The sequence below is a fragment of the Acipenser ruthenus genome, chromosome 20 (assembly GCF_902713425.1).
Source record: "Acipenser ruthenus chromosome 20, fAciRut3.2 maternal haplotype, whole genome shotgun sequence".
NCBI lineage: Eukaryota > Metazoa > Chordata > Actinopteri > Acipenseriformes > Acipenseridae > Acipenser > Acipenser ruthenus.
Genome location: NC_081208.1, coordinates 26,138,717 through 26,282,895, shown reverse-complemented (window position 1 = coordinate 26,282,895; position 144,179 = coordinate 26,138,717). Strand labels below are relative to the sequence as shown.

At 36.5% G+C, this 144,179-nt stretch overlaps 1 protein-coding gene and 1 long non-coding RNA gene across 2 annotated transcripts; one reads left to right on the top strand and one right to left on the bottom strand.

Annotated features, from left to right (window-relative positions):
* Window positions 1–45,718: 45,718 nt before the first annotated feature.
* LOC117425684 (cadherin-11-like) lies at window positions 45,719–92,171 on the bottom strand. The gene is given in 14 exon segments (XM_034042840.3): window positions 45,719–47,296; window positions 47,299–47,338; window positions 47,340–47,461; window positions 48,542–48,796; window positions 51,607–51,724; window positions 51,996–52,123; window positions 52,922–53,058; window positions 53,170–53,423; window positions 55,604–55,791; window positions 57,101–57,268; window positions 59,585–59,704; window positions 62,506–62,800; window positions 63,772–64,263; window positions 91,731–92,171. Coding segments are annotated over 13 exon segments (2,391 nt in total). The 5' UTR covers window positions 64,003–64,263; window positions 91,731–92,171; the 3' UTR covers window positions 45,719–46,961.
* A 106-nt stretch (window positions 92,172–92,277) lies between these two features.
* Window positions 92,278–104,560, top strand: LOC131698795 (uncharacterized). Its single transcript, XR_009307820.1, has 3 exons — window positions 92,278–92,337; window positions 103,304–103,429; window positions 104,340–104,560. It is a non-coding gene; the product is annotated as an uncharacterized LOC131698795 (long non-coding RNA).
* The last annotated feature ends 39,619 nt before the right edge of the window (window positions 104,561–144,179 follow it).

The window sequence follows — 144,179 nt, the reverse complement described above, 5'->3', positions numbered from 1 at the left end:
ATGAATTAACCAATGGCTTGTGGCCACATTGTCACAATCACATATTGTGTTACTAAACCTTTTTTAAAAGAGCAATGATGTTGAAATGCCTGCACCTTTGACAACCCCCCCAAATAAAAGTACAAAGGAGAACTTTAATCATTACTAATAACCATTTTATTAATAGTACTGACACCCATTATTTCTGCTGTAAAGTAGTGCTACATGTTTACATGCAAAATGAACTACAATTGATACATAAATCATTCAAGCCTTGGCTTTAGAATGTATTAGTAATAGCCTCTACCTATAATTTATAATATGATAGCAATATTTATATTTTTTGCATAAACATTTGCTGACATGTGAAGTTAAACATGTATTAATGTGAAGACGTTAACGTTGTATTTGCTACATCGATATTCTATGCAAACAAGGTCATTGTTGCCAGAATTATATAACATATATATAACATTATATAACATAGTTAGCACTCTTATGGTATAATATGACTTGATGGATTCAAGATTTTCAAGATGAAAATTAATGTGGCATGTCACATGGGCAACCAAGGATACAAGGAAATGAGACCAGCATATTAACAAGATGGAACATTACTGAAAAGGATGAAGTAGGGCGAAATTGCAGCTTAATGTATCTGAATAAAAACAGCGTATCTATCCTATGTTATACAGTTTCAAAAATAAGCTAGGAGATAGAGAAACAAGCAGATTTGTAATGAATTATTGATGTAAAAGTAACGTTTTGCTGTAGAGTTTAACCCAGAGGTGAAACAAGAACAGTAAATTGGTGCTAAAAATATCACAGTGTTAGGAGTTCAAACAATCTTCCGTAATAATATTAAAAGGTCTAGTTGGTACACTGACCTGCATGACGGCTTGGTTGGAATCCAGTCCTTAACAGTTTTAAAATGTTTGTCCATGCTGTTTTAGCTACGTCCCTGATGTGCATGAGTACACATTACAGAATTTGCCCTTTCTAATTTAAAGAGCAGCACCAGGACTGAATTACTTGTGTAGCGGCTTAAGTCCTCCATTGCTGTCCTATGGCTTGTTGACAGAGTTACGTTGGGAGTGCTGGCCTAGTGCCTCCTGTAACATTGTTTATTCAAGAGCTACAGCTTTGCCAGTCAGTTAGTATACAGTACTGCATTCTGAGTTCCTTGACAATGGTATTATTATTGAATGGTATCTCAATAAGTTCCTGGTTCAGATGAAGTTGAATGGCATTCCATGGGGGCATATTTCAGTTCAAAGAATAGCAGATTGTTTCTCCCAAGTGTGTCCCACAAATGTTTGATTGGGGATCGGGGGAGAGATGCTGATGTAGTTTAGCTATAAGAAGTTGTGTGTGTGTGTGTGTGTGTGTGTGTGTGTGTCGGGTAGTGTGAGACCTTGCTTAAGGTCTATATGACATAAATAAAGAAGGTAGTGCACCAGTTAAAGCACGTTATTGTGGCATGACTAGTCCATTAAACCAAGACATTTTCATCTGTCCCAACTACACGGTCGGTACTTTTGCTCAGGTCCTAAAGAGTATTGTAAAATCCAAATCGGATCACAAATGTATCTGTCACACTTGACTAAATGTTAGCTGTCACATCTAGCTATGATTAGCCATTCCATACCAAATAAAAAAATCTGTCCACTGAAATGAAAAAGGTGATATATTTATTATGATAGAGCCGTCATTATTATTATAAGTACTGAAATCAAACTAATGTGTTCCCTACATGAAAGTAGGTTTAACTTGAAATGAGTCAAGGTTGTCTGTCCTTAACTGTATATACTGTTAGGGCCAAACATCCAAGTGCACTAGCTTGCAGCTTCTGACAGATTCTAGCATTAGGAGCATAGAGAATTGCAATGCCTTCTCTTTCAAGTACAGGAATGTCAAGGGGCTAGCTTTGACATCTATCAACAATGCACAATAAGAAAACAACCTCACAGTGTCACTGCTGACCTTGAATGAGCAGTGTCTGGACTTGGGGGAAATTAAAACAATTCTTCAGAGCACAGCTTAATGATGACAACTTGCACATTGAAAAATCAACACACACTGCACTGTATGTTTTGCATCCAAGTAAGTTAGACAGCCTGTGTTAAAGTAACATTTAGACAATGTGTCACCAGCTTAACACTGACCTGGTATGCATTTTATTTTTTCTCTTTTTGGTTAAGCAGGAAATCAGGAAAAACATTCACCTTGATATTATGAAGGAAAAAAAGCCCTGGACCTCAATTCCCTTATTATAATAAATCAATTTCAAGCTTATTTGTCTCACATCTCCATTGGAAATTTACATTATCCAATCAGAGCTGAACAACTCCCTGAGGGGAGATCAAGTGCCACATAAAAATTCAATGGGAAATTCATGTAATAAATCAGGGAAACTAGGACTGTACACATCCAGATTTTAAATCAATCTACATTCTATTAAAAAACTCTAAATCCTGTTTTAGACATAAAAAAGGGAGCAACTGGGGACTTATAATTTCCCCAGAAACCAGCACGGCTCACATACTAATTTTTCACCATGGAAAATCATTGCACTTTAATTTATGGTCTTTGTATAGAATAAAGTTTTACCTTGGAACGGAATAGGTTACCTCAGCTTGGAAATTCATTCTATAAACTGTTCAGAAGATGAAGAGGTGGCATCGACGTTTAACCTCATAAACACTAAACCATTATTACATTTTTACATACTGCTATAGTAAAAGCTCCTGCTTTGAATAAAACTGCTGTCAGGGTTTTAAAAACATATTTTTAAAGCAACAAAACGTTTACCTTTACACTGTGTTGTGTACATAACAATGTTTCACAAGGGTTACATTATGAAGAAGAGGTTTTCATAAAACAAGAAACTAACGAAGCTCAATGCACCTATTGAGTCAACCAATACCTATATTCATATTCCAAACCAGCTAAACAGACTCTACATATAGTAAATGTGCATTCTGGTTTGCAAACTTTCCTTTTTTTTTTTGTTTATAAAGGAAACAGTAGTAACTTGGTAATAATCTATGTTAACTGGTCATTAGTTACCAGTAATTACAATTTTTATAACATATTATACATATTTTTTCTATTATTTTCTTTTATTACCCTTACTCTTGCCTCAGTCTTAACTTTAACTTCCCTTATGGAACAAACAGATATTTTTAAACCTTGTACTTTTCATATATAGAAATTGGCCCCTTTTTATATATTTAAAATATATGGGATATATTTAAAATATATTTTAGTCTGTAATCCATATATTTATTTTATATGGATTACAGACTAATGAAAATATATGGTGCACCATATATTTTCAAATATCAAATAAATATTTTATATGTTTTAAATGTATGTGTGCCATGCGTTACCATTGCTAGAAGTGTCACGTGAGCTGTTCAGTGTGTTGACTTGATATGTAAATAAATCCTGTTCGCCTGCGGGGCGTATTAACTTCAACCTCTGTCTCGATCTCCTGCCTGTCACTCAGCAGCGAATGCACGCACCCACATGGCAGATGGCTACTCTGTCACAAGCATTAATACCCTGTATCTTTCTAAACAAGGGATTTAGGGGAGCTCCCTAATAAATGCGGAATCTCAAAACAATATTGTGTGAATATAATAATTGCTACAGCTGTGTATAATGGTTTTTATCCAACTTTTTACATATACAATTGGATACGTGATGGATTACTATATATATTATATATATATATATATATATATATATATATATATATATATATATATATATATATATATATTGTGACAGACAAGTAAGTGGGGGAGACCCAAAAACCGGAGATCCAGACAGGAGGTTCTCAAATTGTGGACCAGGTAAGTTTATTATTTACACAAAAATAAACAAACAAACAAAAAATAATATGCCTAGCCCTGTTCGGGCCTAACTGACTTTCTTCTTTGTCCCTCACTACACAGTGAAATCAACAAACACCGCTCCACAAGGTCCAACACTTCCTGCGTTGCCGAGTTATCCGTTCCAGACCTCCCAGATGTGAAGGCGGCGGGCTTTCTGGTTTCCCCACCAGAAATAGTGTTCAACAACATAAAGTTTCTTTTTTTTTTAAAGTCTCTCACGTGTCCGTGTGGTTATTTTTATATTCAATCACAAAGTTACATGCCTTCGGGTTTACCTCTCACTCCCAAGATCCCTATTTGGCTGAACTTTCCCACACTGTAGCAAATTAACATTGGCGATTTCATTCACCCGCCAATTTAACTAAATGAAAAGAAAAACACATTGCATAAACTGCAGCAGTCCTGAATCACATACCCCTTTCAAGCTTGCAACAGGCTGTGGTATTCCAGTTTTATTCCAAGCAAACTGGAGTCTGGAGTCTGTTCCCTGCGGCAACCTCCCACGAACTGCCCAGACTCCCTCAGCTTGCCTCCTTATATACCCAGGAGTCCCCGCCCATCCTGTCTCTGCCACGGAGGCTCCTGGGACATGTAGTGTTTTTTTTTTTTTTTTTTTTTTTTTACTCTCGGACAGCCATTTTAAAAAGCGACAAAGTCTAGCTTCATCACATATCCTTCCCCCCAGCTTCATGCCATCGGCTTGGAGCGGCCAACTCACAACCCGCATGTACCCTTGACAGGCCGTCTGCGTTTGCGTTTTTAGCTCCGCTTCTGTGTTTTATGGTAAACCTGTATTGTTGTAAGGTCAGGAACCATCTTGTAACCCGTGCATTTGTCTCCTTGTTATCTTTCATCCACCTCAAGGGTGAATGGTCCGTAACCAGGACAAATTCTCTCCCTAACAGGTAGTATTTTAGGGTGTCAATAGCCCACTTTATGGCTAAGCATTCTTTTTCTACTACAGCATAATTTTTTTCTCGAGGCATTAATTTCCGGCTCAAGTACATTATGGGGTGTTCTTCTCCCTCTATTTCCTGAGATAACACTGCACCTATGCCAATTTCTGATGCATCCGTTTGCAGGACAAATGGCCTAGAGAAGTCGGGAACCCTTAGGACAGGATCATTACAAAGAAGGTTCTTTATGCCTTGGAAAGCTAGTTCAGACTCTGCGGTCCATTTTATTTTGTTCGGTCCAGACTTTTTTAACAGGTCTGTAAGCGGGGCCGCAACGCTTGAGAACTCGGGAACAAATCTCCTATAGTATCCCGCCAACCCCAAGAAAGCTCGTACCTGTTTTTTTTCCTTTGGGGTTGGCCAATTGGTAATGGCCTCTACTTTGCCTATCTGTGGTTTTACTTTCCCCCCCCCCACTATAAACCCTAAATATTTAGCCTCTTTTAGGCCTACAAAACATTTATCAGGGTTTGCTGTGAGGGACGCCTGTCTCAACGCTTGTACCACCGCCTCAACTTTTTGTAAATGGTTCTCCCACCCTTGCGTAAAAATCACTATGTCGTCGATATAGGCGGCGGCGTATGCTTCATGTGGCTTCAACACCCGGTCCATCAGACGTTGGAAAGTCGCCGGGGCACCATGCAACCCGAACGGCATGACCTTATATTGAAATAAGCCCCGTGGGGTGGAGAACGCAGTTTTTTCTTTAGCCTCTTTGGTCAAAGGGATTTGCCAGTATCCCTTTGTGAGGTCAAGTGTCGTGATGTAATTGGCCTGTCCTAACTGCTCAATTAACTCATCTACCCTGGGCATGGGGTAGGCGTCAAACTTGGATATATTATTGAGTTGTCGGAAGTCATTACAAAACCTCCACGTGCCGTCCGGTTTTGTAACCATAACAATGGGGCTACTCCAAGGACTATTAGACTCTTCTATTACTCCTAATTTTAACATTTTATTTAGTTCCTTGTGAACATCTGCTTTTTTTGCTTCTGGTATCCTATATGGTCGTACTCTAACGCGTTCCCCTGGGGCCGTTATTATGTCGTGACAAATAACCGATGTCCTCCCCGGCACATCGGAAAAAACGTCTTGGTTGGAACGGACCAAATCACAGACTTCCTGAACTTGACGTTCATTTAGTTCAGGTCCTATATTTACCATATGTTCCTCAATCCCTATTTCTGCTAGAGCATTTTCAGCCTCCCGATCCACCCACGGTTTTAATAAATTAATATGGTAAAGTTGCTCGGGCTTTCTCCGATTGGGCTGATGTACTTTATAATTAACCTCCCCAACCTGTTCTAATATCTCATACGGCCCCTGCCAATGGGCAAACAGCTTACTTTCCGGGGTAGGGACCAAGACCATCACGCGATCCCCTGGGCTGAAGGTTCTAACCCTGGCGGTTTTGTTATATTGGTAGGCCTGGTTCTCTTGTGCACGTTCGAGATGCTCACGGACTATCGGTGTGACGGAATCGATTCGGTCCTGTAACTGGAGTATATGCTCGCCCACATTACGGCCCCTAAGTCCCTGGTCTTCCCACGTTTCTTTCGTGAGGTCCAAAATGCCTCGGGGGTGGCGCCCGTATAATAATTCGAACGGGGAGAACCCCGTAGACGATTGTGGGACCTCACGAATGGCGAACATGAGAAAGGGCAGCAGCAGGTCCCAGTCCCTGCCTTCCTTGTCAGCTACCTTCCTTAACATGGACTTTAAGGTTTTGTTGAATCTCTCAACTAGTCCATCGGTCTGAGGGTGATAAATGGAGGTGCGTAATGCAGCGATGCGTAGAGTTTTACATAAGTCTTTCATGAGTTTGCTTACGAACGGGGTCCCTTGATCTGTTAAGACCTCTTTTGGGATACCCACTCGGGATATTACCTGAATTAGTTCTTTTATTATGGTTTTGGAGGCCATATTACGTAAGGGAATGGCTTCCGGGTACCTAGTTGCGTAGTCCATAATTACGAGTATATACTCATGACCCCGCGCGGACTTAGTGAGTGGCCCCACTATATCCATGGCGATACGTTCAAATGGAATATCTATAATAGGTAGGGGCATTAAGGGCGCTCTTAAGGAGGGCCTTGGGCTAGCAAGCTGGCACTCAGGACAAGACCTGCAATACCGCTCTACAGCCTTTCGAATGCCTACCCAATAAAACCGTCTTAATATTCTCTGTAAGGTTTTCTCTACCCCTAGGTGAGCTCCGAACAGATGGGTGTGTGCCAGTCGCAATACTGTATTTTGATATACTTTGGGTACTAAAAGTTGTTCAACTGGGGTTCCCTCTAGCGGTGCACATCGGTATAGCAAATCATTTTTTATTATAAAATGTTCAAGGGGGTTTATTACTACATTTTCTACCGCTACCCCATTCACCTCGGTCACTCGGGTTTTGATATTAGCTAAGGTGGGGTCGTTAGCCTGTTCAGTGGCAAATCGGGTCCCCTCTGGACTAAATGATGTGGCCCAATCCTCCGATCTATCTACAGGATCAGTGGAGGTGGGGGTGTCATCAGTTTCCCCCCAGATTTCTGCTTCCGAGCACTGAGTGGCAACCCCTTTTCTTTGTCGTTTATCCGATCCCCCTATTAATGCTATCTGGATGGGAGCCCCTCGCTGTTTGTCTACCCTCTTTTGTTTCCTTGACTTCCGTATTTTCTCAGACGGTGTTTCACAGACCTCTAAATGAGTAAATGGGAAACCTTCGGTTGGGCTCTCTGTGGGCTCCATATTCGCCCTTAATTTTGTTGCGAGGGTTTTCAACTCCCTTTTGTTTTGTACCAGGGTTTTAAACCCTGGGAAGTCTCTACCCAGGATTACCTCATGGGGTAGTTTAGGTACCACCCCGACTCGGAGGGTAATAGACTGAGCATCAAGGGTAAATTTAACCCTCGCTGTGGGGTAATATTTATTATCCCCATGGATACAGGTAATCCCGGTCTTGAGACTATAGTTCAATTGGTTGGGCCGCACAAAGTTGGGTGTCACCAGTGTTAATGCGCTACCTGAATCCATAAGGGCCTCAGCATTTTTCCCATTTACCCTAACCTGCATCAAGTATGGGTATTTATTCTCCCCCAACCGTTTAACAATAATGCTGCCAACAAATGTTTCACTCAGGCTACAGTCCATGTCCTCGGGCTGTTTACAATACTTGGCTATATGGCCTATTTTGTTACATTTATAACACCTAAAGCCTATTGGTTCCCCAATCCCAGGACTAGGTACAAATTCTTTATACTGTCCCTTCACGGTCGGAGACCGCTCTTCACCCCCTCCCGGCATCGCCGGTTTCTTACCCACCCGTTGCGCCGGTCGTGGTCTCCATGTATTCTGGGGGGGGCTCCGGGATGCTGTTGTGGTGGGAGTGGGACGAGCTAGTTCCTCCGCGGCCAGCTGTCGTTCCACGAGGTCTATGAAGTCATTAACTGTGGTGGGGTTTCCTTGCCCCACCCACTTACGCAGGGGTGCTGGTAGGGCCCGAAGATACCGGTCCATAACCAACAGCTCCACTACTTTCTCTGCAGGGTTCACATCGGGCCGCAACCACCTGGTTGCCAGATGAATTAAGTCAAACATTTGGGAGCGAGGTGGAGTTCCAGCCTTGTACTCCCAAGCGTGGTACTTTTGTGCCCGGACGGCTGCTGTTACCCCAGCTCTGGCCAGAATTTCCGCTTTCAAGTGGGTATAGTCGTCTGCCACGTCAGCAGCCAGGTCGTGATACGCCTTCTGTGCTTCACCTAGAAGGAAAGGCGCCAAAATTCCTGCCCACTTCTCTGCGGGCCAGCCCTCCCGGGTGGCGGTTCGCTCAAAGGCCAGGAGAAAGGCTTCCACGTCGTCCTCCTTTGTCATTTTTTGGAGAACATGTGTGGACCTGATTGCGTAGGTGGGAGTCGGGGTGGTGGCCATCTTCTCTAGACGCTGAAAGATGGCGGTCCGCTCTTCTCTTGCGGCCTCAAATTGCTGTGCCTGTAGTCGGTTGGTCTCCCGCTGTTCAGTGGTGGCGGTTACCAGAGCCATCAAGAGTTCACTAAGGTCTGCCATGTTGTTGTTGTTTTTGTTTTAAGTGGGTGGGTTGAGTTTCCTGATCAATCCCAGTATCCCACTTCTGACACCATATGTGACAGACAAGTAAGTGGGGGAGACCCAAAAACCGGAGATCCAGACAGGAGGTTCTCAAATTGTGGACCAGGTAAGTTTATTATTTACACAAAAATAAACAAACAAACAAAAAATAATATGCCTAGCCCTGTTCGGGCCTAACTGACTTTCTTCTTTGTCCCTCACTACACAGTGAAATCAACAAACACCGCTCCACAAGGTCCAACACTTCCTGCGTTGCCGAGTTATCCGTTCCAGACCTCCCAGATGTGAAGGCGGCGGGCTTTCTGGTTTCCCCACCAGAAATAGTGTTCAACAACATAAAGTTTCTTTTTTTTTTAAAGTCTCTCACGTGTCCGTGTGGTTATTTTTATATTCAATCACAAAGTTACATGCCTTCGGGTTTACCTCTCACTCCCAAGATCCCTATTTGGCTGAACTTTCCCACACTGTAGCAAATTAACATTGGCGATTTCATTCACCCGCCAATTTAACTAAATGAAAAGAAAAACACATTGCATAAACTGCAGCAGTCCTGAATCACATACCCCTTTCAAGCTTGCAACAGGCTGTGGTATTCCAGTTTTATTCCAAGCAAACTGGAGTCTGGAGTCTGTTCCCTGCGGCAACCTCCCACGAACTGCCCAGACTCCCTCAGCTTGCCTCCTTATATACCCAGGAGTCCCCGCCCATCCTGTCTCTGCCACGGAGGCTCCTGGGACATGTAGTGTTTTTTTTTTTTTTTTTTTTTTTTACTCTCGGACAGCCATTTTAAAAAGCGACAAAGTCTAGCTTCATCACATATCCTTCCCCCCAGCTTCATGCCATCGGCTTGGAGCGGCCAACTCACAACCCGCATGTACCCTTGACAGGCCGTCTGCGTTTGCGTTTTTAGCTCCGCTTCTGTGTTTTATGGTAAACCTGTATTGTTGTAAGGTCAGGAACCATCTTGTAACCCGTGCATTTGTCTCCTTGTTATCTTTCATCCACCTCAAGGGTGTTTTTTTTTTGTTTTTTTTTACTCTCGGACAGCCATTTTAAAAAGCGACAAAGTCTAGCTTCATCACAATATATATATACAGGTAGTGGACAAAAAAATGGAAACACCAATGTAAAGTCACTTAATAGGGTGTTGGGCCACTATGGTATCCCGCTCTGTGGAGTTCTCGGTGGACCGTTTTTGATAAAACTGCCTGCTCACGCCCCAGGTTGAAATTGCAATTTTTTCTTAATTTCTTTTCTCTGCCAAAAAAGTCACTATTACTTGAACCTGACAAGTATGCGATTGTGATGTGCATGCCAGGGTCCAAATTAATTTTGAATACTATTAACCTTGCTTTATTACTGTTATTTATCACAGTAAATGCAGTGCTCTTCTTGTTTTGGAAACAGATACACTGGGTTTGAAATACTCGTTTTCACTGTCAGCACATTCTGCAAATAGAGAATGAAAAAATGCGATCTCATATCTAATACAGCAGAGATGATTGCAGGACACATTTGCTAAGCTTCTAATGTTCTAAGGTCATGTAGTGTTCTGAAACATGAAAATGAATGTTGTGTCAGAAAAGCAATCAGAAGTCAAGGAAATTCTCTCTCTCTCTCTCTCTCTCTCTCTCTCTCTCTCTCTCTCTCTCTCAATTAAATAATTTCAGTACACAGATGTAGGCACTATCCAAACCTTTTTCTGCTTGACTTAGTTTCCTCTACGTTTACCTTGTATTCCATAACTGGTATTTTCATATGTGAATCTAGCTACTGTAGTTGGCAACATCTTAGTTACATAATCACTAAATAGTTTTAATTTGGATACATTGTTGTAGGTAGGTGATTGTAGCTGCTTGCAAAAGTGCAAAACATGTGATCAGAAACTAAAAGGTTGATTCAATTAGCCTTTACCCCACCAGGATACTGTAAACCACAACAGGTTTTTATTTAGACCATTTTACAGTAACAGTGAATCAATCAATCAAAAAAAAATAAAAAAATTCTTGACAAATGGTCAAGTATTTTCTTCTTCTTCTTCTTCTCCTTCTTCTACTTCTTCTTCTTCTTCTTCTTCTTCTTCTTCTTCTTCTTCTTCTTCTTTATTTGGCAGACACAGGATTTAAATACAGAAACATCAACTTGTCACTATACTATGAACTAAAATGTGTACACTGAGAGGATTTCTAGATTTACTTTTGAGACTAATTTCCATTTTAAATATGTGAACTTAACACTACTTGCCAAATGAAGATATGGATGTTTTATATTGTCATCACACAATTGAGTTGTTATGTAAAGGGCTGTTTGGTTATCGATGCTTTTCTCCTGCATCTCAGCCTGGAAGAGAAATGAAGATCCCTTTCTGTTTGTGAGCTGTCATCATTTCCTTTGTTCCATCCAGGGGCCAGCATTTCCCAGTATATTTCAGCAGCCTGAATATAATTATACTGCATTCTGTTCTCCCAGTAATTCAAGGATCGTGGAAATGTGTTTCTCGCCATTGACTGCCACAAATGGTGATGAATGTCGAAAATGGACCACTATTACACGTGGATGTAACAGTCTGTTATTACACAAATGATCCCAGTTCTGTTTCTTTTTAACAGCATTTTAATTCTGAAAGGGGAAACAAATTCTAAAACTTGAGCATGCGTTTCATAGTATTTGAATTAATATTATGATTGTTTTTTTCTATCATATGAACATTGCAGTAACCCTATACAGTACATATCGCAAAGCCAGACTTTCACTTACTGTATCATAATAGTCAATGTGAGTGTATTATATAAGATTACCTGGCTCTAGGGGGTTTGTTTACTAATTGTCCAGATCAAACTTGGGCTTAGATTTTATTTTAAGGGTAAAATAAAGAAATCAATATTTAGTCAAATTGTTTGAGCTAAAAAACATATATATATATATATATATATATATATATATATATATATATATATATATATATATATAAATATACTGACTGTTAAACATAGATATTGTTGGTCTACTAGGTTTACTCAGAAAGTCCATACATGCAACAGCTTTGTTTAATTCATTAGCACATCAGTCAGGCAGGGTACTCCTGAATCATTCATTCTCTGCTTTAATTCTGCATATGTTATCAATGATGGATAATCTTTGTCTTCCTAATAGTTATAAATGTATCACAGCCCTTAATCACTAAGAAGCGCGAGCAGTAGCAGCAGTCGCTCTCAGTAGAGGGTCATTTATGGGTTGTACTGCCTTTATGTAATTGAGAAAAAAAATAAAAATAATTCATAATGCCTGCCAAAACTCTCTCAAGTTATAAAAAATTTACACGCCATAATCATTATGGACAAGCTGGGAAATTACTCCTAGCTAAATAGCACTTCAATACAAGTTTACTTTGAGTTTAAAGGCATTCAAATTAAACCAGACCCTCAAATATAAGGCATTGGTTCTTTGACAGCAAACACATTATTTTATTTTCATAAGAAAGTATACTGTATATATCTGCTTTTTTGTACCCCCCTTTTGTCAGGACATTAACCATTCCAAAGCATATGTTATTGAGACACAAAACTTGCGAGCAAATAGAAGTGATTAATATTATGTCAAGGCTGTCCTATTCAAAACTGCTGGGGAAATTATATATATATATATATATATATATATATATATATATATAGCAATTAAAGTAATTTCCCAGAGATCGTAAATGATTAATGTACAGTATGTGTTAAATATTACATCTGAAACAACCAGGATTTTAATCTGTGGTCTTATTTCTTGCACTGGTAATATATACCTGTATTATTGATGGAACGGTACATAATGTATTACATATTGATGATCTCAAGCACATCGTCCCAAAAATATGCATAGTTGTACTGCAGCAGGCTCTGCTACAAACTTAACCCCTGTGGCAATACTGGCACTTTCATTTTTCTGTATACTTTACAATATTACATACAGTGCAGTGGCCTCTGCCTTAATCACACCATTGGGGTACAAAAGTGTCCTTAAAAAATTAACACTCTTTAAACAATACTTACAGCTTAGTGAACTTAGCCTGTAACATTGAAATGTACTTTCTACCACTGCTGTGAGCATGTTTTTTTTATTGTGATAGCATTTTCAGATTAATGAAAGTCTTCCTGATGTACTTTTCTTGCTTGCAATGTGGTCTAATGGTTAAAGCAAAGAAAATAAAATAGAGATGTGGATCAAATCTGTGGGTACTTTACATTACCTGCGACAATCCACTGGTAGTGCATTCTTCATTATGGTGGCCATGCATGCATTAAATACAGCTCACGTTGCTCCTCACCTCAGTTGTAATATTGGGGATGACACAAGAAAGTATATCAATGCTGGTACCAGCTATATTCAAGTATGTTATTTCTCATATCTCATATTTGTTGTTCTACAATGTAATTCAAACTAAACCTGTTGTAACGGCTACTATTTAATTTCCATGGTTGTATAAGACAGAATAACAATGAACTCACTGAGCTTATAAAGGTAAACTGATAAATCATTCTGATTTTAAAACCTGCAGATTAACCTGAAGGCTAAACTATTCTATTGCACAGCAGACCAATTCGACTATTTCAAAATCAGTTATGTGTTATTAGAAAAAGCCAGTCTGCTCTGCTGTAATCGTTTCATCTTCAACAAGGACAGATTTTCTTTCCTTTAACAAGGGATTCAAATGAAACCATACCATGCTGTGATTCAAACTGATTTTTTTTTATATATAATAAAAAAGAACCTACTGTAACTGATATTCACATGGCATTATTCTGTAATTCCCCTGCTCATACATTTACATTATAGTGAAGAACATACTCTGCTGACACCTGTATTGGGACATGTACCTGTGCCACCGTCTGCCCTAATCACATGGCATACACTTCACAAGGTGCTGGAAGTTGTTTTGAGGCATGTTAATCCATTCAGTCATATTTTGTGATGACTAATGCATTGTTCAAGTTCATCCCAAACATGCTCAATTGGATTGAGATTCAGGCACTGTGGTGACCAATGTAAGATGCCTTAAGTCTTTGTCATGCTCCTCAAACCATTTTGGACAATTTCTTGTCGGTGGAAGTAGCCATCTCCATCAAGGTACCTGATTGGGTGAACTTGACCACAAAGATGCTAACGTAAACTGCATTTTTCTGCATTTCTGATCAATCGAGGGACCCAGGGTATACCATGCCAGGTCCAACCGGGTAGACGTCCTAATAAAGTCATCAAGCAGTGAATATATTATTAGGTCCAAAGCAGCAGTGTGGAGTAGTGGTTAGGGCTCTGGACTCTTGACTGGAGGGTTGTGGGTTCAATCCCTGGTGGGGGGGACACTGCTGCTGTACCCTTGAGCAAGGTACTTTACCTAGATTGCTCCAGTAAAAAAAAAAAAAAAACTTTATAAATGGGTAATTGTATGTAACAATAATGTGTAAAAAAATAATGTAATTGTATGTAAAAATAATGTGATATCTTGTAACACTTGTAAGTCGCCCTGGATAAGGGTGTCTGCCAAGAAATAAATAATAATAATAATTAAGTGTGCTGTTAGTTCTTTCTGTCTTCTCTCAGAGGTTACTGTGAAAATTACATATAATGTAAGACGCAAACAAGGTAACCATAGCAGGGAAGTTCTTGCCATGCAATGCCACATCCCTATTAACCTTTAGAGAGGTAGGTAACTTTAATTTCTTCGAGGATGTGATGTTTAAATGCAATAAATATAAAAAGGTGCCTAAACAGAAGCTATGTGTATGTTCAGCAACCTAAATGAATCTGGTTATGAGCAGTTTGCTATTCATGATTTATAAGGGTATTTATAGCTACTGTATATAGCTCAGAGTAGGTATTTTTGTATACATCTTGTAGCATGTACACTATCATGCAAAGTAAGTCATTATTTTAATATCAAATTCCAGACCGTTTCTCCAGCAGCAGCCAATTTGATATATAATTTCCATTATAAAAATATTTGCAGAAGGGCATACAGATGGGTTCTGTGGTCACAGTGTTTATGTAAAAGCATCCTGGCAGCCTGAAAATCAACAGATCATGCATTTCATGTATCTGATAATTAGAAAGATGTTTAGTGCATGAAACAGGAAATTTCAGTCCTTCAACCCTTTATTAAATCCATGATGCAGCTGTGATATGATGTGCAAACTCATAATTTTCTGTCAAACCTGATCAGCTTCAAAACCTAATCAAACAGATTCATAGTGGATGGAGCAGGTTCCTGTGGGAGCTAGAGAAAAGCTGCTCTCATTAAAGAGGCAGTGTGCTGTTTCGGAAGACTGATTGGGTTTTTGTATCAAAAGTTGCTAAAATAATTAAGGGGAAACACCAAACTGGGCCACTGCTCACAATTTTTCACAACCTGGCACATGACTAAAACAATATAGAAAAGGGTTAGTGTTGTGATATCATCACAGAGCAACGATTAGAACTTGACTGTGCTATATTCACATGTATTCGGTAGCTGGAAGGAAAAAGGGACCGACACGCTATTGGCATACCTTTGCAATGCGATAACATTTTAGATTTACCTGCATTTTTAGGAGGCTTTTCAACCCTCTTGGATGTGGCCTCAGTTAGGGCTATGCTAAAATGAGTATAGTAAAATAAATCTTAGCCATAGATAGTTTGTTTACAAAAAAAACACACACACACACACACACACACACATAGGTAGCTTATTATAAATAGTATACAGTACGCATTTAAATATTCAAAATAAATGTGTATGCATATTGATACAACCCCATACATAAGAACATAAGAACATAAGAAAGTTTACAAACGAGAGGAGGCCATTCAGCCCATCTTGCTCGTTTGGTTGTTAGTAGCTTATTGATCCCAGAATCTCATCAAGCAACTTCTTGAAGGATCCCAGGGTGTCAGCTTCAACAACATTACTGGGGAGTTGGTTCCAGACCCTCACAATTCTCTGTGTAAAAAAGTGCCTCCTATTTTCTGTGCTGAATGCCCCTTTATCTAATCTCCATTTGTGACCCCTGGTCCTTGTTTCTTTTTTCAGGTCAAAGTAGTCCCCTGGGTTGACATTGTCTGTACCTTTTAGGATTTTGAATGTTTGAATCAGATCGCCGCGTAGTCTTCTTTGTTCAAGACTGAATAGATTAAATTCTTTTAGCCTGTCTGCATACGACATGCCTTTTAAACCTAGGATAATTCTGGTTGCTCTTCTTTGCACTCTTTCTACAGCAGCAATATCCTTTTTGTAACGAGGTGACCAGAACTGACACAATATTCTAGGTGAAGTCTTACTAATGAATTGTAGAGTTTTAACATTACTTCCCTTGATTTAAATTCAACACTTCTCACAATATATCCGAGCATCATGTTAGCCTTTTTTATAGCTTCCCCACATTGTCTAGATGAAGACATTTCTGAGTCAACATAAACTCCTAGGTCTTTTTCATAGTTCCCTTCTTCAATTTCACTATCTCCCATATGATATTTATAATGCACATTTTTATTGCCCGCATGCAATACTTTAAACTTTTCTCTATTAAATTTCATTTGCCATGTGTCTGCCCAATTCTGAATGCTGTCTAGATCATTTTGAATGACCTTTGCTGCCACTCACACTGTTGCCTCACAAATTAAAATTGTACATATGTTATAGATATGTGTCTGCATTTAACTGCATATAAGTGAAGTACAGGGGTTTAAATATCTTTATTTTGTATTATTACTTAAAAATGTAAGCCATAGCCCAGGGAAAAATCAAGTTGAAAACATAATTTCTCACATGTACAGTTTTCTGGAGCTGAGCTACAATTGCTAACAATATATCCTTGTACCAGGCTGCAATTTACTAAGTATACTGTAATCCCTTATATAATTACATGGTACTTACATTGTAATTACAAAAGCAATACAAAAGCTATTACAAAACATGTCCCTCATTAAACATGAGGTGCATTGTAAATACATGCAAATCTGTGTAATTGTTGCATTATTGCAGTGTAATTAATAGACATGTCATGTAAATAACCAATATCAAGGCTATTTTCATACAGCATACTGTATAGTCAATGAATAATGTGCAAACTTGTTTTTGTATCTAAAAATGTATACAGTATTACTGGCATTGCTGCTGTTTTTAGTTTTCCCAAAAACTGATTTGGTAGTTTATTAATGTATACATCATTTTGTAATATATGTGAAAAATCCAGCAGTTTATCTTTGATTGCATAGGCAAATTGATCAAATTACATACAGATTTAGTGCTTACTTTACAGCAAATTATATACTGAGGCATTTTCACAAGCCATCAACAACTGTGCTATGTTCACACCAGTTTGTTTTTTTCTTAAAAGAAAATCAAATATTAATTCAAATATTAAAGTATTAAATGTACATTCTTCATTATTACTTACTTCAAGTTCATTATTATATCAAATATGCACATAGCTGGTGCTTAATTCGATACTCCATTGAAACGAAATGCATTACTGGCTGAATGTGATTATTGTTGCATACTTACAGACTGTATACACATGGATCGGTTATGTGATTGGATATGTATTTAATATTTAGATATTGTTGAAAAAAAATCTATATTTGTAAAAAAAAAAATGGTGTTCCTTAGGTGGAGAGAATAAGGTTAGTTCTGGTTCAAAGTGATAAAGAAACAACATGTGTGATTAGAGAAGCTCTGATATATCATCTTACTCCCACTAGGGCAATTGCTAAACAGGACTACTGTAAACCACACAGATGCCCTGCTGTACTATCTTGCATTTTTGTTTGACCTCATTCAACTATGTGCTACAATTAAATGTTACCTGTTAAAAAAAAAAAAAAAAAAAAAAAAACAATGAAAGAATCGCACTACATCAGGCCATTAATTAAAAGCCATACTTCATTCGGTCATTTCTGTGTGTATAATAAGAAATAATGTTGTCCTTAAACAGTATCTAAATTCATACATACCAGCAATGGTGGCTACCTGCTGGAAATCGACTGTGGGGATGACCAAACAAGTCTAACCTATATACTGAGCCTATATGATGGTCTTTTCAGACCCTGTTTTTGCTCCCATACTCATCGCTGTCCAAAAACACTAAAATAAACTTAATTCATTTGATGGCAAGACATTGAGATGCCATTTAATTTATTACGTTTCTTTTAGTATTTCTAAATTGAGGGTTTAATATATGTGGGTAAGGATATTATTATCATTTATTTCTTAGCAGACGCCCTTAACCAGGGCGACTTATAATTGTTAGTAAAGTACCTTGCTCAAGGGTACAGCAGCAATGTCCCCCACCTGGGATTGAACCCACAACCCTCCGGTCAAGAGTCCAGAGCCCTAACCACTACATACACAGGCAGGATCATTCAGTGCATAAAGTTTATAATCTTATTTGTCATGCGCTAATACTCAACTTCGGTACGTCTGGCATTAATTGATAACCAAGCAACCAGCAACAGCCAGGAATGTACCAAGTTCTCAGGAACTGTATGTTATCATTATCACTTTAAATTTCCGGCATGAGTCACATACTCACATTCCAAAAATTAAATGGTTTATCAAGAACATCTGGTTCAGCTAAAGGACAGTCAGCTGCTTTGGTTATTGATGTATATGCTCTAGTTCTAAAGTAATGATTTCCTGTAACATAACTAAAGATTAAAGCCCAGTACACACTGCCCAATGCGATCAATTGCGACACGATTTTTCATTCGCATCTGGCAGTATTATGCTTTGAGATGTGATTTTACAGGATCGGACGATCGATTTTCACAAAGTTTAAACATGTCTGATATTCTGCGATGCAAATCCCTCACATCGGCTAGTGTGTTAATGCGTCAGTGACATTGTTCAATGTCTACCGGGTTTAACACTGACAAGTTCAAGTACTGACATTACAAGGTTAAGAAAACAGAGACAACTAAAGGCATTTCTTGAAAGAGAAAATAATAATCAAAATCTGAATGCCTTGCATTGCTTATAATAATCCCATCAGATAAGGGCAGAGGAGATTGTACATTTCTAATTAAAGCCTGTGGAGCATGACTGCCGACTGCATCAAAGTAATCCTCCATGATTGGATTAGTGTCTTAAAGAGTAAAATGACAGAATTAAAATTAAGACAGAACCTGAACTGTAAGGTCCTGTACTGTCTCAAAGTGGAACAAGAGTGTGTGCTCAACTGAGATGACGACAGATGTAAGGATTAATTGGCACTGTCCATTGTCTAACTCTTGTGGAGTTGTATGCAGTTGGAGGTTTCAAATGATGGGCAACAAGATTAAAAAGTTATTATGTTTTGCTGCATAAATATTTATACAAATCAAGAAAAAAAAACATTTAAAATACAGTTATACCTCATTTCCATGGACAGCCAACTCGAGTAGACTCAAGTGCACCTAAATTGGTCTGAATGATGGACAACTCGAGTTGGTGAAAAAGGAGGTGTTTCCATGGTTTTCAGAGTTACTCAAGTTATCACGTGAGTTGGGCAGGAAGTACTTGCGAGTTAAGGGGCAAGACTTCCATTTGCTGCAGACAGTATTGCAGTAAAATTGTCAATGATTTAAAAGATAAATCCATCTAGATATTATTTTGCATTTGTTTCATGCAGTACATATACCTCTGGCAGACTGGTATGCAGAACAGGGAAAGAAGCTGTAAATTGTAGCATTGTGTAGCATTCAATTGAAAGCTGTAAATTGTAGCATTGTAAACATGTGGAATTAGTAGGACTGATGTAGGCTCCAACCTTCCAACTTTGACATACTGAAGGATGAAACCTATCTTGTCAGTCCTCTTTCTGGTCAAATACTCTGATAATATTTTGTCTGAATGCCATATACAGAAATGCCAAGGGTTGACTATCCCAAAGAGTTAGATTTCCAGGCCAAAGAGTGAGACATTCCAACTGGTGTGCTATGTCATTGCTTAAGGCAGGGCCTCTCATCTCTGGTTCTTGGGGACACCCAACAGTTCAGGTTTTCAATCCAACCAGCACTAGTTTATTTTAAAATCTACACTGCTTAATATTGCATATGAAACAATTAAATGTAATAATATATTCACATGCATGTTATTAATATGATACAAATAATAACTACGATTACTACACATAATAATAATAATAATAATAATAATAATAATAATAATAATAATAATAATAATAATAATAATAATAATAATTTTTAAACATACTTTATCAGTGAGGTAATTGAAACTGGTACAAAAAGAATTAGTTGCTGAGACGACTCTGCTCTGCTATTTGCTCAGTGTGTTTCACTTTCCAGATGAAAAGTCTTTTTCCCCTTGAGGGCCACAGCAGCTCTCTGCAACACAGGGTACATTTAAAGAAATATCTGCTACTGGGACAATGATGGGCCACGTATTTGTCCAGCGCGCTTTAAGTTCGGAGATGTACTTCGTAGAACCTACAAGCTTTCAATCAACTTGTTGTTTTTTGGGAGAAATCATGTTTTTTTCAATGAAGCTATTTACAAAAAAAAGCCTGAATGGCATCCTCTCATTTATAATCTTTCTTAAACCTTTCTTATAATCAAACATTTTGATTATACATCTGTGGCATCATTGGAAGGATCATGCATGGGGCTTTCCAAGCTTGTACACTGTATATGTGGTAACCATGGAGACTACAGGCCCGCTTCAACTTTACAGCAGGCCTGTGGTTTCCTTGGTTAGCACACTACACAGCTTGGAAAGCCGCAAAGGCCCCTTTCAGATATTATGCATGCATCACATTCCATTCCCCAAAACGAGGCTAGGAGGGATAAAAAATACAGTAAGATGACGTGCCCTTATGAAGAATTGCCGAAAAGCAAAAGAATATGTCTTGACTACACTGTTCGTGCTGCATGTTTAGTGCCAGGCTGCATCAACAGTAGTTACAAAAATCCTGAGCTACATTTCCATACTTTTCCTGCTGACAAGACTGGGAGATTACAGTGGATTGCAGCCATTAAGAGGGGACCAATTATGGGAATGAGAACCGATTAATTATGCATTGCTTGTCATCCCTAAAATATTCTTCTCAAGTGCGTGTCACTTTCTCTGCTGTTTTTTTTTTTTTTTTAATGCCATTAGTATTTTATTAATTAAAATGTGGTTCCGGCGCTTTTGTCTCGTTCCGGTTTTTACTCCATCCCGACATTAACTCCTTCCACTATTGATATACATACCTATGTTAAATAGGGAATGGAATAGATTTAATGACAGCTGATTACTGCTTTAAAAACATTAAATCTTTAAAAGATACACAGACAAAGATTACAAACAAACAAAAAAAAAACAGTGTAGGCCAATCCATCCCAGTACGATCACTGTGCTTATAAAAAAAAATGGCACATTACATCTTTTCACCGGCTGTATTGCTGTCTCTTGCAGCGCCTGAGTAAAAAGATTTAAAATCATATATATGTGTGTGTGTGTGTGTGTGTGTGTGTGTGTGTGTGTGTGTGTGTGTGTTTACTTATAATGCATGAGATAAGCTTAGGAATGAGTTAGCCTCTCACACTTAATAAATGAAACTTGACATGTCTGCATATACAGTATACTGTATTAGAAGCGTTGACGGTTAGCACAGGGTTCTACTGAAAATACATTCATTTACCTTAATTCAAGGGCAGTTGTTCCAAGCCTTCAGATGTTTTAAAAATGTGGCAAAAGAAGAATGAATAGCTGTTTAGGCTTCAGTAATAGTAAGAGCTATCACTCAGCCACCATTTTTGTAGGTTTATTTTTAAAACGTCAAAAGTAATAGTTGCGGATTTCATTTATAGGTGGTCTGTAAAATCAATATGTGTGGTTACCTGGCAACAATAAAAGCAAATTGATAAAGGACTGGATAAGGATTCCTTTGGTATGCTGTTTTGTATGGTACAGTTAATTTTATAATACAATATTATAATACAATATGTGTCTTAAAGGAAAATTGAAGTATATTAAGTGACACATTAGAGCAAGATATGTATACATAAAAAACAAAAGAAAAAGTATGCCTTGCTTGACATTGCATAAGCAAATTTAATTAATATGCATTGTTTACCATAAATATCAGGTTGCCCTGCAAGTCTTCTATATTATACACCCTGACGAGCCCGATTAATTATGATAAATATGGATTGTCACACCTGTTTCAGCAGTAATTTGATAAGATTAAAGTAAATGCGTGGAAACACATTTCTATTTACTTGTCGGATTTAAACAGTCAGCAGTTTAATGAATTGACTGAGCAGGACCCAAGAGGCCATTTTACATAATTTTGCAAAGTAGATTGATTACAGCAGAAGGTGCCAATATATATGAGAGCTACGTTGTGTTTTCTGTGGTTTAATACACTTCTGATTAAAATGTTCCTTTGTGTTCCCTTCCACCCCCATGCACAAAATCAATGACCAGTCTTTAGTTTAAATAACGGTATGCCGCAATATTTCCATTTCAGAACAGCTGCTTTGTCAAACTACTATGGGAAAAATCAAGGCATTACAGTAACACCAGATCTGCATATTGTACTGAGGTCAGATAAAAAGCAAGTGTTCCAGTATAACAATGATACTGTACAATGCAGCACTGTTTCTCAATATGTGAGGCAGGGATTATTCTGAATGGACCTGGATTAAAACCAGAAGGACTGTAGAGAAAGATGCTTTTATCATGCTGTTCCACATTTCAACTCTGTTCCTAAAAGAAAAGAAAAGAAAAAAAACTCCAGCTGGATCTCTGATGTGTTCTGATCAGCTTAGAAATCAATATTTCCTTTTCACCCCAAAAGAAACTCAGAAAACACCCACCAACTGAAGATATACAGCTCATCTATGAGCATAATTACAAGCGCACATGGTTTTCCCAAATTGAACAGTTAGACAATGGCTTGGTTTACATACACGTGAAAATCTACTCTACAGTCATGACTATGTGATGTTGTCACACGAATACACCGTGAAAAAGCAAAAGGACGTCCTTTTGACAGCGCGACTTTAACGGCAGGGTCAAACAATTTCTCACAATAAAAATAGCTGTAAAAAGCCATGTAAACCAGAGCAGGAATCGTGCTTGTGGCTCACGAGGTTTCAGCAGTCAAGATCCTGTTTTTCTGACTTAACCTCATGTAATCTCCAGCAGAAAGACCGTACAAAACACACACACACACACACACACACACACACACACACTTTAACACAAGAACCACTGTGGTTATACTCATACCTACAACCGCCGACGCAGTCATTATCATGGTACATTTTAAACATTATCAATATTAAAATTAGGTCGGCCAGGGAGTCCTCGGCTCATCGCGCACCAGCGACCCCTGTGGTCTGGCCGGGCGCCAGCGGGCTTGCCTGTAAGCTGCCCAGAACTGCGTTGTCCTCCGACGCTGTGGCTGCATGGTGAGCCTGCAGTGTGTAAAGAAGCGGACGGCTAACGGTTCTTGTGTTAAGGAAATTTAACTTTTGGATGTTCTACAAACACACACACACACAAATATAAATTCTAAGTATTAAAACTTGTACTTAGTAGAAATTATATTTTATATAAGTTTGTGTGTGTGTGTATTTGTGTGTTTGTGTGTGTGTGTGTGTGTGTGTGTGTGTGTGTGTGTGTGTGTGTGTGTGTGTGATTGGGGTGAGGCCACTGTCAGTAATGATGTTTAATTTCACTTTCACTTAAACAGATTCCTGGGGGAAATAGTCATAATTAAGGGCAGGCTGAATCCAAAAGCTGTGTATTGATCTAATAGATGGAAGGGACCAAGCTGATAGCTGTAGAGGGTATCTACATAATCGCATGAATGGAAGTGGAAAATCAAGTAATGACTGACAGAGAGAAAGACAGCTGTGATTGAAAGGTTACATTCCAGAACTTCTAATGGCTTAGCACTGTAGCTCATCCATACATATTTGGCTAGCCCAGATGTGACTTCTGCTGGTTTCAATGAGGATATTATCACAGATACTCACAAATACAGAGGAAAACCTCACAAACTAATTTCTCCTTTACTTATCTTATTTACAGATAAAGTTTTACTAACTATCCCTTAATGATTTTGAGTTTTTTGAAAATATAAAATATACAAATTCATAATATAAGTGTGCAGTATGTGTGTATATACATTTTAGTTAGCAATATCCTTTAACTATAACACTATGTAACACAATTTTTGTTCCTGGGTAGTAAGTGTTATTTCCTAATTTCTTATGCCTCAGAAGTATAGAAAATGGCTATTATTCCCCACAAACTTTGCTTTTGTGACCAGGACAGTGATATTTTGAAATTTACCTATTTCCAATGAAAAAACGGGCGAATTTGTTTCTTTTCGTTCACATAAAGTCAGAAAAAAACAACATATGAATCCAAATTAACATGTATTTATACTAAAGTAATACAAAAAATGACTACAAAAGATTTAGAAGTGAGTAGTCTTTTTGGTTGGGGTAGGGGTTTCTCTCCTCAGCTCCACCTCTGAAATTGTCATCTGGATCTACAACGTCTTCCTCGCTCTCTGACTTGCTGCTCTCTTCTAAAGACGGCTGCTCTCTCTCCGGAGGAGTGGGTACGGGGAGCTCATGGCAGTGTGGCAACGGGGCGATGGATGAAGGAAGGTCCGGATACGTGATAGCAGGTGCATTCTTGCCAGTCCGACGTTTGGAAGGGTCCACCATGCAGAAGTAGCAGTTGCTTGAGTGGTCAGTGGGTTCCCGCCAAATTCTTGGGATAGCGAACTTCATGGCTCTCTTTTCCCCTCTGTACCATCCTACAAAAATACATTTATTTCACCCATGACTAATGTGTAAGAGATTCTCGCAACATTTTTCATTTATGATATATTTTTTCAATAACATTGAAAATTGTAAAACATTTTAAAATTAAAAACTTTTACAATTTAAAAAATTTTACAAATTTTATAACATAAAATTCCGAGCAACAATTGTCCATCTTACCTTACAGAGTTTTTTTGCAGTGCTCGCAGGTGAAATGAGGTGCCCAGGGTTTGTCTTGATCCCCGACAGGCATGCCGAAATATGCCTTGTAGGCCTCACACATCTTAGCAGATGCTTCCACTGAGTACTTTTTCGCTCTTGTCTTGTTAAATTGGCCGCAGACATAGCAAAATGGGTCTGCCAGATGCTTGCAGCCTCTTGATGCCATCTCAGAAAAATGCAGATATGTATCCACTTAGGCAGCTGGAACTAAACTGAACTGGTGGGCTTAAGGCCCCTGTATTTATACTACTATTTATATTACTGGAAAGTTCTAGAAAGTTCTAGAAGTTACTCCAAGTTTACTCAGCACTGAATCTATCTGGAATGTTCTGGAAAGTAGGTACATTTCAAAATATCACTGTCCTGGTCACAAAAGCAAAGTTTGTGGGGAATAATAGCCATTTTCTATACTTTTGAGGCATAAGCAATTACAAAATAACACTTACTACCCAGGAACAAAAAAAAAAAAAAAAATTGTTAATCATACATTGTGATATCTGATGCTATAACCTTACACAGACAGCACTGTCTGCACCTGCCTTGTGAGCAGTGGCTGGCATGAATTACATTCCTTTAACTTCCTAGAAAATCAACAGAAAGTTTTTACCTAACTTTGTAACTGCTTATCCATACAGAATCATCCAATATATTCCTATTGTGAAAACATAAAAAAAGGATTAGCCTGGTATTCAGTGACCTTAGTGTTAAAAAAAATAAAAATAAATAATAACATTGAACTAAGGGTGAAGTTCTCTACAATGTCAGTGATTAAAAACCTTCTCTTTTATTAACTTTACTGAAACTTTTCCATGTGTTCCAAAAGTGGCTCCTCTTTTTTGTTTGCTGAGAATAGTCATCATTATCCCTTTCATCTTTCAGCTCTAACATAACAATAATGCAGTTTGCATCTCAGATGATGTGTTTTATTCAAACAGTCCCAGCCCTCAAATTAAATCATAATCCACTTGCAATGTCATTCCTGAACTTCCATAATGAAGTGTGATTTGCAAAGAACAAACAAGACAGTTTTGCATCTTCTCTGGTGGCACAAGTTGCGCATCATGCACAGGCATGGAGAAATACGATCTAATTCTGCTACTAATCCTCAACAAAAAGTGAAATTTCATGGGGATTAGTAAAGGCATGAAATATAAGCACAGGCACGGAAGGAAGAACTCTCTGTTATATCTCAATCTTAAATAAAACAGGATAGTATTATTCCATAACAGTTGGCTTGAATAATAAAGATCAGGCACCTCCTTAGCTCACATAACCACATGCTCCGATAGGCTATAAAAGCAGTTTGGTTAAGTGGTGCTTCTAAAGCTCTTCATTGATTGAATTAATAAATGTGAAGAATAACTGCAAATTTAAAGAAGCATATTTAGGCAAACCTTTATGATTATTTTAAAGTTCAATTTAACTTTCCTTGTGCAGATGAAGGCACAATCAATTGTTGATTTGTAATCTTAAATCTTTGCACAGCTTTTTAGTTATCTGCGAATGCTTTCTCCTCAGAATCTGAGCAACAAGAACAAGAGAAATTAAGATAAAGAACAAGCGACTGCACAAATCTCCAAATCTTAATAATATATTGTTCCTTCTGTTCTTACAGATACACAGATGCTCCCGGTGCTTAGCCACACAACAAAGGGAACTATTGACAAATTATACTCGAGATAAAGGTTATTTCTTATCTATAGGGTTCACTGGGAAGGAATATCTGATTAAATAGAGATTGTTAAGGCTCTTAACCCAACATCTACATCACCACGTTGAAGCAAGCACAAAGAAAATATTCTCTCTTCTCTAACTTAAACTGACACTCACCAAGCTCTGCAATTATTCTACTGTGGATTGGAGAAAAACATAATCTATGTATTTCTTTATTACTTCTATCCCATTTAGTGTCTCTCTCCAGTTCCCCTTTACCTTGCAGGAGGTTTTGTCTTGAAGGCTCTGAGATAGAGACCACTTGGTCAACTTATTTTAGATTCTTTTTGTAAAATCTTTGATTCCTCAAATAATTAGATGAACAATAGATTCGGGAAGAGTGTGAAAATTGTACTATCACAAAAAAACGATATAAATATAAAGGAAGGTCCAGAATCAGGAAAATTAAAGTATATTAAAGAATACAACCTACTAAAATAGCAAATGTTAAAGCTTTTTGTGGATGTATCTGTGAAATCTCAAGATAAACTATTTAAGTGTTACCTTTTGGTCATAGCACTTTATAATTCTTCTGCAAAGTACTAAAGTGAGTGACAAATCATCCATTAATCCTATCACAGTATGCAGCTATGGAAATGTGACATGCTGAGGTATATTAAAACACATGCAGACTCCACACAACTGACGTCTTCAGGACCAATATATTTATACTTAATACAGCAAATTGGAACACTGAAGAGGCATGACTGCCACTGCAGTGAAAGGGTCATTTGTGTCCCAGAAATTACAGTATTTTTTAAATTATTGTGTGTTATACCTTTTGTGATTGTACTATTCAAACATAACAACACTGTTACCAAACCTGCAACATGTTTTAATGTTCAGAGACTGTTTGAAATTTCTTACTGGAGATTTCTGAACTGTAGTCAGTTACATGCCTTTAACAATGCTACTTCCCATAATGGTTCATGTCTAGTATCACTTTTCATTGTTTGTGCTTGGACAGTTAATCCTTTGTGAATCCGCATTAGAATTTGACAAAATTGTTAATGCCAATCTTTGAGTAGCAATTGTGGTAGCATTGCCCCTTTCTACTATTTGTGACAACATAGCCCAATGTCTAACTTGTTTATTCTTAATGTTGTAACTTTACTGGGTATATTTTTGATAGCAGAAAAAAAGATATAGTAATGATATTTTGGAGTAAATAGCTTTGAGAATCTATCAAGTTAACGCAAAGCTAGAAGTCTTTTTTTGGGGGGGGCGGGGGGTATTGTCAGGAAAGGAATCAGTGCCAGCAATTCAATACTATAATGTAGCTCTGACTCTGAGTGACACTGCAGAAATATGTATTTATCCAGAGAAACAGCCATTCACTTGAATGCTGAGGAAACAAAATGGTAGCCAGTGTGTTACAGAAAAGATGAAAGTCAGAAACACAAATGACTGAGGATTGAAAGCTAATTGACAAATTCCACAAACAAACCGAGAGAGGATTTCAAAGAAAGGGACAGGGAAGTGATTGTAATCTTCTTCGCCATTGCTTCATGTCGATGAATCCTTTTTTTTTTGTTTATATTTGCATATATTTGATTAAACTTGTGAATCACAACAAACATTATTTCCTTTGTGATTAGAAACTTACCTTTATGGTAAAAACAGATTATTTCTCCATGAGGAATACATTCAAAAGACAAAGGCTCATTTTGTAATTGATTTCTTTGTGGCTCCTTTCTAAAACAGTCAGAAATATTACATTTACCAGCTTGTACAGTAATACATGGCTCAATAAAAAGGAAACTCGTTTTCTAATGTCTTGGGGACATGGTCTAACTGTAACAAGCAGAAATAAATAAACTATTGAAACAACACAGCCAGCCTAACGTTCTAAAACATGCGTTGACACATTCGAGGAGTAGGCACTGATGAAGTGCATCCAGGATCAAATGACTTGACTGATTAAAACAAACAAAAAAGAAATGTGTATCCTTATTAGTCTTTAGTCTTTACTAGTGCACAACCAGAAGTAAATCCAGGGAACTGTAGGGTTTTAAAATAAATAAAAAAAATCAACCAAAAAAAAAAGAGCAATCATTTAGATATATATATATATATATATATATATATATATATTATTAAAACATTCCTTTTAAAATGTTTAAAGTACAGCATAAACACTTGTTGCAGGCCCCAAACCAAAGACTGTACCCTCCTAGCAAGAGGCTTGTGAGGAATCTGCCACGTGAGATCAATCCTTCATTATTTCTGGGATTTACTGGAGGTTTTTTTTTTTGTTTGTTTTTGGATGACGTCCAACAAACTTTGTTTTAAACAGTTATTAATAATTTAAATTCAAATTGGAAATTATGCTGTTCATAAAAAACGTGGTTAATTTTTCTAATGAGCCCTCCGTTTTGTGTTCCAGTCTATTAATTCAGCTTGATATATACCTCATGCTTGCTGGTTTCAAAATAACAAGAGCACAATAAATATAATACATTCAATTCTTCAGGCAATTCCAATGTAATCCTGCTACAAAGTTTATTTTTAAAAGTTATAAAATAGCTAAATGATTGCCACATATTTGTTAAATCCTCAACTTATGAACGGAGTGATTATGGTAGGAAATATATACAAGGACAAGATTGTGTATAGAACCTGGCAATTCTCCCCCAAGAACCAAGCAGAGGAGCAAAAGGAAGACTATGATTTGATTGGAAATGGGAGTAATTGACCAGGGCTATTTATAGGCCTCTTCACAAGTGTAAACCTAATTGAAATTTAGGAGACAATTAATAGCACTGCAGGAAAGCTGTTGGAATGTTAATGATGAAACATAAAAGGGGCACACAAGCAAATCATGCGTGTAGAGAACAAAAGAGAAAAGTGAAAGAAAAACAATATATTCATTTAAGGGTTACCTTACCACCTTCAAGCCACGTCCTTCAGTAATGCAGCGTTATTATTTCCCAAAACACTCAATCCACCCACTAATGGGCGATGTGAGCGACATGAATATAAAGTTAAGTCTCTTAATGCTTGAATGCATGCAAGGGCTCTTAACATGTAATGCTAATCTAGCAACAGTCTACCAAACAATACAGCTCTACATTGGAATGGCTGTATGTATAAAGTATCAAGCCCCATCCCTCTTAAAGATATATCACATCATATTGAAACAAACAATTATGGAACCTATTGACAAAGGACGGTTTTAAGGAATGTTTTGTTTGGAACTGTTTTTTAAAAAGCAAAGCTTTGTTTAATCCAAAAAAAAAAAGGTTTTTGTTTATTTATTTATTTATTTATTTATTTATTTATTTATTTATTTTCTCTCACAGCAACAACATGTACACGGTTTATTAGGACTCCTATGTTACCACAAATGATAACATTAGAAAAAACAATCACAGACGCACCCCCAACTAAATCATATTTGCCCTTATTCGTTATACACAAGGCTCTTTCAGGGAAAGTTCAGGGAATGACTGCAGAGCTGCAGTTACTGGAGATGTGAGTTTTGTTTTTATATGCTGTTATAACACAGAGATGACATTATTTTGTTGTATTATTATTTTCAGGTTTTTGCTGTCTTATATCCTTTAACTTAGGGATCGTAAAGTATTTGGATTGGAACCATGTCACATGTTTCCTATAAAAAAATATGAAAGGAGAACATGTATTTTTATTTGCCTAATATACAGCACTGTTCTTAGACCTCAACTGTAAATCTTCATGAGGAAAAAGCAAGTGTCACGTTTCTCTTTTTCCTGGCAGGCCTATCGTGATTAAAATGTTCAGAGCAAATCCCATGTCGTTGATATTTTAGTATTCACACTATTACCTAATTAGGCCCTGATTAATTTTACATTGTTTTATCTTTATTACATATTTTAACCTTTTTGTCAGAACTGTATCTAGTGTATAAGTGACATGATTTTTTTTAAACCTCTTCTTTTAGTCATTCTGGTTTATAGATTAGGATATTCTGAATGCAGTGTCAGTATTTTTAATTTGTATGAAAGATAATAGATACAGGCTTTGAAAAACACACACACACACACACACACACATATATATATATATATATATATATATATATATATATATATATATATATATATATATATAATGTCGTTCAGCAAGGTTTTGGGGGAAAAAGGGGGACTGTAAGGAAAGCTAATCTGTACACTTATAAAAGACATTTAGCTGAATAAAATGATGTATATAAGTTATACCAAATTTGTACATCATTTACCTCAATCCATAACTAAAAAGTACATTCTGGAATTAGCTGCCAGAATTTTAATAGTCAATTCTGTAATGCTTAATAATGAGATGCTATTTATAGATAGTTCAGACAGATTCCTGAACATGATCCAAATGGATAAGGTATCTGACTCCACCGATGTCTGAGAGTTCAGTTGCCTTTGTGGTTTATTTATTAGTCATGTTTAAAAAAAAAAAAAAGATTTAGTTATACAATGTTCTCCAATAAAAATAATGTAAATAAAATAAACCATTACAACATGAATCACAGAGTTATATTTCATCTTTAAATTACAAACCCTCAGCTGTCTCATCTTTTCTTAACTTGGTCTTTTGATAAATAACATGCCTTACATTTGAATAGGCATGTTTGGTAAAGTAGTGCTACTGCCAAGGCTGCATTGCCGTGCTCCAAATTAACCCGGGACTGTACCAGGGCCCTGAACATGGCTCCGCAGTCAAAGAGACCTGAGTGTATACAGTAGTTATGGAACTCAGGCTTTTAGTCCAGCCTGTCTTAAATGCAGAACTGCAGTGCAAAATTGCGAATTACTAAACATGAAAACAAATTCAAAGGCTTGTACTAAGTTTGTATCAAAGAAATAGGGCTGAAGTTCCAGTCACAAAACTGTTTATAGCATTGACCCTTTGGCTATTGTCCAAGTTGTAAGAAAAGTTCCTGCGATCAGGGAAAGATTAAACAGGACAATGATTGGTGAAGGAAAGCTTTCACTTCTGTTTTGATCAGCTAATACGTAGATCATCTGGGCAAGCTTAAGCTTAGTTTGTGTTAATACCTTTGCTGACCCAAAGAGCCTCTCATGGCCTTACAACTTAAGAAAGGAGGGCAAAAAAACATGTGATGAACTACATTAACTTTATATGAAATTACAGTAATTCTTTATTTGATTATTGGACAGTGTGTAGCATTTACTGTATAACCACCCGATCTGATTGAGATCAGTCGATTCAATGGGACATTATCTAGCAAAAATCCCATAGGAATGGGCCAATAGGTACCTACTAGCCTCCCAACAGGTATAGTCGGTCCGGATCAAGCGCTTTAATGGACGTCGGGTGTAGTAGCCGCTAGAGGGCGCTAAATAATGAGCCTTGAAATAATAGTAAAAATTACTTTAATAGTAACACAGTTAGGTTTAGGGGTTGAGATTAGGTTTAGGGGTAGAGATTAGGTTAGTTGTAGACATTAGGTTTAGGCGTAGGGGGCCCCTACTGGCCCATTCCTATGGGATGATTTTTGCTTGATAACGTCCCATTCAATCAACTGATCTCAATCAGATCGGCTGGTATAACATCTTCATAAAGGCAGTATAACACTGTTAACTATGTACATAACCCTTCACAAACACTTTTGAAAACATAATATGCACAACTATTCATAAAATGTTTCCAAATGTGCTGTGTCACTACGGTGTAAAGCTACGACATTAAATGTGATTTTCAATAACAATGAACACTTTTACAGTCATATTACTGTAGGAGTGTTAAGGGCTACAAGTCACCTTATGTTGTTTTTGTAACAAATGCTATGACAACGTAGTAGGAATACATTCAATCCTTTTTGACAACTGGACATGGTTTAGATGAATATTTATTACGAAGACACAGCATATCATGCCGGTGAGTGACTGACTGTGACTTTTTTATTCAGAGCTTTAAAAAGGAAAGTCCAAAGCATTTGTCACATAGTAGTGATAACTATGCATCAAGTCTACAGTACTTGGACAAAGCTGTCACCCTCAGTAGTATACAAAAAAAAAAAAAAATCCTGTTAACTTCTTGTATACTAGCCACGTCTTCTAGTAATCACCTAATTGTATTATTATTATTATTATTATAATTATTATTATTATTATCATTATTATTTATTTATTTAATTTTTTTTTTTTTAATAAATTTAGTCATTGCCAATTATTTTTATTATTTTCTCCCCAATTTGGAAATGGCCAATTATTTTTAGGCTCAGCTCACCGCAACCACCCCTGCGCTGACTTGGGAGGGTGAAGACGAACACACGCTGTCCTCCGAAGCGTGTGCCGTCAGCCGACCGCTTTTTTTCACACAGCGGACTCACCATGCAGCCACCCAAGAGCTACAGCGTCGGAGGACAACGCATCTCTTGGGCAGCTTACAGGCAAGCCCGCAGGCGCCCGGTCAGACTACAGGGGTCGCTGGTGCGCGGTGAGCCGAGGACACCCTGGCCGACCTAACCCTCCCTCCCCAGGGTGGCGCGCAGCCAATTGAGCGCCGCCCCCTGGAAGCGCCCGTCCTTGGTCGGCAAAAGAATAGCCTGAACTCGAACTCGCGACGTCCAGACTATAGAGCGCACCCTTCACTCGGAGCGCCTTTACTGGATGCGCCACTCGGGAGCCCACCTAATTGTATTTTTACCCAACTTTTTGGAAATGTCCAATTTGAGTGTTGCTATACAGCTTTTTGGTACTACACTTTAATAACAGTCTGAAAGAAAGAAGAAAAAAAAACGATGTACTTGGAAAATTAAGATGTATCTGATGTTCAGACATGCAATGTGACACCATCTGGTGTGAGCGAAGGAAGCAGAGGCCAGGGATTAATTTTTCCCAGAACATTTTCCTAATAAAAATGTACCACAATGTTCACACAGGGAGACAGGGGGATACGGTATTAGACAAAGAGTGGACCAATGTTAAACAACCTTCTTCAGAATTGTGCTAGTTCTGTAGAGACAGTAGATTACAGAATATTTTACAGATTCAATCTAGGACAAATAGTTTGCCAATGATATCTGTAAACCCATGGTAGATAGCTATGTGGGTATGTCCTGTAGAATTATATTTCCATAACTATACAATCCACTTTTTTATTTTCTATTTTAAACATGATTGCTTTAGTGTATTGCTTACTGTTGGATTACTTTTTAATTATGATGCTCTTAATAACACATAATAACTTTTCTTTGATAAGTGAATATTAGTTTGGGCAATTTTATGAAAATGAGTCAACTTTTCTAGTAATAAACAAGTAGTTGCTTGCTACTATTACACCTCAAAAAAAATCTAAACAGTTTTTTTTTAAGAAGCCAACATTTTTGTTTAATCAAAACAGTCCTTAAATCCTTCTGAAATTATCACATTGTTTTAATACATCTGATGCCCACCCACTAACATCACTCCACGGAGAGGCTTTGATATAAAATGCTCAGTGAATACCTGACCTGTGGCAGGCATGTCCCAAAAGCATTGAAAGCATTCGAATTGAAAGGGAACCCATAATACATTGCTATGTGAGATGAGTTACTAAATGAGATGCTAATTTAAAAAAAAATAACTGGCATGTATTGACAGAAACAAAGTTTTGTAAAAATCGTAAAGGACATTAATATAAGCCTTTAAAAATCAAAGACAAATACAATACACTGGTGGTTAGCAGTTCCTTCCCTCGCCGAGATAGTACAGGACGTTAACCAGCATAAACCACTCAAATTAAAGCTGTGAGTCAGATCCTTAAAACACTACTCCTGCTCCATCAGCATGCAAAGCATTCTCCCTCTTCAACTGAAGTTACGCCTGCTTATTAAAACCTGGAAGGATATATGTTTTAATTAGCATTACCTCTGGTGGATTAGGCCCATGAGACAAATGCATTTAGTAAAATTTAATTAAAGTGACAAAAAATCCTAATTGTTTTCACACCGCAACTCCTTTGTGGGTCTAAAAATAATAATTCTGTTAAACTTGCTGTAACCTTGCATTCTACTTGTCCTACATAAACAACCTTTTAAAGTACATCTGTTACTTCTAGTCGTTTTGCCCTTTGTGTCAATATGATTCTGAGTAGGCTTTGTTGACCAAAGCCAAAACATGAATGCTTCATACCTCAATGGCATTCTCCACGTGTTTTAGTACTCTACCTGGTAATTGTACATTGTTGGTTAAACTAGATGCTGGGAAGCTGCATTTTAAAGGGCAAAAGCAGACAAATACTATACATTTTAGTTCATTGGATTGGAGTAAGACATTGAATTGGAAAGTGTTTTAACAACCATATTGCATACAACGGCATTAGACAAATGCAACAACAGTAAACTAGCCATGTTGTTATTTTGTTTCACCTGCAAACAAGTTGTGATACATTTTATTACAAGGAAAAAGACATTGCCTTGCCATATGAAAAAATAACAACAATGTACTTATGTATTCTCACTGCAGTTGTGTGTTTAAAATTATGTTTGTTACATGTAATATCTGATTAGGATCATTTTCATTGTTACAAAGTATTGTATTTAGGATTCAGAGAAGAGTACCAAACTTCATCTTGATTTGTGCTTCTTGTGAACATAACAACATGACAGATATTAAGGGCCAGAAACTTTCCCTAGCAAATTCATTTCATGCAGTCCACAAGAGGGAGCTAATGAGGCTTGGTGCTGCCATCTAGTGAGAGAAGCTGGAAGTACTTTTGACACCTTTTTGCATAGAATGTAGCGTGTGTATTTATTTTAAAAAAATTACACCTGTATGCCCAACACGTATTAAGGGTTAAATACAAGATTATATGGGTTTGAATGCTGCATGTAGGCATTTGTAATAAGTTTTGTTATTGTTTATAGATTGTTTTATGGTTGTGAAAAAAAACAAAACACCACTAACAAGTCAGTGCATTGACGTCACACTGTGTATACTTAACCCATGAGATGCAGGCCACATTTAGCTGTTCTTTAATGTCTGTAATGACTAATTTTATATCTGAAGCACTACTCTTTTAAAAGTTGTTTTTTTAATTCTTAAACTGCACTTCATTGACATCCCACTTTAAATATGTTTAAGTACTGCAGTTTGCTGTCAGAATATTTTAACATTGCCGCATATCGAGAGCTGTGAAGCGAAGCCTTGAACAATTAGACATACCTACTTTAGCAGACACTCTGAGGAGCCAGTGATAAATGTTTTGAAGGGTTGTTAGTGATTATTGTCTTATTCTTGTCTGTGTTCAATAACTGAATGGCACAGAAAATATAATAATAATAATAATAATAATAATAATAATAATAATAATAATAATAATAATAATAATAATAATATGTTTTTGTAATACGAGGGCTACACCTTTAACCTGAGGAGAGTAGAAATTATTTTTACCACAGTCAGTCCTATTTCTGATTTCAAATGGTATATTTGGTTGGCTGGTTGTTGATTCTGCTAAATGTCCAGGAGTATTGTATTGAAAATATTCTTTTAATCCTCTCACTGAGTAATTTGGCAATCTCAAACTGGGATCTATTTAATTGTTTACCATAAAAAATGAGACTTTCTAACAATGTGTGTGACTCTCTTTAGTGTATTTTTGTATTTAAAAGTTAGGAAGGTGCCAGGCTTGGTCCCTTTTTCTTTAATACTTGAGCAGTAGCGGTATATATATTTGCCTCTGTTTAGAGACCAACTGTATGTAGACCAGTAATTGAGAACATTAACAAAATTATTCTACACAGAAGTGTAACTTATGTATCTATTCTAAGATATTCTTGTACCCTTTTTCATTTAAAAAAAAGTGGTGTATGCATTTGCATAGAAACATACAGAGAATAATTTATTATGCTTTCCATGGAATTAAAAAAAAAATGCATTTCATAAAACAATACGACTGAGGTTGGTGACATCAGAGCAGAAACAGGAACTGAAAACACACAGCCATTAATTAAATCACCCATTCTAAAATAAAGAAACAACACATTTAAACAGCAGGGCTTCACTCTGCCACCTTTTATATGTGCAGGGCTTTTCTACCACCCTGCTACAGCGAGTTTACTGTATATTATATTTATGTCAATCCATATGTTGAACTGCAGTCTGAAGAAGAACAAGTAGAAGCTCTCATCTATAGCTTCTCAACTAATCTGTCAAGTAAATTGCTTCAATGTTGTGGCTAAATTTCGAAATCAGATGCAGTCATGCTAAAGGCACTTCAGCCAAGACTGCCTTCAAGCTCAGATATTGAATCATTCACTTTAAATAGATGATACGAGTCTTAGAAATATCCTTCAACTCCATATTGTGAATATAATACATTTCACCAATGTATGTGTTAGATTTTGATCGATTGAAAAAAAATAAGTCTGCAGACATCAGTTATTCTTTCTTTCCACTCAATATTGTTACTATGCTACACTATGCTGCAGCATAGTTTACCAAACTTCACCATGCTTAAATAAACAATACAAGATATGTTCAAGAGATTTTGTAAGGGAAGTGCAGACACTTTCATCATCAAAGTCGGTATACTTTACCTTGACCCTCCGAGTTAATGCGACAGAATAATTTCCGTAGGTCATTAATTCAGAGGTCTATTTTGTTCTACCAAGTGTGGCAAGTTATTAACAGTTTTAAGCTGCTGACAATAGTTCAGTAAGGGCTTTCTGACAAACAGATGGATTAACTCCTGTTCACCAGAGATGAGGGGCAGAGATACAGGACTGATTCAATGTGTATCATGATGTGAGTTATGAAGGTTTGTTTTAGGCAGTTCATTAATTACACGGTTAGCTCATTTTATTTTTGTTAGTGCAAGTTCAGTTCTTGAAGAGAAAGGCTTAAGGCCTGGTAAGAGTTTAATATACAAATGAGTTCAAAAGAAAATCATTAGCAATTTGATTCAAAAGACTTGAAACATTTGTCTAAATTGCTACAGCGTTTCCCATTATACAACTATACTATATATTTACATTCTGTTTAAAATGATTGCTTAATTTTGCTTGGTTGAATTATGTTGTTTAGGTAATATACATTACCACACAACATAATTTAGATATTCATATTTATATGTAAGCATTATAAGCCAGACTCTTGTGACACTAATACAGCTTCCTTGGCTGTAGCTAATGAGTTTGTTTAATATGACAGTATATGAAATGTAAATAAGGATGGTTAATTATAATAGAATTATGCTGCCACAGTGTATATGGGGTGTGAAATCCATCTTTCAAATTATCAGACTTGACAAGGGTTCCTTCATTAAATCAACACAGCAGAGATAAATTGCTGTAGCAATAGCATAATTTGGATGTAATCTATATATTTTCACACTAAATAATGCGTGCATGTAACATGATTTTGATGTGTGTAGTTTGTTCATTATTAAGGTGGTGTCTTTAGTGTAAAATGCCATAAAGTAAGAATAATAAAAATGGTCTTGAATTCATATTCATTTTTAGTTCTTGTTGACTTTGATGAGTTGTTAAATATTCTTTTAATAAATTATCAGGTAATATGTTATTAAGATAGTTCTTAACAATTAATAAAGCATGACCATATCGTTTTAGAAGTTGGAAATGCGTTATAGCCAAAATTAATAATAAAATGATGGTAGCACTTTAGATTACATTGCATACATAACCATGTAATAATACTGTAATAACTGGGTAAATACCAATGTCTCCTGCTCTTACATGGTAATGGCAGATGGGATAAGTAAGCATGAAGTTACACTGAAATATTACATGGTGTACTGTGATGTCACCATGACATGACGGAAGATAAGATAATGTGGATCACAAAGACATGTTGCATGTAATAACACAGCAGTAACCATGCAAGGGCAGGAACCTTTGCTAATAACCCAGTTATTACTTACATATAGAGCATGGAGGATTAGTAAGCACAATGTGCCAAAATATAAAACCTCATTCTTCTGAATACTTGTGCTGTGTCTTCACTGTGCACAGAAACACATTTTCCAAGGCAGTAATTCTATTTGTGAAACTTCTGTACTGGTGCGTCACAAAATCTACAATGTGATGTCTAATTGGAGAGATATATGCACAGGGTTGGATTAATGCATAGGCAATCTAGGCAGCAGCCTAGGGCCTGAAGTAAAAAAAAAAAAAAAAACATTTTTTTTTTTTTTAAGATAGGGAATTAATTGTACGCAAAGTACAAGAATGTCACTCCCTAAACATTCCAACCAAGGCAGCATATCTCACTTGTATTCACACAAAATCAAACTGGCTGACCCAGAACTTACTCTCGCTCACTTACGAGCAGCGACACAAGTACATTCCAGGTCAGTCAGTTGGATTTTGCTTGAATACAGCAAACCATGTCTCTTTCGGGGGCAGCAAAGCATAAACACAAAAAAATGGAAGAAGAAGAATGCAAGCAGCTAAGGTGGGCATTATAAAGATTTTTACAAATCCGAAATTCAACACTAACCCTGGAGAACAAGCATGTTCTTTTTGGAGCATGTCAAAAACCACCTCTGATCAAGTGTTAAAATGATGTCAGTAAAAAAATACAGTGTCAGTAAAAAAAAAGGGGGGGGCCACTGTAAATCTCTATGTCAGTAAAAACAAAATTACAAGGTTGGCAACCCTGATTTGACTACATGACAATGTACAGGTATGTTTGTTTAATACAGATTTGTGTGGAACATATGGGACCTAGTACACTTAGTGGACAAAAGTTTGAGCACCCTCCTATACAGAAGTATCATGTTTTTTTTAATTTGGATAACAATCAACATATGGTGTTCTTGTCCATAGTCAAACTGTTTTATTTTTGTTCAGTAAATCGGGAAAGGTGATTATCAAGCTCCGCTATGGGATTTGAAGTAGGCTTCAGGTTTTTCCGAATTTATTTAGAAATGTATTTAGCATACCGCCTTCAATTAAACTGTTTCTGTCAGATTTGGTCAGTCATTCAGTTCAGAGCAGTGTGTGAAACTTTCATCATCATTAACACACTAGAATTCAGTACAGTTGACAGTTTGCACAATAACTTAAAAACGAAAAGCACACCTGTTGCAAGAACTGTATGCTTGTCTAGGGTGTATGCTTGTCTAGCCCTGTGGTGGGTTAATCTAGTCCTGTATACCCATTGTTTCTCACGTGCGTCTACCAAAATACATTAAACCACACACATTTGTATTCAGTCAAACAGACCACATTAAAACAGTTTCATACAGTTTTAATTATCATTACACTAACTTTCCGATATGTTGTTACCGCAGACAAGCTGCTGAATTGGATGGTTCTAGTTTTTTTTAAATATAAACAAGCCGTTTGTATGCTCAAACAGTGATTTAAATACCATGAGGGTTGTTGAGTTATTTTGCTGGAATAGGGCATCAAGTCCAATGTACATAACCATTTTTTTGAACATACTATGAAAATCATACTTTTATATTTGTCATGAGTCTTTGATCCCTGAGGTAAGGAGTGGAATTATACTGCAAGTCCAAGCTTAACACCTGCTTTCTTTCAAATGTATTATATTAGAATTCAGAACATGAAAAAAAGAAAACATGATATCAGTATTGCATTTTAGTGTCAAGCCTGTTTAAGTTTTTATTGTTGTTTTATTACAGTCGTCATTTTGACTTACTTTTACTCTTGAAAGTTACCATGTTTACCGCAGCTCAGGGTTGTGTTAGCATTTGCATACTAATAATTAGTTTCAATTAAGAGTATCCTTGTCTAATGTCTGACTTTCAGCAGGAAGACTAGAAATGAAAGCATGGTTAATAATTGTGACACCGACTGAAAAGGTAAAATTGCTGGAAACAGCTTGACTGGATTTATTGCTTGTTGTGGGTTGTGAAGAGTTCTTTATTTAATCATTTGAATCTGTTTTCCAAGAGGGTCTTGAAAGCAAATTCATTATTATCTTTCATCCATGGTTCTATCTTTTATTCATGGTTTTCCTGGTATTACCTCTTAAAAATAAGTGCAATCCATGGTGACTCATTGTTATAGTAAAATGCTCTAAAATCTAGCTATGGCTTATCCCTCCTTGGTAGCAGTTGACCAGATCCCCTCCAAGTCATACAAGTTTTTGTTTTGACTTGATCCAAGAATGAAGGCTTCTTCTACATATAGGAGCCAGAAAGCATAGCATGAAAAGCCACTTCTGCCATTTTAGTTCTGATGTGGAGATGATCACCCAAGCCCATTTCCAAATCTCTGCTCAGACCTTCAAATGAAAGATGCAAACTCACTGCATTTTAAGGAAGATTCTTATTACAGTGGCTAGCACAGAATGTTATATTATTATTATTATTATATTATTATTATTATTTATTTCTTAGCAGACACCCTTATCCAGGGCGACTTACAATTGTTACAAGATATCACATTATTTTTACATGCAATTACCCATTTATACAGTTGGGTTTTTTTACTGGAGCAATCTAGGTAAAGTACCTTGCTCAAGGGTACAGCAGCAGAGTCCCCCCACAAGGGATTGAACCCACGACCCTGGGTCAAGAGTCCGGAGCCCTAACCACTACTCCACACTGCTGCCATGAAGATGTCAATGGCATCTTCATGGATTGTGTATTATTTATTTATTTTGTATGAATAAAACTACAGTTTGAAATTAATCAAACGGTTGTAGATGGTTGTTGGCTCCCTTAACAAAACACAGCAGCATTTTTTATCTAATGTATTAACTATAAATTCTACTGTGAAACTACGGTCATCATCTTTGGAATTATAACTCATCATGCCTCCAGTCTCTGCTTATGCCTGTGTGGTGGAGGTAGAATCTGGATTAATTTGTCAACAGGATCCTTTGCCATTAATGATGCTCCCATGGTCTGTGCTTCAGGGTCCACAGCAAATGTCTTGCTCTTTAAGGATTTGTCAACATGTAACCTGAAGGGCCACGTTTTTTTTTTTCTTCTGGTATTCACATTGGTACATTTTATCTATTTGTATGTGTGTGTGTATCTACTGCTTAAATATATGTTAATATAGATGGTATTTCAGCCTTTAATGTTTTCAAGCTTTAACATAAATGTTTTGGTATGACAATCTTGTAATTTTGCTTTGGTCTTGCAACTGTTCAAATGACAAAAAGTTCAGATATAATTAGGGCTTATGTTTTTTAGTAATTTCATTTTTAGGTGCTTATTTTTAGCTATTTTTATGTAATTTTTTTTTTTTTTTCAGGGCTTTTTCTTTTTATATACTGTATGAAATGATTGTTTTCGGTTACTTTCCAAAATGCTTGGCCGTTTTTTTCTGTCACAATATGTATAGTAACTTGACAGTACTTAACTTGTACCTTTTTTCCTTTGCTGTCTTCCACAACAAAATCCGTATGGACACGGCACATTCTTCTGGGGTTTTTGTGTGTCTAGGCATTTTTTACATTTCGCCACAATTTGCACTTTTGTTTTATCTAACTGTAATATAGCTTGAAATCCTGCAAACAAGCCTTCTAATTGTAATCTCATTTTAAATCTTGCAAGCGGAGTCTTCAATAGAAATGTAGGAATTTGCTGCCACTCAGTAGTTGGGGCGGGTTTAAAGTATTTAGAACGAACCAATGATAAATACAAGTCAGAAAGGAGGGACACTATCCAACTGCACTGGAAAAGGTCGTTTGGGAATGGGAAAGGGGTGAAGTCAGCGTGAACTGAGTAACCATTTACAGTGTTTTTCCTGCGTTTTTCCTGTGTTTGTTGGATATACACCAATTTCATTTTTTTGTATTGCAGGTGTTTTATAATTTTTTATTGGTTAAAAATGAAAATCGGAAACCCTATATATAATACCCATAGTGTTTTTAAAGCTGTCAGAAATGTGATTAATTCAGTAAGTTGGCAGACTACCTGCTGGGCATGTTGGTGCCATAAGGATCAAATTAAAAGTAAATGGACCTTGCTGATTGAATGTGCCTTTGTCCCCCGGTTAGGGTTATTTAAAGTTCAGGATTATTTGGGAATATAAAAGCAATTAGAAATACCCAGTTATAAAACAGTGCTTAACAGGACCCATTCATGGCTTGATCACATTTCGTGTCGCCGTCATGTTCGTATTGCCTAATTTACAGGCCTAATCTCCAGCCAGCGAATGGTGAGATGGGAAGATAAATATTGACTTAATCCAGTAATTTTAGAGGCATGCAAATGGACAGCTGAGGAAAAGGGATGCAAGAACACACTGTGAGCCCTTATTTATGTCTCTCATAACAACAAAACTAGAAGGGATACAAAAATGGAATTCCTGACTGCAACATGAATCCAGTGAGGTCAAAAAGAGGACTGCAAAAAAAGAAGCAAAATAAAAGTAAGGGTGAGGTTTTTCCTATTTTTGCATCTACAAACCTTGGCCTTGATATGGCTTACATCACAAGTTACTTTGGCACTCAATGGAAAGTACTGTTATCCACTTCCCAAAACACAAACAAACCTCTCAACTAGGCTCAATTGCCACCTCTTGAGCTGCTATCTCTGTTTGGTGGATGAATACAATGCACTATACGCAAAAAAAAAAAAACAGGGAAAAAAACCTTGTAAAGTATTTCTGCAATCTAACCTTCTCCAGCACGCTCCAGGTTCAATGGAAGCCCCACAGTTAATGTCTGAAGCCCTGGTGTCAGAAATGGCCCATTGATTAATGGTTCCTGGGGACGATTCTGACACTTTTTATGGATCAGGGAGATAAGAGCCAGCCAGAGTCTGACGGAGTGCATCGTTTCTTAGCAGAAAGAAAGGCAAAGGTCAGAAGCACTGTGGAAATCCAGGGAGAAACATTAGATTGTGAGTATCCTCAAGGGCAGGATAATAGTCTGTGCGGTGCTGCTAATAGAGTGAAAGATCAGTTAGTAGTGCTCAGGCAAACAAGTGGGGATACAAGAGACCTCAGATGGTGGGAGTAGAGATTTGTGTTGGGGGATTGCAAGCAAAACCAGCTGCACTTCTGTATGATACAAATAAAGAAAATCCAGTGGGGCAGTGTCCTGCTGGCCAGATAAACATACAGGCAGGTTTGTACAGTATATTAACTTCAGTGACACACATATTTGAAACATTACCCCTATTTTTCCTTTTTCTTTTCCAACTGTATTTTCAATCCTTTGCAATGGTTTTACAGACCCTGTTCAGCAGTAATCTTCAGAAACATAATGTAAAGTAGTCCAAGATTAGTGTTGGTTAGGGTCTGTAAAACCATACAACATGTCAGTTTTTATGACAATTTACTCTGTGGTTGATTTTTTTTTTTTTTTTTTCAAATCCGCTAGTTGTTGAAATTGGTACTGATAACAGTCAACTGCCATGAGATAGCTGGCAACTGAAAGAGTCAGAAGGTTGATCATTCAGGTGTTTTTCAGGGAAGGAAATCATCTGGATCAGGAGAGTGCAATGCCTGACAACTGAATGTTAGTGCAACCAACATCTTCATTTGCTGATCAGGACAGATTCCGTGCTCTACAAGTTGTGTTTGATCAATGAATTACAGGTTTGCAGAACAGAAGCATTTGACATTGCTTCTCTCTACAAAAACATGGGCCCAAGATAGGCACTTAGTTCAAAATAAATACATTTTTTATTATATTACCCTGCAGAAATAAGTTCTGACGGCTTTGCAATGTAGTCATCACGGGAGTGGTGTCTTTCTTTCCACCAGTCATTTCCGGGGGCCACAGGTTTAAAGCTAGTTGCGTCAGGTACATTGTATTTCCCCCTGTTGCTTTGTAAAGTGCATGTCGACCTTTAGCTAGAAAGACCATCCCTAGAGAGGTAATAAGTCCCATTTGAAATGTATTTTCCCAGGTGACAGACTGATAAGTTAATAACGATGTGAAATGCTTCTGTGAAATGCACTTGTATTCCCCCCAGTTCAAGATGACTTTTTACCAAACTAAAGAAAAAAAGGAGATATAGAGGACATGTCATGAAAAACCATGACATACGGTATTTCAGTCATGGTCAGATGTGATAACAAGCAAGCCCTTGGGCGAATTTGTTATCCTTCCGCCGTTGAACGACCATGACAGAAACAATGTAAGTCATGTTTTTTTTTTTTATTATTTCTTAACATATCTTGTTTGTACCACAAACGCTTACATTGATAAGAACATACTATATACACTGCTGTGCAAAAGTCTTAGACATGTTGCATCTTTCTGCTACTGATAAGATTACAGGCTTACTAGTCATTAAATAATAAATACATTTCAAATGAATACATCGATTACTTTATCTAGTTATGTATCCTGGTTTTTCATGACATGCTGTACTTGTATCTTGTTTAGGCCTTAAGTGTTTACATTTTCTACAAATTAGACATCAGTACAAAAACTCATTTGAAGGTACTGTATGGTAATCTATTACTTTTTTCAAAGCAATAGTACAATGGATGCTGTATGGAGCTTGTCTCTTCAGACAGGTGGGCTGGGTGTAGAGAAGTGCATTCCTCATACCTAGTGTTTATTAAATGTCTCTATTCAAATATCCTCATGTATGTAAAAACTGAGATCAAAGCTTACTTCCATCTTAAAAAAATTATTTTAGTTTTGTCAACAGTGTTGATTTGAAGCGATGCGTAGTATGTCACAATGAAAAAAACAAAACTAGATCCAGTTACTAACTTTTCATGAGATAATACAGATATAACTCATGGAAATTTGGCCACTTGAGTGGTATACAAAGTCATAGCCACGGAAGAAATAACGTTGTAAATGATGTAGATTGTTTATTGATTTTTTACATTTTTTTATTGAGCTTGAGCCTTTTGAACAGTATCAGCATTTAAAAATAAGTAACTTAAATATGATTTATATGGTATTTCCCCTAATACCCAGCGGTTATTACGGGAAACATGCGCTCATTAACCCCAGCAACAAAGTGCGACTGAAAGAAATTGCAGCCGTAATGTTATACATGTTGTTAAAGTTATGAAAGCTGTTACTATTTTAAATAAAACATAAAATGTAAATCACTTTCTGTCTAATAACTCACTGACATAGACTGTAGAGTAAGCCCCCGACAACAAGCAATACAGAACTTTATTATATTAGATTATAAAAAATGCTGCATGGGCTAGTGTGTGATAAATGAGAATTTAATGCATATTGATATCTAGAATGGTACTGCTTTGTAACAGTTTGTACACATTTCCTTAACAAAATAAATTCAAGAAAATAATTTAAAAAAAAAACTTTATTTTATAAAAAGGGCATTTATTTCAAAGTTTTCGCTTCTTAGACTGAAGCACATAATAAAGCAACAATACAATGTTCATAAAATATAAGTGTGATGTCGTAACATTTTCTTACATGTTGAAATACTGATATCTCTATGTATACTAAAATAAGAACTTTTAAAATTGTACAAATAGGTACCATAAAATTGACTTAAACATTAGGGGTCTTTCACTGCGACAGGACATATTTGTTTTCCCTCTTTGGCCCATATTCCTTAAAAATGATAATATCAGCCAAGAAAAAAAGAAAAGAAACCCACAATAATAATAATATAATAATAATAATAATAATAATAATAATAATAATAATAATAATAATAATAATAATAAAAAGATTTACAAGAATCAACAGGCGCAAGTTTTTTTCCTCAGGAGAGATACTGCACATTGTTCTGTACATACGTTAGATGGATTTTAGCTTGCTTTATGATTTTTTTCTTTTCAAGTTAAAAAATGCACTATGCTGCAGGAGTGTTCGTTATTTAAGGCGATATTTGAGCTCACAGCTTTCTCTTCATGATTAATTATTCATTTGCCAGGAAGGAAAGGGACTTTGTCTTCTGAAGTTTAAAAACAGAGTATAATGCATGTTTCTTTATTGTCCTTCTTCAGATTAACAAAGAGTGTTTATAAACAGGGTGATAGGAGTACTGCAGTCATCAAAACTCTTCATTTTTTCATGTAAGGCAACCATTGTTCCTTTGTGAGCTCCTTCACAGTATAAAACATTTATTTTTACCTGTGGTCTTATTCCTGGCCTCACCGACCCCTTAATTAATAATCACCATCATAATTATAATTAAAAAAAGGAAAATACAGAGCTATTCATTTGATACAATGTTTTTGTGTGAGTGTCTGTGTGTGTATCGATACATCCTACTGAGGGTTTTTTTATTTTATTTTGGCTTCTTCTCAGAATTGGAGTCTCTTCAAGGTCGGACCCCTTATTAGAATGCAGTACACTACAAGTATACTTAAGTCAAAAAGTATACTATAAATATATCAGCGGTATACTGGTAGTATACTTATAGTACATAATATACTACATTATCTTAAGGGGTGCAGACAAAAAGAACGTTCCAGCCGTTAAGAGTCATCGTTATCGGCCGTGTCTTTGGAGCCATACAGATCCGCCAGCTTCTTAAAACGAGGACCCCAGCTCTGGAGGTAGTCGTAGTCCAGGTCGGAGTCTGTGGTGGCCGATTCTAGAGAGCTGAGTGAGCCAGCAATGGAGCCGCGGCCCTCGTAACCGTAGATCTGGATAGAATCGTACGGGGGTGCTGTGGGGTCGTAGTCCGCTTCAGAGATGCGGGTCTTGATGAAGTCGTCCACAACAACGCTGTTTGGCGCAGGCCGAAGGCCAGGTCGGGCTGGGTACTGCTGCTCGGGCTTGATGTCTTTGCGTGGAAGGAAACCGTTGGCACATCAGGGTTCTGCAGAGTGGCAATGTCGAAGGCCTCTGTGGTCCTCTTCTCCACCGCCTTCATCATCATAGGTAATAATGTTCTCCCGCACGTCTTCCTCCTCAAACACAATAAGCGGCTCTTTCTTTTGCCGCCGCAGTGCCACGAACAACACAACAATCACTGAGGGGACACAGAGAGGGAAAGGGGGCGATAGAAACTTTCATGAGTAAAACACGTACATTTCTAAACAGGAAAGAAACTGAAATACTGGAAAAACAACTGATAACTATTTGGACTGATACCAAGTCGGAGTCCAGATTTATATAAAGAATTTTATAAGGCACTGTATACTGTATATTTATTTAAACAAATAAATGTAACTATGTAACTACAGGTGTATTTCCATTACATTGGATTGTGAATGGTTTCAGAAATGCATTTCACAAAATTGTTCTTAATGTAACACTGACATCATCCTTCAAGGATGAAACTGCATTGATGGAAACATTGAATGCTGTTCAAACTGGTGGGTTTTGAAGTGTCACTTCACTAACATGCAATAGGAGGTCCGCTTTCTGTACCTCACCACATGCATTTAAGGATTATTTTCATCTTAACCTTAATATGTGAAAAGCCATTATAATTATGTATTTAACCATTTAAATGGAGAGCAGATGACAAATGAAGTAGATAACACTATTGTGTAATTTGTATGCATTTAAAAACTGCAAAATGCTGCCAACTGTTTATTCTCCCCTAGTGTGGAATGTCAGTAAAAGTAAGACAGATTGCATTTATCTGTTTCTACTTTTGTTATGTGGATCTTGCAAAGCCAAATGCTTCCATGTCATCCGGAACTTTTTCAACATTGCAGACCTGTACACAGGTCTAGGAAAGATAACTCCACTCAAAGCACTCATGGTAACAACACTTTAAGGGCTGTTTGAAGAACCATTCTTTGAATAATGAAAAAGTTTGCAGTTCATGAAACCCCCGTTTGAACTGTTTTAGAAAAGGTTTATTAGGTTATTCTAATTTTTAAAAGTACTGTTTAGCTGAAAAGAATGTTTATTAACATACTGTTTATCTGTTTCTTCTCCTGTTTAGTGGATCACACCATGTCATCAATTCTAATGTAAGACTAAAAGAAACTATGTGAAGTGGAATAAAGTTTTGTATTCATCAGAGAAATTAGCATAAACATGTGTCTACTTGATTTACTTTCTCAAGACAGTAAGAAAGGCAGAATGTGACTCTCACAAAGTAGGATGACGATGCAGGCGAGAATGGCGATAAGGGCCCCAGTGCTAAGTCCCGCAGGCAGGATGTAGGGCTCCACGTTGCAGGATTGCAGAGTGCCTTCACTGTCACAGCCACACACACGGATAGTGAGGGTGTTGGTACTGCTCAGTGGGGGGCTGCCATTGTCATTAATCTCGATGGGCAGGAGATACAGGTCCTGTTTCTGTCGACTGAACCCTCCTTCACGGCGCACATAGATCCCTGCTGTACTGTCTGAGGAGATAGGATAGTCATGATAGCAGCATGTTCGCAAGGAATTCTTCAACTAACAACTGACCTGCACAAGCATGTATGTCGACTATTCAAGATGTTAACGTCAAAACAACAAAAGGAGATATTCTAAAAAGTGTGTTACTCTGAATTTAAGACTGCATGCAATGCCCAAAGTATAGTTATTGTACAGATATTTATTTTAGAACGTGATCAGAAAAAGAAAAAAAAAACTCTGAGGATCTGTCAGATGTTCAATATTTTTGACTTCCTGAAAACCAATAAGGCATGCAGGGCAGTCAGATGAATATGAGATTGTGGAAAGGTAATGTGATTAGAGATCCCCAAAAGATAAAATTATGGTTTAATATAATGTACATGCACAGCATAAGCAAAGACTCTGTTGCAGAGGATGACTGCCTATATTGGTTTTATTTCAAACCCAGAGATTCATAAGATAAGCGCAGCGCAATGCAGTCACCAAGCCTGTTTTACATTTGTACACAGGTCAACTTGTACCCTTTGAAGCACTTGTACTTTATTGTTTCATAAAATAAAATTAAGTGTACTTGTTTTTATTTTGCTTTTTTTTCAAAATTATTTTTTTATGTATAGAAGGGACTTAAAATGAATGCCTATTGTTTCCCCTGGAAGGTACTTCATCCTGGCAGCTAAGAAGGTCATGTATTAGTGTGTGTCATCACTGTGGGGTGTTTACAGAAGGTGCCATCAAGGCCCAAATTAGCACTCACAGGATGAGCCTAAACAATTATTTGAGCGTAATTATTTGAGCATAATTCTTTTACAAGGCTTTACAAGTTGTGAATAGTACAGTATGAATTATGCACATCATTTGATTTTGTTTTCCATTACACAGTGTTAAATAAACAAATTAAGAATACATTTAGGCATTGCTTAAATTAATATATGGCCATTTAGTGGTCATAAAGGGTTAGCCTGTTGAAATGAGAAAACAGGAGTACATGATCGGATTTCGTCCATAGCCGCCTATTTAACGTCAGTTTCTATTTATATAAGAGATAATTCCGATGCCTTGTTAAGCCCCAGCGAGTGTCGTCTCTGAAGGCGTGTTTTTAACAAATTGAGAGAAAGGTTAACGATTACCTCATTAGCATAAAGTTTTCATCTGTCCTTTTCTTTTTATTTTATTTTACCTATGTTCACAATAAACAGTTTGGATGAATACTGCCTGTGTGAACCTGTTTATTTTCATGGAGCATTACAATATACTGCATACCAGTTCTGCTGATGCAGCTTGGTATTGCAAAAAACACTGATCGAGCCGCAGTAGGAGGATTCTATTTATTTAAAAAATACCTTTTTTTTAAAAATTATGACATGTCATGAATATTTGGCAGACGTGATAGAGGCATCGGAATCAGGTTTTGCAAACTGCCCGTGACTGGCAGCTGCAGACTCGGGTTTCGGTAGTACTGTTGGTGGATTCAGTTTTTCTTTTTGCAACAGCTACCGACACCACCCAGGGAACATTAAAAATGCTGATGATGTCATCAAAAAGAGGTGGATTTTCGTTCTTGTATACCCATTCGTAAGGTGCTTTGCAACAGTTGCCTGTATTCTCAGATCATTTTATGAATAGCAATATGGCCGACTTTTGTTAGTTTTAAACTAAATTCGTTTTATGACGGCAGTCGGCAAGTACTTTTATGAATAGGGCCCTTAGTGTTTAATTTAACGCAAAGTGTAAAACTACAGTAACATGGGAATATACAAGAAGGGCATCTTGGCTAACAACAGATACATTTTTGAGCTATATATATATATACTGTATATTATTCTGTATATTATATAACATAATACAACATACACTGGTGCTTCAAGTTTTTCTTGAGCTCAAGTTTAAAGTATTAGCTCTTCAGAAATGCAATAAGCGTTTCATGCCTCCCTGAGTTGCTCTTAGCCTTGTACTGTATTACGCTGTAATTTTATTCCAATCTAATTGTATTAAATATTTAGAAGGAATGAAAAGTGCACAGTTTCTGCACAGCAGGCTCAAACGTATTATCTCTCTGTTTCTAAGCTGAAGATGGCTTCATTTGAGAAACTTTTTTTTTATAGAGATGGGCTATTAAGAGACTGGGTATAATTACTAACCCAGCTACTACTGTAATTACTGCTACCAGTTATTTGAATTGCAAATGAGCGGAAGCTCTTTTTCCGCAGTGACTTGCAATAATAAACGTATTAGTGATGAACTGAAATAAAAAGGGGCTACATGAAAAGGTATATATATATATATATATATATATATATATATATATATATATATATATATATATATGCATATTAGAATGATCCAGTGATAGCAGTGTATTTTAGTATTTAGTATTAACCCAGTTTTGCCTTCATTTTCTGTGCTTTACCGTTTATCGCAGTTTGCACTTGAATTTAAATTTACATCTCTAACTAGAGGCTTCTACGAACACCAATATCTTGGGTGTTTATATGAGGTGCTTTGGACACTGGGCAATGAGGAGGATGATTCAGTAATTGTGCGCCTCCCCCTGGAGCTCCTGTCCTCATTCGGCAAAAGAATAGCCTGGACTCGAACCAGCGATGTCCAGACTATAGGGCGCATCCTGCTCTCCACGCGAGTGCTTTTACTGGATGCGCCACTCGGCAGCCCAATAACTTTTTTTTTTTTTTTCAGAAAAAGGTAGATGTAAAAATATGTGAAATATGAGTTTACAGCATTACAGGATGTTCAAGATAAGCGAAAGAAAATATATGGTTACAGGGTATGGCATCATATTCTGTAGGCGAGTACTGACCTCTGTTATCCCGGACAGTGAAGTTTGGGTTGTTTGCAACCTCCTGAGCTAACTCAAAAAGAAAGCGGGGTCCGTTGGCTGTCTCGTCCTTATCCATTGCACTGATGGTATGAATCAGCTTTAGAGAAATACACCAAATGCAATGTGAATGAGCAATCATCATCTGTTTGAAGCCCTAATGTTCTTAACATTTTAAATTTGACAGATTGATAAAGCTTTCTTTAAAAAAAAGTACTTAGTAATACAACTTTCTTACTTTAAACCCCTTAAATCGGCTGTTTATTTTTGTTTGGTGTTTTGTATATCCGTATTTAAGCCAAAAACAAGTATATTCTTTAGAACAAGAAAATGTACAAGTACATCAATATACATCATTTCTGAAGGATTACCTTGCCATACTTGGCATTTTCACATACAAATGCTTCATACTGGGCAGCAAATTCAGGGGGGTTGTCATTGATGTCTAGGACTTTGATGGCAACGTGAACTTTGGCCTCTTGACGAGGGTCCACTGCACCTAGATATAAAGAGAGCAAAATTTAATTCATTGGTGAAGGCTGTATAAATGAACTTATTAAAGTGTTACTGAACAGGCTGTAGGGTTTAAAATACAATGCATTTCTTTCCAAGCTTTCTGTTCCCATCCCTTTGAACCTCTGCGGCAGCGAGCAGGTAGGACAGATAAACCAATCAAAATGCTTAACTTTAGGAGAAAAGTCGAGAACTAATTAAATGTTTCTGATTGAACAGGTTGTACTCAAGCTGCCGATGTTGTGAATTCAGAAGACATTTTTACAAGAAGACCTGATGCATAACTGTTGTGAAATGGTCAAAACTGATTTATTAGCAGGGACATGTTATTAAAAGTATCAAAAAAAAAAATCACAATTATGTTTTAACACTTTCATACCTAATAAGGACTAAATTAAACAAAACAAAGAAGGCATCATGGTTAATCATTAGTATTAATCATCAGCATTAGATTAGTTTAATGCTAAGTAATATGTATACCAGTACTTTAGTTACCCTTTCAACTTGGCTTTTTTTGTCTGTTTGTTTTTTGAACAATTAAGACCAACAAATGAGTCAAATAAAAACAGAAGGGGGATTGCAACACAGAATGAAAGCCTGTTTCTGGCATGAAATACAATAAACATGTCTTTAAAATGCATCTTAGCTCAGATCATATTGCAATACGGCAGCCTTACTCAAAGGACTTCCAGATAACACTGCCTTTATAAGCATTCTTGGCAATGAAAGAAAATATTAATGAAAATAAATATTCATAAAAAATAGAATAAACTGGAAGACATACGGGCTTCAGAAGCGATGATGGAGATGTTATGCCAGGCCATGGCCTCCCGGTCCAGTGGTTTGGTGGTCTGGATGATACCCTCGTTCAGGTTAATCTTAAACAAGCGGTCCAGATTGGTGTGCTGGTCAATGGTGTACCTGAGAGGGAGGAGGAGAAATCAAACCCTTCGGATATAGCCACCACAGAAAAATGCTGTTAAATGATGCAAAACAAGAAAAATAAGGTGACATATGTTTTTCACCTCCTACCTAATGGGGCTGTTGGCAGCATCTGTGTCTTTGGCATGAACCCGACCCACCACAGTGTTGGCAGGCGAGTTCTCCTGCACCTCAAAGATGTAGCCGAGCGAGGTAAAAAGAGGGGGCTCGTCTGCATCTTCTACCGTGATTTTCACCATTGCCGTGTCCTTGAACGGCCCCCAGCTGAGAAACCGTGGGTCTAGAATCAGGTTTGATGCCTCCACCTTTAGGCTATACGCCCTTTTGGTCTCAAAGTCCACGTGCTACAATGAAAAGAAGGAAAGAAAGAGAGAAGTGAGGAGTGATAAAAGAGACAAATAAATGGCTTAATGCACTGGACTTTCACATTTTGGTGGTCTTAGCTTTGCCCTCAGTGTACAGGAGTTCAATTGGCATAGGTCTCTTTTTCAGGCAGTCTCAAAGATGGTCGCCTCCATTAACTACTAGCAGGGCAGGCTTGAGGCATGCTCACATGGCTGTGTGGATGAGCTCATATAGTCAATACTTGTGCTGTTCCTGCTCTGTGTATACATAGGGTTTCAGTCACTGAAATAAATTATATATGGCATGCTAAGAGAGAGGCGGAAGTGAAAGCTGATGAATTGATGTGTGGGGTGACTTCTTGATGGATGATAATGGAGGTACTTATACATTGATTGGACGCGGAAAGGGATGAGGAATTGCATTCTCTGCCAAAGAAAGAATAGATACACTTTAGAAGTGTATTGGTTTGGAACAATTAAATGAGTTTAGAGAATAGTGTGTCTAAAATAAAAAGTAAGGCTATTTGTCTTGAAGAGGTCAGATTTGTGTTTGTATTAAGGATTGTAAACTAACCTACACTAATATCTGTTGTTAGAGAAAAGAGGTATCCACCAACCAGCAGGATCCATAATTGATTTCAAGATATGAATACAAATTGTGAACAAAGAATAAATTATGGTGCTGTATTAGACTCCCAACTACATTAGATACTAGCTTTACAATGCAAAAAAGTGATCACTGAATCCAGTCTACCATATTTAGTTAATTGCTAAATATGCATATGAGATGTAGAAAACTATGACTAAAGTATTGCCTCATTTTTTAATACTGTAGAAGTGCATGTGAGATGACACGCATTACTGACTGCCTACCCATTTACACAACTAACATATAAACAGACCTATCATTACATCAACTTTACATCCAGTTCATACCTCACAGGACTTGAATATACATTAGTTAAAATAATTAAACTAGAGAATTGTATACATATGGGAATTTGGTCAAACATGATCTTAGTGGAGCTGCTTAACTTAACTTTAAATCAAAGCTTTGTTATCAGTCTAAATAGTGTGGTGTTCATGACACTGGGAAAATGTCACTATTTTCTGACAACCTGTACTTTACCATTGAACCCTTTCTTATAAATGTACAGAGTTGGTTCCCAACTCTAAGAATGCCCTTATCATGAGCACCTAAGCCTGTTTATATTGAGACAGTGACCCCTTCATTTGTACTGATGACCCCTCAGTGTTTACCAATTTAAAAGTCTGCAGCTTGCTGCTTTCAAATTTCAAATTGAAAAGTGAGAATTAAGGTTTAAGGGGGGCACGCTAAAACATGCATGTCCTGGTTTGTGATGACTTGTTGAAACTTTTTATTTGATTTTAATCTTACTTATAAAGCTACAAGATTGAAAACAAATGTGACCCAATTCTTTTATCCAGCAGGCTGAAGGCAGTTCTTGACAAAGCAGGTTCCCTTCAATCCTTTATTTTGGCATCTAATAAGTTGGTGGCTGAAACTAATCAGCACCAGATAATATCCACAATAATGGAAGGCCGCCTCTTAATATTCACACTGCAGTGCCTGTCTCGACTTGAAACTGAATACTTGATTAAAACGCCGGCAGTTCTGTCAGTAATTTCAACTTTAATTTTCAACATGCTTTGAAGAGCAAAAGGTGATGATTTCCCAAGAGGTATAACAGAGAGGCATTATGTTACTGAGTGTAACAGCTTAGCATCAAAGTGATTGTTGCAGGCATTCTGTATTGTCTGTGTCGTTGTCACACTCGGCTATCGTAACTTGTCCCAGGACAGACTGTAGCCCCTCTGTCATCATGCAAGGTCTCCTATGCCAGTCAGTCACCATTCATATGATGTATTATTGCTGGTGATTTCTCTCTCCCTATTCTCTGCATAGCATTGCAGGTGATGAACTCATCAAATGGAGACTCACTCCATTTTGTCCACCTGTCCATCAGTCTCTGTAAATCAACTACTGTATGCATCACAGATTTATTCATCCACCCACAAATACATGCACTCATACATGCATGCACACTTACATTCACACACGCATACTTACATACATACTTATGATTGTACATACATATTTATTACAAATAAATAGATTTACAAATAGTAAACAGTATTCACAGGTGACGGCTGCTTACTTTCTTGAGCTTGAGTACTCCCTCCTGAGTCAGTGAGTCAGTGGTGACCTCAAAAACTTCTGCACCATCCCCTTCCAGCACACGATATGAGATCAGGCCATTCTCACCCATATCGGGGTCTTTCGCCTTGATTCGACCCACCTCCTCGCCAGGGACTGAGGCTTCTGAGACAGACATAGCATAGACGCCTGGGGAGAGAAGACCAGCATTAAAACTGGTTTAGACGACAGCAATCTACAACTTTTAGGAAATGTTCTTATTGTCCAGCTAGTTATCGTCACCTATATTTACCTATCTTCAATATATAATGAGCACAAGTTGTTTTTGCAGTTGTTTTGAACTGCCTATAATATTGTCTTTATAGACAGTTATAGCAACCCTTAATTAAACACTAAATATATTACCTTTTTAACTAGAGTCTCAAAGTACCTATTGAGGGTGCTACAGCAGTAAAGCTCCCCAACTCCTGTCTAACCAAGAGCCCCTGTTAAAGTCTATTAGAGCTGTTGTCTAGCCTATGACTGAAATTGATTTGCAACAGAGATGCAGCTCTTATATATTACAGAATTCAATTTTCAGAGATGACAGTCTTTTTTTGGCCTGGATTTCTTTCATCATTGTAGGAAATTATTTACTGCCATGAGATTTTCATACGAGTTTGCTGTCTGAACCCCCCCTATTTCTAACACATTCTCAGACTCGGGGGATGTCACAGGTGGCCAGCAATCATTTCATTTAAACCGATGACCCTGGATTACACTGACATAAGGCACATGCTGAGATAACAGACTTTAGATCACATGGCAATACACAAGACACGGATATGTATTAAGAATGTTTAAAAGCCTTTTAAGTTATCTTGTGGGCCAGGCTATAGTAAGGTATTCAAATGATTTGATAATGCCTGCAAACAGGCACTGAGATGGCTCACAGAATATTCAGATAAGTTACACTTCCATCACAGATACAGATAGATAGACTGGTTAAATGTTCTGAACACGCCACTACAACAGTATAAGGCAGGAAGTTTTCCTAGAATGCAGTGAGAGGACACATGTTCACACATCAGGATGTACAATATCAACAAGGGAAATTCTGCACTCAAAGCTAATTCCCCATCAGCAATACAAATCACAAGAAGCAGGCTACTGGTCAAAACATTAAGCTCTACCTCTGCCTGCAGCATGAGTATTACAGAGGGTGCACTTCCTTGAGGGACATCACATGCAGTGCCTGTTTCTGCTGAAATTGCGGAAAACATACACTTTTGGGAGCTTTGCTACTGTTCCCTATCTGATTACAAAAAAAAAGAGGACATGAAAAACTGATCATAAAGGCTTACCAAATTGAGAATGTGATTTACTAGATATATAGTTTAAACAGCAAGCATGGATCTGCAGAAAATGTCTGTTTTATATGAGGCTATCCTTGACCCTGGTCTGTATACAGTATCATTGCTTAATGCTGGATAACTGTAACCTCCCCAGCTGCACTTACTCTGTGGAAACTTTGGTGGGTTGTCATTGACGTCTGTCAGTGTGATTGTCACTTTGGTGGTCCCTGACAAGCCCCCCATGTGTCCCCCCATGTCCTTGGCTTGAATGACAACATTGTATTCCTCCTTGGCCTCTCTGTCCATGTTGGGTAAGGCTGTCCTGATAATCCCTAGGAGACAGATAGACATTATTAAAGAGTCCACAGCTGCAACACGTTTTATTCAATGGTGTGTTTATATTTGCAGTTAGAAGCCTCTATTATCATCCTTTGTTTTACAGTGTGCTAGTATGTAAGACATTCCCAACATAATACACTTTTACATAATTATAATATAGCAACCACATTTTAACAAGTACAGTAAGTTAAATAATGTGCATATCTCTCACCAAGGATACACATCAGACATTGTGTGTGTCAATACTGTTAAAAAGTAGGTCACTGTGACCTATATTCTCAATGTAGAAAAGCGCCTAGTAACAAATGGTACATTTTGGTGATTCAGGACCCAGAACTGTTGCCCTCAAGAATGTAATGTAAGAAATATCCATACCATTTCAATATGGTATGAGTAAGAGCTAAACATGGCGCCTAAGGATGACATACAGCGCAGGTACCTCCAATGTTGCCAGGGTAAAATAAACAGAACCAAGGTGCCTACATTTAGTGTACTCTTTTTTAGATTTGAAAGGCCCTAAGTAAGTAACATGATTTGTTTTTATAAGTGTTACTGTTGCTTTAAGCTGCAGTTGTTTTTCATACGATTGACTTGGCACTATTTGAAACCCAGTCACAGATTATGTGGATGGTGTTCTATGCTACCTTAATGACTCCCTTATCCAAGCTTTCTACTTGAAATTCAGATAATCTCAATTCATGTCAGAAATGTGAACCTTGGATGAACTCCAATTAAATATACAGCTTTATTTTATTAACAGGATTCTGGCAACAGACACCTTAGCAAGAAGAATGTTATGTAACTGGTGTAATAATTGTGAATGAAAAAAAAAAATGAGTGTGCTGTGTCTGTTAGCTTCTTATTTGCTGGAACCACATGCTCAACCCTTGTGAATATGCCAAGGAAATGTGTTTTAATGTTTTAACCTGTATCAAAGTTCTTTCTTCTTTATAATATAACATAATACAATATAATATTACAGGGGTGGCCAAACCTCCTGACCGCATACCAACATTTCCATATGGTCGAGAGCCGCAAGACACGTACTGTTTGCAAGCAAGACATTTTAAATACTAGCATTGTTGTGCAGTACAGTAGTTGTTAGGCTATCTCTTGATGGCAGCAAAATACACAAGAACAAGGGATAGAGCATTCCCTACACAGTTTGTGTTATTTGTATTGTACTGTAGATCTCCATTAAACTTTAAATGTAACTATGGTGTTTTTCCATTATTTCTGTTTATACAGTATGTATTACGCACTTTAAATAAAATATATTCTGTTATTATGAAGCAAAATACAATTACAACTGACCTGATTTAACCAAAAACACTGCATAAAAACACACATTTTTGTAAGGATTTTTTTTTTGACAAGCTCTTCCCTTGAAGATCGGAATGCTGCCTTAAGTCTGATCCAGGAGGATATTAATATGAAAATGTGTTGTGATTTGTTTCATAATGATGTTTGAGGTTGCTCACCTTGTAATACAGGCTACAGTGTGTATGATTTGTTGCAGATGAGACACAGGTTTACCACTGTTTTCAGTGAAAGCAAACTCTTCCTCCCAGTCTGGTTTAAAGCCTCATACTTTTGTTTATTACTCGTGGAGGGTTTGCTCAATGCCATTGTCCATGAAACGAACGAGCACTTAATTCAAAATTATGAAATTTACTTTCAACTGCACATCCGGCTTCAAAATACGCATGCACCAGCGAGTGGTGTCAAAAGTCAACAAGTGACGAATCCTTGCAGTGAACATGCAGACTCAAAGAAACAGGAGAGAGAGAGCATGAGAGAGAAGAAAGAATAATTAACACAAATGAGTATAGAGAGCACAAATAATAAACTTGTTGTGTTTATTTTTACTTTCTCTCTTTTCGTTTTTGTTTATTATTCTTTCTTCAGTTCATTCGAGCTGCAAAGCGTGCGTCACCCAGCATTTCACCGGGAGCTGCACTTGAACTGCAAAAGAGCCATGGTTTGGCCACCTCTGTAATATTATATAAAACGGTTGATTGTCAAAGAGGCTGGATAGGAAAATCAAAATATATCTAATTCTCAACAAAAACAATCAATGCATTTTTCTACAATGGTCAGAGATAATCGAAAGGTTCACTAAGTTGATTATCTTAAACACTCTGAGATTCCATGTTATTGACTTTAATCTGGATAAATACATACAAATAACTTAACAATCACTAGTTACTAATCAAAAAATATTGTAATGCTATTTGCCCTTTTTTGATTACATCACCAGTTCTTTCTGTGTAGTGTAATTGGAGGCCAAAGATGAACTCCTTATTTACCTGTATGTGGCTCCACTGAGAAGTAAGGTTGACCCTCCAATATACTGTACACAAGTCTCGCACTGTTTCCATACGTGGGGTCGTCAGCGTCGGACGCTGTCACCTGCATGACTGAGGTACCTGCAGCAAAAAATATACCCTAATCAACAGAGAACTGTGTGGACTTCTGAAGTCACACAAAACAGCAGAACAGATGATTTTGTCTGACAGGCAAAATGAAATAGTTCCAGTTATGTATAAACCGGACATATTCTGGAATGTTGTATACATGTTATACAGCTCAGGTTAATCCTGGCCTGCACACCCCATTCCTTTCAGTCCAGGGCCTCTTAAGAATACACTGATTGACTGATTCACTGAATTGCCTACTAAAATTGCTATCAGAATCATTTCATTTCTGACATCTGAAAAGTAAGGGACAGTGGTGCCTTAGCCTGTTGTTCTACCTAGCCCCCTATGATATATTTATTTTGGACTCTGGAATAGCTAATGTCCCAATACACACCTAGTATGGCACCGTATTTTAATTGTAGGGAATGGAGGTTCTGTAATGCCAGTCTTTAGCCACAGAATATAATACATCACATGAAACCGTAGGGTATTGAAGCCACCTTGCAAATACAATATGCTACAGGGGTGACAAAGTACAGTGTGGTGCACTGGTGCATTGGTCAGCATTACTGGGATATAAGAAATGGGCATGCTCTGAAAAATGTATTAAATGTATACTCTAATTCCACAGGCTTAGATAAATAAATCCCTTTTCTAAGCTACTTTCTTTAATACCAATGCAGTATATATGTATATATATATATATATATATATATATATATATATATATATATATATATATATATATATATATACTGTATACATATATAACTCAAATATATTTTATAACATATCAGATATAGTTCAAATAAACAGTTACTCAACATCTTCATGTTTTTTTTTTATTTTCACATTGCACAAAAACTGCACTTTCCACTTGTGTGCTTTAATGCCACATTTTACTGTGATACAATACTGTATACGAGGACTTACTTAATGTTAAGATGTACCAGGTTTGATTGAGACAATTGGTATATGTACAAACAGCAGCATGAGGCAATGTTATCGGCTGCAATCAATTCTGTGTCACCAGACTCATTACTGTGGCCAGATTACTTCTTCTTCTTGTCTATATTATTCAGGAACACTCAAGGGACTACAATGAATAGTTAGTGATTTACAGTTATAAGGATGTGTTTTTGATCATGATAGATTACTCCAATCCAAAAGTGTTAATTCTTTAGTCAAATGAGACGACAGGCAGCATTGACTGTTGATGGGGTGTATGAAACATGCAAGACTGAAGTCCACAAAACTGCATTTCCAACTGTGTGTAAGTATTCTAAGCAATCCTCTAATGGAAGTTACTGTAAATGATATCGTTTTTACAGGTATATCAACTTGATATAAATGTCCAATATATTGAATTTGAAAAGAGTAAGCCTATGTTATTTCATTTGAATGTCAGACAGATATTAACACTATAGTGCTGCAAAGCCTCATTTATTGAGTGCCATTACTAACTTCCAGATTTCCATTTAACCTATAGCTTAACCAGTTGCTAATAGTGCACTGTACTACATAATATGTTGCTCTTTTTTTTTATCTTAGCTAAAAGTTATGGTTTCTGTAAAAGGTTTGCATTTTTTAATATACTGGGCTGTTTCCATGTGTTTTACTTTTAAACCCAGATTCAGTGTTTAACACATTGATTTTACACAGACTTCAGTTAACATGGTGTGCTTTTTATTTCATGTATTGTTAAAATAAATAGTATAACATAAAATGGCCACTGTACCAAAGGTTTAATAAACAGTAGTCATGTGCTTAGAATTGTTCTGAGTCCAAATATTTTTGGAGCTGGATAGTGTTAACAAATTCAGTATTTATAATGGTGCAGATTTAAGTGAAGCACTTTTTGTAGGAGGATTGCACTTTATGAATTGACTGTATTGTTTAATTTCGATAGCCAGTGTATTTATATAGCAATAAAAGAGTGAGAAAAACAAATCAACACAAAAATAAAGTGATAAAAAGTGATTCATTTTCCACCCTTATCAACTAAACCCTTCAGTGCATGACATTGCTGATATTGGTTGTCTATCAATTGGAAGCTAAATAAATATAAAAAGCAAAACTATCTCCACAGTCCTGATCACTTCAAATCAATTTGCTTGCAATGTTTACAGCAACTAGAACAATTGTAATACATTGAAATTGCCCTGATGGGGAATTCTATCCTGAACCCTCACAAGCATTATTTATGTTGTCAGCAGGCAGAATCACGCTGTAACAGATCGTTACTCTGTGACAGGGCTGTATTAAATATGATATATGATCATGATTTCTGCATGCTGACTGAACCGGGCACTCAGTAAGAGTGGACAGGATCTAGGGGTACCAGATTAACCTTAAAAAACTTGTGTTGACTGGTGATGATAAAACCTGGTGAATATATATATATATATATATATATAGTGTTAAAAACAAACAGACACAACACCAAAAAAAAAAAATGCATTTAAAGATTAATAGCTTCATGAAAAAAAATGACTAAATTGGTTAATACATCATTGTTATGAGCCCCATCAAGCTGTAACTCACATCCTGTTTAAAGGACATAATTTAATCTTGTTTGCATGTTTTGGAGTCAGAATAAACTCTTAAACACTGGGAAGATTGTTGTGTCATCGTTAGTATTTCTGACATTCCACTCCTATATTTTCTTTATAAAAGCATAAGTTAAAATATAAAATGTCACGAAATGGGCCTACAGTTATAGAGAAATGAATGCTTGCAGGGCCCATTTTGTTAAGTGACTCGTATCTTCAGGTGTGTTCCCATGCTTTGTCATACTGGTTAGTACGTACCCACGTTGGACATCTCAGACACCATGGCATGGTAGGGGCCATGCAGGAACTCAGGCGGGTTATCGTTGATGTCCTGCACCTTTACGATGAACTCCGATGGTGGCTCCAGCGGCTTGTTAGTATCGCGGGCCACGGCCTGGGCCGTCAGCGTGTACTGAGCACGCTCCTCGCGGTCCAGCGTCTTTGTGGCATGAATATTCCCTGTCTTGTCGTCAATAACAAAAATGGTGCCTGCGCCTTCCCCTGAGAGAATGTACTTTATTTTCCCTTCCCCAGAGTCAACATCAGAGTGGAGCTGAGGGAGAAAATAGTCTGTTAATACCGAGAGATGCCATCGGTGTGTTGAGGCTGTATGTATGAAACCCAGATCATTTTTCCCAGATAATTTCAGCCACAATAATATTTCAAGATTTAATACTTTCAGTGAAGTCAAAAACAAAGATGTACCAGAAAGTGCTTATTGTCTAAAAAAAGGGCCTGGTATTTTCTTATTTTGTTAAAATGCTAAAACATTATACAAAGTCTAGCAGACAGGTATTCTCAGGGTATTATATATTATTTGTAAATACACGGTATGTGTGAAGATTAACACTCCTGAGTCTTTAGAAGTATGCAATAATTGTAGGGCCAGAGTGCTGCTCCCAGCAAACTGTTTTCATTATTAAACCATAATTCCCAAGTGTCGTCACTCTGAGGCTGCAATAGTTTTTTAAATGCCACTTAGTATATATTATTGGTATCCCTGACTAAACCTTGATGTTAGGAAGACCACAGGGACATTCACATTTTTTTTAAAAAAGGTATTTAAGCAAGACAAAACCATTGAAATGTCACATCTCATTGACAGGGTTGTCATGCCCCATTTTTCAGGAGATGGGTAAATATTATTATTATTATTTGTTTATTTAGCAGACGCCTTTATCCAAGGCAACTTACAGATACTAGGGTGTGTGAACTATGCATCAGCTGCAGAGTCACTTACAATTACGTCTCACCCGAAAAACGGAGCACAAGGAGGTTAAGTGACTTGCTCAGGGTCACACAATGAGTCAGTGGCTGAGGTGGGATTTGAACCGGGGACCTCCTGGTTACAAGCCCTTTTCTTTAACCACTGGACCACACAGCCTACAACTATCCTTATACCCTACATTCAAAGATGGCATGGGATTGTTTGTCCACAGTGGAGATCTTGGTTCAGAGGCAAGAGGGAAGAGATAACCTTTTGTAGAGATAACCCAATTGTAGAAATATATATGTTTGTCTCACCCTGCCCACTAGCACAGGGTCTGGTCCTGTGTACTCTTCAATGACAAAGAACTGGTTCCACACCCAGCCTCTCTTGGAACGGTGGAGGACCTGCCCCTCCTTGCCCTTCTCACGATGCCTGTGGTGGGAGAGTTGTCGCAGGTGGGTGCGCTCCACGGGCACAGAGGCATGGCTGCAGATGACCACGCTGAGGCACAGAAGAAACACCAGCAGACCCAGCCCTTCCCTCATCGTTCTCGTTTTCCTTGTATGTGTGTCTGTGCGTCTGTGCAAGCTGGCAGTCCCAGCGCTGCTCCAATACTCTTTCTCTCTCTTTCTTTCTCACTTTCCCCGTCACTTGAAAGCCAGGCCTGGACCTCAACCCCGAATCCTGCAGATTGCTCTGTGGCTCATCGCAGCTCTTCTCTCGCTCTCTCTCTCTCTCTCTCTCTCTCTCTCTCTCTCTCTCTCTCTCTCTCTCTCTCTCTCTCTCTCAGCCAAAATATTCAAGTTCTGAAAGGACAAAATAAAGACAACACAATTAGTAGCAATAAAAAAAAACAACTTCTTGTCTAGTTATATATATATATATATGGTACAAATAATTGTCTCTTGACTTACGCCAATAAGTAGGGGATAATCCTTCAAAATTCAATTTCCCATGGCTCAGGATGATCGAGACAGCTAAGGTCGCACACTCCGTAATGTTCCTTAATGATACACACTAACTCAAGTATTAAACATTATTTTCATTGTATTTAGACAAACAGGAGATTTAAAAGTCCACGTCCATGACGCGTTTCAACTCAAACAATGTATTCACCACCTGACGAAGACTTGTTCAAGTCGAAACCTGTCTTGGACTTTTAAATCTCCTGTTTGTCTAAATAAAATGAAAATACTTGAGTTAGTGTGTATCATTAAGGAAGATTACGGAGTGTGCGACCTTAGCTGTCTTGATCATCCTGAGCCATGGGAAACTGAAGTTTGAAGGATTATCCCCTACTTATTGGCGTAAGTCAAGAGACAACTATTTGTACCATAGACTTTTACCTTACTGTGTATATTGAAGCATTGTTGTGCACGAAAGACTACATTTTGACTCTATATATATATATATATATAGAGAGAGAGAGAGAGAGAGAGAGAGAGAGAGAGAGAGAGAGAGAGAGAGAGAGAGAGAGACACAGAGAGAGAGAGAATATGCCATGACCCCACCTGAAAATATTGTGTTGTCAGGTCAGGTTAACGAGTATAAATACATTTGATAGTGTCAGTTGGGCCATGGCATATAATTTACCTTTTAAAGTGATGTCATATGGGCTTTGCTGTTTCCAATCAGTTGTTAAATATGACAATGTGTCAAGCAAGTTATTTTCTCACAAAAAAAATACCGTGACAACTAATCAGTTGGCAGTTTAACTTTTCAACAATATCCACAATACTAAACCCAACAATATGTCTGTAAAACTACCCACTATACACTGTTTCTACTAAATTGATTGTGAAATTGTGAAATTCTGATGTTTGTTTGTTGTTTTATATTGAACATGGTGCCATCTTGTGGCCAGATATTATTATACTTTTAATTTTCACAACTTTATTTCAATATCTGAGACTATGAAATTGCTTGCATGTACGTCTAGTGTTACCTACCTACAGCTTAAACCTCTTCCTAACTAAGACTTAAGTACTACAACAAAAAAAAAACTGCATGATGATTGCATATCTGAGAATGAGCTTTACAGATTCATAGATTTACTTGTAGTAAATGTTCATCAGTGGCTTTATGAAAAATAAGATGATTTTTCTGAAGTAAATCTCTCTGCCTCGTCATCAAACACAGGATAACATGCTGAGAGGAACCTAAAGCCAGATGGTGCTGTGATTGCTTTGTTCATTTTCTACATCCCCCTAGCAATCACTGATCGAACACAAGGATAAAAAGCCTGAAGGGGACTGGCTTGCTCAACGAACTCAACAGTCATGGCCCCCATTCACCTTTGGTCAGCCTGTTCAACAGCAGAAAACGATTCTATACCACCTCGAGTCAAAGAAAGAGAGAACCTGATGAGCAGGTCTGCTACCTCTGGCAAGCCCAAACTTCATTCCCCAGAGCTGTCCACCCAGTTACTTTATTCATCACCAATAAAAACAGGTTTCTATTTCATTTTTTGTAAGCCACTGATGAAATAAATCCGTATTCTGTTGAGTTTGGAGTAGAAAAGGAATACAATGGGAACCTTCCATTACAGGAACCACGTTATCAAGTTAACCGCAGAATGTCCAGAAAGATAATTTATTCCCCTTCCCTGTCTGAATATGAGCATACACAAAGATGTATAGATGCTAGGGACCAATTCACAAAGCATTTTTTAAAGAATGTTCTATGTAGCGCATTTAAACTTCCCACACTGTGACGTATTGTAGTCTGCTTTTCTAACCTTATTGCGCTTGCTGTTTTGTGTTTTCCTCCGCTATTACAGTTGAAAAAAAAAAATAATATGTATTTTGGTGGTCTTTCCCTGCACGGTTAATCATATGATACCTGAAGGGCTGCAATGCCAGATACCACCGAGTTATCCAGGCACTTCTGTCCTTCATTGTGCTTAAACACTTGAGTGGGGCGTGATCGAATGAATGTCCCAGCAGGAAGTATCGTAAAGAGTGAGTATCCCATTTAATGGACAAACACTCCTTTTCGACTACAGAGTAGTTGAGCTCCCGAGGGAGCATCTTTTTACTGAGTTACATGATGGGGTATTCTACTACATCTATTGTTTGGGACAAAACTGCACTGTGTGCAATGAGTGCCATGTGCACCGTGGCACCAAAGTACCAGGGGCTGAGCGTGCACTGAGGTACTGAAGCACCGGGGAGCAGCTAATGCAGAGGTGCCTAACCTGACCGCATGTAGTCACAAACCAGGTCAGCGGACAGCATATACCAGTGGGGACACACAGGCTGAAGCCGCGGTGGGTGACGAAACACAACAGAGAAAAACAACAGGGGAAACTTTTTATTTTTTCATATAAGCCCAACACACCAGGATGGGCGGGCCGAGGTAGCCGGCGAGGTCTACTCAACAGCAGGGCAGGTCAGAAAGCAGCCCTGGTGGAGGAATTACAGGGTTGACTGGCTGTTGTTGTGTTTTTTTTTTTTTGTTTATTATTATTTTATATATACTGCACTACAGCTAATTTTCCCAGCACAACACAGGCAAAGCGGGGTTGTGTGACAGGGTCGACAGACACGCAACAACAACAGTATAATAATTTAATATATATTTCGCCCAACTGCTCGCACAGCAGTCGGCGAATCACTCAACAGCGGGGAAACAGCAGAGCCTGGCCCTGGCGGAGGAACTGTGTTCTCCCCAAGAGTGTAGGCTGAAAAGACACACACACACACACACTTTTAAATAATACTGTACAGGCAGTCGCTCACATACAACAGATGGTAAACAGTAAAGACAGGCAGGCTGTGAAAAAAGGCACAGAAAGCACAAGAAGAGCTAGAATGGAGCCGCTGATTCCAGGAAAGCGGCAAGCCAGCTTTCAGCATGAATGCAGGGGAACTGCAGTCGACTCGGAAAACGCTCTTTCAAAATACACTCAGCTGTAAACACAGATGTCTTACCTTACCATCTTGAGAGGCAAAAAGGGAAGTGGCTTCCAAAATAGTGGCTGACTATTTTGATCCCTCGGTAGGCGGGACCGAGGACGTCACCCCAGGAAGCTCTCATATAAAGAGCTCAGTAAATACCTACCAATAGGCAGGCATATCCCATGAGTATGTTGTTGGTCAATTTCAAATTGAAAGGGAACTAGTTTTTTGTGTTGCATGCCTTATTTCTCAGGCCTTTTCCTGAATTGCCAACTAAACCTCCCAATCTCTCCCTCTTCTATTAGACTTGGTGAGTGCTTCTTTCGTTCTGACAATTATGTGGCACTGAGTATAAGGAATTCTCCCCCCACAAATTTGCAATCCTGCCACATAAAGACATGTTGAGAGGCCCTTTATAAATAGTATCAAGCCAAATCGATCTCCCATTCAGGCTTAACTTAGCCTAGACATAGGAAGAAAATAAGAACAGTGAAAGGAAACAAGACTGATAATTGCTGTGAACTTTGTAGTTAAAAAGACTGCCATTCCTTGTATATGACTTTGAAGCAGATGACAAGCATAATTGCATAATTAACATAAACCTATTGAAAAGTTTAATGTTGCAGTCAGGAGTTTCTTAAGCCTAATAGCCTTGCAGACTAGGTTCTGTGGTGCTTTTTTTTTTTACATATATTTTTTATAATCATTAAATTATATAACTTAAAATAAATGTAGGTGTTTGGGCAATTTTGATTTGTGTTTATTATATGATATTTATTTTTGTAAAGTTGATCAAATGCATTTTTGACTAGTGAACTAGTGAATCACAAATGACATACTTATTTATTTATTAAGTACCATTGATAAGTATATATATATATATATATATATATATATATATATATATATATATATATATATATATTTTTTTTATTTATCTCCAATACCAGTATCAAGGCCAGTTGCCTGAAGCACTGTGCTTACAATGAAATAATCTTAATTTTTTTTTTCATCCAAGTCGGACATGAGAGCGGTTGAAGGAAAACAGAGGCTGGTGAAACGCAGCAATCCAAGAAAGTGAGACAAATAAAATGATCTCTCTGGTTACATACATGAACAGGCTGCCTTTGTGGGGCATGGATAACCTACCACACTCAGTGCAGGGAAAATGGGGGCTCAGTATTTTTGTATAGATCCTTGGAACGTTTAACACACAACAGGGCAATAAGAATATGAGTTACAGACAATACTAATGAGCATACTGTATACAAAGAGGTACCGTTATTTAACAATGGGTGGCATAAAGCCTGGTTTGAATTCAGCCAGAATGAGCTATGGTGATAGCCCAGCAAAAAGGGGGACTCTATCAAAAAATACACTTTATGACCTGTACAATTTCCAACACTTAACTTGTGTAACATGATAAAAGCTCAGAATTAAAACACACATGTTTGAACCCCTCTGGATATTTACAATACATAGCAACATATAGTATACAGGGACAGTATAAGTCAATACAATAACATTGCCTCAGAATTTTACATGGGCAATGTTAAAATACAGTATAAAAGAAACTAGGGATTAACATCATAGTCTGTTTTCATGTATCGAATATGTAAAGTTGGAACTGCAAGGTCTCTGCATACAAGTCAATAAAGAGCATCTCAGCGGTAAGAGTCCAGGGCTGGTGCTCACAGCAGTCCACCCCTGAATCCCCAAACATCTAATTACATGGCGTCTGTGAGTACTCAAAATCATCTGTAGTTCATTAGAAGGCTGATCAAGAATATCTCTTGGTTATGGGGATGCCCCAGTATTAATTATTTAAACAGCTGCAGATGTTAACACCTTGTGGTGAAGTACGGTCGTGAATGCAGCCCAAGGGGAAACAGGATTTCCCAATTCCCAAGCTTTATCAGGGTTAAAGTGCATGTTAGTATGGCCTTGTTGGCACCCAAGGGAAGCAATTTGGTCTTACTGATTTAAACCAGCTTTATTTTCCACACCCACAAAATCATCAGTAGGCAGTCAGACCTCTCAGAACAGCTTTCCACTCTTAAACACTGAGGTACACTTACATTTTACACGGGCTTGGGGGCAAATTCAGAGCAAAATTAAACCGTCAAGCTTTTATACTCACATGCCGCAGCTGCACGGTATTTTGAGCCAACAAAAACAAGGTGTGTCACTAAAATACACCAAGAATATAAATACAAAATTACATGTGTCAGTATCATGAAATATTAGGTCACCATGACCTACATTCAAAATTTGTGTGGCTTGATTAAAATATCCAATTTTTGCAAACATATACAACACTATGGATTGCAAAAAGATGGTACTTATACTATTTAAAAACAGGACATCTATTATTAAAAGCACAGAGCACCAAACAATAACAAATAACGTGCTCACAATTCTTTACATAATTCATTCTTATATATAGGGTCCTGCTATCCCCTAGATGTCGCTGCAGCCATTCCAGTTATAGTAATCGAATTCAAAATTAAGAAATCAACACATTACGCTTTGACTAATTAGAAAAATAAAAGCTAATTATGATGAGTATAAATGGTATTGCAATTTATCTTTGGACCACACTCGAAAGTCAACAATAGACCGACATTTATCATCAGAAAAACACAGAAAACGAAAGGCTGAGATTGACAGCTATGAAACGGCGTCCTCCAGTAAAAAAACGTAAAGGGAACGAAAATTATGAACGCTGATGAGATTCTCGATTTGACAGAGGCATTTGTTTGTGCTAATATTCCCCTGGAAAAAATTAATAATCCCAAACTACATGCATTTCTGAACAAACGTAATAAATGCGGAAGCAATTCCTACAGCAATTCAACTTAGAAGGGAATATCTACCCCAAATTGCCGAGTAGCACAAGATGAAATCTGTACAACTAGTAAAGATGTCTGACAGTGTATCTGTAGTTACTGACGAGTCTACAAATGCAAAAGATCAGATGTTTGAATAACATTCTTTGAGGTTTACTGCCAAATTTGACTTGTAATGCCTACATAATAGCCCTTGCCAGCAATATCTGGGCAAATAATTTGCTGTGTTTTTTTAAATATTTTGTTGACAAATTATGTGTTCCTTCTAGTAAACTGAAACATTAAAATGATCTATTTACACATTCTAAGAAATAATATTGAATAAGACGTATTAGTAATAAAGGGATGGATGACTAAATAAATGTCCGTAGCTGCTGCTGCCGCCTAATCAAAGCGAGCTGAGCCTAAAAATAATTGGACATTCTAAATTGGGAGAAAATAATAAAAATAATTGGCGACGACTAAATTTAAAATGCAAGACAACTTGAGAGTCCAGATGAGAGTTAAACACACCCCTGGCTAATTTAAACCTATTGATTGCATTACATGCCACATTGCCAGGATTTAGGCAGCAAAAAATACATTACAAGAATTTGCTTTTCCAGTCGCTTTAAATGAATTCACTGCGCTCAAAGGAAGGAGCCTGAAACTTAATTGTCATTCAATTACAAAGACTAACCAGTTATAGGTGTTAGGAAGCAAAATAATGAAGTTTGAATTGATGCGCCGCAGACCTGGGGAGCTCATTTGTATTCAAACAGGTAACTGATGCAAGCCGTCACACCGTGAGCCGGATTCATAAATATGCAAATGCTTTGATTGGTGTCTGCAGGGACAGCTACAGGTGATGGCACATTGTTGTTGTTGCTTCGGGTAAAAGACAACAGGCTTACTGCAACTGGAGATCAAACAGATGAAGGCAATTCATTTACCAAGGGAATAACAACACTGACTTACTCTGAGCTAGGTGCAGTGGCACAATGTGTGTCCTGTTAAAATGATGAGTGGAGATCAAGGGTTTCTCTTCTAGAGATCCTTAACATAACTCTTAGAAATACAAAATAAGGAACATGTCCCTTAAGGCATAAAGACCAGGGCTTATTCTTGGTTGAAAGTCTAGTGCACCCCAAATCACTGGGTCAGTCAGCTATATTTGAATTTTAAAAAGCCCAATAAAATGCTCATGTGATCAAAGCAGATTTTTTTTTTTTTTCAAACAAGGTTTGTGGATGTATCAATAATGTATGCCTTTTGCCAGATCTCACGTACTGTACATGTTCCATCCATTTAAAAACCAAGGGCACCAAGGTGCCATGAATGCCCCTGCCTGGCAGAGAAACAACTAAAGACTGTTATGTCCTTGCGGAATAGAATTGACTCTGTCATAACAAGTCAGTGCCACAATGCTGCACTAGGCTACACAGCACCATGCACAAGAGGCAATAGAAACATAAAACATAAATGGATTTCAGACAAGATTAGTATAGATGAGCAGGGTAAAAATTGCCAACACAAGATTATAAAAAACAGAATAATGGAACTTAAATCTTTGGTATAGAATGCTTTGTAAGTGTCTTGGCAGGAAAGACGGGATGTACTTCCAATGTTGTTTGCCACTGTTAGTTATATGTTTCCATCCCAGTATTAAAGGGTACATAAGGACCTTTTTATTTTATTGTGTTACATGTTCCCATGTGTTGCTACAACTGTTTACATAAATTGTATTCCCTGCCTCAAGAAGGCTTCCCATGTACCCGCATGGACCTCTCAGAACTACATTTCCCATCATCTTCCTGCTCACATGTGTAACTGAGATGGATTTACCAGTGAGCAAGAGGATGATGGGAAATGTAGTTGAGAGGTCCATGCAATGTAAAAGTTTAAAAAAAGTGGTCAAAATGTAAAAAGAAAAAAATAAGACACAGCTTAAGTAAACATTTGCAGCAACACATGGGAACATGTAACACAAGAAAATAATGTACCCTTTAAGGTTTACTCAGTGATTGAACTCCTCATGTTCTGTGACAAAAATAGTTTTTGAACACAAAGCTTTAACAAATACCCTTTCCCATCCGAGGATTTTGCCTGTTATTCTATTATGACTTTTATAACATGACGTACAAATATTCTATTCTTTTTTTTGAAGAATGCTAATAGAACTTAACATTAATTGAACTGAAAATTTCAAACAGAATGATGCCTCTCCCAACATTAAACTCATGTGGATATTGTTTTCTTCTGTCAGATGAATGAGATCTGTTTATTTTTCTTAAGAAAAGGAAATGAGTGCATATTGAGACTCCTGCATCTGTCTCTTTTCAAATCTGCAGGCCAAAAATGTTCAATTTCACATCCTTATGAAAACTAAACTTGAGGAGCAGTCCAATTTCCAGACATCCCTGAGGGATGCAAATGACAGGAAGTGGTGGGATCTGGATTTGATTCCTGGGAAAGGAAGAATAAAATGCTTGGAATTCTCCAGTCTGGGGGCAGTAGACAAGGTGCGATAGATTAAAGTGATGTGTGGAGGAAAAAGACTGGAAATGTTTGGAAAACTAAGACTTTTGCTTGGGGAGAGTGGGGGTTAATGAAGAACAGAGCTAAGCAATTTGGGAATACAATGCCGAAAAAGGAGACTTAAATAAACAGAGCCAATGCACTTTTAAAAGTCTTAAAGTGCCAGACTAAACATAGTATAAGATTTCTCCCAGATGAATTTCTCTTCTCCTATTCTGATAAAAGTATTAAAAATATACATTTTCCCACTCAGTTAGGTTTCCTGTAAAGAAATTCCCTTGGTATATGTTGGCAGCTCAGCATGATTAATCGCTACTTTTTTTTCAGGTATAGCCGAGAATCAAAAGCCACATACTAAAAACGTTCCCAAGTTTGCAAAAAGCTAACGGTTTCTACAGGCCTGCCTGTCTCTGGAGTAATTTCCCTTCCTCTGAGTGGTCAATAACAATATGGAATGTATAATGGAGTTTTCTTACAGATGGCTTTGAAGAGCAATGCGCAGATTAGAATCAGAAGTGACAGATGGCACTTAAGGCTGAGATATCTCCGGGAAATGGACAAAGAAGATTGAACACTCACATTGCATCATGCTTGGGTATCTGAAAATAAATTATTGGGGCAAAACCAAAGTAGGGAAGAAATGCCACCTGCACATTTGCGTGTGTATTTTATTGATAGGTTCCAAGAAGACGATAATAGGAATCCCAGAAATAGCTGGAATCACTTAACTGCACCCCATCACTCTGGATGCTCTTACCCATAGATTGGTAGAAGAACCACATATCAATTTCAGCTATCACCTATTACCATTAATTATACATTTTGTATAGATTTCATTTTTTTTTAAACATCTCTGGTGGTTAAAAGCTATAGGTCAATAGTGGTGGTCCAAACTGGAGGAGAGGTTTTATAGTGTTTAGACTTTTCAAATGGTAGACAATGTATTAGAAATGAAAACTTCAGGGGAGGGGAACAATGAAAATAAAAATGCATTGTAATATATCTATTCAAACTAGTGTGAAGCAATAAGTATGCATATACACAGTAGATACATTCAGTGACATGAAGAGGGGCCAATTTTATATAATATAATGTATGGTAAAAATGTAATTTTTGGTAGGAAAGAATGAAATTCAGTATGAATTTATAAAATAAACAACAAATGAGTAACGCACAACCAGACAGAGACAGATAAAGAGAAAGCGTGAAGAATACCTTAAGTTAGTCTGCCTTTCAGCTCACTTGATCCAAATCATGTATGATGATGTTTAAGTGAATCCTTTCTCCTGCAGATAATTTTTCATTAAGTTGACAAGAAGGTCCCCAGTAAGGGCCATCTATATTCACAGTGGGAGGGTGCATATTTAATAATCTACCCTTTTAATTTCAAATACATAGGGTAAAATCATGATTTCATGCACAATGCACAAAACAGACCACAAACGACATTTCTTTTCCCGCCCCCCAGTTTAGCTTGTTAAAGATTCGAACAAGGTTGATACATGGGGGGGGGGGAACAGGGGAGAGCAAGTTAATGCATCATACACTTTAAACTACAAAGAAAGAAAGAAAGAAAGAAAGAAAGAAAGAAAGAAAGAAAGAAAGAAAGAAAGAAAGAAAAATATTTTCACAGGGAAGATCTTAACAGTTCTGGGCCTTGACAAATCAATATTGGCTGGGCAGAGGGATGTCACAAAGCAGTTTTCCCAAAATCATATATATATATATATAGATAGATATATATATATAAAACTAGAGTATTAAACTCCCCATGCCATATATTGCCAGCCTGTCAAAATGCCAACTGCACTGTTTCTTTAGTTACATTTCATCTGGACAATCAAGATTCCAACCCTGAGGAATTTAAAATTGCTCTCTATCCACCACCCTGTTCTGAAGTCACTGTACATTTGATGCAAGTGGTGATTAGGCACCAATTTCTTGTACAGTTTTGCTCGTGGCAACTTCTGCAACATGATGTTTCTGAAACAGAAAAAATCCAAAGTGATAAATGCAGATCAGGGAGACTGGTGGTCTACAGGGTCTCTCAGTCTGTGTGATTCATATTCTGTTAATACATAATGTCTTCTAATTTGGACAGTACTGTGTTGGATTAGAAATGACAAGGCTGTGAGTTTGACAGTCACTAATGTGTATTAATGCAGGGACACCTTCCAGCAAGTACATAGACTGACAGGAGTGACAGTGATCCGAAAGCAGATTAATAACGTGACAAAGAGGACACCCCCAATGTCCTTCTGACCGATGTGTATGTTAAAACTGTTATTATCAACCTTTCCAGTTGGTGTTAAACTTTTGCATCACATTTTTGGGGATTTAGCCATTGTGTGTCTTGGTTCCATATAGATCAGTGTAGAAGATCATTTATCTGCCTATATGTAGACACAGTGTGGAGTAGTGGTTAGGGTTCAGTCCCCAGTGGGGGACACTGCTGCTGTACCTTTGAGTGGGTTCAATCCCCGGTAAAGGACACTGCTGTTGTACCCTTGAGCAAGGTACTTTACCTAGATTGCTCCAGTAAAAAAAAACAACTGTTTAAATGGGTAATTGTATGTAAAAATAATGTGATATCTGAATAATGTATAATGTGATATCTTGTAACAATTGTAAGTCGCCCTGGATAAGGGCGTCTGCTAAGAAATAAATAATAATTTAGGGAATGTGCATAGCTAATAGAGACATTGGTCAGCACTAATCAAAGTTGAAGGCAGGATTTCAAATGCCAAGAAAACACCATAGCTGATATGTCTGAACTTTTTTTGATTTTATATATCAAATTTTTATATTCCTAGATTGCTCCAGTAAAAACCCAACTGTATAAATGGGTAATTGTATGTAAAAAAAAAAAAATGTAATTGTATGTAAAAATAATGTGATATCTTGTAACAATTGTAAGTCGTCCTGGATAAGGGCGTCTGCTAAGAAATAAATAATAATAGTAAAAATAATAAGAATAGACACAAATTGTCAAAAAGGTGCTGTCGGCTTTAAACTGCAAGTTCACAAAACTATTACCTCTGATATAATTATCTGCAGTTGGCTGCACTCATGTGATTCTTCCATGCGATTTACAATTCTAAACGTACCCATCGTTAAGAAGGTAGATGAAATGGGGATGGTTACATTTTGACAATAGAAGATTGTTTCATTGCCTTATAATTATCTTTAAATGAGTTTGAGGTCAGACTCAGGATTATTAATGTTGCTGCCTGCATGCAATTCAGTGCAATTATCTCTAAATCTGCCAGCAAACTCTAACACTCTCATCACTGAGGATTAAGAAATACAATTGTGCTTCCTTTCATATAGTACAGGCTCTTGTCACTGTGATAGGTTGCTTGAAACTATAAAAATCTGTTAACTATTTCTAGGATACTACATTTTACTTTAAGTCTTGCCAAATATCCAAATATTAGTCTGCACATAAGTAAAGTCACTATTTACTATGTTCACATTACATACTGCATAATATGTTATTGTGTATGCAGTAAACATCTAGAGCAGTTTCGTGAATATATAATGCAAGTTTGTGAGTAGGACCCACAATATAAAAAAATCAACAAAGTAACTAACTAGATGTATTTTTTATTGATAAGACGGCAGTATAAGACCACCCAATTACAGTAGACATTTGCTTTCAGTTCATACTGTCACACATTGATACTGATTTTACAACAGGACAATCAATACTAAATTGATTATAAAAAGTCGCTTGAATGAGTCAGAGTTTAGATTAAAAATGGACCCATGAACCTTGCTAAACTCTCACTATCCCGAGAAAAATAATTGAAAAATTATTCAATTTTCCAACCCTACAAAGAAGTGCAGGATACACTTTAAGACTGAGATTGTGTGTCTCACAAAATCTATCTTGTTAAAATATGTTCAGTGTTCAATACACCCCACTTCTTTTGTAGAGCAAGGACTGGCAGTCCTCAATGCCACCCAGCTCCTTCAGAAATCTAATCAGCTGAAAGACAAAGAAATGCGATTTGAGCAAACCTGCTGTATCTGTGCGACAGCTCTGACAAACATCAATCAGCCATCTCATCCATTCTGAGACTGCAGGTTTTGATGCAGGGCTACTCTTTGCTCTCTATTTAATAGATTCATTGAGTTGTTGCTAAGAAGAAATTAGATTATTCTACTATTCTTGACTAGTCTTTTTTTCTTCTTCTTTTTTCTAAAGAACGTTTATCATTTCAGAAGGATGTGGCAGCCTGAAAGGATTGCTTCTTTTTCAATACCTAAGCATCTTTTTGAGCCTCAGAAGAGGTTGCATTCTAAGTAATGAGTTTTTACTTTTCCTTTATTCTCCTTATTGTAGGCATGTTTCACTCAGTTAAATTAGAAATTACCAAACCAAGGTGTGTGAGGGTGTGTGGGTGTATATCTATTTGTAGAAAATTATGTGTGTGAATGAGGGAGGGGGGTTTGGGGGTGATTGTGTAGCAAATAATTCCTAAGGCCCCTTCTTTCCTGACTCCTTTCTCTGATGTATTTATATTATGAACACTTCATTCCACAGGCAATGCTTATGAATAAACTCTTGAATATGTATTTGGTGGATGATGAGTTTCAGTTTCTATTGTCAAGCGCTACTCCCCAGAAAGAGGTCACAGACCTTTAGGCTCTCTGATTCACTCTCCACCCTTTTGGATAAAATCAGTCCACTTTATGTCCTTGACAGCGGTTTATTTTGAAGGAGACACTGTAAGGGCAGTATATCCTGTGGGGGAACAGGTTATCAAGGGTGATATACAAACCACTTCCAACACCTTTGTACTATTTATGCTTTTGTTTCATGCTTTTGGATGCCAGCTTTTCTAATCTTCCACTCTAGCACAAAGTGCATGCTTAAAATCCCACAAAAAAACATTCTGATTGTTTTCAAGGGCTCCTGAGATTTGTGTACAGTATATTAAACAGTATTATTTTCTTTAATGCTCCTATTGGCCTTATACCATTTTGTCTCAATGTGTAAATAAAAGCTGCACCATCTAGAATGTACATATTGAGTTAAGAAGTGTATTACACACTTTAAAAAAAAATAATAAATTAATATCACACAGTTTATGCTACTGTATGCATCTGTGAAAATATGTTGTTTTCCATTGTTAAAGATATCTACTTTTAATGAACTGGATTCTAACTCAATCTACCTCTGTTTAGCTGCTTGAACTTCGCAGTATTCAATTTCTAAAGTCAATATAATGCAGGGACTTCAGCAGTAATTTATTTGCGAAGTATGTTAAGCCCAGGCGGAATTTTTTTAAAGCATAAGAAATCATTAATAAGACCTAAGTCATTTTGTGCAAGATCTCAGTACTTATGTGGGAAATTCATTGAGTTATAACATCTAATAGTTTATGACATGGTGTTGGTAGCTAATTAGTAGCGCATACTTCTCTGTGGTCCAGAACTCAACCAGCAAAGTTGTCGTCATTATTTCTTTATACCATTATACCACAGTAGGAGTACTAATTCCAATACAGTGGATGTGGATGCTACAATTACCATGCCTTGTCTAATTCATTGTAAAGTCTTTAATTAGTACCTGTATAAATAGAATTTTGAAAGGACATTTACACCAGATAAAAAAATGTCAGTGGATCTAACCTGTATCAATATGTTCAAATAAACAATCAATAGTGATTTGTCAGTATATATTTAGAGATACTGAATGGCTTGTGTAAAGGATACTATTGCAAAGAATTAGCCTGCACCTCAGCAGTGAACAGTGCTGGCCATTAATGGACACAATGGTTATAAATCAGATTCTGCTAGAGGACTCTTCATCAACGCAAGCACCTCTAACCCCTATCAGCTTTATCATCTCAGAGAGGAAATGGGATGCTCCCTTCTGCTTGGCTGCACCAGTAATGACTAAATCTGTAATATTAAGCTTTATAAGTATTTCTGCCCGTTTTACCTACAACTCTATCTGAGATGATTAGTTCCAGTGTGCTCGATCCACTGTGAAATGAGATGCTCACTTTCAAACTCAACCCCTCCTGTTCCTAATCTCTCTCCTGCAGGTCTCAAAGCCCCCAATGAATTAGTGTTCAACAGTACAAGTGAATCTATATTTGATATATAAAATCAAAAAAAGTTCAGACATATCAGCTATGGTGTTTTCTTGGCATTTGAAGTCCTGCCTTCAACTTTGATTAGTGCTGACCAATGTCTCTATTAGCTAATCAAACCCAAGAAAAATATCAGAACCAAACCACTCATTGCCTAGCTTGGAACAAACTAGGCCCCAGTGGTGGAGGTCTGTTGCTCAAGCCAAAGTAATTTCCATTGTGCCACACATCCCTAAAATGTGTTGAAGAAACACACGGGATAATGGAGCCAGTGCCTTGGAAAAACAGTCCCATGCAGAATTCATTATTTGCATGAAGATAGTCCCTTTTTGAAACCAAACATCAATTAAGTTAATAACTAAAAATATTGTTACCCTACAGCTATCAATCTACCTGGAAAACACTTAGCAGAGCTCTAATAATTGGATTCTCTTCTGCTGAAAATGTCAGGCAACTGTCATTTATATTTGGGTGACAAAAGGTCAAAACCCAAATAGGGAACAGATGTACCTGCTGTTCAAGATAATGAGACACCCTTAAAGTAAAAATAAGTGAATTACATGAGGTTTACCTTTTCTATGCACAACCAGTCAATGTTTTCATCCTGCTGTTCAGGAAATGCATTGACTGCACAAATTTGGAAATGTTTTGTAAAATAACCAAACCACTCTACTGTTTGCACCTGAAAGCTCACCCAACAAAATGAGGGACTGTCTTTGTAATGATTCACTAAGAAAGATTAAAAAGTCAACATACTTGTATGCCAAATAAACTTTGTTTGCAGAATACTTGACTGGTGATATCTTGGAACCCAATTGTTCTTCCAACGCAAAGGAAACCATTTTTATTCTAATACATAGATTTTGTGGGCTGCCATAGGCCAGCCATAATCTGTTATTGCTTTCATGAAACCATGTGATATTAATTTTGACTTTAAACTGTTCAAGTTGTTTTAGCTATAGGAGCCATGATGGCTGCAATATAAATGGTTTATGTCCTAGCTTTTGTCAAGTGCCTTTCCCCTACAGCTCCAGTATATAATTGAAAAGCCATTGCAGAATAAAATAAGATGACTGGTTGTGTTTGCTGCATGTCAACAACCGAGTGGGGAAAATTGTCCTTGTTACACTTGTATTTTAGAAAAGTGTTCTATTGAACCCTTAAGCTTACAATGTGGGGAGATGAAACCAGCTATCACTTCCTACTGTGTGTGATTCCAATAGGCTACCCATGGTCAATTAAACAGGAAGTTTATGACTTGATCGTAAAATGTGTCACAGACACAGTTTAGAAAAAAAAGGTCAGGCCGGTGGTCATTGCAAATCTGTTGCATAATCTCTGGTGAAGATACGCAATTTCATTTACAGCTTTTACAGCTGCTCTGCTTCTTTTTTTTTTTCACCAGGCCTCTGAGCCGGTGATTTGCTTTCAAGATGGAAAGTCATGATTTATGACTACGTCTGCCTTGGCATTGTTGCCACGTGTTATGTAAATTCTTCCTGTAAGGCAGAATACTGCCACGGAAGCACTGAAAAGTAAATTAGTTCTTTGGAATGAGTGTCTACTTCGTTTGCTGACTGGGTTACAGGACGAAGATGAAACCAAAGAAAGCTTACACACAATACACAACTATAATAAACCGAAGATATCAATCAGTCCATTATTAGCTGAGACACGGGCACATATATCTACAATAATCTCAGAACATAGATCTCGAGACTTCCATCACAAGAGTGGATTAAACAAGTCAAAAAATAAAAAGACATATACTAATAGTGTGTTGGTAGTATACTTATGATACACCTTATATGTTACTTTTTCTTAGGGTAGTTATCACTATTTTTAAGGCTTTTTAAGAGTTCACCTATATAAGAATCAAATATTTCACAGCTTTTTCAAAACTCTAAGATGTATTTGTTTCTCAAGACGTCCACAGTTTCCACGGCAACCTGCCATGACCCAACAAGAGATGGAGCACATGTACTTGTCGGCACTTTCTATGAACACAAATCTTGCAACAAGCATATGATACATTCCAAATGTTTAATATGTTTTAGCCTCTGTTTCATCATGTGTTTACTGACATCAGGCTTCATTCCTGCTATAGTTAAAATGCCCACAGCAGTGTATCAGCTTTGTCATTAGAGAATTGCATGTCCAGTGTGTTGTGTTCACTCTGTCCCACCCTAACATGGGTACCCTACAAAGTGAAATGATCCACTACAAATGTACAAAACCAGTATTCAATACATATAGTACTACACTACACTGACATACATATTACGAGAATTGAAACTCCGTCATTTTATTCAATTTTCTTTATTAGAAAGTTTCAGAATGATTTGGATTTCTACAGTCACACAATTGTTTTTTGGGGGATGGTAAGGATATCTGCTTCAGAGTCAAAGTGGTTACTGCCATGAAATGTTGTGTTTTCATTCACTCACAGTACAGATAAAATGTTTCCTTTCAGTTTTTGGACTTCCAAAGATAAGAGCTAGATTTCTGCCAGCAATACATTATTATTTATGCCATTAGCCCTGGTTGTAGCACAGTATCAAGAACATTAACTCAATATGTTTATATTAAACATAACAATGCTAAGATAAAACATAAAAGATGTAAAATTAGAAAGTAATTTCATCTCCCAAATATGTCTCATTTAGTTTTTTTCAATGTATATAGAATTTTTATAGACGCGGGATCCATGACATGTAGGTACATTTAGGGCAGCATTACATTGAAAATTGGCAATAAAATGCACCCAGCATTTACGGGGAAAGTAGTTAAGAACCAAAAACCGAAAGACATTTTTTTTTTTTTTTTACGGACAAGGCTATTATGAAAGTGTTGGAGAGATTTAAACTTGCACTGTGTAAAGCATAATGCACGCTGTGAGTTGTCCACTTATCATTTTAACAGCCGCAGTGTACTGAAGTGGAGATGGGAGCTTCCATTTTGATGGTAATAGTCTAAAGTGGAGAAACTGTCAGAGATTTTCGCATGATACATCTAGTAGTGATGGGAAGAGGACATTTCTTTTTAATGTGAAAAAACAGGGAGACATTTTTTTATGTTAACGGATAATTTAGGGACCATATGGAAATATACTTGTTTTTACATGTCAGCCAGCAAAAGCAGAGCTTGTTTGTCCCTTGGGGGTCTTTAAGAGGTCTGACAAAGTGGGCAGTCTGAAACTGCTCAGCAGGGAAACTGCTAGCTTGAAATGTGTGTTCCCATGTTTATGACACCTTCTTAACTGTCCTGCTGATGAATGCACTCTAGGTCTCTAAGGAGGCTATGCCTATGCAGAATGCATGCAACACTCTCAGCTTTTCTTTTTGTGACACAGAGTAGGCAACACATTTGCGATTTCCTGACTGTCCTCTAAATTCATAAATAGTGCTTCAACCTAGTCATGGTGACTAGTAATATATTTAGAGCCATTGCTTCCATTAGAAATTTCAAAGTCGACATTTCTAAATGTAGAATTGGCGCTCACTATTTTCAAATAAATGCACACTCAAATTGTTTTAATTTAAACAGAATTACAATTTAAAAGCTATTAAAGTGCTTACATTTCATGCTTCCAGATACAGTTTATTCAATATAGTGCAATGATTAAGTGTCACACACTAGAAAACTTTCACAATGAATTTAGACCAAACCTGGTATTTATCAAATTTAGGTTTCATAGCTAATCTATAACACTTTATGATCCTTCAGAAAACAAAAGAAAGAGCTGGGCTGCATCAACTTGGATTCAACTGTTGCAACTGATATAAATTACTTCAATGGGAAAAGTTAGCCATATATTACCAGTATAATACAATATTATCACATTGCATTTCTTAGTCCCATTAGATACGTTGTTTACTTACATAATGGTACATTTAAAAACACCAAAAGATCCCAGCCATGCCAACAGCAATGTAAAAGCCAGCCAGCATGTTAAGGATGATTGCATTTCAAACTAACAAAACCACTCTGAACAATCAGCAAGGCACATCACAAGGCATTTCTATTAGGTGCCTTATTTCAATGTAAATGGGCCTACTGAGGCAAAGATACGTTGACTAGCTGCACCAAACAAACCAGGCCACAATAGTTTGGGGGTAAAATCATAACAAGTTTATCTGTCATTGGTCATTACGGCCAATTTCCTCTGAATAACATAAGCTTAAATGGTCAGCCGTGGGGACGGAGAGTGGGGCTGAATCCCCCATTGTGGCTGCCTGATAAAGAGATTAGGGTCTGAAAAGAGGGGGGGCAGAATCTCACAGCATCCAACATTAGTGACTGAAAGGCCCATTGTAGCTTCATCACACATCCTGCTTTCCCTAAGCACTTGACAACCAAAACAGTGAACAACAGAATTCTTGTGTTGAACAAAATGCTCCTTGTCTGGCCATAGGTTTATCTGCTTCATTTACAAATGTATGCCTTTGTACTCAAATAATTCCCCATTAGCCTAAAGTATTAGAAGCAAAACTAAATAAATAATTCACATATCTGATGGTTTTATACAAAATGCTCCTTTTCTAATTCACATGCATGTGAATAAAGAAAATTGTGATGTGAAGCGATCATTTGGTTTGATGTGTTGAACAAAACGTCCAAAGTCCATACCTTCATAGGATTTATTTTTTCCCCCACACGCCTATTCTGCAGATATGAAAGGAAGGAAATAGATGAGAAAGCTACCAGATGTTTCCGTGCAATTCCACAGGGCAGTTTTATTTCTCATTTTGCTTTGTGTGCTTACAATCAGTTTTTTTTTTCATTTAATGGCTGAGTCATAATTAACTTGACATTAAAAGCGGATCCTGGAAATATAAAACCTACTTTTACCAATTGCTTTGTAGTGGATAGGATCTCTTGGACAAACCTGTGGATGGACTTTTGGACAAACCTGTTGATTAAAAACAATTTAACATTCAACATTAATTCAGCTCCAATTTGCCAGGCTACCATTTAAGAAATATGCAGAAATCTTAAAATGCACTAGGACGGTATTAGTGATTCAACTAAATAATAGGGCCACAATAACCTAAGCAGTTTTCCAATGGCATTTAATAAAATATATCCATCCTCATAATGGCTGCAGCATTCACATTATCTATTTTTATTATTTATTTCTCAGCAGACGCCCTTATCCAGGGCGACTTACAATTGTTACAACACATGACATTATTATTTTTTTTTTTTTTACATACAATTACCCATTTATACAGTTGGGTTTTTTCACTGGAGCAATCTAGGTAAAGTACCTTGCTCAAGGGTACAGCAGCAGTGTCCCCTACCAGGGATTGAACCCACGACCCTCCGGTCAAGAGTCCAGAGCCCTAACCACTACTCCACACTGCTGCCTATTCAGGCAATGTGCTGAAATTGGAGAAACTATAAATAACAGTAAACTAGTTGCAGGAGAATTATTTTACCTCAGTATAGTATTTGATAATCTGGACATGTTTTAGATCCATGCTGGTAATGCACAGCGACCTGATGATAGCATTTTTTGCCATTGTTGCATTCCTCATGAGGCACTGACTCATGAGGCATCTTCCCTGTGTCCCTGTATATATTCTATTATCACTTCCAACAAGTCTGTCTGGAGGATCTTATCAATCAGCTCAGCTAGCTCTCTTTTGTATTAAACTGGGACAACAATCACACACTTTCAAAAATTCAGACCTGGTCTGTTAAGTCTGCACTGAACAGCTGCAAGCAGAGCAGTACAATGGTTAGAACCGACACAGTCAGAGCAGGCTGTTTAAAGAGCAGGGAAGAGGGTTATGAATTCTGACTGATGTGCAGAAGGGTTATCTAAGTAGAGATTGACGGAAAGGTTCAGCATCGTTCAGTACAGCTCTTGGCATTTAGATTCTACCTATGAAGTGGGCAGCGGCTCCTCGCTCTGACCCCTTCTTCATTACAAGCCTGCGACTCTGCCAGTATATTAAATATTGAAAGGGTACGACTTCAAGTTTCAGGGAAAAGCTGTGAACAACACACAGATATACATGTTCAGGACTATAAGAGGGATTTTCTACCAAGGCCATTCTATCCTTTTTTCTACAGTTCTACTGTAGCACACACTCTTTTAGGATGTCTGTGTGATTTATACAGGCTGCAGTATCCTCAGGTTTTAATATTCTAAATAGTATACTATGGTGCTTTGCTAGGGTAGTATACAAGAGGCCATTATATGAACATGTAAACCAACAGTACTGTCCTTATTTTATGTTTTAATTAACACAGAATGAACAACAAACAACACACAATAGTGTTTTTTTTAAACATCAAAAAAATAGTGAACAAAAAAGTGCTCAGAGACAAAAGATGAAGCTACTCAATAGTTATATAGGTTTATATAGAGGTAAGTTAGCACTGCAACTCTTTTCTTGGCGATTCACGGTTGATACACATGCTTTCCATTTTCATGTCTTACAAGTTCTTCCAGGACGGTTTTGGTTCATTATCCTAATCCTTTCTCAACTGTCTGTTAAGGCGAATTGAAATGTCTTGGAAAATATATTAAGTGCAGAACTTCATGGCAAACATGTGCTGGTTTTGTAATATAAAACTGCAAACCCTGCCAGACACAGATAATTCTCAGTGGACGAAGATACCAATGACTTTCTCTAGACAGCTTTGCCAAATGGCCACAGAACCTTGACTGGCATTGATCACTCTAGCAGAAGTTGTTCTATGCCAGTGAGCCCTCCATCCAGTCTGATTTTTTTAGCAAATACTGCCAATGGGGCTAAGTAATGTGGTGGTTGAGTTATTAGTCCAAATTAGGGTCTTGTAGCCCCCATCTGCTAGCAGTTTTCTAACACACACTCAAATATTGAATAAAAACATTAACAGCTGGGTTATTTCTGGGGACCCAAGATGAGGTACCATACTGAACGCCGTATCTACACAAATTCATAATCAAAAAGGTGACAGCTACCATTATTTTGAATCTGGTATTACTGTACATTGAGTTTTGTTTTTTTGTTTTTTTTAATAGGAAGCATCCAGCAGATGGCGTCGGTGTGTATACTCATGATTCTTTCTGGGCTGCTAGCTATTTAGGCCACGTTACTGGTCATGTTTATAAATACATGTACCTAGCTACTTTGAGAAATACAAAATAGCATACCTTGAAAATAACAGTGAGATCTCACTGCAAGATATTTTGGTAATATTTTATAATTGACAGTACCACTAATTTAAAATATAATTAAATAACACATTAAATAACATGATTTACTATACAATTAAGCTCATGTGAAGTGAACATCAATTCTTGACAAATTCCAAACTTAATTGATTTATAATATTAGGCCCTTTAAAGTAATTAATTATGAACAAGCCCTTACTATTTTGGAGTATACCTCTAGAATTTTGTTCTTATGCAAATATACCACCATATGCCACCAGATAATGAATAAGCACTGTACACTTCACACTTTGATTGCAGTCTATAAGCAATTGTAATTTTAAAAAAAATGCTGGAGCCAAAAGTAGCCCAATTTGATTGATTCTAACGAATCTGTTACACTTGAAGTTTTGGGGGAAAGAGCTACAATCAGAGTGATTGAGAAAGAGCATAGTTAATGGAGCACGATATTGCAAATCAGTTACTCCTGCCTACATTATAAAGCTGAAGATAAGGGCTTTATAGTGTCAATCACAGCTACACTTTATTACAGAGAAAAAACGGAAGCTGTGTTTTTTTATCAACCAGGTTCCAGTTCTAGAAACCCATGTTAATGTACATGTAGTCTCAATGTTTCTAGGTTGCTGTAGCTATAATGCTATCAATATTTTCCATGTAATTACAATGATTTATAACACGCTGACGTTGTACACAATGTTTCCTTAACAGCATAAATACAGGGCTGTATTTTTTTTTACTTCAGATGCCACACAATGAAATTGTAGATGCATATATTGTAATTTAAAGGGGAATGGAGAGAACTAAGATGGACCCCATCTTTCTCTTGACATCTTATCAATACAGCTGTGTGAAGTTACTTATGGTAAAGGGCCCTTTACTCTTGGTAAAGTGTGTTGGAGAAATCAAATAAAATACTAATGTAAAGAGGATCCTTTGGGGTATTCTACAAATGAAAACTTGAATAAGCCATTTTGTCTGTTAATGAAAATGTGTATATTTTAAATCTTTAGATATAAAAACATATTTATTTATTTAAGAATACTGTTTCTCAATAACTTTAATAATAATTACATTGTTGTTTCTTCAATGAAATACTGAAATACTGAAAGTCAGTCAATGAACTGAGTCACTAACTGTAAGAAACTGTTTCCCAACAGTTGGCACTATTTAATTGGAACATGCAAGTCCCAATTCACTTGAGTACCATCCAGCTGTGAGTGCACTACTCTGATGGTAACTCAATGGTATCCTGAACTCAATTAATTATTAATTAGCAAGTGTGAAACACCAAACCAATTATTCAATTATTAAATATTGCATATATTAACAGTTCTAGAACTGTGTTGAATGTCTCAATAAAGTTGCTGAGGAAGTCATATTTAGAAGCTTTGGGTGTGGTTACAAAATAACAATTTTAAGAATAGGATTTTAACATCGCTCTTTTTTAATGACTTGATCCCTGTACTTGGGAATTGTTGTAATGTATTTGATCTTTCTCGCTCTGTCTGTTGAAAGATAACATCGTCGTGTTTGGCAACCTATTTCCAGTAGGGCCTAGCTAAGACTAATTTGACTGATTCCATCAGACTGCTTCACACTAATCTTTTCTCGTGCATTGGTCCTAGCTGTGCAGAAAGAAAGAGATTTGGCAGCTGTAAACACCCGGGTTGGCTCCTCTGTGAGAGCTCATTCCTGATCGAAGGAGTGCTGATTTTGTGTGCATACTAGGCCATTTTAAATGGATCTCATACACGCAGGGAAAAAGTGTAAAATGCAACACTATAAAGGTAGTCATTCCAGCCATTACAGTATGGTATGCCTCAAAAATATGTATATGCATAAGTATGAGGCCATAAATCTAATCCGCATTGAAGCATAGTCTGTTGAAAAAGAAAGTAATGATCTGCCAGATCCCTGAGTTAATTGATTTAATATAAAAAGTACACATTTTATTGCTTTATATAAAAAATATACTTCTGGTACAAACAGAATATTGAATGATTGTTCGTGGTATGCAGTTTTTATTTGCCTTAGGAGGATGTCCTTACATTAATAACTTTAAGTAACAGTGTTTGCATTAATGGTGAACACATTTATCAAAGTTTTTGTTGTTTGACACTTTTTTAAAAGCTTATATAAAGATAGCAGCATCTTATCTAAAATGTAATCCTTGTGTATTTTCTCATGAACTGGAACCCAGGCATAATATCTAAATATGTTATAAACATGGGTGAAGAGGTCATAGCTTTCCATCTGGTACTCATCCATTCAACCTGCTCATTTATATTTCATAAACTAGGGAATTGTGCACACTCAACAGATTAGGTTAAAAAGGAAATGGTGTAAACAAACAAACAAACAAAAACAGTTGTGTTGGCTTCTAAACATGATATTCTCTCTCCCTACCTGAATCAGTGGTATTTAGTTCTAATACATACTGAACGGTGAGAGTTTTCATGTCCTCATCTGGTACCATCAGTGACCTGTTCTATGGAAATGTCTATAAAATGCACACCATAAATCAGTTCAAATACATTGAAACAGCCGTGGACTATGCCCTGAGGTTATATTGCACAGGATATATGTTTTGTAGATCTGAACCACAGAGTGATGCTGTGCATAGACCCTGATGGAAGGCAGAACACAGTGGATACCCTCTAACATCAACAAACTGCCATCTTTTTAATCAATCTGACAAGAATCTGAATATTCTACATTTATATAATATCAATGTTTTACTTGTTTCTACTTAGATGAATAAATAAATATTATATCGATAGCACAGATGCTCATTCTGATATATAATCTTAACCTGTGTAAAAAATGAATTTCAGGTTATTTAAAGGGGGTAGCTATTCCAGTGACTTTTCATTCAACGAAAAACAAATAAACACTTACGAAAGACATATTTCGGTGGAACAACAAATTAACAGGAATCTTTAAGTTATGTATTTTAACATACTTATATAGGCTGATGTGGCAATGAGACATACCCAGCAGAAAACTGGAGCGGCATTTCTTTGTTTCTTTTAAAACCTTCCCCTCCTGTACTCCAAGGTGGTAATGTGACTGGAGGTAACAGAAGCCAGTGACTAGAGAGATGCTAATCCAGACAAACTGCCAGAGCATTAGCCTGAGCCACCATTAGATTGAATTCTGCGTCCTCAGGGACGACGGGCAACACTGGTGGTAGCGCTCCATCTTTTTTGAGTGCCCCTTTGAGCCTGTCTGAGCAAAAAGCGGGTCCCTTCATTGAAGAGCAATACCACCCTCTAGTGAAGTGAAACGAAACATACAGGGGGATTTTTTTTCTTAATACCAAATAAAAATATTGTCAGTTTAATAATGTGACAAATACCACTAAATACAAAACTGAATACCAGTGCCAACCAGGTAGGGAACAGTTTTATTTAATTCCCCAGTGTCCCAGTTATGTGCAAAATGGCACAAGAAAATTGGCCTTTTGTAAAAGTATTATTATTATTATTATTATTATTATTATTATTATTATTACAGGTGTTCACTTGTTGCGTTCTTTAAGTCAAGTGAACCAAACCATCTTCTATCACATAATTCGAAATCAAAGCCGAGATCACTGAGAAATATAAAAATGAGAAACACTGATATGAAATACTGTGATTGTGATTTATTTTTATTATTATTATTATTATTATTTTTTTACCCAGTCTTTGAGAACCTTTAAACTGTTGCCTAAGGTGAGGCTACCCGTCGTTCCATTTACATTTAAGGGTAAGCCGAAAATGTGTTATTATTATTATTATTATTATTATTATTATTATTATTATTATTATTATTATTATTATTAGTATTATTAGTATTATTATTATTATTAGTCCCAATTAATAAAACCAAATATAGATTTGGAAGAAATACAAATAATGTGTAATCTGTAAGGTCGGTAAAAATATTAAATTGTCTTTATAAATGCTTTATAAACTGTGTGGTCCTGTTAGAGTCAGATTGGCTAAATTTGTAAACGCCAGAAGCAACGAGGAGGGACTAGGGGATGAATGATGTTGAATCTTGTTCAGAACGGCGCTCCATCCACTACCCATGTTAAACTGAAACAGCAACTTGCTCACTGAAATTTGTATTCACGCAGCGATCGCACTAGCTTAACACAGAATTGGTTATTCATGGGTGTTTATATTAAAATACAGTAGATTACTCCATGTTAATGTTTTAGCACTTGTATGCAAGCACTGTATACAGAATATTAGATTAGGAACAGGTACTGTATTGGTATGCGTATGTTCATAAGAAATGTCCTTTGATTTGAGACGAGATAAAATGAACATTTCATCAATTCTCAGTTATGGCTATATGGAAATTAAGGAATAGTGTACACTACAGTTTATATAGATGGTTTAGTAATGGAATCGGCGGGGATCATTGTGTATTGTCAAATACAGCCTGTTTTATTATTATTATTATTATTATTATTATTATTATTATTATTATTATTATTATTATTATTATTGTAGGTTACTGTCCGATCCTTTCATTTTTAATTTGGCTGTATGATGTAAAAAACTACAGTAATTATGAAATGTAATTTACCTGATACAACACTTGTAACTATCCTTCTGATATAACCCCTGCATAAATCTGAGGCATTCAGTCACAGCCTGTCAAAACCAGTTGTGTCAGTTACGTTTATTGTTTGCATTTGGGTTCAGCAATTCTAAAAACAAACAAACAAAAAACTCCTAAATTCCAGAATAGCTCCTGCCATCGGTCCTGCCATAGATCTAACTAAGCTACGGACGCCGATCATGTAGGCTAGTACAGTAGCCTATTGCCAAATGGAAAAATGCGACATAACAATTTCTCCAGAAAAGTGTTTAAAACAATCCTTAAAAATCAAACTGGATTACTTAAAAAAATTAATAAATAGTTAAATCTCAGCTGAAACAGGTTTGTCTGCATATGAATTCAGCTGTAGATACATACAGCACACACCACTTTTCTTTAAATTCAAAAAGTAGCATCAAATCTATACTTAAAATTATCCAATAAAAATACTACACGGAACACAGTTATCTCTCTAAATGACTACCCGTTATGCAAGAATAAGAAGCATAGGTTCTACCAGGACAAGCTTATGAATTAAAAACATCTTTTAAAACCAAGAAAATATTTTGCTGTGTCCCTGGATCTTGAAGTAATTTACTTTCTGGCTGCTTGGGCTGAAATCTGACTATGAAAATTGAAAGCCACCAATATGCTACGCAGTAGGAGGGGTAAGGGTTGTAAATTCTTTGGAAGTTAAGTTACTGGATATAATGTTGCCTTGGTACTTCATGTAGCATATTCATTCCAACCCCGTTATATAAGAACCAACACGTTATTCTTTTCAAAATACGACACATACAACAATTGGGTCCCTAACCTTCGCTGATCACTTTTGTTTTTGTTTGCTTTACATTTTCTCGATGGTACCTGGGGTGCCTTACACAGCTCCGCTATAGCTGTTGACTCCACGGAAGATCAAATGTATTTTTCATGGAAGCATTTTCAGTACCCCTTGAAGCTGGTTGCAATACTTAGACTTAGTGATCTCCAATTCAAATCCCAATACACTTTTCAAAAAACCCAAATACCGGTTTTGAAAAAAAAGAGAGATGCATGGAACAAAAACAAGATTTGGGAAAATGTATACATATAAATGATCGTTATAAAAATAATAAGAAGAAGAATTACCCTTACCTTTAAAATGCCTGGTTGGGTTATGGCACCTCTGTGTTATTTTAATTCATGCAGTCCCATAAGCAACTAGGGACTCTGGATACAAGTATATGACGCCAGAAAAGCATCCTGCAGTCTTTATTAAATCTCCAGTTTCAAGCTTGTGTTCTGAGCAATGGATAAAACGGTCAAGCTGAGAAGAATTTACAGTTAGATGAAACACGAAGGGACGAGAAAGAGCGAAGGGAGGGCAGTTGAATACAATTGTAGAATCCCTCGATCTATCCGGTACTGCCTCTGTCTATCTTTTCCTCTCACACCCGTACTTTTGTCCCCCTTCCCCAAAGGAAAGCAATCTCAAAGCAATGCAAGCAGTTCTGCTACGCCGTTGGTTACTAAGAAGAGTCTGCCCCGTTTTTACGCTTCCAGTTGAAAGCAGTTTCTCATAAGGACCAAGTCGGCACAGAAATAATAGCTTGAATGGTTAAACTGAATTCAAGAGCTCTGGACCAATCAGAGCGCGGGGATGCAGCCCGGGCCCACCCCAAGGACACGCACGGAGGAAAAAAGAAAAAAAAACTGTGACACAATCCACACACGAGTTGCATAGCTAAAGAAGCACGCTTGGGTAAGATCAAAGGGACTAACTTAAATATAACACAATAATACATTGTTTCATGTTTTAACTGCCTGTACAGTTATGGCAGTGTTTGCTTTTAAAACCAAATGCAACCCCATTGTATTGGTTCTTTAAGATGATGTTTATAAGTCGAATAGTTTATAAACTGTTACAAAAACCAGAGATGGAATAATTTTCCTTTAACTCACTGTTATAATTGATAATTCAGGAACAATGAATTAATTGGGTAGATACTGAACTGCAAAAGGAAAAGGTGTTTTAATGGGGTATGCTTATTTTATTTTTTTGTCGCTGTCAGAGTCGAAGATTATTTTTTCTCGTTCGCTTGGTTGGTGCTGCCATTGGTGGAGGATGATTGTAAATCTTCACAGACAGACTTGTTAAAAGTGCCTAAAAACTACGAATTTTGGGTGTTGTCGAGTGATGAATTCACGCTGTTGTTTGAAAGTGGTCTCGACAGGAGTCAAATATGGGTCAAAGTATAATCTTCTAGACAAATATTCCAATTTGATGTCATTACTGTGGTATTATGCCTTTTTTCGAATGACTCAGGATGCAAATATAGCCTTCATCCATGTAATTATATATATATATATATATATATATATATATATATATATATATATATATATATATATATACTGTATATATGGATAGTAGCTAATAAAAGTTGTATTTGCACTTCTGTGATGTAATAAATCGGATTTCACTGTTACAACTTTCTCTGTTAATTACTATAGTTTACGGGTAATGATTTGTATTGTACCTGTAACAGTTTTACAAAGTTAAATCAACATACAAAAAAGCTTTCTAAACAAAAAATTAAATACTTATTATTATTATTATTATTATTATTATTATTATTATTATTATTATTATTATTATTATTATTATTAAATTGCACCAGGTGATGTTAAAAACCTATTTAAAAAAAAAAATGTTTGTCAATAGCAAATGGGAAAATTGTGCTTGCGGTCACCTGTGAGGGACTTCCTTGACCTCAGTCCTCCCACTACCCAGGGCTTGTAATTAACGGTAGATTTACAATTACCCTCACTCATTTACCCAGGGTGACTGAAAAACATCCACCTGATAGCATAGAAACAGACATACAAAGTATAAGTATAAGGCGCATTCATTCTGGAGAAAAAAAAGTCAATGGCATAAGATTTCTGCTCAATTGTAGCATGACCTTCTTGGTACTAAGCAGAGTTCATGGTTGTTTCTGTCATGTGGTGTTTTAGCTCAGAAGCCCATAGCAACTACAGCTCTTTGGCTGTTATGACCAATTGTTGCCTCCTTGCATTTAGCCAAAGTGACGTGAGCAATTTTTATATGCAGACTAGATAGGTGGACCAGAAAGCACATTGAATAAACAAAGTTAGTGGGGCTTTTTCAGACACTGTATTATTATCAAGAACTTGACATAACTTTTTGTTTGAAGCAAAGATTTCTGCACACATTTCAATACCTCACAACAGCGTGTGGTATTGAGAACAGTGTGTGGTCATACACAAAACTATGAAAGCAACTGAAGTTTGGCTGTCCAAAAACTTAATGGCTTTCATAATGGCAGAATGTGAGTTCAAGATCCTCCCTCTGCTCCTCTAGAACAGAACCAGTGAGGGAGAGAGCGATTGTGGGGTTGAGATAACTGGAGAGTGAGTGAGTGAGCGAGTGTCTGAAGCCATACCACCTTGGAGACTGGTCTTGTCACATTTCAGAAGCTAATGCGATTTGTCAGATGGTATGAAGGAATATAATGTTTAGCTTCTGTCTACCAGTGGAGTAGAGTTTCAAGGTCCAAAAAAATAGAAAAATATGGACCTGTTCTGTATTTTATTATCCCTTATACTCAATAAATTCAATGGTTTTGCGCAATCCACTATAAACTTCTAGGGAACGGTGCTTAAATGCAGCCTTGTAATATTGATAGACAGAGCAAAAGCATGAGGCTGATCCTATATTAGTTTGCTTTTGCTGGTGATGGCCTCATATTTCAGTTCGGTAACCACTATCCCTGCCATAAATCCCACAAATCTTGCACACGATCCTCGTCTTATTAGCTGTTTGGAAGAGGATGTAGTGAACTATCAATTACATCAGATTATTAGCCTGTCTAATAATTGAATCAAGCTGTCGGTAGAATAATGGATTCACTGATCACAGTGCAGCACATGGAGGCAGTCTGTCCTCCAATAGAACTCGGCTCATGGGATGACACCGCATGACCATGTCGCAATCAATAGTGCTTCAGATTCTAATTAGATTCCTTCAGGCAGGCTACAGACAAAGTCTTGTTACAAAGTGATGTCTCAACACTTCTGAGCTATTTATTTTCTACTCATACTGTTTGAGGTATGATCTACTCTATGTAGCCCCACTAAACGTTAACATAGCTTTACACGAATATTGATTGATTAGGAAAGCTAATCCAAATCCAAATCCAGGGCCGACATTAGTACCTGAAATGTGGTAACCAGGACGGTGGCAACAGAGGAGTAATTTCTAGAGCAGCTTCAGGTGTGTCAAAGGTTAGTTTGGCTGACTGTTATTAAGATCAATGTAAGGTACTGTACAGAAAGCATTGCCATTGCCATAAAGCAAATATTGCTTCCAGGATTAATACAATGGAATATCATAAAGCTTGCAAGAAATATTCCAGTAACTAAATATTGTATATCAAAGTTCCATTATACAGTAGACTGATAAACTTGTGAGGCACTTCTTAACAGATGCCCACTGATCATCAGTTCTCCTATGCTGTTGTGTGGAGTTGCAAGAGTAAAATAATTGGCCACTTAAAAAAAAAAGAAAGAAAGAAATAAGTCAATAGATGAACGTTTTGGCCAGTGACTTCTTCGGAACACTGAAATTACCTGCTTGACTAATGAGTACACTGAAGAAGACACAAGCTGAAACGTTTGTCATCTTGACTTAGCTTCTTATATGTTTGATCTTAGAATTTTTTATTCAGGTTTTTTTAAGTTATGGATGTTGAGAAACATCTTGACTGAAGTTTGAGACAGGTGTCTGACTCTTTCAGCATTGCCCAACACCAGAGCCAGCTCATTTGCTTTAACCCGATGTCATTATAAAGCCTATAAACCTAGTGGCAGCAGTCTACAAAATGCAACTTGAGAATGTAAACATTCTGATAACTTTCTGTAGCAGCAGGAGGCAAATAAACAAGGGTGATTGATAGGTATGTAAGCCTGATAAAAGGAAAAGAAAGTATCTAAGACGCTGTATCAGTTTGAGGTGTGAATCAGAGTTCTTTATTGGTATTTATTTTTTTAAATTAGGAAGGAAGAAAGAGACACCTTTGGCTTGTGAAAACGAGAGAAAAGCATTTAAACTGTGATTCCATTGATCAGTCAAGCGGATAACCGAATAAGAAAGCATTTCAATCTCGTAAGGGTGAATCGCATTGCTTATTCAAACAGAGTTCAGAAACGCAATGGATTAGATCAGTTTTCTATAGCATTAGAGCGATGAAATAGTTTCATTAGACAGTTTCACCAAAAAGATGGAAATAGCAGCAACAAGAAATAGCAGGGAGGATCTCAATCCTGCAGCCCTATCTGCATATTCTTCTAATTAACCTGGCTGTGCGATATTGTTGGGTCAGCAGGTGACTCATGAAAGATTTTCTGTCAACCTGAGAATGATTATCACCCTTTGTTACATTGAAATACACTATATATTCCAGAGAAAACCAATGAATAATTAAAAAAAAATCTAAAGGCACTATGTTCATTTAATAGTTTGGTACCAGGGTTAGAATTCAGAAGAATAACCAGCGAGGGTAAATGTAGGGTATTCTGAATATTGTCTTGACTTCTAGAGATATTTAGCACACAAGGAGATCTGATAAACAGACATACAAAATAATAAATTAAAGTTAATACCTGCTTTAAAATCACCCGCATTTCCATGGAAGAGCTGTGGTCTTCCTGAGATAAATTGGGATTGAAATCTGCAGCCATAGAGTTTGAGACTTTTCCCCATTATGTACAATCATTCTGTTGCATCACCAAGGTGCAGCTTATTTATACAGAATATAAATAATAAACATGAATATAATTTCACACATGCATGATGTGCTTTGCAATGTCTCAATATGATTTACATGGACTTCTATCACTGCCCTCGTACAAATGTTGGCAAGACCTATATATTGTTAACAAAGTGAGTGGTGTGGTCAGGGTTAAATTTGTCTTTGTTCCTGTAAAGGGGAGCACAGCAGCCTTAATGTTACAACCCCTTACCCTACTGTTTGAAGGTGCCTAGTACATCTTACTCGATTTCAAACTGACCCCTGACTTTTTAGGTTTTCTAGATCAGTTCCTACCAAATTAACAGCAATAGCATTTTAAAACTATTTTATGGTAACCAATTAATCAACTTTGTAATCTTTTGAAGTGCTTTCCATAGCCAGTGTCCAAGATAATTAGTTTCAAGTCTGTAGAAATATAAATGTACTGTACAGTAATGAGTCAGACTTTTGAGAATGTAGAAAACTGAATATATCTATTTAAAAAGCTACCTTTAGAAGAATGCAAAGTAAATGTTAAGTCACGTCACAGCCTTGTGTTCTAGACTGTCTTTCCAAGAGCTCAGTACACCTGGAATAATTGGCAGGCAGGAGATATAATCAAATAACAGCAGAGATGAACTGCTCCCATGAACTGAGCTGTGAGAGCCTGCTGACCTGAAATCTGAATCTCACAGCCCATATGGTGGGGCCTGCTGTGTCTGTGATAGCCAGAAAATGGGATTCTGCCCTGGGGGGCTATCTGGAGAGGGTTTAGGCAAGGAGGATCCCTGCAAAATAAAATTGTGTTGGGGGGAGCACTAATTCAATCTGTTGTGAAAAAGATGTGGAAACATGAGAAATTAAGATTCAGGTTGCAAATGAAAAAAAAAAAATATGGAGTACAACTGATTGCTCATAAGAATCTAACGTATGTATTTGAGGATGAATTTAATTACCTGCAAATGTTGGCAGTGGTTACCTTTCAATGGCTTCCATTCCATTAAGCTTTCACCACCTCTGGGGCTGTCACTCTAGGAAAGGCCTTCTCTGGGTCTCTCTTCTACAGATCCGGCCTGTGCTTTCCCATGTTGAAGCCGAACTGTGAAGTGACTGGTTAAAAAAATAGAGCTACTTGACAACCTCTCAACTTCTCAATCGCCTCTCTTCCTCCGACACATGGGACATTTCAGTACTCAATTAAACAAAACTCTAACTTCAGGATAGAACTTTGTGTGCTCCATGGAATACATAATGTTGTTCTGATCAGTAGGAGTAATCTCTTAACACAAGTGTGGTCATTTAAAACAATAAGAATGTCCTTTTTAATCACAGTTATCATAATCAGGTACATAAAACCTCAATCTCTTATGTTGAACAGTGCTATAAAATGAGAATGAACCAACAGACCCTTTCCTAAACAGACTGACATGCTTTCATGAACTGCAGATTTGATTTAATTAATCCAGAACAACCATTAACAAAAACAACTTTAAAACAGTCTTAGTGTTTACTGGATAAGGCTCACAATCTAAGGAGGTTGGTGCTATTTGTAGATGCATCCTCCAGTTTCAAATGCTTTCAAAAGTTAAGACATAATAGTGTGTAAATGTAAGTGTGAATTTAAGATGAATAGGGCCAGACTGTGTATTAAATCTGTAATACAGTAAGCAAAGTATAATTTAATTGCATTTAAAAAAAAAAAAAAATCTCTCAGGGCTGGTCAAAAAATATAAATGTTGCTCATAAAAAAAAATGTCTACATGTCTGCTGGAATCAGCCACAAATTAATCAAAGTCTGGATCAACATAAACATTTGCATGAAATTGAAAGTAGGCAATAATGTAGTTTTTGCTTAATTTTTGCGTGATATGTGTTGTTATTTTGTTCCTGAAGAATTCTACATGTTTCTGGGGAAAAAAATTAAACCATATGAAATCAATTCAATGGCTAATTAAGAAATTGAACAAATCAAATCCACCAACAGTATCATAAAGCAATTTTAACACTTGTTTTTCAAACATAATAAAGCATGTATTTATTTCTACCAGCAGAAATAGAGACACAAAGTTTATTTTCCTGTTTATCCAATACACATTAATAAGACACACAGTACAATGAATGCAAAAAAGCATACTTTGCATTCAGTCAGAAATGCCACAGTTCCTGTCAGACTCAATTGCTATAGAAATGTCATCATTCTAGTGCTGGTGTTACTGCTCAATCAGTAAACAATATGGTGTTGCCATGTTTAGGAGACGCGTTTAGGATTGGTGTGGAATAGTAATGTGACCTCAGTTATCACTGCAGTCAGTACCCTGTACTTCTTAGGTTGCCAAGACTACCACATCTTATCAGTCAATCACCGCTGCTGTTACATCTCCTTTGGTTTCATTACAAGTGTCTTTGAAATATTTAAAACATGGCAGATTAAGGCCCTTAGGCAGGGACATAGTTTAAATAAATCAGTCATATATATATATATATACCAAACTTTGTGTAATTTGTCCCAGAAATGGATATACTGAAAGTAAAATGCATTTAGTTATCTTATACATACAGTACTGGTAATCTTCAGAATAACACTGTAATGTTTATAATAATAAGTCTGATAACAGTAGTACCACATCATAGTATTATTATTATTATTATTATTATTATTATTATTATTATTATTATTATTATTATTTAGAAATAATAAATACAATTAAATACATTTAATGACAAACATTTTGACTAGAAGTCTTTTTCAGTGTCCTCAAGTGAAGTAAAAATGTTTGTCATTTAATGTATTAAGTTTATTTTAGTATTTCTAAATTTAGCACTGTTGATTGTTTTGAAGTTATGGATTTCTCTTTTTTTTATCATTGATCAAACTGGGCATTTATTTGGGCATGGGTTATTAGTAGGAACTTTGGAACAGTAATTCGTCCAACTAAAATGTATTTTGAGTAACAGTGTGTAACATTTATAGGTTATATGTAAATGGTTAAACAAGATGTAAAAGTTAATATAATTAGAAACTTTAAATAACATTTATTCATAACAACCGAACATGAAACTAAGTACAATGTTTAAAACTAAAATAATAAGAATGGCTAAATGTGTTCTTCATACATACTCTGAACATACTCAAAGCAATGGAATCAACACAAGATTTAGTGAGATAGTGTTTCCTGGGAGGAAAGCAAATGGCTTGTTGTCTGTAGTCATGTTTATGCAGTGAACGAACAGTCAGTGAGTTAATGTTGAACATCTGTATTGCTGGACCCTGATTAAAGTCACCTTGTTCAAGACAATATCTGGAATAGTCTCGAGTGTTTAAACCCACATGAAGTCTCCGAAAAGTCTTACAATAGCTTTCACATCTGAAATGATTGTGTTTATTTGGCTTTCATTTACAGTTGTGGTCCCCACAGATCTTTTTTTGTGTTCTCAAAACAACAATTCATTATTAACGATGTTCCATGTAATTCTGGCTGCACATGAACCGTAAATCAGCTTCTTTATATTTAACTACTTTGATTAAAAGGGAATTATACTCAACTTTTTGAACCAATAGAAATCATCTCCCTTTATGGCACAATTAATAACCATAATAAAAACAAAGGTATACGTACAGTACAGAACAAAACGTATTTGAAATCTCCAAACATCTTTGACATAAAATATTAAAGATAGGATAGCACACTGTACTGAACGGCAGCATAAACTAGACATAAAGTTAGATATTTTTCCATGTCAAGTTCAGTTGGGTATATGCTGCTCTATTTATAACTTAAAGGGCAATTTTGTATGGGTATATATTTTCAGAGTCATCTTAAGAAATGTATTATTATGTTTCAGTCATCAAATCCTGGTTGCTTTTTAAAACTTAGAAGCTTAAAGCACTCCTGTGGCTTCAATATACTGTACAGTAGCACTCAGAATAAAGTCTAACAATGAATCTGTCCACTGGCAACACTCCGCCACTAGTGACTGTAAGAAATGCCACATTTGTTCTATGTGGTATAACTCAAAATGTGTATTCCAATTTTCAGTCCAAGTTCTATAAATCAAACACCAGTTCATGCTTAAATGAGCAATTTACCAGCCTTTTGCAGGCATTGCAAGCTATTTTTTGTTTATTCATATCCCTAACTAAACCAAACCCTTACTATTTCCAAAAAACAAAAAGTGTGCTGGGGTCTCTCCTTCTTTGCAGTAATCCTGCAGGTTTACTTTGTAGATAATTCCTATCTTGAAAATCCAACAAAATGGTATGGATCCTACAGCAGTTCTGTTAGAATTGAAATCTAAGAGCACAGTCTCCATTTGGTACCATACATTAAGTAAGCTTATGAAAACAACAACAACAGAAAAAAGAATAATATAGCAGTGAGGGAATTCCGTTAACATGCAGATTGGTTCCGGAATACTGACAGCTGACAAAGTGTTACTGGATCCCAATGTATACAATTAAAGGCAATTATTTAATTATTCATGGACAATGCTCATTGTTAAGGAGCCGTCTAAAAAAAAAAAAAAACGCTTGCTGCATGATAATGACCAGTGAGACATATCTATTCCCAGCTAATATCTTTCACAATCTTTTATAAATGACTCGATCAATGCTGTGAGTTCCGTCTTAGGTTCCTACATTAAAATGAACTAAACTTCAGGTCAATATGTCATTCTACTTTAAGATATTTGTTAGGAAAATCGGTAGCAAAGCTTTCAGGGTTAAGGGTGGTCACTGCTGCCCCCAGGTAATCTTTCCCTCTTTCTAAAGCTGGAAAAAAGTGCCTCTTTTCTCTCACAAATCACTGGTTGGCTGGGCAAGGGGAGATTTATGTGCTTTCATCTTACACAGTTTCATACTGTAGATAAAAGATAAGGAAGATGTACCTGTTTCAGAAACTCAGGAGTAGAATGATCTGTCACAGACAAACCAAAGCTTTGGCAAATGTAAGTGTCAGTTCAAGATGACATGACATACTGTAGATGGGGGGTATTTGTTTTTTTTTTTCTCTTCACATTTTAAAGTAAAAGCTGTTCATTAGTTTAAGTACAGTATTATTAATCTATCTACACAGTTCTCTTTGCTATAGAAGACTAAATAATAGAATAGAGACAAATAGGCAAGCTGAACTGGAATTTTATTGGAATCTGCTGAAGGGAATTTCCATAATCTTTTTTTTTTTTTTTTTCTATGTGGAACTTGGATATCAACATGTTATGTCGATTCAAGAACAGAAATTCACGATTTTGTATGAAGTGTACTCATTTTAGAAACTGTATTGGAAATTATTAACAGCTTTTGTCAGACTATGTATTACTGTGATGGACAGCTTTGTATAGGTATAAGTCATAGGACTAGTTTTACTTTTCTTTTTAAAATATATCCCATGTTAAACGAGTAACACAAACTCAAAGCATTCATTTCAAGGATACGACTTTAATGCACCAAAGTTTTTGTCGTTGGCTCAGAACACAATTGTGCAAAAACTTTACACTGGAGAAACAGCTTAAATCATCTGGTAGATAACATTTTGATTAATTTTATTTTTGTACAATATCATTTAAACAGTATCTATAAATATGCTTGCTCCCTTGAGAAAACTATGCTAACCATAACAAATCAAAAATAAATCATGAATAATAAATTTTAAAAAGTCCTGAGTCAAGAAAGACCCAGAGGTTCATTTTTCTCTGCTGTATAGTTTACAAATGCAGGTGGGTGTCTATGTCTGGTTTGGTGATATGCACAGCCTTTTTGACAGGTGCCTACATGAATAATGCATCATGGAAACCACAGTTATATGTTATATATGTACACCATGTGTTGAAGAGCGTTGGCTGGTTTACACACAACCCAACACTACATCAATGTGCTGCTGTTAGCAGCAGGGCAAAAGTGTCAAGAGCTGCCTGGTTTGGAGCTGCTGGTCCCCTGTCTTCTCTTCCTTGATGGTCTTCAGCTGCAGTGAGCTTTCACCTGTCTGTTTACAGTCTGCATTGGAGGTGATTTAAGTGCCAGCCCATGCACAAGCAAATGAAGTTTGTGTTTTATCAATAGAAAAGCTAAGGACAGTTTTAGTATACAATACAATGATGGTGATTTGGAACATCTGTGGATAATACCAATTTGTTTACATTGCTTGACTAGCCTAGATGGGAGGTTCACATGTGCCATGGGCTGATGTACCATATCTCAACAAATTATCTGAATGTTGTAACGATATTCATGGTAGAAATTCAATAAACATTAACATGCTGTACCAGTTCTCCAACCCGGACCTCTTGTCTGCTTTTGTTTTATTAATCAATGCCAATGAAAAATTCCTTGTGTGCTTCGTCAAATGGAAGGTCTCTCTCTGTTAGTGTGAGCTGTCTGCTTGTCTGTGCGCAGCGTGGCCTGTGACTTGAACAATACGGGGATCTTGTTCTTCTGAATGCTAACCTTGTCACATATCCTGGAGGAATGCAAGTCTTGTATACTGCAGCAGAGGGTCAATAGTTGAACATTTCCTTTAAAGTTGTGAAGTTGAAAACCAGTTCAATCACTGTTAACACAGTAATCAAAAGCAAAATACAATGCAATCTATCAATCTTTTAGAAACATAGCATATTGTACATTAGTGTTTTTGTTGTTTTGTAATCTCATTGTAGGTTTTCAACAAAATTAGATGTACAGTACTCTATGTTAGGCAATTGTATAAATACATTAAAACTTAAAATAAAGCGTGACCATAGGTAATATTGGATGTAATTGTGAAAGCTGCCTACCATGGTGAGTTTTATTGAGAAATCATCTGTTGATCCGCATATTTCCCTTTGATATGTGCATTCCTATTTATACTGTGTGCAATATGTCCGGTGGGATTCAGACTTACTGGGTGTTTGTTCTTTATGCCTTTCATATCTCTCTTCCATCAGACAGAGTACTTTACAAAAGAAGAATTATTCATTATACAACAAATGAAAGTCATCTGCTCCAATTATTTATGAGATAATGCGATCCACGACACAGGGATGTCTTACACATGAGAACTACAAGTCACAGTAAGTACAGCTGACCAGTAACCCTCTTTATTGATTCAAAAGCATATATTCTTACATTAAACCAGGAGTGGTTTTGTGGGTAAAATGTAGCACTCCTGGCTATTTATGCTTTATTAATGCATCTTATCTGTTAAGCATCTCTGAATTGAATATAAGTATTTATACATTATAAATTAAACCTTGGGAGAAGGTGCAGTAGCGGGGTTTCTGATACATTATAAATTAAACCTTGGGTGAAGGTGCAGTAGCGGGGTTTCTGATACATTATAAATTAAACCTTGGGAGCAGGTGCAGTAGTGAGGTTTCTGAGTTATATTCAGTGTTGAGATTGTCATGCGTCAGGGGGATGATAGTTCAGGGTAAAATACACAGTAAAAGTCTATATGAAACTGACTCCTGAGATAGAAAGGAGTTAATGTGGGATAAGTTAGGATGAAAACTGCTCATTCAAACTGTTTGTACAGTTTGAGAATAAGGCACTGATCTGAGAAGAATCTACATGTTCATAGTTGAAATGCAGGCACCTACCTGCATCTAATTTCCTATTGATTGAAACCAATTGCAACTGAACTAGTTATCCCAAAATAAAAATAAAATAAAAAATACTGCCTTGCTAGCCTAGGATAGGATCTGCAACCTTAAAATCCACCTCTGCTCTACTATTTTCTCATCCATTCTCAACCAACTGTTGTTGCAAAAACAACAAGAACCCTGTTTGTTTTTAAAGCGCTATTTTTTTCATCTAAACAAACAAGGCAAAACAATGTTACTAACATTACTACTAATTTCCAAAGAGCATTCAACAAGAGGAATTAAGCATGACGTCTGTTCTTCTGCTGGACAAGATAAACATTTTATTATTATTATTATTCCAGTTTCTTTCAATTTCTTTTCTTTTTCTCCTATTTAGCAAGAAAACAAATATGACTTGAGCCTCACAGCGCTTTAAGAAGACGGGAAGAGCTTTTAACAAATGATAGAGCGCCAGAGCTTATAACAAATGAGGGAGTGCCAGTCCAGGGAATAGGGGGGCACAGACGATTGGTGTGCTGCTGCAATATAGTGAGGTCTGACCTTTAATCATTCCCATGACTTAAAACTAGATGAAAACTGAAGGCTATTAAACATCACCCAAAGAACCCACAGCCTTTGTGACATGGAGGCTGTTTGAGGACCACTTTTCTATTATCCCAGTTATACAGTATTGTCATGTTTCTGCTGAAATCTATGTTGTATAAATAAAATTTAAAAAACAGCCATTTTATTCTCATCCACTTTCACCCGAGGAAGTCCTTCTGCATGCAGTTTAAAAAGCGGTCCTCCTAGTTATGCACCCCTTTTAAAAAGTGTCTGCGGGCAATTGCCAATTCAATTGGTGACTGGCACCAAAGTAATATGAATAAATCGTTCTGGCAGACAGTCCCCTCCTAAGCCCTAAATCCTTGTGATGTTATTTCATGGGAGATCTAATGGCTGCTGTCCATCATTTCTGTTTCTAGAGGGTCTCAGATGCTGTCATTCTGCTTCTGACTTGCTCTGCAGCACCAACAGAGAAACAGATTTCCCTGTGACGCAACCAGCCATCTCCTCAGTGTAAAGCTGATGCTGTGTGGCACATTCTTCAGGGAGCTGAAGCCAGGTAAATGAATTAATTGCAGGGTTTAATGATGCAATGTCTTTTTCTTTACATTTCACTGCCATGTACATACAGCTGCTGACATATCATGTCTTTATTAATTTACACTGAACATTCCTTGATGTCCGATCATTACGCAATGGCTGAAAATTCACATTGGAGTGGATTTAATACAAAAATACAGCAACACTTCACGGCCTGCTTTAATACTCAGTTCCATGACTACGCATTCAAGCCCCCATTGTCATTTATTGTATTTTTTTCTTTGATTTTTTTTTTTTTTATGCTGACCTAACAGTCCCTCTATGTTGGTAAATGAGTTACATTAATCACTGCTTTATTTTGCCTTTACATTACTGAGATGAGAATGTTAATACCACAATTACGACCTGTGCCATTCACAGAAATACTTGAAACAGGAGTATTGAGTAGAAAAATCATTTATTATGTAATATAACATTTTTTTTTTTACTATTTAAAATGTTGAATGTAACATACTCAGCTCGGCTTGAATTTAAACCTTTCACAACAACAACAAAAACAATGAATACAGAAAACAGTCCAACAGTGTATTTATAGCCTAAAGATGTACAATAATGTATTTATAATAAATACAGTTTCTACGGTTTTTATCACGCCATTAGGATCACTATTCATATTTGGGGGATGCATGCAGAGGCAAGCATGATTTATTTAATAGGAAAGAGGCTCCCAGTTAGGATTTGTGTGTTGGCTCATTGTGTGCTGCAGCTTCCCTCTGTTCTCACAAATCAGTCAGACGGCTTTGATGCTTTATTGCACAAAAACGGAGTCTCCCCTTGTTATCCTGTGCTATCCACTCAGAGCAGCAGACATGAAAAATAAACACCCAGAGATTATTAACAGTCTGATCGTGAGAAAAGGGAAAACACATACCGGTGCTCTCTGGAAGACAGGGATAACAATAGCAATAAGGACTAGGTCATTTAAAGTCTACATAGGATAGGTAATCATAATTTATTATGGAATTGGGTAGGAACATAAATGCATTAATAGCAGACTAATTGAAAGGGGGGGGGGGGTGTTCTGCCATAGTGGATTAATACACAGGCATTTTAAATCCAGCTTTGCACACAAGTAAAATTAGCTTGTTGGTCTCCAGTGTGGGCAGTAAATTATATACCAGCCACTGATACAGCCACCGCCCACATTTTTATAACCAAGAAGATTGGAATAAATTCACATCTAATTACTTTATTAACACTTTATAGATTCTTAATATATCATGCACAATGTATTAATAAGGTATTACAGAGCTGATTATAAAACGGTAATGTTATTTTTGAGCGATTTTACTGTACCCCTCAGACAATATACTGGATTAAAAAATGTTCTCTTGTTCAGTGACAATTTATTTGAAATACAAAATTAACAACACTAATTTAAGGGTTGTGAAATAAATGCAAAATAAAGGTGAACAAAATAAAGTGGAAACAGTACGTCTGTAAAGGTGAGTTGCTATTTGGATGTGAAACCACGTCCAGGAGATTGCACTAAGCAATATATGTCAGTGCATGTGGGGAGAAGGCTTTTTGCACCCCTGTAGAAAACAAATCACAGTTTCCTTTTTCCAGATTTTATCAGGTGACAAAATCAGTATGAAAAAAAAAAAACATACACGTCTGTACAATTTCTTTTTTTATAGAAACCACAGGTAGTACTTAAGAGGAACTGTGGGAAAGGCGTCACTTTTTATTTGTGCATTACAATTGGGTAGACATGGTGTACTGTATTCTGAAGGTTGATCAGTTCAGCAGGTGGCTTTCTATTACACCTACTGTTTTGTTGAAGGATACAGCTGTTTTTTTGTATTTGTTTGTTGAGGTTGTTGAGCTGTGATGAATGGTGTTCCTTCAATTCAGGAAGCTTTGCTTATAAACTGGCAAGAACTGACTTGCAGAGTCCTGGTTCTGTGACATCGCTTTTAAAATAATTAGCGTGCCAGTAAATATGGACTCCATTAACTTACCAACATGCTAGGTTCTAGCGGTAGAATGTAATGCTAAAAACTAAACAAAAACCAACCTTGGGGTGATTAGGTTTGCTCTTTCTGAAAAGACCACGGGCATCATTTATGGTTTCACGACTAGTGGCCGTGGCCATTATATATAGATTTAGAAAAGTTAGGCCAAAAATGAGAAACACTCGTAAACAAATCCATAAACACTATAATCAAGATTGAGATGGTGCAGCAAGAAAAGAAGTATTACTTTTAACAGTGGCTTTGCAGAATAAAAAGATTTTTAAAAATACATAATCATTAAGTGAATAGGATGTAACTTACGATTGACAACAATCTTAAAGCTGCAGTGTCCCTTGAGCATGATAAATACATTGTACATGAACATATAATGGCTGTTTATTATTCCGTATTTTATTTTAGCCTGACAGTCCAGTTTACACACCCTAAAGGTAGTTTTAACACTGTGTGATTCAAAGAGGCAGTTTCTGCAAATGCATGCTTGAGGGGTTTAAACAGATGTCTTTTCTTTAATATTGTTGTTTCTGCTTAGATCATTATTTGCTTACTATTCCAGCAAGATGTGCAAGATTGTGAGGAAGCATATTACTGGTGTGCTATTCTCGTATGCCAATTGGTGAAACAACATACAGTGAGGCCTGCGCTAATATGCTTCCCCACGTCACTTCCTTACAATCAGCCTTGAGCAATCTTTTCAGAAGCCATTTTTGATGGTCTGGTTAGTAAGAATGCCAAATAATGCTATAAGTAGAGACGTTAATAGATAATCATACAGAACACACATAGTAGAACAATTAAACAGGTGCAATATAATATTATTCAGTAAAAACTATCCATACAAAATGACAAGCCTGGATGTAGCTCAAGAAGCAGAACATTAATAAAAAAAGCCTTTTTCCCCCCAAAAAATGTGTTTTTCTCTATACATTTTTCAAGACATTCAATAGAGCTGATATATTCAAAAGGTGTTTTTAAAAATGTAAAAACAGTTTTTAAAACCTTATTGGGGCACTACACCTTTAAAATTAGATGCAAATGTATTCTAGAATGACACATTCTGTATCGTTTATGTTTTATAATTAAATTCACCAAATTCTAACAGAGCTCTTGTGTGGAATTCAAAGTATTTTCTTAAAGGAATACAAATTTGCATCTGTCACCAAATCAACCTGCTTGGTAAAATTGACAGACAAACAGCGAAAGCTGAAAGCTGCTCAGTGCCTATGCAAGGTGGGGGAGTGACTCACCTGCAAGTAAGGAATAGCTGATGGTAAGGGTTACAGTACATGCGCCTGTCACACTTTGATCAGCTCTTCAGGTGTCTGTGCTGACAGCAAAGAGCGAATGTGATGTGAGACTAAGCTGATTGAAACAGGCTGTATCTGACACGTAACGGTTAATAATGAACACGTTGTCTGCTGAGATTTTTCTGAAACAGCCTGCGTCTGACACAGAATGGTTAATAATGAACGTGCTGTCTGCTGAGATTTTTCTGTCGTTGTCCCATAACTCATTTTTACTATTATTTCACGTTTTATCTTTTTCTTAAATTTATTTAAAATTGGAGATCTTATTTTTATTTTTATTTTTTTATAACATGTTGCTTCAAGTAATAGGGTATATTCATATTTCTTCTTTATTGGTGCAGTATTATGGGGGAATACAATGAATTAAGCATTAATGTCCTGCTAGATAATTGACTGTGGCGACAATCATTATCTAGAGGTGAAATATCTACAGGCAGACTGTGTGGAGAATAATAATCCTATTATAAGCCAAATTAATGCATTTGTTTATGAAGACATGAGTTTTTACCTTAAAATCTGAATAGCTTTGGCTGATGTCACTGTTTAAATAGAGTTTCACGATTCTAAAGCCATACTTAGAGGCTGATTGGCTGACATGTTCTGGAAGGTTTATAATGTACTGCTATAATATGGACTTCAGTGACATTGGCATACAGTATGTCTGTAGATTGTGAGGTCTTGCCATTGATTTCTAGTAAGTGAAGTTTTATTATTTGAAACTCCACACGGCCATGCATCTCCCCAAAATAAAACTTAAAGTGCTCTGTATGGTCTAATATGCCTGTGCCCTTTTAAAAGTTTCCTCTGTATTTGCAAGGTAATGTACTTAATCTGTATATACAGTTCTTCATAGTTCCTTATCATTTGCTATGCTTGACTGTATGTATTCACTATGCTTTAATACACTTTACTTTGGTTTTAACACAGATTACCGCAGTAAATCTTTATAAGGTATGAACACCTAAGCCTACACTAACAACACTTCTGGTTTGGACTAAACTAAATGCTTAGGCGATCAAAAATGCAAAACGCATTTTTGATGAGGATCTATCACTTGCCTCACAAGCTCCCTTTTAAGATGCTATTGTTTTGATGCAATACACTAATAAAGCTGTATACTAATACAGACTCCACACAAAGCAAGAATTATGCTCTGATGAATAGCAAGACAAGACAAAATCCCAAGACTGCATAAATATTTCAAATCAACAAGTGATTTGAAACTAATATCTCAGTTGTTATTAAGCTCTTAACTGTTCAAGTATTGTCCAAGGCATTTTGATCTGGCATCTTTCAAAGATGGATAACTAAAGCAGAAATGTGTTTTTTTTTTAAATTTACGTTTGTTTTGAGAGAAGCTCTATTTAATTTATAATATAAATGCATTAAGCAATATATCCTGCAGCAGCCTTAATTTACTGAAAAGATACAATATATGCTCATACATTTTATTCCATATATATATATATATATATATATATATATATATATATATATATATATATATAACTTCCATTAACACATCTTAGTGCCCTTTGAACGAGAGGTCCCAGGACCAGTACTGGAGCTTTGGGCTATTTTATTAATACTTACTGGTTATGTAATATTAAATAAAATAAATACAAAATCTGCAGCCCAGGGACTAGGCTTGGAGCTGGAGGCAGTAAATGGGGTGCATTTAATAAATAAACACAGGTTGGATGCAGTGCATTATTAATGTGTAGCTTCACATTACAAAACCTTCACTTTAGGCCGTTGGTATTAGAGATTTTGATTTCACGGATCAAAAATACCCTCATACAATTCCCAGTTGACCATTTCAGAATGGCTTGCACTTTAAATGCTTTGATATGTGTACTGGAATATGTGCATTTCAAATGATTTATTTGTTGATGCATGATATGCTTTTTGTAAGCCGTTTTACATGTACAATGTAGTCTTAACATGGGGAACTACATCTTTACTGAGGTAAACTGGTAGTACAAGCCTCGGTGCTCATGGCAATACCAACTCCCCATACTGTACAAATGGCTACAAATAGAATTGCAATTATCCAGAGAGCTGATGTAAAGTGCCCCTTGTCCTAACAATATAAAGTAGTAGGTTTATCCACCATTATTTACAGTTGTATTTTTTTCTATTTAATTGTGTATATTACTTCTGTACTTAAGACCACATTAGATGTTACCACCAAAATAAAGGAGCTGTTCAGTTCTAAAAAATAATCATATTTCACATGTCATTTCTCAGAGTTCATTGTTCTAAAGTTAAGTGTGCCACCAGAAACAGGTTACATATTGCATTGATTTCCCAGTTGAACTAAGCAAGAAAAACATTTGTCCTGCCATGCTATTGTCAAATATAAATAATGTAAAGTGTAATTCGATACAGAGCATATTTTGTATATAGAGTCTTATATTAATCGTTTGTGTATGGGTCTGTGGGGGGAAAGGTAAATCAAAGTAAATGGCTGTTTCTTTGCAGCTTTCCTCTTGAAGTGTAAAATTGCTTTATGAAAATGTTAATAACAAAACTATAACTGAATCCTAAAGAGAGGTGTCATATGGTATAAGGAAAAATGTCACTAAATATACCAAGAAAAAAAAGTTATTTCACTGTGTTTAAGAAGAAAAGGAACAGACTAAATTCCCTAATGTTATGTACAGTGAAGATTTTTTTAAGTACCACTTTTCTTTTTATTAACTGAGTGCTGTGGAATTGCTCATTCAGTGCATTTTAATATTAAAATAATGTTTGTTTTTTTTTGTTTTTTTTTAAATACTCAGCAGCTAAGAATATAGGCATTAAATAAGACAAATCAGGATCTCAAGATTACATTTGCTTGTGTTTAAGTGTGTGTTTTGGGTGTGTCCTGAGCTTATGGTGTAATTGGACCAATGTGTGGATACCTCAAAAATGTTTATGACTTCTTTCAAACTTTATTTTATTTACAAAATACGTTTTAAAAAAGATTATTTAAATAACTTGTAGTTAGAGCTTTATGAAGTGGGTACCTTACACCCCCTTTATAAAAGAATCATCATGGCCATAACATTTTGGAGGATTCACAAAGCCATTTAGCACCAAAGTGTCATTAGCACCAATTTTTCTTAAAAGACAAAAATCTGTTTATGTCACAAAACTATAAATAAACCAAACAATTCCTGAGAGGTCTTGAAATAAATACCTAAGTTGTTTATTTCAAGTTTAGTGAATACAGTGAGTGTTTTTCTACTTTATGGTGGTGCTAATGACACTTTGGCATTTTGTGCATTTATTGGTGAACGGGTGCTTTTTGAATACTGCTTTGCCTAATATATTGGATATATTAGCCAGTGCTTCACAGTAAAAGTGTAGGCTAAGCATCAAATGATAAGTCTGCTTCCAGCTCTCTTGTCAAGGAATGTGTTTCCACTCTTTATATTCCAGGTATTGAAAGCAATAATGAAATAGCCCAGTGTACAATTTTCCACACTAAAGAAATACAACTTGCAGTTAATTGAACCTAACAAGTTGCTTCTGTCCTTAATGCCCACTAAATGGAAAAACAAAAACACATATTTTTGTCACCTAGGCTGTGACTGCCCCTATATTCCTATATTGTAACCAACTCTGATATCCATTCCAAGCTGTGATTTTTTTCCAAACAAGCCCTACATTTGTTAATTGACACTTCGCAAGTTCGATTAATTAATTTATGACCTGTCTAGAAGAAAGACTGACTGGAATCGATCTCAAGAACCAGAGTTGCACACAGTCCTACCCCTTATTTCTTCCCTTTCCTCTCCTGCCAGATAAGGGGGTAGCGGACTAAATAGTGTAAATACTGTTTCCTTGCAAGTTCCCAGTGTTTTTTTCTACCAATGTGTGAAGGCTTCTCGGTAACATTGTTGCCTGATCCCTTTTCCAAAGGGACCTTTCTGTCTTCCCTAAGCATTGAAACCAACATTTACACTACCTGTTGTCAGTTGTTCAGAGTTTTGCAGCTTTCACTGGGGAAGCACAAGACCAATATCTCAACCTCTGTTTGAAATTGGCCTTAATTAGCAACTACAGTAATTAAGTCATTCACTCAAGGGTAGTCAGAAATCTGAAGTGTGTGGACACATAGGATTACACACCTAAAGGCCAACATACACGCAACACTGCAATATTCTATTCTTATAAAACCGCATTCTACTGGGGAAGGATTTTACTTTTTATTAAAAATAAATATTTTACTCTTTCACACTGTAAAATGGATCTACTTTTTGAATTGTGATTTTGTGTGTGTGTGTGTGGGTGTGTGTGTGTGTGTGTGTGTGCGCGTGTGTGTCTGCTGCTTTGCAATAATAACATTTTATTATATACACCGACTAGGTAAATATTAATTATAATAATTACAATACTCTTCAACCTCTCTAGATAAACAGTAACAGGTTTTTGTTCATGTGCCATTTCTATGTACAGTTCTTGATTAAAAACACTGACCTTGCAATCATATTCCAGAGGTTGCCTACGATTACTAAACATCTCCAATGACTATGGACTGACACGAGCACAGCAATTCATTTACAATGGCACATCACAATGGTATGAACCCAATATACATCTGCAAAATCATTGTCAATGTGTACTTATTCTTCAGGGTACAATGATATTATATTGGTATTCCTATAGTATTTTTTAGTCTTTTCTGTAAGGGAAACGGGTATCAGCCTAGAATTCTATACCGTATAATATCCCTTTTTATTGAAAGTTAATTTATCCTAACAATTATTACGTATTAGGCAATGAAACACATACACACTTATTTAAAAGAAGCTTCAAATTAATAACATTAGGCCACATATGGCAGTTTGTCGAACAGAGATCAATTCATTCCTAAAGTAAAAAAGCAGTAGAAATAAAAAATGAACAGAAGGAAATATGGAGGTCAGACTTTAATATTCAGCATGCCTCGTTGAGAACAGTGAAGGTTGAACATCAATAAAGCTTTACTGGGGAGGTCACAGCAGTGATATTAAACAGGGATATTAAGCATAATTACATTGCAGCAAACATACCGGAATACAATACATTCACCTGGCAATTTTCTTTATGTATGTTGGCTAAGAAAAATAAAGCAACTGTACATTTTTATTTTTATTTATCCACATTATCTCTCTCTTATTTTCTTTGCGGATCTACTAGAAGCTATTTTAGTACTCTTAAATTAAGTAAATAAAGATGGCATATCAAACAGTTTATTGAAGATTACAAAACAAAAATGGATAATGACCTGACCTACTGTTTTTAATTTGGAGTAGGCGTTGCAGTTTTCAGTTTCGTCTTCTGGGACAATGCTGCAAGCTGGTTGCACTGAAGCATTCGGGATTATTTCTTAATTTGCATCCTTTGTAATTATACATCTTACTTATTCAAACTAAACACTAAAGTAATACACTGTCATGTGGGAACACCTTATCAAAGTCACAAAACATTGCAGTTTGCAATGTCCATGCTTTCTTTGTCCATGGTTAACAAAGCATTAACATATGCCCTGTTTCTGTGTTTTTCCATGCTACATTAAACTTTAATTTAATTTAATTATATATTTTTTTCTTCCAACATTTGGGGTGACCCGTCATCTAAAACTAGTTAGTACATAAATAACTTTTAATGTTAATAAAACTAATAAAATAATTTGAACAGTGAGTGATTGGGGTACATCAGACAGGGAGATGTGTTTTGTAAGTGTATCGGGGAGTTCTCTTACAGTCAGAAGCAGTACTGGTATGGCAGATTTAATCTCTGTGCACCACTGTCTCACCAGAGCACTAAAGCCTCTGTTGCCACTACAGAGTGACTTTCCATTTGAAACCATTTACACTCCAAGTGTAGCCTCTAAGGACCTACGTGGCACAAGTATAAATACAATATCACACTTATCTAATGTATTCTTCTTGTTATTTATTCACTTTGTTAGTTTCAGTCATCATGCCCTGGTGTCTTTTCTACCCTTATAAAAGTTCCCCATAGTAAAAGTATGGCAAAGTGTAATAAGGCATAGTGGTAAGCATTGTAAAGTCCAGAGAGGTATGGTAAAGCATAGTAAATAACATGACAAACCTTTGTAAAATATGTTAAATGCATCGTATAAACATGGGGAAAACATGGAAAAACTGCAAAATGACCATGCAAATTTACAGTGGTAAACTTTAATAAGGGAAAACTCGTAATGTAAACACGCTCCCGTGGCCTCGCACCTGTGTACCAGCTATACATTGAGAGAAGACATGTTTGAAAGCTCTGTTGCCACAGGGGGGGCTTTTAACTTATGAGTTTAAAACAGTCACCAGATAACTTTATAAGACGTGATTCTAAACACCTAGAGAAAATACATAACTCTGATATTTCATACCAGTACCAAGTTGCTCTTTTTAAGTTTTCTGAGCTGAGGTGCAATGACATGGTCTCAATAAAATACAATATTCAGGTACGCTTTGAAGCATATCATGATGTCCTCAAGAAATAAATAATAATAATTATGTGTCATGGCTGGTGTTTCTATTTTTTTTTTTTTTTTTTGTCCTCTGAAGGGCACAAATGTTGCCTTTATACAGTGTTAACAAGTGTTAAATCCTAAAGGGAATGTGGCCTTAAACATCTGTCCTTATTAAATCTCAGTCAAAATAAATGCAATTTACAGAAGCATAATTCAATATACTGCTTGAGAAAACCTCTACCTGTCCCTTATCCTCTAGTCTACAGCTTATTTGTTTAGACAATCATTCTGCAGGTCAGCCCTTGGAGATGCAGAGCTGTGTTTAGTTTCCAGGGACACCCTGCCGTCAGCCGCCCCACAGTAACCAACAGCAAACACAACACTCATCAATCATTGATGGATTTGTCCCCAGGATGCTTTGCATCATGAAGACTTTGGAGAATACCTAAAAAAAACTGTGAGGACTAATAAAGAATTCAGTGGATGGCTGTTTGCTGTTATTTAACTATCATTTATTATAGTTATTTTTTATTAATTGTTAATGGTGTACTAAATTATACTTGTTGACTTTAAAACCAATAATAGCAGTTAATTATATATATATATATATATATATATATATATATATATATATATATATATATATACTGTATATATACTGTATATATATATATATATATATATATATATATATATATATATATATATATATATATAGAGTCACCTCCAAAATTATTGGCGCCCTTGATAAAGATGAACAAAAAAGACTGTATAAATAAATAATACCTGAGCTATATTGTAATTTTCCAACATGTGGAATATATTTGACTTTATTAATGATTCAATGGAATCAACCAAAATTACACATTTCTCAAATTATAAATTTATTTCCAAACAAAAAAATGAAGTGTCACAATTATTGGCACCCTTGTTTTCAGTACTTTGAGCACCCTCCCCTTGCAAGGATAACGGCACGGAGTATTTTTCTATAATGTTTAATGAGATTGGAGATCACATTGGGAGGGATCTTAGACCATTCCTCCATACAGAATCTTTCCAGATCCTTGATATCCTTCGGTCTGCACTTATGGACTGCCCTCTTCAATTGAAACCACAGGTTTTCAATGGGGTTCAAGTCTGGAGACTGAGATGGCCTTTGTAAAATGTTGATTTTGTGGTCAATTAACCATTTCTTTGTGGATTTTGATGTGTGCTTGGGGTCATTGTCTTGCTGAAAGATCCACTTGCAGCCAAGTTTCAGCCTCCTGGCAGAGGCAACCAGGTTTTTGACTAAAATGTCCTGGTACTGGGTAGAGTCCATGATGCCGTTGACCTTAACAAGGGCCCCAGGACCAGTGGAAGCAAAACAGCCCCATAACATCAAAGATCCACCACCATATTTTACAGTAGGTATGAGGTTCTTTTCTGTACATGCATCCTTCTTTCGACGCCAAACCCACCACTGGTGTGCGTGGCCGAAAAGCTCTATTTTTGTCTCATCTGACCATAGCACCCGGTTCCAATCGAAGTGCCAATGCCGTTTAGCATACTGCATGTTTGTTGGTTGCTCTCAATAAAGGCTTTTTTTCTGGCAACCCTTCCAAATAGCCTATTGGCATGGAGGTGGCGTCTAATTGTAGATTTGGAGACTTGGTGACCCCAAGATGCAACCGAGTTCTGTAATTCTCCAACTGTGACCCTTGGATTTTCCATTGCCTCCCGAACCATCTGCCTCACTGTGCGTGGGGGCAAGATACACTATATATATATAGCAGAAGTGAAGAATTTGGGGCCTAACAATTTTTTTTTCCTATTTTTTTATTCCCAATAGGGCTCAAAACTGTTCTATTTTCTCTTATATAAATGTTCTCACAAATAATACTTTGCTCATTTTCAGAGTCATAATCTTCAACATGTGATGAGAAGTAGTGAGCAGAGGCTGCTATCAGTACGAATGTCCAAGACAATGGGGTCTAGTAGCTATATCACTGTTATTTACATCATTCAAAGAAAGAAGAAAAAACACCTCAAAATTGTTTTGTGTGCTTTTGTATTAAAAACTAAATCAAATGATCAGCTTCCTGCCAACCCAACTGAATCTCAAGTGCCAAGACCCTGATACAAAGGCAAACCTACCATACAGGAACATGAAAAAAGACACACATACTGTAGCAACATTACATGATAAAATCACATTTAAAAGCTTTACATGAATAAAATATGCACATGAACCAGACAGTTCATCCAGTTTGAAATAAAACATATATGGAGATAACAGCTTTTAACAGGATGGCAGCCTCATAAGAGAAGTTGAAATGTATCTTTAAGCCCTTGAGGGGTTTGACAGACAGAGACACAGTGAACCAAGACAAGAAAGGAGTTGAACTAGAACTAATGCAATCACAGATGATGACAGGAGACAAGTGTCACAAGATTTAGACAGTATACAGAATTGGATAGAAACGTGCAAAATTAAATATATTCTAAATAAATTTAAAGGGGGACATGTATCAAGATCGACCGACGCAGTGCTAAATTGGCGGGGTGAAAATTAGCGCTCTGCCACGGCACAAATTTCACCCCATCCCGAATGTATTAACTGGGCCAAAGTTAATGAGGTTGCCACATTTAAATGCTTAAATGCGCTGCGCCGGTGCTCAAAATGGGCTACCGGTAGCACAGATTAACAGACTAATCTGAAAAATGGCGCCTCCCTCCAAATGGGCTACCTCAATTGAATAATAGGTAGGTCATTTGGAGAGGCAGAAACCTGTGTTTAAACCTGTGTTTTAAATAAAATGTACAGGGTTTAACCTACTAAAGCCTGGGTAGCTCATCTGGAGAGGCAGAAATGACCCGTGTTGACTAAGTGCCTTGACTTTTGTATTATATTATACTATTATACAACGGATAAAACCAAATATAAATAATGAAAAGAATAACTTAATGAACCAAGTTATTTATACGACGAATACAAACAATTGTACATAATGAAATAACCGGTATCGAGCTATAATTTCATCCTCAGGGAGATCAAAAAGGGTAATGCAGACTCTAAATACTCTCCCTTCTTCTCAGTACTCTCCCTCTGATCCTGGGTTGTTCAGGAAGCTTAGGACACTGCACTCTCTGTCATAAGAAATACGTTATGACTGCTACTATAATGCGCTTTCCTATCAGCTGCTTTCTGACTTTTTCTTTGTACCCAAATAAGACCAATTTGAAATCGGACTTATTTGTGGACCGGCCGGCGCAGCTGTTCTGCCGCTTCATAAATCTCATTTTAATATCACAGACTTCATTTACAAATGAGCTCCACCTACAATTTGCCCATGCATATAATTAAGGCTTGACACACCTTAAAGTGCATGGCTAATGAGCGGTGGCGCGTGTTTTGGCGGTGCTAAGACAGACTTAACTTGCCAAAAGTGTCATGATACATACGGGGCAATTATAAGGCTGGTGTAAATTCAGTGCTATGGCCCTAATGCCGTCGTAAATGCTTGATACATGATCCCCAGAGTGTTGCTGCCATTAAGATACATTAACTGGTAATGTGGACCATTGCTGGAAGAGGGATTCATCTAAGTTGACTTAAATAATCTGAAATCCTCCTGACCACTGCTAGCATTACTGAGAGTGCACGATTCATTTCACTTAGAACAAATACCCCTTTAGAAATACATTTTAGTTTGGAAAAGGAAAAAAATAAAACTTACGACAATATGAGTCAGTTTATCAGTACTCTGGTGGAGCAAATCTAGTCTTCAGTGTATGTTTATAGAAGCACGCAGGGGTATAATTTCATTTTCTCAAGTATATAATTTTCCGCACAGTCTTATATGTGGGTGTTGCTCAAGCTAGCAGCTGTAGATGTATGCTTTATTACAAAAATGTTTGGGTATGAAAGCATGCTCTCTGGCACAATATGAAGCTCTACTGATTTGTACAGTTTGATGTTATGATAAATACAGGATTCAACTGTGAAGGAATACAGCACCTGCTGAGTTTTTCTTGTAGAGAAGGATTGATAGTAATTTTTACTTTCAGCCTCCTTAGTAGCGAACAGCTTCTAACCTGCTTATTAGGAAAAATGACTACTCCCCCATCCTCATGTCAACAGTTAGGATGTTTAGATTTGTTACCTCCAGACTTGTAGCTCTGGATGTATTCTATCACAATGACACACTAGCATATTGCTGTGGTTTAGAATCTTTACATTTTTTTTTTTTTTTTGTCTAAAATAAAAATAAAATAAAAAATGTAGTCCACGTTATAGGCACATGACGTAGGCCCTGAATTACAATATAGCTACAACAACAGCCATGTCTCTTTAGTGACAACATGCCTTATTTCATCATAGTCTGATATAAGGCATGTGTTTAATTTTTTTGTCTGCTTTGTTTCTTGTAATTTTCCATTATATTAATATTTGTATACAGATTTTAGCAGCTGATTAGCTTGTCTGTGTATAACTGACAGTAGATATCGGTCCCAAATAACATATTCATAAATGTCTACATTTACCAACAACATCAAGTGATTGTTATTAAAAGCCATCAAGGGACAAGCTCTTAATGCTGGATGGCGCTGCCTTTATAAAGTCACAGCATTGTATTGCAAGTGTTGTCATCTTTGAGAAATGAATAGGTATTTTTTATTGGGTGTCTTATTTTGCTGTAGAGAATTATTACATTCCTTTATATTACAAGATCTGTATTCATAGAAATTGATACACATACAAAAAAAAGGTTTTTCAATTTAAAATGTTGTAATAATTACTTGAAATTGCTTTATTTAACCACTGTCCTCAGCTTAAAAATGTATACAAAAATGTTAATTTAATGTGAAACAATTTACTTACATTTAATGGTCTGGGGAGTGTCCTATTTACCATTTAAAACACATAGTATAAAATGCAACTGTGTTTTGAGTCACTTTAATTGTCTTGATAAAGGCTGAATGCTGAAATGTTGATACATTTTTCCAAGGTCTCTATGGGTCTCAGATTTTACATCATGGACTTTAAATAATAAAGAACCTGATTTTTTTAAATGATACTTCATGCTCCCTCAATTTTTTCTGATTTATATTTGCCTACGGGACATGGAATGAACGTTTAGGCAGAGATGGTGATGCGCTGATTTACTATTCACTATTCTGTTACTACCAGTATTAATATGTAACTTCAGAACAATATAACCATACTGAACCCAGTCATGCTTTCTTGGCGTGTTACCTATTATAAATGACAACTGAAGCTTAAATTGCTCTTAAAGTATATCCAAATGCTTTGTGTGAATACACTGCAGTTAAAAGGCACAGTTTATAGCACCTTAACAGCAGTTACAATACAGTTTTAGTCCATTTTCATCAAGTCACAATAGTTATGATAATGATCTTAAACTGAAATAATTTAGAAATTTAGAAATACTAAAATAAAATCCATCTTAAATGACACTAATAGTATAACATAGAAGCCTTTATGAATGCTTATTCGTCTTTATTTATTTTACAGAACATAGCTGAGCTATCTTTATAACAGATTGATGCATTTGGTTGTGTCTGGTTATCGTAATGTTCAACCACCCACCCACCTTGGTGCTTTATGTTGTATGCCTTCTGATAAGGGAGTTCACAAATGAGATAGGGTCTTATTTGTAGGTGATTTGTATGTGATTTTTAGTAGTCTCTGTTCATGCTTTTCACACTGCCAATCTGTTATGATTAAAATCTGTTATGATTAAAATCTGTGAGAGATAATAAATTACGCTTTTTTTCTCTACTTGAAAGAAAAAATAAATAAATACCCTCACACCTCACAAGTTATAAATTAATGTCGTGCTGTCCTGAGTAGTTAATTTATTTGATCTGATTCAGGTTTTATAATGCTGTTTTTCAAGTATCTTTTTATGGTGTGAGGAGGAACCACAGCAAGCAGAAGTTGAAAAACTGAACAGGCAGGGCAGACAAAGAGGCTGTGAGCAGAGTGTGTCATGGAATCCAGCTGCAGTGACTGCCTTAGTCACTGATAAAGATAGAAAGCAGAACTGGACCTACGCTGGTTTGAAGCTTGTATAAAATCAATTATAAGAGGGTTATAAGAGGACTTAATAAGCAGGAGCAAGGCTTGTAATTGACAGAAGGGTATGAACAGTAGTCACAGTGTTCAAGCGGTCAGAGTGAGAAATTAGTATGTCAAAACTGAGCTAAATTCTGCCACTAGCTTCCCAGCCATTCCCCATTATTACCTGGAGAGATAATTGGGACAGAAATAAACTACAATAGAAGACAATATACACCCCCTAATGTGTATCTCTTTGCTCTATATTCCAGTGTATTTATTGATTTATTTTACTATAAACTCCTCAGAGATTACATTTGGCGGCACATAGAGAAGTTCAATTCACATAGCCCAGTTTTTTTATTTTTTATTACTCAGTTTGAACATTTGTAAGTTGGTACCAAATCAGATCAGATTCCAGCAAACTCACTCATCGATGTCTTCCTCTCGGTTAATGATTGAGTGCATTCAAGGTTTTGTGGTTATCGCTTGTGTCTGGCAGGGACAGTAAGTGCCACATCAGCTATTCCGGATGAATAAGTGAGGCTCTTTAGGTGGACTGACACTGTCTAAACTTTGTCACATGTGACCTAGATAGCAACCAGCCTGGAACAAATACATGGAGACCTGGATAAGTAAACAATCAATGCATTAAATCCAATCCCTTATAATCCTTTATCACATGTCTTGGTCTTCTACAACCACTTTAAGCATCTATAGAGCATTCATGAGGCTTACGAAGGAAGGATGGAAGGAAAAAGAAAGAAAACGAAAGAAAGAAAGAAAGAAAGGAAAAGGTACAGAGAAGGGCAATTAGGCTGATCCCAGGACTTAATGACTGGAGCTATGAAGACAGGTTAACATAACCTAATGTCTTCAGCCTAGAAAAATAAAGGGAAAGAGAGGACTTGATTGAAGTGTTTAAAATAAATAAAATGTATAAATAAAGTTAACCCAAGATACTACTAAAATTTAGCACAGAGAGAAAAACAAGAGGGCATAAATGGAAGCTGAGTAAAAAAAAAGTAGTTTTGAACAGAAGGTTTACACAGAGAATTATAAATGGATGGAATAGCCTACCAGATGAAGTAGTCGGATTTAAAACACTGGGAACATTTAATAAAGACTAGAGTCCCCCATCCCAGAAGGGGAGAATGGCGTACTAACCAGGGATGAGCCTTGGTGGGCCGAATATTCTTTTCTCGTTCCCAAATGTTTCTTATGTTCTAAAGAAAGAAAGAAAGAAAGAAAGAAAGAAAGAAAGACATTATATGAATGAATGAATCAGTATGTGGCTGCACTTTGGGCCTGTCCTTTACCACTGAGACATGAGTCCCAGTCTCGTCAGTTGGCAGTCACTTTGAACTCATTATCTCCAGTGCAGTTCAGTACTTTCTATTAATAGGATAACACCGTTGAAAATTTAAAGGTTCCCTTGATGATAGGGGCTGGAAAATATCTTATTTTAAGCAAGACAGTTCAGCACAGCATTGACTAGCATATCCTAACAGAAGCAGGCTTAAATATCAAATCTGTGTACATTTATACACCATTTTCAAGATGGCCCTAGAAAATGGCAACCACACATTTACACAACTATAATGCAACAGCATACTTGTGTAAACATTAGTTTTGATTTAGCGTTACAATAAAATTGATGGCAACTTACACTGAAGTAAATACGAAGTATAAACATTTACATTAACAATCTTGTTTATCTGAGAGAAAAAATAATATATACAAGAAAATCACTTTAAAAAGAAACAATTTCCACACACACAAATCCCTATTTTTAAGTTAATTAATCAAGGACAGGGTAACCCATATTTTTAATTGTGACACAGGCAAGAGTCCCTTTTGTATTTTGCTGTACTGCGTAGGTGTAGGTTCTAAGCAGTGTCTGTGCATGCTTGCATCCTCAGGGCTCGTTCTGCTTGTCTATGAAGACATAGCTGCTGACTATGATCTCTGTGACAAAATCTCCGGGATGAAGCAGATTAGCCTGGTCTTGCTACAGGCAGCCACCCTGCTGCACAGCCCTCCATTCAGTCTAATCATCTCCTGTCTCCAGACAGTTTGTTCCCAGGACCCCTAGTTTCTACCTACAGAGGAGTTTAAAAGAATGGTCATGGAAAAGCATGTTATGCTGAATTTACTCTCCAAAACAAACTTTCAAAAAAAGATAAATGTCAAGAGATTTTCCTTTATTACACATCTGTTAACAGATGAGATCTATATATTTTTTTTTATACTTTTATACTTTTAAAAGTGATGTTTTGTTCTATTAAGTTTACATTAAATTTCCATCTATATATAATTCAAATAATAATCTTCTGGTCCAGATGTTACCAACTGATTCATCAAAAAGATGGATGTTGCTTACACAGAATAACCGTTTTTGAAAACAACTGATAATAAGAAGAAGAAGAAGAACAATCTCAATAAATGCTCCTTCAAAATAGTGAAAATTGGCTCAAATTACATTTCAGTTCCCTTGTAACTAATGACCCCAACCTATCCCAATTCCCATTAGTATTATAGAAAATGATATTTTAATATTGTAAACACCTGAGCTTTAGTACAGGTACAGAGGTACACTTGTATGCTTTGTGTATGTACTGTAGACTATGCTGGTAAGCATGTGTGTCAAAACCAGAGGGTGTATCAGTTAGCAGAGCCTTCCCAGCAATGTTATTAAGATCAGCGCTGGCAGGACAGGAGAGGACAGGCTGACCATTTCACCTCTATCGTTTGCTTAAGACATATCTCAAAAGGATAAGCCTAAAATGATGGGACATACTGACATTCAGCCATTACTACATTGAGTAAATTCTTTTTATACCCTTTCACACATTTCAGTGGGGTGACACATACTCCATTGCCCATCTTCAAGATAGCACTTATAAAAAATGAAATATATACAGGTATTGTATTTTTGTCTTCCTGTATGTAAATTATCCAGTAGTACATACATGCTGTGGAGTACGAGCCACTGTACCACAAAACACTGCGATCTGAACTATAAGCACCATTGATTGTAGTTAATGAGAGGGAAGACGGGGCAGTTAAAGATAGATGCACCCTATAGCCTGGAGATCGCAGATTCGAACCAAAGCTATGTCATTGCCGACCATGACTGTGAGTTCCCAGGGGGCGGCGCACAATTGGCCGAGCGCCACCCGGGTACTGAGGGCTAAGGTCAGCAGGGCAATCCACGGTTCACCACGTTCATATTCAGCCATTCATATCTGTGTTGTCCTCCAGCACTATAGGTCTGATGGATTCGCTGTGGATCTGCAGTGTGAAAAAAGACGGCTTGGCAGGGACACGTTTCGGACGACGCGTGTGTCAGCCGCCGTTTCCCGAGTCAGCAGGGGGTTGCAGAGGTGAACCGGGATTAATCATAACACAATTGGCAATTCTAAATTGGGGATAAAAATGGGGTAAAAATCAATGACTACATTTTAAAAGAAAAGAAAGAAACAGGTTCATTTAATGTGATATGTTATCGAAGACTACAGTGAATCAGTTTATATTTACTGTTTTTATATTAAACCAGCATGTATCAACTTTGCAATCTCTTAAACCAGCACGAGCAACTGAAATTCATATAAAATCCATCTCTGACTAAACCAGTTCTGCCCACTGCTTTTTTTTCTAACAGGGTAGAGCTACGATTATTCAGTTCAGAATAAGCCTCTTGTGTTCAAAGAAATCTCTCTACTTGCTGGCACCTGTGTTTGCTGTTCTATGCTGTATATTGAAGCTTGACACAGCATCAGAAACTAGAGCTAACATTGCACTTCTCCCAGGGAGTCTGACAGAACTGCTATCTTAAAAAGGCTGGAATGGTGCATGGATAAGATTTCAGGAACCTTGCATCTGAGCATGTGTCACAACAGAGACTGATGGGAGATTTATTTTTATTTTTAGCGACAATTTTTTACTGTTGAATACTTTAAAATGCATTCCCTTGCATCTTATTAGCTTAAATAGAAAACAAAACAAAAACTGTAACTGCTTGTGCAAACAATATTGTCTCTCTTGTGTAGCTCTTACACTAAGTATTAGACAGATTCAAACTAAAAGTTTCTAACAGACAAAATGAGGACCCTTGAAACATTTTTTTCTACATTTTACTTTTTCTACATTTTACTTTTTTCTTTCTCACTGTAATTTGTGGATAAGTTAAAACAATATACATATATTTCAAGTGATTCGATAACTTATTTACTAATAGTTCCCAAAAAGCCTTCTTCTCTTTTGGACTCTTTTGATTTATTGGAAATTAATTGGAGTCCCTATTAATACCCAGTCTGAGCATTTTGTCTTTGTTTGTTGCAACCTCTATCCTATCCTCTATCCTATCCCTGCAACGGTGTCTTCTTCTGGGGTCTGTGAAGGTTGCCACCATGCCTTGGAGGTATGCAGGGCCTCAGTTCTTAAGGGTGCTCCTTTGAGGAGAGAGGGGGGCAATCGAGCCAAACCCTTCTACTTTCCAGTCACCCTCAAATAGGGAAGCTTTCTGAAATGCTATGAAGGCTGTTTTGCATTCCATAAATCTGTATGTTGAGAAGAAACAGAAACATTAGTCTGAACAAAGTATTTTCACTCCAGTTGTATGTTTATTATCTATCGAAGCTCTAGTTTCCCCTCATTAATTTACATATTTATACTAAAATGTCATTATTCAGTGTCTGCTTATAACTTTGTACAGTAACTGTCCATTACCTGAATCCACGTCTACATAGTGTGTGTCTGGGTAGAAATTATAGATAGTATACTATATTTAGTGCATATTCAACTGTGGGTTCCTTTATGGGACTCATTGAGTGCATGATATTGAACCTCAGATGGTTTCAAGGGTCTCTAAATGTTGCATTATTGACAAACAACATGGATATTTATTACTTTTACAGAAAACTTTCAATACATTGGTACTCTAAGCTGCTTAACTATGGAAGGGTGTTCCTTTTATACAAATTAAATATGTTTTGGTATCTCTGCAACCAAAAAAATGAGAACCATAACTAGTCTGAATGCTTTGAAGAGGATTTGGGTTACCACAGACAAGCGGTTTAGCGTCATAGGGCTGGTCAGAAACCATTCCAAAATATAGGGGTTAGGATGGAAAGCACTCCGCTGTGGCACATAGTATATCACTACTGTCTCTTCTGAACAAAGGTATTGTAATGCTGAGTAAATTACGGCAGGAAAAGGTATTGAATGTTGCCGTGAATGGGTAATGTGAGACTTAATGATAAAACAGCCTGTTCATATCATTGGTATATCAACTGGAAAAATCTCCTGTTTGAATGGAAAATCTGACTCATTTTCAAGGAAACCAAAGCCGAGAATAGGATTGCAAGACTGTTAAAACCAAGGAAACAACAACAGAGCTGTTTTACTAATGCTTTCTTTTCCTCTGGTGGCACTGCATTTCATTTCTTGTTTCATTTGTCACTGTGCACGTTTTGTGGGAAATAAGGATCAGTTTCAGAAAATGGTTTTTGGTAGCTTTAAAATCCCCCTTTTATCTAGTCGCATTGGACAGTTTTCTAAAAACATTTTTGTAGGATATGTAGGTCATCCAACTGAAAATGACTTCAGGTTCAAATGTTCTCACCATTTCACCACCATTTGAAAGTGATTAAAAACACTTTTTTGTTTTGAGTTTTTGGCTCAGGTTATCATAGATGTAGGATGAACAAAATATCAGCTCCTTGTATAAACATACAATATACATACACATTGAATTATTGTAGAAAAAGGGTTGTAGAATAGTGATTTTATCAATCACCAATTACAAAACCCATCCTATATGACTGCTACACTACATTAGAAAGGTCTGCAGACTTGGATGTGCTTTCTAGCCCCATGGTAAGTGGAATAACTTTGTAGAGAGAAACATGGGTATGAAAAATAACCTCTTGTGACTCACAGGGGAGTCAGCTTCTTAAGCTGACGACCCCTAGGTGAGAGGTTTTGTCAGTTCTTTGAATGTCAGCAGTTTCAGAACATTCCTTGGAACATGAAATTCTTTTTTGACCTAATGCTACAGGCCTCCAACTGAACATGAGTTATTTTGTGGTCCTAAATTATCATTAAAAACACAGTGGCTGGAATATGTCTGTCATTTCCACTCAAGAAACAGGAGTAACCCCTATCAAAATTTCAGATTACAGCTTGATTTTCCAACCATAAGCCTATTACTCATTTTACAGCCTGTTCGTGTCCTGAGATTTTCTCCTGTGTTTATGTGTTCCCTGTCAATTAATTGAACTATGATCATATTAAGAAGAATTACACGTGATAACAACACAACATGCTGCTGTATCTGGGGAATTCAATAGCACAGCCTAAACATGGATAGCAGCATATTAGTTCTGGGACCTCAGTTTTCAAGATGCCTCTGGTCGCTGCTCTATATTAATGGATTCATTACTGAAATCTGCTTACCATTTGCATGGAACAAACCCCATCCATTATGATTTCTTCTACAAATTAAAAACAGGAACATATGAATGCATTTTAATCATTTTACTAAATGAGTACACAGCTTTAACAAATGTTAATAAGATTTCCAACCTGCCGGATGTATATAATGACATTAATTTCTTTAAGAAAATATATTGGAGTTTTGCTAGTTGACAGTTCTTTTATTGAATTGCCTGAAGTAAAATCCAATAATTATAATAATAGTTTGTACTGCTCCACCTGACCACAGTGTTTAGCGGGACACTTTAAAACTTGTTTTCTTTTTTTTTTCAATGTCAAGATTATAGTAGGACTATATTATAGCATTCTGTTATAGCTCTGACACTGACACTGAAAACCAAGGGATGACTGTTGGTTGCAGGTAGCTGTCACTGGTACTCCCACTTCTATAGTGTGCACATAAAACAAAAATCTATGCAAGACAACTTGGACTTACCAAGCCATCCGACATGAATACAGTTCAAGCCGTCAGGGAGTTGACTCTTGAGATTTCATTGTATTCGTGTGTAGCCTGTTTTCAAGAAGAGGGAGAACACGTGCAGTCAGTAGGTTACACTTGCTTTCCGGAATCCTTCCGATAGGATTCCGGAACAATCTGTTCTGGAACGGTGCGGTTACACTTGTATGAATCACCAGGGAGCGCTTCTCTCAGGAAAGGAGTCTGAGCATGTATACTTTGTAAACTAAAGATGTGCCGATGCTGTGCTATAATGACGACATCATCGAGTACCATCATTTGAAAATACAAACGAACTTGTTTTATACCACCTCGCTTCATATCCAGTTTATTATCATGATTTTCAAAAATCACTCGCCATGCAGCATAAGTTTGTTGAGAAATGACCTCTCTTAATATCCAACGTCACCAATTTGTTCATGTTTTAACAATCATTTGATTTGATTTGCAGTGTTCTACCACGCTGTTATGGTACAGGATGATTATGACCCTTTCATTACACAAATAGCAAGTATTTAAGGTACACCAAAACAAAAAAATGAAAAAAACGAGACCATATTTGAATTTTTTCAATTCCAAAAATTGAACTGTTAAGTGTTACTTACACGGACCCCCACACATCGAAAAAAATAAAAACAAATGCATAAAAAAAAAGACATACCAAACATATCACTAACTCAAAAAAGGATAGAAATACGTTGCACTTTATTCAGATGGTGCAACTTGGAAATTGAAAATATTTTCTTGTTTGTGTTTATGAATTATGGGAAGGCAGCACTGTGATGACGTTGCTGCTTGGCATGCAGTGCCTGTTGTGTATTTTCTCTTGCTGGAATTTTACCTCTGCGTTTACACTAGCAAAGTATACTGGAATCTGCCCTCTTGTCTTCTCAGTCCGGAAATCAAACTCCACTTTTGTGAGGATAAGAGGACGGATTCCAGAATATGTTCGCTAGCGTTTACACTACTAAAATATTCCGGAATACGTCCTCTTGTCCGCTCGTTCCGGAATATTTGTGCTAGTGTAAACGCAAAGGTAATTATATGCTTTTTTGCATGCCTTTGCACGTTGCTTTCTCGCACACTTGTTCCTGCATGCATGGAATTTATTTTGAGTACATTTACTCACTTTTCTATCAATTTAAAAAGTATAAATCTACTTTGCTTTAGCATTTCAACCTATAAATCTTAGTTCATTTATACCATTGAAGTAAATATGCAAAAAATGTGATTTGCTTTTTTATTTTAGTGTTAGAAAATTATTAATATAAAACAAAATTGACCAAGTACTGGAAATGAGGGCATCGGCTCTGTGTAATACTTGATTATGCAGATATTCAGAAGTAATACATGTAAATCTGTACATTGTTTTTTTAACTTAAATCTCAATTCCATTGCACAAAGTACACTAAGCGTTTGGGGTTCATTTGACTCTTGAGAGTTAAGAGCCATTTGAGATTTGAATTATTGGGTCAGTTGATGCTTTTCATTTACATATACCCTATCCACACTACCAAAATAATGCATGACCAGCACCCGTTGAAACCACTGGATTTATAATTCTGTTTTTAAAAGTGATGATTCGTCTTTGTTGTTGTTGTTTGTTTGTTTTTTTTATAATTCTATGTAATATTTCTATTCATTATTTTTTTTTTTAATTACTGAACAACAACAGCAACAAAAAAAATAACAGTCCTTCAGAAAGGTTTTTTTACTTATTCCCGTGAGATTCATGGAAATTTCAGAATCCAATTTACTGGAAATATGATTGATATAGCACTTTAACATGACCCATGCTCAATTTATAAAGGCTGATTATAAGTCCCGGCCTCTACTGTATATCCATTCTTCACAACTTTAACAGCAACACGCAAAATGGTAATGCCTTGTGGGTAATGTTAATGTATTGTAGTGTGCATTTTTGTTGACCTTTCACAAATGCTACTTGAGATAATGTTTCCCCATTTACATAATCAATATTTTAATGGGCTCTTGATACAACTGCTCTACTGTTGAAAGCACATGAGTGATGCAACTGGAATATCATCATCTTTAAAAACTCAAGAATGTCTAAAATCAGGTTAAATGTGGTCAATCTTGGAACAGAACTTCCCTGTCTCTCTGCAGCTACTGGTGTCTCAGAAAGATATATATAGATGTGACTGATTTTTTCTATTTGCTATTTACAGCATTTTTTCCATATTAACGGGGGGTCTTTAGCATAAATAAATCTTGAAACACTTTCAGAACTGTTAAAGAGTGCTTGTATTCGCCTTTAAAGAATATAATTCAAAAGAATTGAATCTATTCAGTCTTGAACAAAGAAGACTATGTGTGATCTGATTCAAGCATTCAAAATCCTAAAAGGTATAGACAATGTCGACCCAGGGGACTTTTTTGACCTGAAAAAAGAAACAAGGACCAGGGGTCACAAATGGAGATTAGATAAAGGGGCATTCAGAACAGAAAATAGGAGGCACTTTTTCACACAGAGAATTGTGAGGGTATGGAACCAACTCCCCAGTAATGTTGTTGAAGCTGACACCCTGGGATCCTTCAAGAAGCTGCTTCATGAGATTCTGGGATCAATAAGCTACTAATAACCAAATGAGCAAGATGGGTTGAATGGACTCCCTCTCGTTTGTAAACTTTCTTATGTTCTTATGTTCTTAATATTTTGAAACATAAAAATAAACCAAAGTTTTACCAAATGTTTTTTTTTGTTTTTTTCCAACAATCAATAATATTTTTTTAAAAAGGTATCCATAATGTTTGGGAAAACAGTAATAACAAGACAAACAAACAAGATACATTACAAAAATAGTTTTTTAACCACTCTTGAACCGCTAATTCAATATAAAATAAAACAAAATGAAAGCCCCATGAGATGGTGCAATTAAGTAAAAGTTCCTTATAAAACTGTCTTGTTTCAGGCTGAAGAAAACACTAAAATTAAAGAAGTCCAGTCACTGGGGAAATTAAGGAAACAGTGGGAAAACAAAAGAGGCTGTGTTTGGTTATGAGAGCGAGCTAATCCTAGTGCCATTACTTAAACCTGCCTGCATGGATCACCGTTTAAGGCCTGTGGTGTGAGGGACATCTAGTACAAGGGTTTCCACTGAGTCTGCATTTTTCTGGAATAAAAGAAGCAAGATTAAATTAAGTTAAATGCCGTCTGGATGTCACAGTGGGTGAGCTAGCCGGTTAATCCTCAATCACAGATTTAAAAAGCATGACCATGGCATAACATTGTGCACCATACCTGCTGACATTACAAAGCCCCCTGCTATCTCCATGGTAAAACAAATGCTAAAGTGTCATCTTTATGTTCAGGCGCAAAGAGTTTGAGGGGGAATACATATTTTTTTTGTTTTAGTTTGGGAATTCTTGTAGGTGAAAGAATGGCAGTAAGTAGCCAAGATAACAGGATTCTCATTATACTTTTGAGAGCTGTAGGTCTCACTGTGAATGAGCCTGCATCATCAAGGAACATAGAACCCAGACTGCAAGTATAAGGATTAATGTCTGGATACAATAATTGTCTGCAGTTGTATGTTTAAGTGGTCTACCAATAAAATGAGAAAGAAAAGTTGAAAGTGGGGTAGGGGCAATGTTTATTATAATGAGTGGAGATCACATTGCTCAAATTGCGAAATACCAAATTATGAAATTCCTTCAAATATGTGCATCATTTTGGAGAATGAACAGATGTTGTTACCTCTGAGCCCATTTTATGAAAGTGACAGGCTGCTGCTTTGACAGCCTTCCACAATCGTGTGACAGGCTATGCCACGAGCTGGCCTGATGAACAGCAAATGGATCTTATCACTTCATGGATGTCAGCTGCACCGGCAAGGAGGCTTATCTCAGAGCCACACACTTCTCAACTGCAGCTTTCTGTTGCTGAAAAATATGCCAATATTTGATTTTTTTTAGACTTCTCTTCACCTTTCAAATTAATATAAAAAAATGGACTGGAGATTTCTTTTAACCTGATTGGTCAATAAGAGGACTTAAGTCTCTGAAATAGGACCTTGAATGTTGTCCTATCTATCTATTTAAATTTAGTAGAACAAATAAAGTAAAAAAAAAACTAATGCAGAATAGTGTTTGCTGTCAGTAGCAATACAGTAGCCACAATAGCAACTCATCTCCAGTTTGAATGACTAGTTGAAATCAAACAACTGGACGCAATCAGATTACTTTCAGCAACTTTATTTAAGAATATCACAGTAAAGTAACTACACAGGCATGTTGTATCTCTTCTCTAAAACCAGGAGGCTTTGACTTTATGAACACACTGTTACTGGTAAACAACACGATCAGGATTAACACATACTGCAGATCATTTTAATTACTAAAACTTTTTTTTTTATTTTATTTCGCTAATACATGTTAGGACCTAAGGGTAACTTAAATACTGAAACTTACACAAATACATGAACATGCACTCAAATCTAGTGTTTTTTATGTTTTAAAAACAGTTCATATACCAAGTTTGATTTTCTGTACAAGGTACCTGAATTGAAGAACAGCTCCATGTAAGTAGAAGCTTTTTTTATTACTTGGCAACTGGAAATACCCACGAAGTGTCCATCACTGTGATGAAGCCTGAGTGAAGGCTATGAGACCTCAGATGGAATTCTGAGCAAAACGCAATTTCACAGAATAATGAGGAACTCACAAAAAAAAAAAAACAGTAAAATTATAAATGTACATTTTTTTTAACGTATCCATTTTCCTTCATATCCTTCGGCTTGGGAAATTTAATGACACGAGACAGGGCCTTACTAGAGGATAAACCCCTCTTCTTCGGGTTCTGTTGCTTAAACAAAAAAATGATTTAATGATGCAGCATCTAAAGCATAGTTTCCTCATATACACAATAGCCTAATAGAGACACCTGCTGGGAGAAGAAGAATGCCGTGCAGCCAGACGCGCTGCCTGTCACTGTTTGCCCCTTGATTTGCAGTATCGGTAAATGTTGACTTATTCAGCTGGGTATCTTTAAGACATGGTTTTTATCCCCCAGAGGCCAACTGAAATGATCATTACCTCTGAAAAAGCACACATGTGAGCATGGTTGAGCTTTAAAAGGCCACTGAGTTCCTTAACAAGTTTTAGTACATCGCCTTCACTTAAATTGGTGCCATTATAGCCTATTTATTGACTGCAACTTTGGCACTTTATTTATCTTTTCAAGCACCAAATGTGCTTTAAGAAGTGATGCTATTGAGCTCTTTGAACCAGAACACATCAAATAACCCAGTATGATGTAAGGGGCATTATGGTATTATATGATCAGGGGAATCTATCTCCCATTCACTTTCATTTGGATTCCAAATTGTGTTCCTTGCGATAACATAAAGATGATGTGCAAGGCAGAAGCCCTGCTGCTGTAAATAGTGTGGTGTAAATACAGGGTTGGCAGGGAGAGGGTTAAAATACCCCCTGCCACAATACATGTGGGAAAGTGGCAGGAGCCTTAATTGAATGATTGATGGTTAATTAGGCTCCAGCCACACGCTATATAAGGGAGGAGAAATGTTTTGTTTAGATGACATTTTGAGTAGGTAACTGTGCTGTGTTTGAGGTAGTGAAGGTGAATGCCTAGCCTACGTAGTCTTGTTTTGTTTTAGCCTTTTATTTTGGCACAGGCACCTTGGTGGCCATGAAGACTGCCATTTACTGCACTGGGTGACTTACTTTTTATTCAAATAAAGGACCTTAAAAAAAAGAAAGTCCAAAACACTTCTTACAAGGTGCATCCAGAACCTCAAAACACCAATAAAAAATATAAGGTAAAACATTTTGGCTAATGTCTTCTTAAGTTTACTGGCATTAGCCAAATGTTAGTCTACATCTTACATATTCACTTTTAGTAGAGGATATTAGCTTTTAGTAGAGGATTCTTGGAATTATCACACCACATTTCTTTAAACAAAGAAATTCGATTTTTAATAATTTAATGTCATCTTTATATTTACACCTTCATATGAGGTGGTGTAAATTTGCACTAGTCAATTATGTTAGTCATCTATAATAAGTTTTGAAAATAATTGTGTAGTTACTTGAAAGTACAAATACAGCACATAATCACTTCTAATGTAGCCAACATTTATTATTATTTGTTTATTTAGCAGATGCCTTTACCTAAGGCGACTTACAGAGACTAGGGTGTGTGAACTATGCATCAGCTGCAGAGTCACTTACAATTACATCTCACCTGAAAGATGGAACACAAGGAGGTTAAGTGACTTGCTCAGGGTCACACAATGAGTCAGTGGCTGAGGTGGGATTTGAATCGGGGACCTTCTGGTTACAAGCCCTTTTCTTTAACCACGGGACCACACAGCCGCCTCCTTACATAGCTTTACAACTTACTCTCTTTTGAAAATAGAACAAAATTGTAACATTACTAAAATGCAGTTAACTGTAAGCACCATTGAGTTCTTTTGAAAATAACCTAAATACACACTATTTATTACTTATGTAAATGCTGTAATTTGGTACAATGGTAACCAGCTGAATCTGATGTTTTGTCTTAGAGTTTCAATTGAAGCACATCCCCTAGTTCTAAGAATATGAAAGCGATATGACAGTTATAAAGCATAGTTCATGAAAACAGGTGAAAATAAGTTCAGTGAAAATCTAAACTGATATGAAGAAGGCACTTTAATGGAACAGTGCAGATGATTCAACTTCCTTGACTTTTGAAAGAACCTTTTTAGAACATTCAGACAACTCAGGCACCAGATCAAGTGTTACCTTTTACGAAGTGTGACAATGAGTCAATTTGCAGTACAAAACAAGTCTTAAAATCATTGATTTTAGCTTTATTTAATTTTGAAAAATGACCACTCATATTCGTTCCTAATGCAATTTGCACACAAAAGAGTTACTTGCAAACTCAAAAATAGTTTGCATTCCTTATGCTAATGAGTTTTTTGTCTCAGAATGAAAGAGAGAAGGACAAGGCATGCACACATAGACAGCAATTAAAGTCAATTGTTTGATGTTGTTAAGAGTCCTTTATGTCCTTCAGTGCTGCAAACACTGCTGATTTACTGAAGGGAAAGTACATTAACACTATATGGTACAAAACGCTGCCTTAAAGTACATTAAAGGGAAACTTGTTATGTGCATGAATTGCATGAGTTATCTTAACCAATGTATTGTTTTTGTCATTTAGATATATTTTTTTATATACGGCAATACTGTTTGAGTCATCACATCCAAAGGATTAAGCACCACCCTCGCCTCTTTATAGCAACCTGAATCATATCTCAAAGTACATTTTGTACACTAGAGTATAACCATTTATATTTCCACTGTCTACCTCCAGTGGATGTAAGCAATATATCTGTTGAACAAGTGGTATTTCTTGTATCCATAGAGGGCAAAATGTTGCTGGGGGGAATGTTAATTGTTACACTCTGGCAGGTGTACTTGGAGGTTGGACATGATCCTACTATATCAAGGCCACAGGGGTGCTTAACATGTCTGACAAAGAGTGCTTTAGATAAGATAGCTCTGATCAAGTTTCTATTCAAGTAACCCCAAATGAGCAGTTACCACAATGTTAACAATGTAGATTAAAGGTTTGCTTGGGTCAAAATAGAACACATTATATTTATTTCTGGCTTCAAAATATTCACACCGAGAGATACCCCTATAAGCAAGGTAATCATTCTAACTCAGAAGATCTAGCAGTGATGGACCTGGTAAGTTGTTGGATATAAGATCGCTGAGAAACAGTGCTGAACTGTTCAGGAGCCAATGTTCAAATGGGGTCAGGGGTCATTTTTTGAATAACGTTAAAACACAGTATGGCTGCTTTCTGGATATTAATGATACAATGATGCACAATCAGGGACTTGACCCTATTCAGGTAAATGATTTGTGTGTAGTGTTAATCATATTCTGCACAAAGCTGTACATGCATTGTCTTGACAAGCATCGTATTGATATTATATGCAAGGAACGCTTGTTGAGTTGGTGTTTGCAGTGCTATTAAAATGCATGTGTGTGTGGAAATTCAGTTCCTGAATCTGCTATAAGCATGCATTTTGTGGTCTGGATTGAAGGTCTGTGTGGATTACAGTAGTCCTAAATTTGCTGTATTTGTGCAGGTGTTAATTCCGAGATTCTCCTATGTTTATTTGTAAAATGTCACAACAGCACATTTTAAAGCTGCAGAATAATTTTTCCTCCATAGTAAAGGCTGTAATTACAGTACATCAAATCAGCTAAATGAATGCTTCACAGTCTGCAGGTTTCAATTTCACATTGTGCCATTACTTAGCAACATCTGTTTAGGTCATTATGTGGTTTCTTAATGGAACTTTCCTTTGTAAATAGAAATGTATAATGCAATACAATATACATCTATTTTTTAAATTGGTATTTTTTTAAGTAGTACTGGGATGGCTGGACTGTTATAAACTGAACAATTTCAAATGGGCCTGTTTCTACTGTATCTTTTATGGTTTTAACTACTGGTAATAAGCACATTGATCAATTATCACTGGGAAAGCTAGGTTGTATTTAGATTTGATTTAGATCATTATAATAGTCCCCAAGTATTCTGAAAAGTTAGTTAAGATTTTGTTCATTAAGCAGTTAAAGTTAAAAATAATAATAATTCTGGCATTAATTTGACTGCTTAGTTAGAAAACTACCAGAGGTTTGTAATGTTACCGAATGGTTGAGTTTGCTATAATAATACTGATGACTTGGTACCAACAAAAATACACACAGTATTAGGTACAGTCTTTACTTCTGCCACTTTGATGGAATGTATGTATGTCTCTCATCCTACACATTCACTTTCCTATTGTTCACCTGGATATATTTACCTGTTAATGCCTTAAGGGCAACATCTGATAATTAACAGCATCATCAAAACAAATACTGTACTAATTATGTTGTGCACACCAGAAACCAAGAACCCTAATTATAATTCACATTTTTGGAAGCTTCAATTTGAGAAGGGAAAACATCTGTGAAACGTTACAAAACAACCTAGATGGACTTCAGAGTAAAACATTAGGTAACATTGACAGTTTTATTTTACTTTGATATAACTTGTGCACATTGCACACTGGAGTATACGTGTTTGATAGCAGCCTGGGTCTCTGAGTATGCAGTTTGATTGGTTGACTCCACTTGGAGCATCATTTTTATTCATTAAGCAAACAAACACATCCTGTTGAGGGTGAAGCACTTTAATATAAGCATTCTGCTTAATTCTCCCATGTATTGTTGCAGCTGATGGAAGCAAACCTCATTTTATTTGGCAGCTACATTTAATATATTCCACCATTTCTACTCAAACAGGGGTTAAAATCTACAGTCTTCATCGAATGTTACATAAACACTCAACAAACGTGGACCTTCCTATTAAGAAAAACATTTAATTTGGTAAACTGGGAATTTAGAAATCAGCAATGCCTCTATAGATCTAAATACTCCAGCTATAATAAATCACTACCTGTACAGAAGAGCCCCATTCACATTAATACAAATATAATCCCAACTCTATCACAAAACAAAAATGGTACCTATATCTTCATATTAACTTTAATTATGCATGCACATTATATCACAGTTTAAAAAATGATCTAATAGTTCAGCCAATCAATGTTGCAGTATAATATTTACTCAACCTAATTTATACTTTGGATCAAAAGGTGTGCTGCTTGAGAAGTTATGATTGGTGTGAGTCTTCTTTGTGCATTTAAATAATTCAGATCTGAACAGCTACTATTTAATGAAAGTGTGTATAAGAACTGCCTTTTAAAAACAAAATGGCAGCTGTTGCGGTTGCACTGCAGTGAAATAAAGAGCTTCTTTCCAAGAGACAATAAAACGATCATGTGGATTTACACATCTAAAAGTACTTTTCATTTCTTTTGTCATAAAAATGAAGCACATGAAACAGAATGCCAGCCACTAAATTAAACATGTCACACTTTATTTCCAGCACAATAAAAAAAAACATGTTTTAAAACTTGAATTTTGTAATATGTTACATTATATTTAAAAGCTCCTCCACAAATGGAATTTGTAATGCTAATGACATACTCTTTCCAGACTCAGTGTTTTATAGGATGATGTCATTAATGGATTTAACATATTATTCATTTATCTGAATTGTTCTATAGTACTAAAAATGGCCAGCCATGGTTTTAAGATGGTCAGTGGTGGTTTAAGAGTAATGCTGGTTGTGTAATAGTTAATTACATCGTTTTCTTTAGCATTTGCTTCAGAGTGGGGGAAAAAAACACCACATACACTATTAATAGTGACAGAAGACATGGGTCCCTTATTCTTAATTGATAGCTCTTGGCCCTGTTACATTTTTTGCTGTATTAAATAACATGAAATAAGTTGATGTCGCCCTTCAGAAACGTCAAACTTGTTTTACAAAGTTTCAATAATGTGGGACTTACCAAACACATGCACAATTAATTATAAAGAGAATTTTTCTTCTCTATGGGTCTGATGTATATATTGTGCCTTTTACTGAAGAAAGGCAGCAATGTGAAAGTCCCCTTTTCTTGTTAGATATCCCTATTTAAATGAAACACACTGTACCTCAAATATCGTTCCCTCTGAAAAAATGATGTGCTGTTGTGGTTACCGCTCAATCAGAATATCAATTAACAGTCTGCCATACTAATTAATGCTAGTGAGTTTCTATGTACCATGTCCATAATGCATTGTTACCAATGATTCAGAGCAAAGTTGAAGTATTAAAACAATATTATAAACTGTATTGATAGTATATACTGTATTTAGTAGATTTTTTTTTTTATGTGCAATTAATAATGAAAACTAAATTGTGGTCATCTTTAAGTTATGTTATCTGAGTTTGAAGTCACAAAACACTTCTATAAAGTGACTTTTTTTCCAGGTGTTTTGAAAAAGTTTTGTCCACTTTCCAAAACACATAATTATTTTATATTCGGGAAAGCACCAGGGAAAAAGTAATGACATTTTATATAATGATTTATGTCCTGTAGTTCGCTTTATTTAATGTATTATGCATTGTTTCTCATTATCTTGTAAAGCGCTTTGTGATGGTGGTCCACTATGAAAGGTGCTATATAAAATAAAGATTGAGATTGATTGATTTACATTTTATTGAGTCACATCTGAAGTTCTACATTGTCTGCTAAATTGAAGTATTTACCAAAGCATGGGGTTTAACAGTTCCACATGGAACCAGAACATATTGACAAAGCTCAACTACAAAAAAAAGAGTTTCAATAGATTTGTTTGGACCCACGTATAAACAAAATAATTGAGACATTAAGACACCTATGGATATTAACAGAACTAAAACACAATAATCTGTAAGAAGAAAGTGTTGCTCAACCGTGCCACTTCTGAAAGATATTTTTGCAAAAGTGTTTTACTGCAATCTGCAGAGGGGAGGTGGATGGCCAAGGCGGTCAAGGGGAACAAAGGGGTTTGCTTTTAATGTATGTCAATATTTTTGAAATATTTTGGGCATAATGACTTGTTTTCAGGATGGACGAATCAACTGTTGCTACTTCACACACAATGGTTGCACCAAAACTGCACAAAGTGGGATGTCAGTGGAAAAAGCGATGGGTGACATTTCATTGAAACACTATAATCATGTGCTGCTGCAGCTCTACAGTGACTTGGTGATTTAACAGAGCGTTTGGGTTCAATGATAATAGGAAAACCATTTTCACCTATCAAGTGCTGTGAACCATTTTGTTTCACTCCAACTGCAGAAATCAATAGAACAAAGTATCTACAATTTCGGGTTTCTGAATTGATCCACACAACAACAACAAAAAAAGAAATACACAGTGTCACAAGACGGTCAAGATGTTATTGAACATTGTAAACGAGAAGGATTATGTGGTAAGCTTGTTCACAAATAAAACAGCAAAATAAAAAATGAATTAAGAAGTAGCATCAAGAGGGCTCCCGAGCGGTGCATGTGGTAAAGGCACTCCGAGTGGAGTGCAGGATGCGCCCTATAGCCTGGAGGTCACCGGTTTGAGTCCAGGCTATTCTATTGCCGACCGTAGACGGGAGCTCCCAGGGGGCGGCGCACAGTCTGGCCGGGTGCCTGCGGGCTTGCCTGTAAGCTGCCCAGAGCTGCTTTGTCCTCCAACACTGTAGCTCTTCGCCGCTCACGAGACAGCGTGGGGGTGGTAGAGGTGAGCTGAGCCTAAAAATAATTGGATATGCCAAATTGGGAGAAAATAATAAAATAATTGGAGATTACTAAATAAAAAAAATAAAATAAAATACCATCAATGTTTTGTTAAAATAATATGTAGGAATGTATGTATGTACAGTACGAAGATGTACTGCCTGGCCACTTTATTAGGACATACTATTGGGTTGGTCCCATTGTCTGCCTTGATCACAGCCTTAAAACAACGTGGCATAGACTCCACAATGCTTGAAGGATGTTAATCTGTTCAGGCACTTTCCCTTTCTTATGACATATCACATAACATGATCAACTTGATGTGATGCTCTAGCAATGCTAAATCCAGTCAGGTAGACAGGATATAATAAAGTGGCTAGGAAGTGTAAATATGTATGTTTTATTTTATTTTAAAAAGAGGGCCATTCGTTGCAGTTCAAAAGAAAAATAATGACTAATTGCTTATGCAAAAGAATAACTGGAATATTGGAATTTATAATGTAAATGTTAAATGTAAATGTTAAAAAGAGCCAAACAAAACTCCTGGAGGGCATTATATGAATATTTTTTTTTTTACCAGTCTACAGTCAGTCAAGTTTGGCAACATTTTTGAGAACATACAGTCTAAATGAAAAGTCACAAAGCTATATAAACAGACATGGATCTAATACTGCCGCCATTTAAATATATACTTGTGTTCTCCCACAGGGATAATTTATTGACCCCTTTATTATAAATATTGCAAAATATAATACAACTAGAGTGAAAACAGAACAGTGAAATAGCAAGTTTATATTAAGATCCTCCACTGTTTGCATCATTAAATAGCCCTTTAACCTTTGATTTAATCGCACTGCACATAACTCAATCAGGCGACCTTATCCATATCATTTTATTTAGAATAAATACACCACAAGTCACACCTTGAGTTAAAGAAAAAATAAATCACATCCACTAAGCCGACTTTATTTTTTTGACTTGAGTCTATAAACTAATTCCAGAGCCTGATTACTTTGACCTACAGGTAGGCTACAATGTGTAAAGTTAGCCTCTATTTTAGGGAAGAAACGGTTTATCGAGCCTTCAGTGGTATATGAAAGAAAAAAATATATAATATAGGTCACATTTTATTTTTTATAATGACAGTAAAAAACAAAATCCTCATTATTGGAAACTTGGAACCCTTTGATGAATTCACCCCAATTAGCCTTTAATTAAACCGCTCATTAAAATCTTATTTGAACAATGTATGACAGCTCTTACATATTTTTGCAGTTCAATTATGGAAAGGGTTTTAATGAAGTTACAATGTTCACAGGAATCGTTTGAGCCACTTCATCAAAAAAAGAAGGCATTGACCCATTTCATTAACAGAAACACATTCATAAGACAACCTGTGAGACTGCATTGCTAATTTGTTTAGGTAATATAACCTATGATGATATATAATAATGTATACTGCTGTTTAACATTTATGAATTGGAATTGCAAAGATGCTCTTTGCAATGTGCTCTGTCAATGCATTGTGTTTCATCAATGAAGCAAAACATAAAGGCAGCCTACTTTTATTTAAACCTCTGCATAGTATAGGCAAGTCATGGCCTCATTGCATCAAATTTAAAATCATTATTACTTTAGCATGTAACCTCATAACAAGCTGTTTAAAGGGTTTGGGTTAAATGAAAGCTTGATGTATCACTCACACACACACATATACACATTTTCAATTCTGGTTAATTAAACCTATACTTCATACAGTACATCTGGTATAAAAATCAGCTCAAGTAATCTGCCATGGATTTTTTTTAATTAGTTGTTTTGCTGTTTGCAGTTCAAAGAAGCAGACTATCTTAATCAATCAGGTTATGCACAAGTTAAACGCCTTGCCACCAAATTAATGTCAGTCATTCTGGCAGCAAGCTTCTTGTACTCAATTACCAAGCCTTTCCTAAGTGTTCAATGTGGGGTGAGAATGCTGCAGACAAGACCAAAAAAACAAAAAAACAAAAAAAAGGGAAATGTGTTTCTTTTTGCTGTTCAGGGTAAAAGCAAAGAAAACCCAGCTTTATGCACCTGCTCTTACATGTGCTATCTAAGCTCATACTGCACAAAGGTCTTGTGTTTAGGGAATAAAAAAACACATTAAACAAGTTTTTAGTTGCAATGTAATGTTTTAAGTGACCCAGAATCTTTGATGAGAACTGCGTTGTGGCATCCTGCATTAACACATTCAATATGAGAGTACAGCTATGGCCAAAAGTGTTGCATTACCTAGAATTTTAGGATTGAGACATAACTACAAAGCGATATATAATTCAATATGTTTCATTCGGCTTTATGAAGCTCTATGGCGTACAAAAAACAAATTTTAAAGAGCAAAGGGTGGTCTAGCACTAAATGACCATACTTACCCCTCATCCTCCTGCATGATTTGGGTGTATATCAGCAGGAATAAAATACAGTCGTTTCCTCAGTGGAGAATAGTTTACCTGTTATAACAAAACGTAAGAGGATCACAAGCATCAGCTGAGTGGTACAGCCAGACTGTATATTAACTTATTATAAATCATTGTAAGCTCAAAGACGATCAGGACATACATGTTTTATTGCTAATACATTCCTTGTTAATAGGCACGTCTTTATGCTGTATAGGTTATAAAGTGGTGTGATCATGGCTCCCATTTGCCCTATAATGTCATTCGCTCTGCTCCAACATCATTCTGCAGTGAGTCACTTGACCTGTGGAAACAGTGTATTCAGATTAACAGAGAAATTTCCAGCTTGCTCAAAATAGCTACTGGAGACTCAACTCTTAACTGACCTCACTATGGAGGAGTAAAGCAGACATCCATCCATTGCTATCCTATTGCTATTCAGAGGGAACTGTTGAACATTTCATTTTCTAAGATGACTTGTTGTAATAAAGCTGTATTGAGCACAAGAGTAATTGTTGCTGTGAAAGCTTTCCGGCTTCATTACAGCAACAATCTGGGGACTGAAATAGTAATGGATTTGAATAGTAATGGCTTTTGCATATGCATTTAGTCTGGTAATAATTAAAAAAAACAATATTATTCCCTTTAGAAAATAAAACAATTAAAAATTGGATTTACTAATTAGATGTATTTTTCATCTGTGACATTTTCTTAATTATAGCACATGTTTTGTGTGTATTAATAATAATAATAATAAAAAAATATATATATTAACAATTAGGCCATGGTGTAATTACATTTTTACACAAAGTCAGGTCAATTACATATATTTTTTGACCAAGCTGGACAGATACTGTAGATCTGTCAATCATATTCAAACAATGGGCCACAACCTCAACAAGTCATGGACGGAACTGAAACTTATGTTGCATTGTGTTAACCGCTTACTGTATAGTAAATTTAACATATGCCTCATACATGTACTGTTTACTGTAATAATTAATATATTGTGCACACTCCTTTAAAATGTTTACAAGAATACGGTAACTACTAAGTTATCTAGGAATATGGGTAATTGTTTACATATATATATAATGAAACCAAAGTGATGTTTTCTGAAAGCTTTTCATATAGACTTTAATATGATTTAATTAACTCCTAAGGAGTATTCCTTTTCTAACCTGCAAATGGAAACTATACATAAGATCAAGCTTTTGATACTGAAATTGTACACATCTGTAAAGAAATCTGTTTTTATTAGCCTTTTTGGCAACACATCAAACTGTGCTCCATATTTGGTTTATGTACATGGGAACCACTGTATAAATCACTGTCACATTAAGCTGCTGGTTGTGACAACCCATTTTTCTAAACCTAACTGCAGCTACACAGGTTGGCAATATACTTGTAGTACTATATTTTAAAAATACAGTTCACTGTAAAGAGAAAAAAGGGTGGCTGGCTTTATTAAACAGAAAGCTCTTATCTTAAAACAGCTGTTTATAGTTAATTGCAGCATTTACTTAAGCCTGCTTCTTTTATATAGCACTCATACTTACAGACAGCTGGGATATTTCCTGGGGCTTAGCCTAGTCTTTGCCTTCCTGATTAACATAACTTATCTAGGAAAAAAGGTGGCAAGGTATTAAGATGCAGCAATTTGTA